This window comes from Bombyx mori, chromosome 21 (genome assembly GCF_030269925.1).
Source record: "Bombyx mori chromosome 21, ASM3026992v2".
Classification (NCBI taxonomy): Eukaryota; Metazoa; Arthropoda; class Insecta; order Lepidoptera; family Bombycidae; genus Bombyx; species Bombyx mori.
In genome coordinates, this window is record NC_085127.1 from 12,459,050 (window position 1) to 12,582,002 (window position 122,953).

General features: G+C 38.2%; 2 protein-coding genes and 1 non-coding gene across 5 annotated transcripts; 2 read left to right on the forward strand and 1 right to left on the reverse strand.

The window, feature by feature from the left end:
- Positions 1-39,284: 39,284 nt before the first annotated feature.
- Positions 39,285-57,484, forward strand: LOC101747218 (organic cation transporter protein). Of its 3 annotated transcripts, none has more exons than XM_004929672.5 (7): positions 39,385-39,507; positions 39,681-39,848; positions 52,755-52,968; positions 53,252-53,507; positions 54,281-54,922; positions 55,882-56,063; positions 56,623-57,484. In XM_004929672.5, the coding sequence occupies exons 2-7, from the start codon at positions 39,688-39,690 to the stop codon at positions 56,785-56,787; spliced, it is 1,620 nt and encodes a 539-aa protein (XP_004929729.1). In that variant the 5' UTR covers positions 39,385-39,507; positions 39,681-39,687; the 3' UTR covers positions 56,788-57,484. The 3 variants fall into 3 exon arrangements, with proteins under 3 accessions (XP_037874477.1, XP_004929729.1, XP_037874478.1); XM_038018550.2 differs by having other exon boundaries at positions 39,387-39,582; XM_038018549.2 differs by having other exon boundaries at positions 39,285-39,848.
- On the reverse strand, positions 53,708-53,824 carry Mir3353 (microRNA mir-3353). The gene has a single exon (NR_107629.1). It is a non-coding gene; the product is annotated as a microRNA mir-3353 (primary transcript).
- Positions 57,485-63,632: 6,148 nt separating the features above from the next.
- Positions 63,633-121,048, forward strand: LOC101735429 (organic cation transporter protein). The gene is made up of 7 exons (XM_004929673.5): positions 63,633-63,870; positions 98,056-98,265; positions 103,555-103,768; positions 106,653-106,908; positions 108,289-108,909; positions 114,471-114,649; positions 115,096-121,048. The coding sequence occupies exons 2-7, from the start codon at positions 98,102-98,104 to the stop codon at positions 115,264-115,266; spliced, it is 1,605 nt and encodes a 534-aa protein (XP_004929730.1). The 5' UTR covers positions 63,633-63,870; positions 98,056-98,101; the 3' UTR covers positions 115,267-121,048.
- The last annotated feature ends 1,905 nt before the right edge of the window (positions 121,049-122,953 follow it).

Sequence of the window (122,953 nt, forward strand, 5' to 3'; positions counted from 1 at the left end):
AAAATACTTTAAAGATTATAATTTTTCAAATTGTAAATATTTTAAAGATTCAAACAATAACCTTTAGCTTAACTTAACTTAAGCTTATGAACTGCAGTTTTGAACGTAGTTTTAGATGTTGTAAAGATATCAATATCTGAATAAAACTTATTGTAGGTCTTAGGTAATCTAATAGACATATCATTAGCCGCGTAGTTAGTGCGCTCTAACGGTATATGAAAAAGATGCGTGTGACGAGTTCTTTTACCAGGGTCATTCAAGTTGAGTATTCTATTTGACAGTTCAACACAATCTAGCTTTCCAGAACATATATAATGAAATACAGCCATGTCTTGCATCTCACGTCTCTCAGCCAGAGTTATGAGGCTGTGTTTTTGGCATGACTCAGTGTAGCCATCAATTTTTAATTTGCTTTTGAAATTCAAATATTTGACAAATTTAATTTGGAGACGCTCAAGGGAATGCTCGTGCGTCACGTATTGTGGATTCCAAACAGTACTGCAGTATTCGATATATTTTCCAATAAAATCCTCAAAAGCTTAAAACCATTTCGAAGGAGGAATGAGTAGAGTAATGCTAGCTTTTGAATGGATTTAAAAAAAGAAAAAGATGTCGTTCAAATGCCACCACGCCAACAACTAAAGATCTCGAAAAATGTTTTGTACAAAAGTTTTGTTTACATTTAGCAAGCACTATTTTAATTAAACTGCTGTAGCGGGCCGCGTTGATTTTACATTTCTTTATTGTCTGAACGAAAACAGAATACGAAATGAGATTTCTCTTCAACGATTTATGAGTGAATATATTTACAGAGGTGAAAATAAAAAAAGGATAGATTTGGGGAAAACAAACCTTTCTGTTTGCCCGACTGGTGAAGGAGGGTAATAATTTTTGAGGCAATTTCATAAATATATTATAATCTATACTAATATTATAAAGCTGAAGAGTTTGTTTGTTTGAACGCGCTTCTCAGGAACTACTGGTTCGATTTGAAAAATTATTTCAGTGTCAGATAGCTCATTTATTGAGAAAGGCTATATAACATCACGCTAAGACCAATAAAAGCGGAACACCAATAAACAATGTTGCAAAATCGGGGTTTTTTCCCCTTTTGAGAGCTTCCGCTGCGCGCGCTGCAGAAACGGTTAAAGTTTCGCTAAAATAATGTATGACAGAATTGTTCCCCTTTAAAAGATCTAAAAAAAAAGTCCGCGGCAGCATATGTCTATATGTTAAGGTTGGCTCACTATAACGTTTTTTTGCTAACCAAATTTGTTCTAAAATAAAGCATTATTTGTGAACTATTCCACGCATACGAAGTCGCGGGCAAAAGCTAGTTAGATATATAATAATTTGACGCGTTTTACGTAGTTTACGACGTGTTTGATCAGTCCAGCAGATGGTGCTCCGTCTAGGAGGTCTTTCACCGTTGACCCTACCCTGAACAACAAGTTTCTCAATAGACTCTGCGGGCCGTCGCGATACGTGTCCAAAAATATCGGAGAACCCTCGACTACACTATTGACCTTTGAGAGATGGTAAGTTCCTATTAACTAACAGAATTCCACAGGAACACAACTGCTCTGCCAAGAGTAACCGACTATGATGATGATGATGATGATGATGATGATAACGTATTTCAACATACAAGGTGTCATTGGATTTGTTTCAGCTATGAAAGCGACATAAGGCTTATTCAATATGTCCGCGAATATAATTATTAGAAGAAGACGAACACAATCTATTATTATTATAATAAAGAACACAGAACTATTTTATGCTATTTTTCTTATTGCTACAGTGAATTTACGAGTTCATGGCCCACTTGGTTTTAAATAGTAATGGAGCCCCTAGACATTATCCACGCTAATGCCTCCTTGGGACATAAGTTCTAAGCCTCCCCCACCCTTCAAAACGAAACGCATTACTGCTTCACGGCACAAATAGGAAGGTTGATGGTACTTACACGTTTGAGCTCTCATGACGTCCACCCCCAGTATATCTTGCTACCAATGTCGACTGAGACAATATTTATAATTATACTATTTGAAATTGGGTTTCTGCTGAGATAACTTCTCGTGTTCATTCTTCGAGAACAAGAACCCGGAGGTTGTCATTAATAATTCCATTAAGAATGTTACAAATAAAGAGCTGTGTAATTACTATAGGTGATATGACTTTGTTTACAGAAACACGATGATACTTCACTTAGCACATTCTAAATACAGCCAGCCTATATTCCTACTCGCATCGTTTGCTTACTGCTAAGGGTCGTGATCATCATTTTCAGACAGGATCTTATTTTTTGTTACATCTTTCCAACGCTTCCAATCATCGGCAGCGTGAAGGACTTCGTGAAATGAGGTTTCTAGTGTGGTACGGATCTGATGAAACCACCCTGTCAGGCGTCCGCGCTGTCTCTGTCCCTCGATCTTCCCTGTCACGAATAGTCTCTCTAAGCTATCAGGTGTTTTCCGAGCAATATGACCGAAGTACTCGAGTGCTTAGGGCAATCCTAAACATGAAGTTTTGTATGACTATTTTTTGAATGTGGGAACAATAATAATAAGTGTGGCAACACATTCAGTGTAAGTCAACTATACTGTAACTATACTGAGACCTTAGAACTTATATCTCAAGATGGGTGGCGCATTTACGTTGTAGATGTCTATGGGCTCCAGTAACCACTTAACACCAGGTGGGCTGCGAGCTCGTCCACCCATCTAAGCAATAAAAAAAAACAAAAAAAAATCTGGTCGTACGTGCACGTGTTGTACCTTAAAACAAAATAAAATTAATCTTCGCTCTGAATATAGCTTTATTGAAGCGACCAGTCCAAAATACAGTCCACGCTCTACACACTTGAGTGCGCCGCGGTGAAGGCAGAGTGTTGACAGTCTTGTCTTGATCTTCAGTTGGTCTAAGGTAGACCCATTGGTTCTCTTCGCTGTCCGAGGTATCCGGAGCCACCACACCTTCTCCAGCAACACATATCAAAAGCATCCACACGCTTGCGGTCAGCTGCTTTAAGGGCCCAGATCTCCGCTTCGTATAGAAAAATGAAAAATACTTTTATCGAAAATACGTTTTTTTGAGAGTTTTATCTTCGTTTTCTGGGTAAGGTTACGGTGCTTCCAGATTTTGCGGAGCTGCGTCATGGCTGCCATTGTCATTCGGATTCCGTCTACCTCACCAGCTACAATAAAGCCAATACCGCAATGGCTTGCTTTATTGAATTAACTTTGACGTTGATAACATCAAAAAATTACGAATAATTTATTTGTAAATCAAATATTGAACTACAATAACTTTTTTGTTTGGTATCCAGAAAAGAAAAATTGCGATTTGTCGTATTCTCAATGCATTGTTTCTTTTACGCTAGACATCTTAATTTTATGAAGTCAGCATGTGGCGTTTGTGGGGAGATAGCAACATAAGATTTTCATAAAAAATAAAAGAGAACTTTATTCTTTGCCAAAATATAGTAATATAAATCTCGAGGCTTGCAATATAATTTCCTTACTGCTTTACGTCCGTCATTAGATTTCAATAGCCTTAGATCAGTGCAGTGCACAGCAGTGATTCAACTATTCTAGTTCTTTCGAAATTTTCACATTGACTGACATTTATTTACTGGCTCAACAGACAATAAATAATAAACAATGCGCAATGTTCACATAAGATTTAATCACGCCGAAGATAAATTTATAGCGCTCTAACTAACAAATCGTTGTAGCAAACAAATCTAACCCCGGAAGGCACTTGCGTGAGGTTAACCATCGAATTAAGGAAACTCCACACGATTACACACCTTAGTCTCCCCTGGATAAGTATGAGAATTCACTGAAAGTTGTCGTGAAAACGATACCGGATTCGATCCGAAGTCAACTTGTTTACTAACGATTTCATGTTTAAATATATATGTAGTTGAAGGGAGGTTTGGTTCGATAACGCGCTGAACGGAATGAGATTATTAATCTAATCCAAAAAAACGTGTGGCACTCGGGAACTGCCGCGGTAAAGCTATTGCATAGCATTTTTTATCAACTTATGCAATTATAATTAGACAATGATAATTTAATATTAAAACAATAATAAAACAAGACCACGCTATATCAAATATTAATAAAAGCAAAACCTTAACTGTCCCCTTCACACTCATAAGCTAGACCGCGCGAGAGAGAGATGGGCAGACTTTTCATGATGCGCATGCAGTGTGACGTCACGCGCTTATTCACAAACACTACACAAGCGCAACGGGTAAATGTGTTGAACGCGAGCTACATGGTAGGCGGATTGAGGGGTGTAAGGTTTTTTTCGTTACGGAATTTCATGATTCGGTCGCCGCGCTCAAGGCCCGCGATAAAAGCTATGCAATAGCTTAAAAAAAACATTAACAACCCATATCTGTTTATTTATGTCCAGTCTAATGCCCCAAACGAACGATGTGCGATTTAGGCATTATTTGAAATGGTTTTAAGGGCTGAAATTCTTTCTCAAGTTTAAATAAATATACGATTTGTTTTCGCGTCTGTTAGCTAAATTCTCAGAGTTCACATTGAATTTGAATTCGGGACACAACAGAAATAAGTGACAAATGAACAAAACAAGACATATTTGATTTGTATCTAACGATTTGAAACATTATCATAAATGTAATAATTTATGTATACAAGCGTCCAAGCAAAGATGAATCATAATAATAATTAGGAAAAGCAAACAAAAGAAAAAAGGAAAATTAACGACCCGAGATTATTTAAACGTAACATTTTAAGTTAAATCATGAATAATTCTCCCCAACACGGACCCCTTTAGCGAAGTGCAATAAAAAATATCTCCTCCTTTCCTCATCAATTCCGGCGATGATTAATAAAAACAACGGTGTATTGTTGCTTGAATATTCCATTATGAGATTAATTAGGTTGTTATGAGTGTTAAATTATTTATTTATTATAATTAAGGCTGAATTAAGAGCTCTTGGGAAGACTCTCTATAGCTATATTTATATTATTTACTTGAATCTCAACTTACGTTTGATAAAATTTGTATAAACAAACATGAAACCTGCCGAATTGCTTGAATAATTATTTTTATAGTAGACTGAACCCGCACACATATAAACCACCATTCCATCTAACATAATTGCGGTTGACAAAGAGAATGAGTGTCACTAATCACTACATAGTATAAAACAAAGTCGCTTTCTCGCAAGTTCTCTGTCCCTATATCCCTATGTATGCTTAAATCTTTAAAACTACGCAACGGATTTCGATGCGGTTTTTTTAATAGATAGAGTGATTAAAGAGGATGGTTTATATGTATAATAACATCCATTAAATAGTGGAGAAATCAATGATAAATTACAGTTTCCGAAGCGAAGCGAGGGCAGGTCGCTAGTATGAAATAAAATAAAATAAAAAACTTTATTACATACTCTTTTAATTCATTATTTGTAAAAAAAACGATATACAGCGATCGCACTCTTGTCCTAAGCAACCAAAGGATTAATTCGAATATCACATTGGCCCAAATTCTTTTTTTTTTTTTCAAAACCCCGTAATTAAAAAGCAACAGGCGTCGAAAAATAAAAATTTAACTCGTCCAGGGTATTAAACTTGAGTGACGAGATGAAAAAATTCACCATTAGCCCGGGGCAAAAAAGGTTAATCACTAGGATTAGCGCAAATGGTGAGTCGCGTGCTTGTAATTGGCTTTTGCGCGGTCATTGATACAGTATGCGATTTAACAGTAACTACAGTTTCAATTATATACATGCATATAGCCATTGTGAAGTAAACACATATTTATATTTTTGTTTCTCGGCATATGTAGGTACGTTGGTTTGTCTTTTATTTAATTGAGTTCACATTGAATAATATTTCTGGTCTAAATATAATTTTTTGCACGCCCTCCATATAACTCCAGAAAGAACTACTATCTAAGTATCCTTAGGGTCAGACAGCGGCTTGATTATGCCAGTAACTTTGTTTACTATTGCAAAAAAAGGATACTATAAGCGTAAAACAGGTACAGGCGCTTTGAAACGCGCGATTTACTAATGCGCGTTTTGAGATCCTTGAAGTGCACACATGCAAACGCGTGCTTCTAATCAAGCGCTCTCAGAATACCGTTGGAACGCGCGTTGCGCGGGCGTCAGATAAAGAGCTATATTTTTATTCTTAAAAATTTATTATCCCAAGATTTCCGTGGTCATTAACGACTGCGATTATGTTTGTTGATTCTTGCCATACCCGTGAATGCGTTTTGCACTGCGTGTTGATCTATTGTAGTTTTTGCTTTAGTGCCAACCAAAAAATCATAGGTAGGTAATGATAGGCCTTATGACTAGAAGTTTGTTGTTGTAGTTCTAGGGTACCCCGCTGGTACATAGGGCCCTCACAAGCTGTCTCCACTTGACCCTGTCTTACGCTTGTTCCTTGACATCACTCCAGGTCACATCGGCAGTCCTCATCTCGCTCTCCACCTTGCCAAGTGTGTACAGGGCGACCGGGTCTTCTCCTGTCACATGATTGTCACTCAAACGCGATTGATGCTGCGTCGACTCCGCTACGCCGTAGAGTGCGTCCTATCCAACACCATTTCCGATATTATAAATTATTATTTTATAATTTCCATTACCAACTACAGGTATTCGTAAATAAGTGCGTGAGATCGATACTACGCATATTCTGGCCAGCCATTATATCAAACAAATACCTCTGGACTAAAGTCTAAGACTTGAAGTCGTCGTGGCCTAACGGATAAGACGTCCGGTGCATTCGTATTGAGCGATGCACCTGTGTTCGAATCCCGCAGGCGGGTACCAATTTTTCTAATGAAATACGTACTCAACAAATGTTCACGATTGATTTCCACGGTGAAGGAATAACATCGTGTAATAAAAATGAAACCCGCAAAATTATAATTTGCGTAATTACTGGTGGTAGGACCTCTTGTGAGTCCGCACGGGTAGGTACCACCACCCTGCCTATTTCTGCCGTGAAGCAGTAATGCGTTTCGGTTTGAAGGGTGGGGCAGCCGTTGTAACTATAATTGAGACCCTTAGAACTTATATCTCAAGATGGGTGGCGCATTTACGTTGTAGATGTCTATGGGCTCCAGTAACCACTTAACACCAGGTGGGCTGTGAGCTCGTCCACTCATCTAAGCAATAAAAAAAAAAAAAAAAAAAAAAAAAAAAAAATGTAACTGACTACAAGTAATTTCAAATATTAAATGTTGTTCATATTTTTTTATTGCATTTGTAGGCAGACGAGTATACGGCCCACCTGATGGTGAGTGGTTACCGTTGCCCACGGACTTCAGCAATGCCAGTGGCATAGCCAAGCCGCTGCCCACCGTATATTTCGCTATCATCACTGCAAAGCGTGACCTGGTTTCACTAGCTTTTAATTGTGTTCCTATAAAATTTATTATATCCACTCCCTTCATCACACTCAGGGTAAAACTGTTGTTATTATGCACACAACAAAAATCTTTTGATTTAGATTTCTGGTTTAAGGTGTGGAACAGCTGATACACAATTGAGATTGCGACCTCATGTCTCAAATAGGGTGGCGGAATTCACGTTGTGATGACCACGTGCATCGTTAAGTAATAAACATCAGGAAGGTATTGAATCACCGCGCTTCTAAAGCAATGAAAAAAAAATCTGCCCCCACTGAGAAAGCTTATACTGTGGCCATTTTAGGATATATTCCGGATTCAGAATACATTCAGTAGCTTCACAGTTTCGCAAAATCAAATAGGACGGTATTTTTGTTTTTCCATTATCTGCTCCCTAAAGACGAGAGGCTTAAATACAGCATCGTCAGTGACATTGACAATGTCAGTAAATTGTTATCAGGCTTTCAATTGATAGCACCGACCGTTTACGTTGGGTATTTTTTTTATTGCTTAGATGGGTGGACGAGCTCACAGACCACATGGTGTTAAGTGGTTACTGGAGCCCATAGACATCTAAAACATAAATGCGCCACCCACCTTGAGATATAAGTTCTAAGGTCTCAAGTATAGTTACAACGGCTGCCCCACCCTTCAGACCGAAACGCACTACTGCTTCACGGCAGATATAGGCAGGGTGGTGGTACCTACCCGTGCGGACTCACGAAATATCCTACCACCACTAAGAAATTTTTGGTATATTTGGCTGTATTGAATAGCTTCGACTTTAAGCTCCCAGTTCAATGACAGTATTCACGATGTGATATGGACTGCAGTAACTAATCAACATCGTGTGAGCAGAGATTCGAATTTCTCTACCTGGTAAAAAAAAAGGAACGTTTTTACATAAACAAAAAATATTATAATTTAAAATAGGAATTATTTTTTCTTTCGCCAAGAAAACCCAATGTCATGTTTGAACGACACCAAATCCGATTACTGCCACTCGCATACCACAACATAAGCCACAGGACATCAGCTAAGCCGTTCGGGCATAAAGACACAGCGACGAAATTGGCTGTCGGCCTGCGAAATAGATTGGTGCACTTCTCTAGCATCATTGAACCTAAATACAACTTTAACGCCATAAATTTTAAGTTTGTTTTTGAATGTATGATAGTCTCGAATAAGATTGCTGTAGTGCTTGTATAATAGCTCGGAATACGAGGATACGAATAGGTGTGTGACTAGGATTAGTGAAATGTGGATATGGCATGTAAGAATCTTTATAATAATATTCCATTTAATAAACATTCGACTGGCCTTTTTTCTCCTACCTATTTACTAGTAGCCCACGGGACTGTTTCAGCTTAGTGCGGATGGATAGAAGAGCCCACGGGCTCAACCTCGGACAATTTGCTAACACCAGCCCCTAGCAAGAGCAGTGCTTCGCAAAATCTACCATCGGATCGGAATTGCGACCCACCGAGAATTTCCGGCGAGAAACTCAGTGAACTTGGCCTACTCATTGAATCGCAATTACTGGTGGTAGGGTCTCTTGAGAGTCCGCATGGGTAAGTACCACCACCCTGCTTAATTCAGCCGTGAAGCAGTAATGCGTTTCAGTTTGAACGATGGGGCAGCCGTTGTAACTATACTGAGACTTTAGAACTCATATCTCAAGGCGGGTGGCGGCGTTTACTTTATAGATGTATGTGGGCTCCAGTAACCACTTAACACCAGGTGGGCTGTGAGCTCGTCCACCCTTCAACGCAATAAAAAAATTTAAAATACATAATTTTCGACGTTCGCCCGCCATGACCAGCGCAACTCCGTTCAGTGTTACCCGCTCTTAATTGAAATTACCATTTAAACGAATACAAAACGATTAATCACTAACTAGATAACAGAATAAATTGCATACATATTACCTAATTATAACGATCGAACTTAATTAAATTAAATTAAATTAAATAAGAAAAATAGTTTTCTTATAATATATAAAAAAAAATGTCCCGCTTCTATAATTACATATATAAAATACCAGTAAAATAGCTGAATGTATGTAAAAAGATCCTCGTATTTCTTGAAACTTCCGCGCGTCCCTTTTTATACTTTTATGATACTATGTGAGATTACCAAAGTGCCTACAACTGGTAGCACAGCCTTCAGAAGGACTACATTGGTACCGATTAAACAAAATTATCTAACAGATTGCTACGCCGGTAAGAGTAACGCCATTTATCGTCGAATAACAGAAACGAATATCGAAGGAACTAGTAACATCGAGAACGCTCGAGGAGTACAACGCCATCTATTATCAGATAACGGAAACACACATCGAAGCTACTCGACTTGCCCAGAATGTTCTCGATAACCCTAGGGATGTCGTATCGACTATAAAGGCGTTGCAGAGATGGCACGAAGTCCGTCAATAATTAGATCTACTCCAAATGAAACCAAGAATTGAATTGAGAAAGTGTTCGTTAAGTGATTTAATACAATTTTAAGTTGTATTTTGGTGGAACTTTTATTTATCCCGAACCTCAGCGCGTAACAATATAATCAAAAATGAATCTACAAAATACACGCATCATTATCATCATCAGCTTACAGCAGTGCAAGACAGACACGCATCATCATCATCCTACAGCAGTCCACTGCAGGACATAAACCTCTCCAATTGCACGCCACTGAGCAAGATCCTTGGCTTCTCTCATCCGGCTTTTCTAAAACACAAAATACAAAACAGCATAGCATTTGAAGCATGTAGCATTAGTAATAAAATATTGACGACAAGTTTAATACGCGACTGCCACATCTCTATTATTCACAAGCTCCTTGGGCCATGAAGTCAGCGTTGGAAGTCTCGTCTGTTGCTCGGGGAATGCTCGCTCTGATTGTAGTAATGCTATTTTAGAATATACACTGCGTGTTTTCTCACAACTGGCTTTCGGGGCTCCAAGCGTTGGGATACTAGTCCAAAATTAGTGTTTTAAATAGTTAATTGCATTCCAGTTTAGTTTAGAGGGGGTTGTTTGAAGGTATGAACCAAACCCACTTTTGTAGGCTTAGTATTTTAGTAGCTTAGACTTAGAACTGTTATGTAAAAGCAGGGCGGTTGCGTTGTTGATATCTATGGGCTCCGGTAACCATTTAACAGCAGATAGGCCGTGAGCATGTCCACTGATCTAAGTAGAAAAAAATATGTGTGGTGTCGTGGGACACCGGATAGGAACGAAGTTCCTTATTATAAAAATATTAATTTTAAGTTCTATTCGAGGTGTAAAGAAAATAAAACTGGAGGTTTCGCAACAACCCACGGTCATTCGGTAAAGGGCGAACTTCTTGTGGTACACTTCATTCACGCTTGCTTGCATAAGAGTTAGTGTATTGCGCAAACGAACGCTCTCAGATCGTGGTCAATGAATGATAAAAAAATATGTTCTTTTTTGTACGTTATTACAAAGTTAAGTCGTACACTGTGTGCATTACTAATTTTTACGTTATTACAAATTTAAGTCATACACTGTGTGCATTACTAATAAAAATCTTACGTTACGGACTTTTTCCCGGTTAGAGTACCCCTCCGCATCGTCCCATAAGGAACTTCGTTCCAAAAATCTTATTTTGATTTGCTATTTCCAATAATTACACTACTACAATAAGGATATATTTATAAGTAACTTTCATAAAACTTCGCATTAACATAAAATAAATATAACATTTTATATAGTCAGTTCCGTTTTAAAAGTGTACTTCGTTGTTTCTCTTCTTTGTAATATACAAAACGTAAAAAAAACGATCCCAATAATGGGTTTGCGATCGTAGCAAACGACAGGTTGAAACAAAAACGATTCGATTTCTAACCACAGAATAAACTTTACAGAACTTTAAAAGAATATTCTTCCGACGTATCAGCGTCAAGGGAAATTTATGCTGCGTAGCAATTGCACTCGCAAAATCGATTAATTCGAAAAGTCGGAATTCATTCTAGAATTGAGCCTTTGAGACTTATGAAATTTAAAAAAATCGTTAGGGCAAACAAACAAGCAAACCCCGGACGGAGATCGGATGTCGGGTGTAAGAGTGCAGGGGAGTCGTTTAGTGGGTGGGTCCTAAAATCCTTGGGCCCGCGGTCTCACAACACCATGCAGACCGTTAGACCGTTGAGTCTCACATACCCCGCGCGCCCCTTTTGCGCGGGAACCTCGTAGGAGGATCAGCAGCCTAACCGAAAAAAAAAAAAAAAAAAAAAAACATTAACATTAACTTCACGCTTAAACTTTGAAGTCCGGTTCATTCTGTTAATTTTTGAAGTGGTAGGATAGCTACCCGACTACTACATTGTCAAGGAGGCCACAAACACCAGCGTCCCGGACGTCATTAAGCAGGCCGAATGCAAGCAATATTGGAGGAAGCTAGTGTAAAAACTGGACCAAGGTGGTCACGACCCTCAGTAACGAGGAAACGACGAAGAAGAAGTACCCGAGCGCCTCCAAAGCAGACCTAACAACTCAAGAGCAGCTCTTTTGCGAATGAATCTACTACCGGATCGGAATCACGACCCGCTGAGAAGAGCCGGCTAGGAACTCAACAGGCTCCTGTTCAATCAACAACAAATATGCTATTTACAACAAAACTGAGAGCTCTGCCCTGTTTAATCTATATAATCGATATTGAAAACAAACTAGGTAGTATCGATATCAGAGCAACTCCGATCAATTATTCCCCGAGGTTCATCTCTCATTTCACTGGGACGGCAAAAAAAACCGACAGCCGCCGAGGACAGGACAAGTACGAGTAATTGGAATGTCAAACACGATGCCATCCCACTAGGTATACAGAATGTAATCTGTTCGTTCTGTTGTCTAAAGCATGGAAATTTGTAAATCAAAATATCTCTTTCGGTTTTCGACGAGTTACTGAACACTTTCATGGTTTAATCTTGCGTTTTCTTTTATTGTCACTTAATTCTTTAATATATTTCGGAAACTTTTATTAGTCGACGTTAATTGAATATTGCACTAATTCCCGTCTAATTTTATGTCTATATTTATCTATTTTTAAAATAACTTTATTAGTTCGTTAAATTTACCATTTTTATTGATTCAATACAGAATCTGTTTCAGTAATGTGTACTGCTTTTGATAGATTCAGAAGTAGTTAGTTTTTTTTTTATTTTTATTATTTCCGCTCCCTCTCTGGGTTTTTAAGCCGTTTGGGTTTCGCGAACCCGTTTGGCCCATTGTATCACAAAGGGATTACGATTTTTTAACTGCAGATACGTGGACTACTTCTTGACCCATCTGATATCAAGTGGCAATGAAAAACACTTACATCGATCACAATGGCTACCCAATATGCGGAATGTGCCGTTAGATTAAAGATTTTTTTTTGTATTGCTTAGATGAGTGGACGAGCTCACAGCCCACCTGGTGTTAAGTGGTTACTGAAGCACATAGACATCCACAACGTAAATGCACCACCCACCCCGAGACAAGTTCTAAGGTCTCAGTATAGTTACAACGGCTGCCTCGCCCTTCGAACCGAAACGCATTACTGCTTCACGGCAGAAATAGGCAGGGTGGTGGTACCTACCTGCGCAGACTCACAAGAGGTCCTACCACCAGTAAAAACCGTTATTGTGAACATATTACCATTTGCTGTGAACATAGCGTTATTCAAATACCACTAATCCCCGACCGTCGGTCGTGTCAGATAACAACTACCGCGCTGTGAACCCGTTCACCTGTTTAACATTCACAAAACATATCCGTATTTTTCCACGTGACGTAAAAATACCGATAGCAAAAAAACAACCACTATGAAACACTAACAAAAAAGTGGGAGGCGAATTCAACGAGTAAACTCTTACACCCAATATAGTCACATTGTTAGCTCGCGACAAAATATGAATATTTTAAGGACGTCTCTGTAAACGTTCGTGAATGCCGACCCACTTAAGAGACGCTTCTGAGTCGGTGTTTCCCCCTTTGCATTTATTTTACGCACTCCTGCGTGGGGGATGTCGATTTAAGCTTTAAATATTCGAACGCGTTAAGCCTTTGGGGGTTATGTTGTACTTTTCAATGGTGTTTCTGTGTAGGCTAATGGGGCGTCTGGTAATTTTGTGGGATGGTGGGATTGTTGATGGCCTAAGATTAATTACAGTTTATCCTTGGGCCCGCGGTCTGCTGGCAACTTCTGTGTACCGTTAAATCCCGCATACCCCGAGTGCCCCTTATATGAGGTTTGGCACCCTACCCGAAAAAGCAGCCACGTTTTCAGTTTAACCAAAACAGCTGGGCGAGCACGTGCTCAATTAGGACAGTTGGGATTTGCTAACAGCTGCTGCTGTAAGCAAATTTGATGCTGTTAACAGCTTCTGGAAGCACTTAGAGTGGGTTAGGTACACCCGGTTAGGACGTCTGGTGTTAAGTAGGCGAGCCTATAGACTCAACAACGTGAGTTCCACATCTCTTGCTAACGATGCATGCTAATATTCGCCCCATCTGATGATAAGTGGCTTATAGATACCACCACCCTGCCTATTTCTGCCGTTTGAAAGGCGGGGCAGCCGTTTTACTGTTAAAAGTGAAACTTTACAACTCATGTCTCACGGGGGTGGCGGCATTTACATTATAGATGTCTATGGGCTGCGGTTACCACTAAAGATCAGGTGGGCCGTCAGCTCGTCCACCCATCCAAACTATAACGAAAAAACATTGTAAAAATTAAGTTACGAACAAATAATACTGCTTACGCGATGTGCTACTGATTTTTGTATTCCTAGAGCAATACCTAGAGCAGTTATCAAAATTTATCGTTTAAAATTCCCAACATTCATAAGAAAAAACATTAATAAAAGTGACAGTTTCATATTATTTCAATTCCTAACAAGACACACAAGAGGCATAAATCAAACACAAAGTTGAATTATTACCGAGATCCCCGACCACATGTGAAACGACGTATTCGTACGATAACATTCAAATTCAGGTCTTATTTGAGTTCAAAATACAAATGTTTTCCAGATATTGAATAAATAAATAAATAAATAAATATTTACTAACAGTCACGCCACGTTAACTGGTCCCGTGATAAGTTCGTAAAGAACTTGTGTTACAGGTACCAGATAACGGAAATAAATATAAGATTTTTATTATACACAAACACATATTTAATATACATCCATAACCCTGGAAAAGACATTTATATTTATCATACAAATATCTTCCCTTGGCGGGATTCGAACCCGCGACCCCCTTGTGTAGTGACCATGTCACTTACCACTACACCAGACGGCCGTTGAATATTGAATGTTTTATAAAAATATATAATTTTGATTTTATTTAAACGTAGCATACGAACTAGAGACGACCGCATTCTCGAGTCATTAATACTGAATTACTCTAAACTTGTAGCAATAAGACCTTAACTATATTTTTTCTAAAAATTTGATTTTTGATAGCATTAGATTAGTAAACTATCTACATAACTCTTCTTTTTCTCATCCCACTAGGTGGGATGGGCACAGCGATTTTTTCTATTCCATTCTCTTCAATCAGCCGTCATCTCAACACTCACTCTTGTCTCTCTCATATCGTCATTCACACACTCCATCCATGTCAATCTACCACCGGATCGCAAACGTGACCCACTGCGAGGGTCCCAATGTTGTTATTTGGAACTTGTATATGTGCAAGCTTATCTTGAAAATGTCGTGAGCGAGATTCTGGTATCTGTCAAATATCTTGTGTTGCATGATAGCTATGGCCCTAGCTATCTACTACTATAGGTAGTTGTGGTCGAATATTATGAATATGAGGGCTCCTATTTAGACTCCTTTGAACTAACTTTCTCTACTCTAATTTCAGTCCTAAATCGATTGGATTTGTCCGTATCCAATGGTTCAAACTTCAACGTGCCAGAACAGTCGGCTTAGAGCTTATATTTCCATTTAGATGAAAATTAATTGAGCCTAAAACATCAGCTATTCTACCTTAATTAACCATATAACCTGTTACGTTAACAGCTCAACAAAAGCTCAAACTTTAACCAAGATTTAAATGATCCAACTACAAACCGAAGTCGATAAAGACGCCATTCAAGTGATGGATTATGAAAATTCCTTTAATATCCCTGAGCCATCGTGAAATATCCAAAGTTTTAGCTGAACGATCGGCTGCGAAAGGAAATGAATTTCACTTAAGTCTAATGAAAATTCTTTGATAGCGCCAGCGGATAAGCGCTAAAATTTTCGGCTTTTGAATATTTGAAAAGTCCGATGTAGTCAGAGCGGATCAATCGTGATCTTGTTTTATATTACGATCAATCGTGTCGGATTGTATTTTTGTTTAGCTAATAAGTCCTGGTCAGTGTTTTCGTATAGCGGTGTATCATGATCGATTACTTTTGAAGAAGTGTTTTTTGTAATCCTAAAGGCTAAATAAAAAACGTTTCTAATACAATTCTAAATATCTAAATTTTCATTTGGTAAAATGTTCCTAAGGGAGACAGATGAAAGAGGAATATTGTTTTTCGATTTTTTTATTTATTTTATTGCTTAGATGGGTGGACGAGCACAGCCCACCTGACGGTAAGTGGTTACTGGAGCCCATGGATATCTACAACGTAAATGCCCTACCCACCTGGAGATATAAGTTCTAAGGTCTCAGTATAGTTACGACGGCTAGCCCACCCTTCAAACCGAAACGTATTACCGCTTCACGGCAGAAAATAGGCGGAGTGGTGGTACCCACCCGTGCGGACTCAGAAGAGGTCCTACCACCAGTAAAAAATTCAAATTATTAGTTTAAAAATAATGTAATGATTACGCAATACGGAACAATTATATAATAAGAATCTAATATAAAATTGTCTTATTGTACAATACCTCTTACCACCAAGACGTATCAAAACGAGCTATTGTTTATTTAAAAAAAAACAAAATACTAATTAAAATGCTTACGCTGCTAATTCAATAGCTTCAGTAATCCCCGTATAAACGAACCGATAAATCGTGTCGCATTCTCCCGACATAACTCCAGCGACCTTCACTATTCAAATGACGCGGTAACTTCATAAAGTAATCACTTATTCATGACATCTTAAAAGCAAAGATGGTGTGCGGTGACCGCTCTTTGATTCTCGGTGAGATCGTTCGAGGTCCGACGTTAAATCCACGTGGGTTTTTGTAATAGGTCATTTCTGCTTTACCTAAAATTAATATTAATCCGGCTTACCTGCTATGAGCCGGTCAACTGCAAAATATACAGGCACACCGTTGAATATTTATTAAACGGAATGTTTGTTATTAAAATTTAAACTATTTTCGATAATATACGTCGTACATAGCTGGTTCGTTTACAAATTTTTATCTTCGTAGCTCAATTTGCTTTTATTACGTATTAGTTAGTAATTTACGTGATCCCTTGGTAGATTTTAATTTATAAATAGTGCTTTTTTTTCATGCATTCAAAACTTCTATTGAATGCAATACAATGTGTACGTATTTACAGTGTATGCGTATGTGTGTATATATATTTTACTAATTGAAATTGGATTAGGTGAGATTATAGGAGCAATCCAGTCTAGCGTCATGTTCGTTTGTGACCCACAGCAGACTGCGCACCAATTTGAGAAGTGAGACAACATATTTACAATAGAATTGAGTCTACCACTTCATGTTTTAAGGCAACGTGACGGTATACATAGGTATATGAAGTGGCTATCTTCAGCACTTAATACGCAAATAAGTAGACTCTGCAGCCTTCTAAATGATTAACCCTTTAGTTGCTATCTATATTTCGAAATTGGTGGTAGGACCCCTTGTGAGTCTGCACGGGTAGGTACCACCACCCTGCCAATTTCTGTTGTGAAGCAGTAATGCGTTTCGGTTTGAAGGGTGGGGCAACCGTTGTAACTATACTTGAGACCTTAGAACTTATATCTCAAGATGGGTGGCGCATTGATATCGTAGATGTCTATGGGTTCCAGTAACTACTTAACACCAGGTGAGCTCGTCCACCCATCTAAGCAATAAAAAATAAAAAATGCTGTGCCTACCCCACCTAGTGGGATAAGGTGGAGAAAGAAGAAGTGCGTTTTCTACCAACGTATACTTACAAACATATCGTAAGCGTACCGGTTCGCACGCATTCACAAGATCTGATTACTATACATGCACGTAACGCTTACTATAAAATACACCTTTTTGATAGACAACAAGATCCAATAGCTTTTCTGCAATAGTTATAGATCATAACTTTATTAGGAGAGGCGTTGCTATTCCCAGTGATTTCGGTAAATCCTCTGCATTCGACAAAGGCGAACCCGTGGTCTACCATGAATCATTCACGCAGCACAGTTGGATACGGATATCGTGCTCCCTCAATCGCCCGTATAAATGTATGTGCATAAATTATTATTGTTGAGCTTTGTGCATTTGTTGTACACAGTGCTGCCATCTAGGTTTCGAGTAGTGAACAACAGGTCAACAACCCTATTGTCTCTATAGTGAGGTTGATACATGATTAGTTGCAGACCCGGTTTGAGCCACGTGAGCTCACCTACACGTCAAGAAGCTGATATAGACTCTCAAGGCTATCAGCATAGGAAGGAAAAAAAAAGGTTATAAATGTCTGTTGATCTTCAGCCACTTGGGTGTGCCCCTGAGATTACTGAAATCTGCGTGTAATGGTAACCACTTACCATCAGGTAGACAGTGTGTGCGTGCGAAGGTAAAAAAAAAGTTGGTAAGCAGCGGCTTGGCTTTGCTCTTGCCCGTGGGCCGTATGCCCGTCTGCCTACAAGGGCAATAAAAAAATGGCTAAAAAGCCCTTTATACGATTCTCATTCATAACATCCACTCTCCTCTAAACGCTTTTGGGTGTATTTTTATATTAAACCTAATTTATTTGATAACAATCAAGGGTATTATCAAAAACCTTTGAAGACGAATACTCGAATCCTCCTTGAGTGGAATAATAGACTTGATCCTCCTTGGAAAAGCACTCGTGTTTTTAGTTCAATAATAATTTCCATTGTAAAATCTAGACCAGTAGATTTTCGGTAGGCAACGGCTTGGCTCTGCCCCTAGCATCGCTGAAGTCCATGGGCGACGGTAACCGCTCACCATCAGGTGGGCCGTATGCTCGTCTATCTACAAGGGCAATAAAAAAAACGAATATCTATGAGACACAAAATAAATACAGTTTTAAGGCAAATATCAACTCACCTTGATATAAAAACGCGAGATAGTAAACAAATCACACACGATCATAAAGCTCCAAACTAGGACTCCCTGTAGTATATAGGAAAAAGAAACTGATATACATACTTATACTCGTATATATTTAAACTAGCTGACCCGGAAAACATTGTTTTGCCATATATAAGATTTCTAGAGAATTTCTAGTGTAGAAAAAAAATTACTAACTTATTTGAAGTGTATAAGGATGTGGAATATGAGTGAAAAAGGCCTGGAGCGCTGTGAACGATGAGGAAATGTTGTTTAAAAATAACAAAACACCAAACATTAATTGTTTTAATTTATTAAAAGTAATAGTTATATATATAATTAATTCATTACATAATATTAATCTCTTAATGCTGCAGCGTGAACAATATTTTTTGTTAGCCCGTCTTTAATACAAACAAACTTGATGGTTTACCCACTCGAGAGCATGCAACGCATAATTGTCCGTGTGAAAAATATGGTGTGCTCTAATTTAAGTCACAAACAGACATTGTTTGGACTTGGGATTTATTAATAGTCATTGCAAATGCCAATCTAATCGGAAATTGAATACGCTTAAATTGAATTGGCACATCTGTGGGTATAATAGGTATTCGTGGTATCAATATATTTTCACCTCGAAACTTGCCATTTAAAATGGTGCCTTCGATAACTTTTTTCATTATTTTTTTAATGTCTAATCGCGTACCGTTACATAGCCGTGGCGGGTTCAAATTACGAAGCAAAATAATTGGAGATCCAACCTTTAATTGTAAGTTATGTGGTGGCATGCCTGGCAAATCCAGTGAGTTCAAAAACTCTGTTGGAAAATTTACAGCTTCAGTGTCATCGCAAACTGTATCAATACATTTATATGATACCAAGTCCCCTGGCAATAACTGTTGTATCTTCAGATTTAAAATGTCAACGTCCACATGTTTTGCAGCTAACATTGCTCTTTCTGCAAGCCACTCGAGATTTATGTAATTCGTGTGTACATCGGGAAATATTTGTTCAATGAGAGCATCTTGCGAATCAATGATAGTGCAGAAATCATTCGCTAATTTTATGTATTCAGTTTCAGCTATAGTGACTTTTCCATCGCCGATATCGTTGTTTTGAGAATGTTTCAGCGGATGGATCTTGAAGCATTTGAACGCGCATATTTACTTTCAGCTGTACTATTTCAACATTACGCCACAATGTCGATGATTTTAAGCAGGCGTTGATTTCATCAGCGTATGTTGAACGTGGAATGACTGGAAGTGTTTGTCTGAAGTCACCTGAAAGGACTAACAGAGTGCCACCAAATAGTTTGTCGTTGTTTTTAATATCTTTCAATGTCCTGTTCAACGCCTCAAGCGAATGTTTGTGTGTGTACATTCATATTTTCCACTCTAAGCACCGCCATCTCACTGCCTTTATCGACATAATTGCAAATGTATTTGATGCTCTTCACAGAACTGCAGAACTCAACATTAATATGAGCATTGTATGTTTTGCTCAGCAGGGGTGAATATGGCACGACCTAACGATTGTCAATATCAATGTCTGTGTTGCTGATGTTTTTAATAAATGATTGTCCGCCATTATCTGGATTCCTTCGACGATATATTGGGTATCCGTTGACATTTGTGATTGTATCGTTAGTGAAATCTTTAGGGAAATTTTTTTGTACATTTTTCATCTGACATGCAAGGCGATGAACTAAAAATGTTTAACTACTACGCTTGAAGCATAAACACTAATAATAGCCGAAAACTGTAGAGGTAATATCCCTACTCCGTGCTGTTTACAGGGTGAGAAGTGACACCGGTAGACACATGGAGGGGATAACTTACCAAGTGATAATAATTGATGTTATCGAGCGGGATAGGAAATGATTAAATTACTAAAATGGCTATTAAAAAATAAGGGTTGATCGTAGAAGGGTGAAAATTGAGGATTGTATGTATTTTTGTATGTTGTATCATAAAAAAAAAGAAATTAAAAATTTTGTCTAAAAAATAAAAAATAAAATTTAAGGGTGGACTACCCCTAACATTTAGGGGAATGAAAAATAGATGTTGGCCGATTCTCATAGATACCGGATAAGCACAAAAAATTTGATCAAAATCGGTCAAGCCGTTTCGGAGGAGTATGGCAATGAAAACTGTGACACGAGAATTTTATATATTAGATAAATACATAATGACATACAAAGTGGGAATGAGTTGCTCGCTCCGGGCATTTCAATATTGCAATAATTGTTACGTTATAATGCATCTTGTAAAAATTTATATTTAAAAAAAACTAATATTAAAAAAAAAAGACATACCCGCTGAATTTCTTGCCAGTTCTTCTCAGGACGGAGGCTAGTTTTTTTAAATTGGTGGTAGTTCTTTTTGACGTTCAACAAGTGTGTACTTTCATTTATATTAAATAAAAAAAAATTGATTTCATTGATTTGATTTGATTTCATGTAGATGTTAAACACGAAGACAAAGAGCAAACAAACTTGTTCATCACACGGATGTTAGCCCGAAATGAGAATCCACGACCCACGGCTCAGCAGTCTGGAGTGCTAACTGCTGTACCTCCGAGTCAATTAGCATAGTACTGTATGTCATACTTACTAAGTTTTGAAGTCGTAATGGCCTAAAGGATAAAACGCACTTCAATGATGAAAGAATAGCATCGCGTAATAAAAAAACAAACCCGCACAATATTTCCGTAATTACTGGTGGTAAAACGTTTGTGTGTCCACACGGGTAGGTACTATCATCCTGCCTATTTCTGCCGTGAAGCAGTAATGCGTTTCGGCTTGAAGGTTGAGGCAGAATTTGTATTATAAAACTGCGACTTAGAACTCATGTCTCCAAGCGGTGATGTCTATGGTCTCCTATAAACACTTAAAACCAGACGATTCGCAAGCTCGTCTACCAACCTAAGCAATAACAAAAAAGTGCCAACAAAATCAGGAAAAATACAATGTAAAATAAGAGAAAGAATAAACAAACATACCGCGTAAAAAAAATGGCGCAGTCAATGCACACTGCCGGCACCCCACTGAATATGTACACAGAGATAAATCGTTTGAGCATGATGTGGCAGAATTGAAGCGCCGAGCCGACAGCTGAAAAATTGTTTCATAATAAATTGTAATGACACACCTGTTCTTTGTTGTCGGTACTATAAATCGTGCACATCAATTAACTGTCTGTACTATAGTACTGCTACGCCGGTAAGAGTAACGCCATCTATCGCCAAAGAGCCGAAACTATTATCAAAGGATCTAGTAACATCTAGAACGCTTGAGAAGTACAACGCCATCTATTGTCAGATGGCGGAAACAGACATCGAAAATACTCGACTTGCGAGGAATGTTCTCGACAATTCTAAGGATTTCGTATCAACTATAAAAGCGTTGCAGAGATGGCACGCAATCAGTTAGTAATCGGAACTACTCGAAGCGAAACAGCGAACGGATCACCTGAAGCGAAGCGGAAGAAATGAATTAAGAATTTTAAGGTGTTCTGTGAGTGTTCTAAGTGATAAATACAATTTAAGTTGTACTTTGATGGAACTTTTTTATCCCGAATAATATTTATCCCGAACCCTATCGCGTAACAGTACCTATAGGCATTAATTCAGCTCACATAAATCCTATAGCAAGTGTTTTGAATAATCACGAAATTTTTTTCACGTCTACGGTATTCTTTAGGGTTTCAATATGAACGAAATCTACCAGTTGTTCGATAATTAACTAATCGTTTAATACTCACCTACACCTTAATCTTCGGTTACCAAAGCAACTGCAAACGTCTAACGGCCGTTTTCAATAAAAAGCAGTCGACGTCGCTCAAAACACGTAATTTCAGATCCTCCCGATCCACTTACCTGCTTTTAGGTACCTCAAGCACCGTTCATCGTTCTTGTCGATCCCGTCGCTTGCGACGAAGGGCTCTGCGAGTGAATTAACCCACAGACACAGCCCACTGAGTTTCTCGCCGGATACTCTCAGAGGGTCGAGTGTCCGGTGCTGTGGTAGATTCTGCGAAGCACTTGCTAGGCTTAGTGTTAGCGATGTCGTCAGGATTGAGCCCCGTGAGCTCACCTACTTGTTAGGTTACGCTGACATAGCCTCTCAAGGCTATCAGAAAGGTAGAGAAATAAAAAAAAACCTATCTGAGATTATGGATAGATTGGGATTATCAGTGTGAGCGTATCTATCCTTAGTTTGCGTTTCGTAATCACGGATAAGTGCTATATATCTTTAACCAACAGTAGATAGCTTCTTCCCTCTCATCTATCCGCGCCTCTTGATACGTTTCGATCTACTGCAAATACGAAACAACATCAGGTTTAAGACTTATGTTATTTTATTCTAAATTATAGCTATAATTTAACCATCATATCGTAGACCATTCATTTGTTTATCTATATATATAAAAATGAACTGCTGTTCGTTAGTCTCGCTAAAACTCGAGAACGGCTCGACGGATTTCGCTAATTTTGGTCTTGAATTAAATGTGGAAGTCCAGAGAAGGTTTAAGAGGTACATAAATATGAAAATGCTCGGAATTAAATAAAAATAGCAATTTTGTTTTTCCTTTGATGTGTCCCCCGTCAGATGGATTCCTTTTGTTTGTTTTAAATTTATTTTATACAAAATTTTAGGTCTTTTATTTATCGATTGAGGCACTTCGAAGTCTGCTGAGTCAGCTAGTATTTTAATAAAATAACTTATATTATTGTAATAAAAAGTCATAAAAACATATGTAGTTTTTTTTTAATTAGACGTATTGTTATTTTTCATCATCATCGTCATCAGCCTGCGGCAGTCCACTGCTGGGCATAGGCCTCCCCCAAAGCTCGCCACTAACTCGATCTTCGGATCTACGCATCCAATTACTGCCAGCTGCCTTGCGCAGGTCGTCGCTCCATCTAGAAGGAGGTTATTTTTATCCTAGTCTAAATTATGAAACGAAACGTTTTGACTGTCCGTTTGTCAATGAGCAGTGGTCGGTTTTGTATTGTTTAGTCGATGGTGAATTGCCTCCAAAACGCTTTAAAACTTTCGTTTATAATTCTGTTTGTTATAAAAAAGATAATGACATTAAAAAAACGCGTGAATAAACCGTAATAGTAATTCTAATTATGTCTATAACACGCGAAAAAAATAAAATGTTTTTTAAGAAATAGTATACAAAAATACAAGAATTATATATTCTATATTCGGTTAATGTCCAAGATCAATGTGTTTGGAAACATTCAATAAAGATATTAAAAAAAAAAAAAACTAAATGTGCTTTAGTTTTATTATTTATTTTATTTTGTTAATTCTCATTACACAATTTGAATGACTATCTTAATTTAAAAAAGCATATCAACTAAAAATAATACATTATCATTAGATCTATTAACATAGACAAGAACCTAGCAGCCATCGTTTTACAATGAAAAACTTCTCAAGACTTATTTTACAATATAACCATTGTATTATTCTACAATATAACCATGGATAATCTTACCTTAGTTAATATTAATTTCTAATTAACCTGTCTCGATCATTAAAATAAAGGAAATCTATATATTAATACGTGAAACAAAAACTTTGTACCCCTTTCTACGAAAATTGCGCGGACGGAGAAGAATGAAATTTCCCACTCTTACAGAGAATATAGAGAAGGAGTGCAGAATGTTAATATTTTATTAAATTATGCATAAAAATACATTAAATCAATTAAAAAAAAACATTACACACACTAACATATATTTGACACACACACGCATATAATAATATACTCTTTTTTATTGTCAAACTTTTCTTATTGCTTATTAATGGTTTGGCGTCAAATTGAGAATAGATTAAATATAGTTTGTCTTTATTAATATTTGTCTAAAGTGTAGTCTTGACGAAATCTGTGATTATAGAAATACAAATTGTCTTTGATAATAGAATCATAATAGTGTACAATCTTATAATTTCAATTAATTATAGTCGAATTTCGACTACTGAGAGACCACTAGTATCAATAAATGTATAATATCAGAAACACTTCAAGCGTGATCCATTTATCCAATATTTGTTTCATTTCTCTGGGCCATACACTGAAAGCTGTAAAATTTAATAACGGCCGGCGTACGTGGCTTACTACCAACTTGTTGGCTTACTGGAAGTTTAACTCGAAACTAAGGTATAATCCTGGCTTACCCATTAAATCCTGTTGTGTGTTATATTCAATCAGTTTAGTACGGTTTCGACGTTATACATCCATGAAGCATGAATCTAAGCACGATACCATTTAGTTGTGGTAATTTAACAATTTAATTCCCAGGGGAAAGGATTAGTTCTAGGTCTAAAAATATTCACTTTTTTGCTTTAAGTCCTTACGGGGACGATATCACCTTAAAACATGAGGTGGAAATCTGTTTGTTAATCCATATCGAACTGGAACGCCCGATAGTTTCTAAGCATAAGTAAAATGGTGGTCCTCCATATTTTCTGACAAAACAAACCATCGATTAGTAAGCTGAATTGGCAATGGGCTGGCCATATTAGCTGGACAACCGATAACCGTTGGGCTAAACGCGTTCTTGAGTGGAGACCGTGAATTGGCAAACGCAGTGCAGGACGCCCTCAGGATCGGTTGAGTGATGATATGTGCAGGGTGGCTGGCAGGAGCTGAACGAGAGAAGTCGAGGACCGTGCTCAGTGGCGAATAATTGGAGAGATGATAGCGAATCAAACTAAATGGTCCGCACAAAACTCCTTTATTGCAAAATTAATTGTGTACGCGACAGACGAATGTAATGACGCAACAGGAATAGACAAAGAACGGGGTGCTTTTGACAGATGTCAAGTTGTAGCGCGTTCCGATCGTAGACCTATATAGTATACTTCAGTGGTTCCGATATACGTTGTCCCAGGTCAAGTTGACATTGGCAGAATTGTGGTGTCACTCCCACAAAGTCGATTTACCAAAGATTGAATTGAATTAAATATTTCTTAGCAAGAGGGCTATGTCCAGCAGTGGACTGCTATAGGATGATGATGATGATGATATCCTTACTATTCTTAATACGCTTTTATTAGCTTCAGACGTATGTATGTACGTTTGTAACGGAATCTTTGAACATGATTTTGAGGATTAATTCGAAATTTGGTATACTTATTAAGGACCGAGGACATTTCAATATTAAAAAAAAATTAAAAAAATTATTGAAAAAATTGAAATTCAACTAAAAAATGAAAGATAAATAATAGTTTAAAAAACTAACAAAATACGCTTTTATAGAAAATTCAACTAATAAATAGAAAATAAATTTTAATAAATTTGAATTAAAAATAGTGTAAGAAAAAATGATTTTATTGTAAAAAAGCGTGGGGTGCCTGGTATCAGTACTTATAAATATTTTATGAACAGATATGAGTAGAAGGGTTATTTTGATAATATCCTGAAAAGTACCCCACGCTTTTTTACAATAAAATATTTTTTTCTTACACTATTTTTAATTAATATTTATTAAAAAAAAAAACTATTTTTAGTTGGATTTTCTATAAAAGCGTATTTTCATAGTTTTTTTAAACTATTATTTAAAAAAAATTATAAGTAGCCCAGAATTTAACGCAATTTCTTTATATTTACAAACGAAATAACAGCTTTGTTTAAAGGAACCAACAAGACCTCAATTTAACAAATCGCAAACAGAAAAGGTTTTCTGTAAACATAAAATATTTACAGAGCACCTAAAAAAATGTATACAGATCCGTATACTAGGAACTATAGCATCGTCAGTTATCATAGAACAGACATAAGTCGTCGTGGCCTAAAGGATAAGACGTCCGGTGCATTCGTATCGAGCGATGCACTGGTGTTCGAATCTCGCTGGCGGGTACCAATTTTTCTAATGAAATACGTACTCAATAAATGTTCACGATTGACTTCCACGGTGAAGGAATAACATCGTGCAATAAAAATCAAACCCGCAAAATTATAATTTGCGTAATTACTGGTGGTAGGACCTCTTGTGAGTCCGCACGGGTAGGTACCACCGCCCCGCCTATTTCTGCCGTGAAGCAGTAATGCGTTTCGGTTTGAAGGGTGGGGCAGCCGTTGTGACTATACTGAGACCTTAGAACTATATCTCAAGGTGTGTGGCGCATTTACGTTGTAGATGTCTATGGGCTCCAGTAACCACTTAACACCAGGTGGGCTGTGAGCTCGTCCACACATCTAAGCAATAAAAAAAAAAAAAAAAAAAAAAAAAAAAAAAAAAAAAAAAAAAAATATTTGACACATGCCCAAGTAGTTTGCACATTTACAATTTCCGAACAATTTTAGTTCTTCCTTTGGACAACACTTCCTAATACTATTTTAAAAGTTGTAGTGGAATATTTTGACCCAGCTGATGATGCATAGATAACGTCGCTCATGGATGTCAGCAATTCCAGGTACACAGCCAAAGTGCTGGCTACCGAGAAGTAATCTCTGCAAGCCAAGTCTGAAGAAAGACATGTTATATCACTCAAGAAACACCGTAGAGAGAAGCTCATTAAAAATCCGAATGGTGCGAGACAAAAAACATTTTTGATTTCTAATTAAGTTTTTTTTTTATTGCTTAGACGAGCTCACAGCCCACCTGGTGTTAAGTGGTTACTGAAGCCCATAGACATCCACAACGTAAATGCGCCACCCACCTTGAGATATAAGTTCTAAGGTATCAAGTATAGTTACAACGGCTGCCCCACCCTTCAAACCGAAACGCAATACTGCTTCACGGCAGAAATAGGCAGGGTGGTGGTACCCACCCGCGCGGACTCACAAGAGGTCCTAGCACCAGTAATTACGCAAATTATAATTGTCCTAATGTAATAATGTAGTTTTAGTAATTGTAATAATGTAGTTGGCTACGTTAATTTATTTTTTATTTTTTTTATTGCCCTTGGAGGCAGACTAGCATACGGCCCACCTGATGGTGAGTGGTTACCGTCGCTCATGGACATCAGCAATGCCGAATGAATTCAGCAATTACGCATGTACCATTCGCGGCTACCTTTGAATGCTAGTTCACATTCATTTGCGTACAGCCAATATATCCCCAACAGATTGGTTTGTTCAGACCCAAGCTGTGAACCCAATTAGTAGCGACACTTAAACGTTTATGATCATATCCGATATTGGCAGATAATATTTGCCCTACCTAATCGTTGGTAGCCTAAGAGACTATTCCAACTTCACACGGGCTGGTAGGTAAGCTCACGGGCTCAACCTGAGAGAACTGCTGACACAGTTTCTTCGATTTCGACGATTTGTCGTCGTGGCCTAAAGGATAAGACGTCCGGTGCATTCGTGTTGAGCGATGCACCGTTGTTCGAATCTCGCAGGCGGGTACCAATTTTTGTAATGAAATATGTACTTAACAAATATTCACGATTGACTTCCACGGTGAAGTAATAACATCGTGTAATAAAAATCAAACCCGAAAAATTATAATTTGCGTAATTACTGATGGTAGGACCTCTTGTGAGTCCGGGTAGGTACCACCTTTACAAAAAAAAAATAGATTACTTTTCGATTCTTTCAAGGACCGAAGAGTAAGAGACATGGCAGGCCCGAAACTTTTCTAAATTCAAACTTATATTATCGTTTCTCGGATCTTAATTCATTTTTTTTCCTACCTATGCTGATAGCCTTGAGAGGCTATTTCAGTTTCTCCTTGACGTGTAGGTGAGCTCACGGGGCTCAAACCGGGAGTATTGCTAACACTGACCGTAGCAAGAGCAGTGTTTCGCAGAATCTACTACCGGATCGGAATCGCAACCCAATTCGGTTGTGTCTACGGGCTACATTATTTGATATTTTTAACATGATCTTACTAGATATGAGAAACGGTTGGCTTCAAAATAAAAAATCTTTTTTGAAAATCCTTGCACATTTCGAAAGAATCCGCTCCTCGGAACATCTCTATATTTAAAAAAGGCGTTTAAATAATTTTCACAAAACAAAATTAAGCAATTTTATAAATATTTCCTCATATATTGAATCTGAGCACAAAGAGAATTTCACAAAGTACCATGAAACGGATTATGCGTACGTTTTTGCACAAAATAGAAGATGAAACAATGTAGAACGAATAAGAGCATTATTTCGTGCGCAAATATTTCTTGTTCGTTACAGACGATTCTTTACCAGGTCTATCAGGGATCTGTCAGTCGATTTCATGGACATAAAAATAATAATGTAACCAAATTGTCAATTGGTGACGTTATTTTACATTTAGAATGTTAATAATTAGCTTAGATTTAAATCCGTACGTAAAACCTCCTTGCTATATATAATTACAACATATCCTTTTTTAAACCTTCTAATTGAATAAGACCCATCAATTCTTTAGTAAACAATATGTAATAAGAAGAAAATCATATTTTTTCCAATAAAGATTGTTTAACTTTTGTCACTTCTAACTTATCAATCTTTGACGAATATTTCATTATTGTACCTACTGTATGAAACAATTCCCTTCAGAGAGACCGTTAATAATGAACCATATTAAAGCAATAAGTACCATTATGCGATTGATAAATAACGTGGATTTAAATTTTAACTATCCAGTGTAGTTACTTTATAATTGTTTTGTGGAGGAATCGCTTCATTGATTCCATTTGTTTTCAAATTTATTGTTGTAGAGCAACTGCAGAGCAGAGCAGCTGTCTCAATTATATTGTTATTACAAAAATTTGAACTTTTGCCCGATCCGAACACCGGCCTAGTCGTATCGTTTAATACGATTACACCATGCGTCTTATCTTTTAGGGCACGACATCTTCACTTTAATTACGTTTGATTTCTCGAGTTCCGCAAAGAGCTCGACGTGCAACCTAACCCAAAAATCAGCCCGTTGAGTTTATTTTTTATTTATTTTTATAGCTTTGGTATTTGTACAGGCTTACGGCCCACCTGCTGTTAAGCTGTTACCGGAGCTAATAGATATCTACAAAGTAAATGCAGCCACCCACCTTGAGACGAGAGTTCTAAGGTCTCAATTTTTACAGTACAACGGCTGCCCCACCCTTCAAACCGAAATGCATTACTGCTTCACGGTAGAAATAAGCAGGGCGGTGGTAAGAGGTCCTACCACTAGTAATTACGCAAATTATAATTTTGCAGATTTCCCTTTTATTACACGATGTTATTCCTTCACCGTGGAATTCATACGTGAACATTTGTTATATAATGCGGGATTCGAACACCGGTGCATCGCCACATACGAATGCGCCGGGCGTTTTATCCTTTAGGCCACGAAGACTTCTAATCTTCTCAGTGGTTCGCGCTTCCGATTCGGTAGTAGATGCAATCGCGAAGCAGCTGTCCTTGAACTGGTAGGTCTCCTTCGGAGTAGCTGTTCCCGTATCCCACCCCTCCTAGCTGGGCCTTTGCTCGCTCACCTGTCCTTGTGAAACTCGAAAGGCCTTCGGGCCACCAGTAATCCTTCCTTTATAAAAAAGGCTTTGATTTTATTGTTCAATTTGATTCGTGACAGTTCGTCTCAATTGGACTGATATATTATTAACCTACGTCTTACTTTTCCAGTGAAATTCAAAACCAAATCTACCACAATAATCTAAAAAGTACTGAGGTTTTCTTTTTTTTTTTTTTTGAAAGACGGTAAAAATCGAATTCAATGCCCACAATTTTTTTAAGATTATTAACTAGTAGAGTGTCGGTCAGCCGGGTTCAGTACAATGGGTACGAATCGACGTTTAGATTGTATACGTTAATATATGAAAGAACTGATACGGTACTCTAATTTCTTCTTCTTCTTTTTCTCCACCTCTATCCCACGAGGTGGGGTCAGTACAGCGAACTTTTCTATTCCATTCTCTTCTATCAGCCGTCATCTCAACACTCTCTCTCTCTCATGTCGTCATTCACACACTCCGTCCATGTCTTCTTCGGTCGACCTCTTACCCTTCCATCTTGCACTACCATTTCCATACATCTCCTAGTCACATGCATCTTCTCTCTACGCATCACATGTCCGTACCACGCTAACCGTCCGCTCTTTAATTTGTTAATTACCGGGGCTACTTTCACACAACCTCTGATATACTCATTCATACGGTAATCTAATTTAATTTAGAAAATAGTTTTATGAATACTTTGTGGTCTTAATAAGAAATCGTGTCGTTTAGGGCAAAAAAGCGCGCACTTGCAATTAATTTAATGTTTTGCTATTTATTAAGACTAGTGATCCCGCAGTAGTCGAAATTCGACTATAATTAATTGAAATTAAAAGTTTAAACATTATTATGGTTCTATTGTCAAACGGTTATTATACTTCTATAATATAATTACAGATATTAATATATTCTGTATAATACAGATTTCGCCAAGACTACACTACAGATAAATAATATTAAAAACAAACAATATTAATCTGTTCTCAATTTGACCACAGACTTTAAAAAATAAAAAAAGTTTCACAATTAACAATCCACAAAGAGTATATTTTATACGTATGTGTTGTGTCAAATACATGGTAGTGTGTTTAATGTTTTCTTTAATGATTTAATGTATCTTTTATGCATTATTTTTAAAAAATATTAGCATTGTGCACTTCTTCTCTATATTCTCTATAAGTGTGGAAAATTTCATACTCCTCCGTCCGCGCAATTTTCGTAAAATACAAAATTTCACGTATTAATATATAGATTTGCTTATTATTTAACTTGTATTTTAGTAGTTTAGTGACAATATTCTTTTTTATTTACATGCATACGTGTCTGCGATAAATCACTTTTAGCGATAACACTGTCGATGGTTGATTATTAAGCGTAAAATAATATAAATCGCTATCATTGCTACATTTTCATTTTGTAATTACAGTAACGTGTAAAACAAATAAAAGAAAAGAATAAAATAAAAGAAATAAAATAAAATAAAAGAATAAAAAAAAGAAAACAATAAAACAAGATAAAAATAAAAGAAAAATGTACTACTAATTTTCTTTTAAAAAAGAATGTCTACGTTTCATACCTTCATGGAGAACAGGTGTAACAAAGAGGTTCGTTAACGTGCTCGGTCAGTTTGCCGCCATTCGGGGTTCGATTTTCAAAATTGTACGTAGAACACGCTGACGTTCAAACGTCGGGCAAATAAATGAAGGAGATTGAAAAAACAAAACATCGATATCAATATCAAAGTATCGTAGTCGACGACTATAGTGTTAGGAAATATGTGAAAAAATATGACAGGTAACAGTTAATTCAAAGTTTAGCGGGACAAAGTAAGCATAGTAATTTTATTCACAATTGTATCTATTATATGGCTTTATAATGAAACTAGTTGTACCCGCCCGCTTCGCATGATTTAAGACGGAAAGGGGAATTAAAAATTTTTTTTTTAAAGGAATTATAATAATGACAATAAATAATAATGTTCATTTTGAATACCCAGTAAAGCGGGCGGGTACAGCTAGTCAATAATAAGTTGATAGAAACTGAAATTTTAAATTTAGCGTTTTTGATCATTAACGCCCCCGCAACTGGTGTAGGGAGTCCAACACTCATATAAATATTAGCCTATCCATTAATTACATGTATTTTCTACATGGATACCAAGTTTCAAGTCAATGGGATGCATGGTTTAGTAGTTATAACGGAATATCCGTAAATCCACTGTAGATTTATATATTAGATATTGCCAGTACCGTTGTCACTTTTTTTAGAACTAGAGGTCCCGCAGTAATCGAAATTCGACTATAATTAATTGGAATTGTAAGTTGTACACTATTATGATTGTATTTTATACTTCTAAAATCACAAATTTCGCCAAGACTACACTATAAAAAATATTAACAAAGACAAACAATATTTAATCTATTCTCAATTTGATAACAGACGTCAAGAACAAAAGTTTGACATTAAATAGTATGCATGCGTGTGTGCGTCAAATACATGGTATGTAGTGTGTGTAATGTTTTCTTTACTGATGATTTAATGTATCTTTTATGCATTATTTTAAAAAAATATTAGCATTGTGCACTTTTTCTCTATATTCTCTATAAGTGTGGAAAATTTCATACTCCTCCGTCCGCGCAATTTTCGTAAAAAGGGATACAAAGTTTTTGCTTCACGTATTAATGCATAGATATTTACATCAGATTTATAATATATTTACGCAATGTAATACAACTAACAATAAATTGAATCACGGGGTCGATGACCTTGAGAGATTGTATTGTTCAGCTGTCAGCTACCTTCTTGGTGCACTGCGCGTTTTTATTCGTCTAAATGTGTGGACAAACTTTCAGCCCATTTAGTCCTAAGTAAGATATGACATCGTAGCGTGTACACAGCTTCCCCTCCAAGCTAGAACGCAAGACTGCTTCGCTACAAAAAAAAAACTTCAGAGGTGTCAAGGGACACCCGGATGGAACGAAGTTCCTTTCGATTAATTAGTGAAGGAATTGTAATTTTTTTTTTTAAGTTATAATAATAAATTACGGCATTATGAAGAAGAAAAAAACAATACTATGAACTAAATTACTATTGTTGAAACGCTATCTCGAGAAACTGTACGCGGACCAATCGGATACGAGCAATGTCACGCGATAAGCGCCTACACGTTGATTGGTCAGAATGACGGATCTAAAAAGTGTCGTGACAACTTTTCGTAAGAATTTTTTCCGTCTAGCCCCCTTTCACAACGCGCGATAAGGAACTTCGTTGCAATAAACGGTACTTACCACATATACTATATAAAAATGTCGAAAAATTATACCTTAGTCGCACGTGACCACAAAAATGTTCAAAACATCGGATTTTATGTTATAGCAACAGAAAACGTGAGCTTAAACCATAATCTTAATTATGTCTACGACCTGAGAACGGCGAACTGTATATTTTGCTTTCGTAATATTAACCCGGTTCACAAATATAAATTTACTTAAACAACAAGTACGTAAGCTTTAATTACTAAGTGAAGAATGGTTTCAGCTTACTTCAGACTCCATTGCGCCTTGCACAGACCATTTAGCCGAATAAGAATCCTCAACAGTCCTCATACAGTATTGTATTAGACCAGCCTTTCCCAAAGTGGGTGATAACGCCCCCTTTTGGGCGCTGCAGGCCTAAAGGGGGGCGATAAGAGACCGAGAAAAAAATGGGGCGTTGTGTAGAGGCTTGGGAGGCGATTTGTAATTTCATCTAGGAGGACTCTTAGACACCGACTGAGCTTTCGCTATAATGGTTTATAATAGGCGAAAAAATGGGGGCGCTAAAAAAAGATTTATTCTCAAAGTGGGCAGTAGACAAAATAAGTTTGGGAACCCCTGTATTAGACGGAAACTTGTTTAATTTAACGGGCAATTGGCTTTATCACATCGTAAGGATACCTTTTCCCTTACATATTGCGTAGAACACTTTAGGCGAATTATTTCAGCTAAATTACGTCTTCGAGTTTTTGCTCTTACGATGGAATGTATTTCCGCAATAAAATGTTATCAAATCGTAAATAACAATCTGAAGTTAATCGTAGAGGGGTCATTGACTGATTTATTTTTAATTTTATTTTATTAATTTGGTCTGTTTTATGTGATAACGTTTTTGTATCAGCGTCTCTTTTTTTTATTGCTTAGGTGGATGCACGAGCTCACAGCTCACCTGGTGTTAAATGGTTACTGGAGCCCATAGACATCTACGACCTAAAAGCACCACCACCTTGAGATATAAGTTCTAAGGTCTCAAGTATAGTTACAACGGCTGCCCCACCCTTAAAGCCGAAACGTATTACAGCTTCACGGCAGAAAGAGGCAGGGTGCTGGTACCTACCCGTGCGGACTCACAAGAGGTCCTACCACCAGTGTTTTACGTTCATTTAAAATTAGCGTCAGTGTCAGTAATGTTCTTATCATCGTTCAATCCGCAGCATATTACTACTTTGCGGCAGAAGTAGGTAAGATTGTGCCAAGCGGTGCACCCTGAGGTTGTGAAAGTACAGCTCTCAATTATCGGGAATACGCCCTCCACACGCGGTATATTATATATCGCATATATCAATAACAATAACCGTTTGTCGCGGTTAACTGAGCCGTGTGTCGGCTCAAACGTATTGTAACCGTAAGGACGTAATTAATATCTCAATACCGAATTACGATGTAATAATTAATGTAACATTTGGTTCGTGTTTGGAGGTGTTTATTATATAGTAAACCAGATCATATCAGCGTCGCTACCATATAGGCGACACCTCGTGCTTTGCTTGAAGAAGAACACGCCATAGCACTCAAAATATGACATACGTCACTAATGACAGTTGTCAATATGTTGTCTGCAAATTTCTCTTAATGGGAACGCAAGATAGCCTCACTGTATAGAGAGGCCAGTGGTACGCACTCGCGCACACTAGTGGGACGCCGTCGCTTGCAATGAAGGGCTCAGGGAGTAAATTAACCCACAGACACAGCCCACTGAGTTTCTCGCCGGATCTTCTCAGTAGATCGCGTTTCTGGTCCGGTGGTAAATTCTGTGAAACACTGCTCTTGCTGGGGTTAATGCTAGCAACGTCGTCAGGTTTGAGCCCCGTAATCTCATCTACTTGTTAAGGTTACGCTGAAACGCTATCTCAAGACCATCAGCTTAGGCAGGAAAAAAAAGCGGCACACCTTCCATCCTTACTTAAAATTTTATTCTTCCCTACATTGCTTAATGAAGCATCTCTAAACGTTCTCTCAAACAATTACCTTCACATTTATACGAGATAACACAGCAACAATTGTTAATTTCAATGAACCCCTCTGGAATACGATAGAAATACGATCCATGAAAAATTCAAAACTCAAATAAAAGAAGCAAACTAATAAAAATATAATGAGGCGGAACTGAAGATCTTCTACTAGGTCTGTATATAAAAGAAAGGTCGAAATGTTTGTGGCAATACATTTTATTTTATTGTACTGGATGACTGGTGGTAGGACCTCTTGTGAGTCCGTACGGGTAGGTACCACCACCCTGCCTATATCTGCTGTGAAGCAGTAATGCATTTCGGTTTGAAGGGTGGGGCAGCTGTTGTAACTGTACTGAGACCTTAGAAATCATATCTCAAGGTGGGTGGCGACATTTGCGTTGTAGATGTCTATAGGCTCCGGTAACCACTTAACACTAGGTGGGCTGTTAGTTCGTCCACCCGTCTATGCAATAAAAAAATAAAAAGACTGGACGGTGGCACCACCCCCCCTCTTGAGACATGAGGAAAAAATTTCAATTGTATATATGCCTATAGTAACTATGGAGGGTTATTTCAAACTAGAAATGCTATGTGGCAGGAATATTATTGGTTTTGGTACCCACGCAAATCATACCACCAGTACTATTACCTACATCTACATTCATTACGAAGACTGAACACTTGCTTCCCCAGATTTGACCCTTGGTGTAGAATCTCTCGATACAATTACGTAAGACCAGCGTTATTATTTCGACCAAGATAGACATCACAAATGCCGCCACCCACCTTGAGACGCCAAGTCAAAATTTCACCTTCCAACCGCAACCAATGAGGGCTTTGCGAAAAAAATATAGTACCAGTGGGGAGTTACATTTTCCAGTGCACCGCTATAATACTCAGAGAACATTGATACCCTTTTCTGGTGAATATAGCTACAAAATGCCCTCATCTATATATTTAGACTGAGATAGAACAAAATAGAGAAACTACACAGACAAAGCCGCGGTCTCATCCCGGTTTTCCTTAACAAACGGAACGAAACGAAGACTTTCTGGAAACACAACTGATCATTACCAATAATAAATTGTAATAAGACGATACGTATTTTATTGAGCGGCAAATATCGGTTTTATGGGACCAACGGATAACTGGTCCGAATCAGACGCGAACGCTCTCTTTGTGAACGAATAGTCGTAGGAAATTGTTCTAGAAATCAAAGTGAGCTTATAACGAAATAGGATTTCAGGAGAATATCGCAATGTATAAAGGAATATGGAAACAAAAAGTGGCCTTTTCCAGAATTGCTGCGGCTAAGGTTTTTAGTGTGATTTGAATCTGGAATTTACAATTTCCTATGTCAAACCACCCACAGATTAAAGCGATTTATATGACATTTCCTGTATTGCTATTTTATGACAATCTTCTGGATTTAACATCTTTAGACTTTTTTGTTTGGGGCTTCGAATAATATAAAGTATATACTAATGGTCCACAATCAATTCAGGACCTCACAGAATTCGTGAAGTTATCGGGGACAAACAGCTGCAAATGTGCGATAGGTGATAGAATATGTCATGAGACGATTATGGTCTTGCAAGCGTACCCCTGGTGGTTGTTGGGCTGATATTGTTTTACATTAGTAAGAGCATATTTTTCTCTTTAAATATAAATAAATGTGGGATCCTCTATTCGGTTTTCTGACTCTTTCTTATTACATGTAAATAAAATGTACAAGTCTTTCGACTTCAGAGTTACCTACACTACCCTCATTCCTTCTCTGGCCTAAATTAAAACTATGTGTAGCATATCTAGCATTCATTCGCCGTCTCTCTTGTCTTTTAACACGACATTCTCCTATCTCTCTCGCTCAATTATGCTCCATATCTATCATTCATCCATCCATTCTATTTCTACATAACACCTGATGATTTCGTTTCTTACATATCAAAATTGGAACACCCTGTACTATTTTTTTACTATAGGCACCTAATAATTGTACCACCCAAACTCTTCACGTGTGTGTGATAAAAGGCTATCAAAGTATTCACCGGAGATTGGGCGGCAGTGAATAAAGTACCAGCATACTGCAATCGCCAACGTAAAATAGAACAATAGCGTAAGATTGTGGGCCATGCGCACGCCTGAATAAACTAAAACAGTGTAGGAGCCCGCTATACAATGCAGGAGACGGTTAACTCGCTCCCCAAGATTATCAGTCGCTGTTACTGGCGTTAGTGATAATGTTGAGCAGAGTTAAGACACACTAAAATCTATTTAATGGACAGTTTGAAAACATTGCTTAAATTGTTTGAAAGAAAAATATAGTAGCTAGATCAGAGAGACCAATATCCAAATTGTCTTCTTGTTAAAATATTTATGGTTTCTGTGACCTAATAGGTAAGAAGTTTGTTGTATCATAGGATACTTGATAATATTATTTATAGCAGCGCAATAGTTTTCAATTATAGTTTTGCGATTTGACAAATAAGACTGAGATATTTTTGGCCACCATTCTAGATATTAATACTCGTACTATAGTGACGGATCTATTAAAATACTATAATACTAAACTAAAATACAAAAGCTCACTACCGATCAAACACGCTAAGCATAAACGTGCCATGTCAAATGCATAGATACATAAATTACATATATATTTAGAATTGAATTCATGATACATCATAAACAATGCTTGTGTATTGGTTAATGAATTAAACAAATTAATCCAAATCAATTTAGAATCTCGTGCTCTGATGATTCAGTCGTCCTAAAATAGAAGCTTATTGTTAAAGTTGACGTTGTATTAGATTTTGTTTGATAGGAATTAGATTTTAATAGCTGTTGGCGATTTTTTAAAACAATTTTGTTACAACAAATTAAAATAATAAAGATGGTTTGTAAAGCATTTAAGCAATAAAAAAAGAAAAGAAAACAATTAACTAGTAGTAAAAAGTAGTATTAATTATTGTTTTATCCCGGGGACCCTGATATTAGATCAAAATAATAAAATTAATTGTTTTTGATTATTAAAATGTTTTTTTTTTGTTTGATAAATCAGAGAACACATGTCAACCTAATAAAATCGTTTAGTAACAAATACTTTGATTATAGGCGATGATATGAATATGAATATGAATATGAATATGAATATGATGATATGAATATGTTTAACGCATATATGTATGTATGTATGTAGACCACGGGTCGTCATGCACCGAACTGGACTCAGGGCGAACCCCTCTGCCTCTGAGCATAAATTTCCCTACTCGATGGGGCAGGATTGGATTTGCTAGCGGGTGTATACACGTGTATCGCGGCAGAAATATCGATATATAGACAAATATAATAATTAAGCTCGGTGGTAGCCCCACTCAGCTGCTCTATCTCCTCACTCCACGATCTTCTTTTCTTCTCCCATCTTCGGCCTCGCTTATCTTTCTACATTAGGAGGTTTTAACAACGAAGGGAATATCTTCCAACAAGCGGCTGATATTACTCGGCAGACCGACGGTCCGAATGTTGTTGTTCGGATTTAATGTATTATATTATATTATATGATGGCTACCGCCACATTAATAACTCTCTCTTGCTTGCTCAATTGCTCGTTTAAAGGTATAAGATACAGCACACATTGATTGTATAAAATGCAAATCTAATATGATATCACTTTATACATAATTAGATATTTTTTATGTATACCGCTAAATTTAGCGTGAAATTTACCTTACAAAAAATACTATTCATAGTTTAAAAAAACTTAAAAGAACGCACAAATTTTTCAAAATTATACTTCTGTGTTATCAAAACCTTGACATTCTATATTTAGAAGAATTACGATTGATGCCAACTAGTTATAATCTATATTCAACACACACTCGTGATTACAAACAAAATATGGACTTCGTAATAAATTATTAATTTATCCGCTTATCAAACATTTGTCGAGCAGCTGGCAAATACATTCGTCCCTTTTTAACGCACTGATTTTAATTATATATTGTTGGTGTCCTTTTCGCACAAGTCGACAAACAGGTCTCATTCTAGTGTGTAGCTGGCTGCAGCTTTGTTCGCGTTCCGCTTACAAAATCGTTCTATCAATTCCTACAAACGCGCGAACGTCGCGGCGCTTCGCGTTTTCGCGCGTAAAAAGTACGCAACTATTATAATCATAACCCTAAAAATGTTTTAGACTTTTAGTATAGATTGGGACGGCGCATGCGCGAGGTCTGTCAAAAATTCTCTCTCAGCGCACCACATAGATTTCGCAAGATTAAACTCAGTGTATTTCTGTGAAATTTATTGAGTGAAAGTGTTTGTTCAAGGATCAAAATGACGGACACTAACGCCGGCGGACTGGACACCGTTTTAAAGCAACTAGGTCCTTTTGGGAGATATAACGTTATCAATTACATGTTATTCTTATATCCCTGTTTTTTGGCCGGAATGTATGGATCGGTTTATGTATTCGAAGCTTCCGATATTAATTATAGGTAAGTGTTAATTTTAATTAATGTGATACGCGTAATTGGTGGGAGAGTCAGCCGCTGTGGGGGCGCCTGTTTAAAGGACACGCATGGAAAACAGTTTCCGTCCTGGCGGCCATCGGCAACCCCAGAGACTAATGACCCAGTTAATTTTAGCCTAATGTGATCTGCGTATGTGCCGCGCTTGAACTTTATTCTTATTCTTAATATTTAAAAGTAGATTTTTAGATTTAGATTAGAAACTATTTCTGCCGTGAAGCGTTTCGGTTTGAAGGGCGGGGCAGCCGTTGTAACTATACTCGAGACCGTAGAACTTCTCAAGGCGTGTGACGCATTTACGTCGTAGATGTCTATGGGCTCCAGTAACCACTTAACACCGGGTGGGCTGTGAGCTCGTCCACCCACCTAAGCAATACAAATAAAAAAACGGATTATTCTAGTTAACCGTGTTTGCTACCACGATTTCTGTGTCACGAGAAACGAAACACCTGTATCGAAACAGATTGTGGGTTAAATTGTTCAGATATCATTGGGCAATTTAGATTTTTTTTATATATTGTAACGTTATATTTTGCGTCAAGTTTATGTTAAGATTAGAAGACGGCGCATGCGCGAGTTTCCTTAACAAATGGGTTGAAAAGGATCAAAACAGTATTATCATAAATATCCTTGTTTAATATTTAAGTGAATGAATTAATTAACTTACCTAATAGGGTGTTCATATCAATACGAATGTCATAGTACGAGTTTTGTATTCTTGACCGTGCTTTTAGCATTATATAGGAATTGAAAGACCCTTCTTGAAAGCAAAAGAGAAAAAAAAATCTAATCTAAGCTGGAAATATTCTTAACTAACCGTACTCGCCCGCTTCGCTGGGCATTTAAAATTAAGATTATTATTTATTGTCATTATTATTAGGGAGTCAAACACCCATATAAATATTAGCCTATCCATTAAGTACATCTATTTGCTACATGGATACCAAGTTTCAAGTCAATCGGATGCATGGTTCAGTAGTTATAACGGAACATCCGTAAAAACCACTGTAGATTTATATATTAGTATAGATTTACTAAACCAAATAAGGATAACTATGAATTAACACTAAACATACTATAACGGGTCAAACGACCTATATTGAACTTTTGCACGTATCATCTTATTGCTTTGGCATATTTGACTTCATGATTTTTTCTTACCAATTAATCTACATTTATTATATATATTTTTCGTTTTGTTTTGTTTATTTTGAGTAATACTTGTTGCATACCCGTTATCTACCCGCTATGGTAGAAATAGGTACCAGTAAGTGTTAGTATGATTAGTGTTAAAAAAGTTTAAATTTTTTGAGCATGTAATGTAACACCCTAGGTTAGGGAGCTGCCCCATGTTTTGGAACGAACTTCCTTATGGGACGATGCGGAGGGGTACCCTAATCGGGAAAAAACGTCCGTAACGTAAGATTTTTATTAGTAATGCACACAGTGTACGACTTAACTTTGTAATAACGTACAAAAAATAACATATTTTTTTATCATTCATTGACCACGATCTCAGAGCGTTCCTTTGTGCAATACACTAACTCTTATGCAAACAACCGTGAATGAAGTGTACCACAATAAGTTCGCATGTTACCGAATGACCTTGGGATGTTGCGAAACGTCCAGTTTTATTTTGTTTATACCTCGAATAGAACTTAAAATTAATATTTTTATAATAAGGAACTTCGTTCCTATCCGGTGTCCCACAACACCACACATCTTTTTTTTTTGTAACTTGTATTACTGGGGGCTCGCGCTGACTTTTCCAGTATCACCAGGACGAGTAGGTGAGCACAGGCAGAGCCGCGCCGACGCCGGGTAGCGCCTTTGACCGAAACCCATGAAGCGCCTCCTATTTTTACGAATCTTCATGTTTCAATGTTTATAATACGCTTTTATTAGCTTCAAACGTATGTATGTTATGTATGTAACGGAATCTTTGAACATGATTTTGACCCCCTTCGAAACGTCCGATTAACTCGAAATTTGGTATACTTATAAAGGATCCAGAACAATACAAAATTTAAAAAAAAAATTGAAAAAAATATATTGAAAAATTGAAATTCAACAAAAAAATAGAAAATAAATTTTAATAAATTTGAATTAAAAATAGTGTAAGAAAAAATGATTTTATTGTAAAAAAGCGTAGGGTGCTTTTCAGGATATTATCAAAATAACCCTTCTACTCATATCTGTTCATAAAATATTTATAACTACTGATACCATGCACCCCACGCTTTTTTTATAATAAAATCATTTTAATTTTCATCAATTTTTTTTTTAGTTGGATTTTCTGTAAAATCGTATTTTGGAAGTTTTTTTAAACTATTATTTATTTCAATCTTCACTGAGTCTCAAGAATTATATTTTGTAATGTGACTAAGAGTGTCCACTGTTTAATTCAATAAGGAAACGTTTTGCGTTTGAGTGGAGACTATGCCGGTTCTAATGAAGCCCGGCGTTGTCTGCAATCCCAAATTGGACTGAAGCCGGATGCACCAGAAGAAAAGATCTTAATGTGTCCGAATCATTCATCTGAGAAAATAGTTCGTTTTTTAGACAAAACAGATTAGCCGATCACAGTCAACAAATAAAATTTCGATACATAAATGAACACTGGTACTTACTGGTAACTTTACTGGTGGTAGGACCTCTTGTGAGTCCGCGCGGGTGGGTACCACCTCCCTGCCTATTTCTGCCGTGAAGCAGTAATGCGTTTCGGTTTGAAGGGTGGGGCAGCCGTCGTTACTATACTTGAGACCTTAGAACTTGTATCTCAAGATGGGTGGTGCATTTACGTTGTGGATGTCTATGGGCTCCAGTAACCACTTAACACCAGGTGTGAGCTCGTCCACCCATCTAAGCAATAAAAAAAGAAAAAGAAAAAAAGAACAAATATTGCTAAAGAGGTCCTTATCAAATGTGTTCCAAACAAGCCACTTTATCGTTTACTAGCTATTCCTACTGTATATCGTTAGTTAACATAATCTTATCGGTTATTGTAGAGTGACACACATATCATTAATGTGTGCACATCAAACGACAATCGACTTAGAACTCATGGTTGGAGTTAACGCATGCTGTTCCCATGCAAACGGTTGATAGTTATCAAGAAAAATGTGCCTTATATTTGGCTATACCTATTGTCGCTTGTTTCAGAGCAAACGCCTATAACAATATAATATATTTGTTAAGTTATTGCAAATGTGTCTTTGAAACAACGTGTAGGAAGAGCGAAATTGCAATAGTCCAGACCTGATATTGGAATACGTTCATAAATAAAAATATCTCAATACGTTCTAACATTACCATTGGTCTCATGTTGTTTTTTTTTATCCACCTAAGCTGATGCTCTTGAGAGACTATTTCTGCGTAACTTTAACAAGTAGTTGAGCTCACGGGGCTCAAACCTGACGACGTTGCTAACACTAACCTAGCAAGAGCAGTGCTTCGCAGAATCTATCACTGGATCGGAAACGCGACTCACTGAGAAGATCTGGCGAGAAACTCAGTGGGCTGTGTCTGTGGACTTTACTCGCCGAGCCCTTCGTCTCAAGCGACGGGTTCGACGAGAACGATGAGCGGTGCTTGGGATACCTAAAACCACCGTTAGTGGATCGGAAGGATCCGAAATGACGTGTTTTGGGCACCATGTTCCTAAAATTAGGTTTAAGCATTACAAAATTGAATTTATTGGAGAACTGTTTTTTATGTTTATCTTTTTTTAAAGAGTTGTCTTCCAATTATCTTTCTCCGAAATTCGTTATTGTCAACTCTCTTCACAATCCCTTAAGCAAATTATCCTCCTTATTTTTCTATTATACTTTTCTCTATTCATCCCTTGACCTTTTAAATCTAAATTTAAAATGTTTAATAAGACTTCAAAAGCTTCTTAGTATATATAGTTTGTATCCAAATCTATCCTTTTGTATCTTCAATAATGACAGAAAAGTTCGAAGCGCATTTTTTATCGCACCTTTAATTTCGTGCTTTACATGGAAGCTTATTGAAGTTACAAATTCGAAATATTAATTTCGAAATCAAAGGATCGGTTCCAATTAATCAGTGCCCACGGTTTAATACAGCATCCACTTGTGTCATTCAAGTTAAAAGCTTTCAACGTTATTGGATATTATAAATGAATCAAGTTTAGTATTTATTACATGTTTATCTCTATCGACTGTTATGAAAATGTTAATGTAAAATTATACTGTACTCTTTATCTATTTTGTCGACTATGGCAATTGTTATCTTGGATGCAATAAAAATAGACAGGTTGATTAATTTTGCCAAAACACTAGCATATTTTTAAGGGCCTTACCCTTTTCGCCTCGACATGTAGGGTCGGGGGGAGTGAGATTAGCTAATAGTTGACAGAGTGCTTATGAAGAAGACCTAACAGTCCAAAATAAAGTGCTTTACAAATAAATCTACTACCGGATTCGCACCGGTCACCGCCCTCGTCGAACCCGTCGCTTGCGACGAAGGGCTCGACGAGCGAATTAACCCACAGACACAGCCCACTGAGTTTCTCGCCGGATCTTCTCTGTGGGTCGCGTTTCCGATCCGGTGGTAGATTCTGCGAAGCACTGCTCTTGATAGGGCCAGTGTTAGCGACACTCCGGTTTGAGCCCCGTGAGCTCACCTACATGTTAGGGCGAAACTGAAATAGCCTCTCAAGGCTATCAGCCTGGGTAGGAAAAAAAAATACATGATTGTTTCGGTCGATGAAAACTCACAACGCCCCCATCAATTATTACATATTATCATTTTGACGATTCATATCTTGACGCTCAGACAACGACGGTCAGAAGGGGCAATTAAAAAAAGGATTACAGATTTTTCGGCGAATTAACTGACTTTTACAAACAAAACGCTTTTGTGGTATAAGTTTCAGAAGCGTAGCGGTTTCCTAAATAAATAGGAATGATGAACAATAAGATTATTTTTATATTTTCACATTCAGAAGTCGTCGTGGCCTAAAGGATAAGACGTCCGGTGCATTCGTATCGAGCGATGCACCAGTGTTCGAATCTCGCTCTCGGGTACCAATTTTTCTAATGAAATACGTACTCAACAAATGTTCACGATTGACTTCCACTGTGAAGGAATAACATCATGCAGTAAAAATCAAACCCGTAAAATTATAATTTGCGTAATTACTGGTGGTAGGACCTCTTGTGAGTCCCGCACGGGTAGGTACCACCGCCCTGCCTATTTCTGCCGTGAAGCAATAATGCGTTTCGGTTTGAAGGGTGGGGCAGCCGTTGTGATTATACTGAGACCTTAGAACTATATCTCAAGGTGTGTGGCGCATTTACGTTGTAGATATCTATGGGCTCCAGTGACCACTTAACACCAGGTGGGCTGTGAGCTCGTCCAAACATCTAAGCAATAAAAAAAAAAAAAAAAAAACATAGCCAACGAGACTGCGCCCCACTCCAGTCTCTATAGCTTTTTTTGTTTTTTATTACTTAGGTAAATTGCGTAGTGGGTACCTACCCGTGCGGACTCACAAGAGGTTCTACCACCAGTAAACTATATACTAATTAGGTTCCCATTCAAAGTGAAAAAGAGCCATTATGACAATCAAGATCATATCTGTGCTTTTCTACAAAGCGACACTGATGTTGTGATCTTTAAGTTTTCCAATAACAGCTTAATAACAGAAAGATCGTGAACTTGTCTACCATTTACCACAATAAAAAGGACAGGGGAACTCTTAATCACCTCCAATTATTGAAACATTACACATATATCATATTCGTGCACACTGAGCGAGACTTCAAGAGTACATTGTGTAAACCACATTAAAATACTGCTTCATAATAAGCTTCGCTAAAATTGACTAATATTTCAACAAAAGCCGAATCTAAAATACTCAATCTAATATGCTCAGCTTGAATAATGAAACCAACACAGGCGGGTCTTTTGTTAGGCTTACCAAGGCTTGTTCTGCGATATGCACATACATGTTTTGGCCATTAGCTATCGTCTATAAAAATAATACTCTAAAATACATTGCAATACATTCTAGAGCGGCTATAAAGCTACAAGCATTATCTTTTTATATAAATTAATGTTTTGATTCAAATAATTCTGGAATTCGTGATTTCTAAGCCTGAGCTGTTGTGAACCTAGTCACCTCACCGAATACATAAAAACCTCGACTACTTTGTGAAGACAACTCGAGACAGAAGAAGAATCACGAAAATCTTAATAAGTTTGTTCTGGGGCACGATTTCAAACCTCTGGATCAAACAGAGTAACTTGGGCTATCTGTGTTTCCACCACATTCTCCGTCGAGACTGCTCTGAGGATATTTTTAAGATGAACCCATCATCTCTACATGATCATATCACTCATCACCGGAGCAAATTTCATCTTGCATCATCCACAGTTTTTTTTTTTTGCCACTTGTCATCCAGCTCTGCAAGTGAGCCTCAGTGTTGCCCCAAGATTGTCTTTCTTCAAACTATATTTTAAAAATAGTCCTAAGAGGTAGACAGCTGTTCTAATGATATTACTAGCATTTCCAATGTCTGCGTGGAAACATAACCCGTGACACGAGGCAAGCTCTTCTAAAATTATCTTAAACGTCGAAACAATTGATCGCTCTCCGATTGATAAGCAAAAGATAATAACAAAACTCATGTTGAAGTAGAAATAGAATTTAAATTGTAAATTTATACTATATTTAAGCGTCAAATTTTTTTTATCAGCTGCATTTGGTTCCACGCCGGCTGGCCACTGCGTTTGGCTCGATGTTACTAGTTCCTTTGATATTCGTTTTTGCTATGCAGCGATAGTTGGCGTTACTCTTACTGGCGTAACAATAATAATAAATATAAATAAATAAATATTTACTAACAATCACGCCACGTTAACTAGTCCCGTTATAAGTTCGTAAAGAACTTGTTTTACAGGTACCAGATAACGGAAATAAATATAAGATTTGTATTATACACATACATATATTTAATATACATCCATAACCCTGGAAAAGACATTTATATTTATCATACAAATATCTTCCCTTGGCGGGATTCGAACCCGCGACCCCCTTATGTAGTGACCATATCACTTACCACTACACCAGACGGTCGACAATAGTATATAGTTCAATGTCACTCTCACCGGCTGCCAATAAAAGAGGCTATAGAGACCGCCGCTGACAGGAAGGCGTGGAGAGGCATGATGCATCAGGCGACCAGCGCTTCAAGTGAGGCACAACCTTCAACAATGAAGAGACCGACTAAGGGAGAAGATTGAGTGTGAAAGGATACGTTCGCTCATTGTGAAGTATCGCGTTGCGTCCACTTGACACATTTGTGCTCTGTAGCCACTTATATCGGTCAGTACCACAGTGAGGTGCGTCGCTTAGAATCGTGACCAGTGTGCTTAGTGCGACTTTCTTAACGATCTCGATACCGTAAAAGTTAAGCCGATTTTGTATGCAGTTGGAACAACGCCCCTAGCGGCAAACGTACTGTTATACGGGGTCTACCGATTAGGTTTTTAAAAGAAGAATTTTAAAAAGAGATTTCACTTTTATTAGTCCAATTACACAAACAATTAAATTGGCAGAAAGAAGATATTGTTTTAGACCGCTCCCGGTGGATGACTAAAAACGACTGACTGACTCTCGGTTGGTAACTATTACCATGAGATTTCTTACTATGCTTACTCAGCATCAGTGGTGTTTAAAAAGGATGTAACTTTAACTAACATGGGGAGTATGTAACAGTACGCAAACTTTTACGTTATCGAGAACGTTAAAAAGCTCGCACTAAGCACACTGTACCATGACTGTACCCTTATTTGCCAGAGGCACTGAATTATTTACCCGCCAGGACGTATCCTACAAGAAATTAACGTTCCCTAATTAAAACACTACGGTCCAGCTCTGATATAGGGGCCAATAAAATTTTTATGAGTCCCACGTACAGGTAGTTTACGGAGGTTGAAACGGAACAAAGGGAACGAACGCCAAAGGCCTTTTCGTTAATTCAATACGGTTAATTTTATTTATACACGACCTTTGTGTGCTATTATTTGCGGGTTGCTTCATTTTCTTTTTCGGTAATTTATTTGGTGCTTTAAAATTTTAATGCGCTTGATCGGTCCCCGAAGGGAAAATCCGATGCGAGCTTGTACCTGATGAGATCTATAGATACCACAACGTAAATACCGCCATTCTTGAGGGATAAGATCGAAATCTCAATTTATTTATTTCAATCTTCTTACAGACTAACAGTAGAACAAAAACATTTTTAAGGTAGTAATAATATTAACTTAAGTAAAATCAGAAATCAGATTTATCAGAAATCTCCAAACGCTTGAAGGAAACTACACGTGATGCCTAAGGCTGGCTGGTACTTTGCACAGAGAGTGAGTCTGGCGGTCCAACGAGGTAACGCAACCAGTACCTTGGGAACTGTGTCTCCTGCAAGCGCATTGGAAGATTTGTTTTACTGTATCAATTGATTTGTGTTAAGTTATATTGATTTGTTAAGATTATTAACATAATTATTATTCCAAGTGCAAATTACTTAAGTAAATTCTAGAAATAGCTACAAATCGCTGCAAACCATCATGAAATATATCCATTTCCGGAGCATAGGCTAGCAAGCCCTTTAGTAGCCAGTAATCAATTGTGTCATTGTCAAGCAAGAATTGCTTGGAGAGGTTAAAGTTGTTGCAATTAAAACTTTAAGAAAACTCAGTACAGGTTAAAATACTGTTAATGAAATAAAATTGTGGCGGATACAACGAGTGAAAAATTACTAACAACATTGTGACAAGAACTTCCAAATTGCAATTTAGGACTTGTCGAAAAGTATTGTAACGCCACAATATTACAATATAGAGTAAGAGCCCAGGGCCCCCAGACGTCACGTATTTTCTGACGAACTAAATGTGGCCGATTGCGTAGTGTTAGTGTGTACTAAGAACGCATGCCTACCTGCTACCTTGCTTAGACGGCCAATTTTCAGGTATCAGGTACTCATCCATTATCCTGCCCTTCTCCCAGTCACCTGGGGTCGGCGCAACATGTTTTCTCCTTCCATACTCTTCTATCATATACCATTTCTTCGCTCACTCCCCTCTTACCCATCTCGTCTTTCACACAATCCATCCATTTCTTCTTAGGTCTACCTCTTCCTCTAAATCCTTCCACATTCATAGTTAACACTCTCTTAACAACCTCATTTTCATTTCGTCTCATCACATGTCCATACCATCTCAAACGCGCACTCCTCAGCTTCTCTATCACAGGTGCCACTTTCAGACTTCCTCAGGTTTCAGGTATCAGGTACTCAAGGTACATAAAATCATTACATACTTCACGTAAATTCTGAAAGCTGATTTATATATATGTCCACCAGACAACTATTTTAAAACTTCTTACAAAAAGACAGACCGATCTAAGAGGCCAATCATCCCCTAAATTCAATTTAATACCTCTGTGGGTAAGAGCGCGATGGCATTATCCACGCGCATGAGACTGAATGAGATATGTATTAGGATATATTTACTCATATCAATTAATTATTAATATTAAAAGAAAATCAGTTAAAAATTAAATAATCAGGTAAAACAGATGGGTATCGAAGCAATAAAAAAAATTACACGACTTTGCCGTTTAACGAACATCGTTTTATAAACAACAGGCCGTCTATTTCAATAGACAAACAAATAAAGCATCTTGATTAAATAGAAATGAATAATTAATTATCGTTTGCTTCAATATTAATGATATTAAATCGCTAAATCAACAAATCGCATGATGTCATTTTAGATCCCTTGTTCTACGGTTTGGCCCCAAATGACGTCACACGCAGAGCACCCGTTCATCAGAGAAAAACTTCATGAGGTGTTTTTTAAAAAAGCAATGTACTTCTATTGTTTGTTATATTTTGTATTCTATTGAATCTCAAACTCGGGAAAGTACATGAGTTTTTTTTTTTTTTTCGTTGAAATCGAAATGTAACATATTTTGATACCAACATCCTTTTAGATCTTGGACATTTTAGTTGTAATAAATGAGTTGAATTTCACACCACGTGTCGACTGCGTAAACACCCAATCAGAGAACTTTCCAAATTGACCTCTATTTAACAGGAATTTCGCAATGCTTCACGCCCCTCCTCGCGTACTCCTCTCCAATATATTCACAACATCGGACATTACGAGTATAATATTCATTAATTTGATATGAGATAATTGGATATAACTGGAACTTCACATTTTTAGTTCGGTTTGTTCGTTTACGAATTAGGCTCGATTCCACGGCGTTTTTCCAAAGCAGATATAAACAATCCATCGACTCGTCGTGATCCTCTAAGAATAATTGACACGATTGTAATACATACATGTTTAATACAACAATGCTAGAATACAAATAACCTGTTCATGCAGATCTCGAAATATTTATATTGCACGATTTAATCACGATCCTTCGAGCAAGCAGCAGCGTTTGCGGTAAAAAAAATACGAATGTATATTAATGAAGATACGGCACGCCTGGTTTATTTTAGTTATTTTCATAGTGTTATGTCCTATGGCATTTTGCTATGGGGCAATGCTGCCGATGTCGAAACGATTTTCATCCTGCAGAAGAGGGCTATTCGTGCTATTTATAATATGCACCCGAGGGAATCCTTGAGGGACAAGTTTAAGGAAATCAAAATTCTAACTTTAGCGTCCCAATACATTTTTGAAAATTTATTGTACGTGCGTAAAAACATTGAAGAATTCCCCAGAGTCTGCGATTTGCACAATGTGAACACTAGGAACAAACATAGGCTTGCGTTGCCGGCGGCTCGAATTAAGAAAATAAGCAACTCTTTTAGGGGGCTGGGTGTACAGCTTTTCAACAAGATCCCACTAAACGTTCAACTACTACCTGTTCATAGATTTAAGAAAACTGTTAAGGAACGTTTGTGCAACAAGGCATATTATAAAGTTAAGGATTATTTACTAGATGGCACTACGTGGGAATGAGGCGCTCGCTCCTGGCCTTTTCATTTTTCATTATTATTATTATTATTTTTAATTGTATTTTTTTGACTTGTTTTTTCTTTTATTGTGAATATTTCTATTTATTTAAAAAAAAGAAAATATTTGAGAAAAAACAAAAAAAAAAGCCCGCTGAGTTTGTTTCGCCGGTTCTTCTCAGGACTGTGGCTTTTTTTTGGAACCGGTGGTAGAGTTAACATTGTTATTTGTATTTTGACATTCAACAAGTGTGTCATACTGACATCTAAGTTGAAATAAATGATTTTGAATTTGAATTTGAATTTGAACAAAATAAAGTAATTAAAATTACTTAAAAGTAAGTACTTTAAGTAATTAAAACGATATTTCGAATATCTATTTTATAGTTTTCGCGATCATAGACGACTCTCGTCTCAGACTTGTAGAAGTAATCTTTGTCTACGACTCGGCAAAAACCAAAAATACAACGGAACAAAGTTTTTTTTAACTATTCTAATGACCTCTAGGGGTCATGCTAGATTCACCGGACGAGTAAGTGAGCTCACGGGGCTTTAACCTGGTAACGCTACTAACACTAGCCCTACTAACTCTACCACCGGATCGGAAATGCGACCCACTGAGAAGATCCGGCGAGAAACTCAGTGGACTAGAACAAAATCATAAAGTGTATGGTTTATAGATTACCAAAGCTCCTGAAAATACAAACTCTATTATGTTATGCCTTGTACCAACCGGCCAAGATGCTATCAAGAGCATCCGGCAAACTTCGTGCAATCAATCATTGTGCCCGAATTATATTAATTACGCAATCGTTAGGATGGTATCATTATCGGACACGATTTTATTTAAATCTAAAAAAATGTTGCGCGTGCAATTTGGTGCACGTAAAAGAAGTAAAACTTCTTTTGCGGTTTGTAATATTGCGGTTTTCTTCATTTTTCATCCTTAAATTAAATTTCTCTTGAATGCTAGAGAAACGACTGAGCTCGCTTTCTCCCTCTCTCCCAGGTAGAGTGGTTCGCGAGACGCTCTGTCTATTTTCTCACTCTCTCTCGTCCTAAATTGTGTCTTTTCTCTCTAGCCGTAACGAATCTGTCGCGAGTTAAATTTTATTCTCAATGCGCCTAAAGAAATTTCACTTTAAAAACCAGAAAGATTGGAGGTGCTTTATAGCTTTGATAGATGTATGAGCTCACGGCCTCTCTGGTGGTTACCGACCGGCCACTCCCAGACATGAAGTCGAAAACTCAATTTCTTTGTTTAATGGCTGTCCAATCCTTCCAGTACATGACTGTTTCGCTGCAGAAATAAGCACGTTAGTAGTATCTACCGTGCGGGCTCACAATACCACCAGCGATTAACCCAATTAATATATACTTAGTGGTAGTCACAATTTTTTTACTGGTGGTAGGACCTCTTGTAAGTCCGCATGGGTAGCTACCACCACCCTCCCTATTTCAGCCGTGAAGCAGTAATGCATTTCGGTTTGAAGGGTGGCGCAGTTTTTGTAACTATACTGAGACCTTAGAAATCATATCTCAAGGTGGGTGGCGGCATTTACGTTATCGAAGTCTATGGGCTCCGGTAACCACTTAACACCAGGTGGGCTGTGAGCTCGTCCACCCAACTATGCATTAAAAAAGAAACATACAAAGCTTGGTATCTGCCTTGAAGGCTTCATTCCTGTCATATTATAATAGTACTAATATCGGTACTAATATCGCTCGATATTAGTACACCGTACACCGTCTCATCCAGTACACTATAATAATATTGGAATAACTTAATACCTAACCTAGCTGACGAGTATTGGCATGTTTCATATGTATTGCAAAAGCCACTAAAACATCATTGTTCCTTTTGTTCCAGATGCGAAATAAAAGAATGCGAAACATCTAACAACAGCGTTTGGATCGAATTCGGGATACCACAGGACAAAGGTAGTTTGTCTAAATGCGAAAGGTACTCGTTCAAAAATAGCACATTGAATAATGGAACTTGTACTCAAGATATGTTCGACAATCATCTAAGAGAAAAATGTGATACTTATGTGTACAGCGACGAAGATTCGGCAGTTAAAGATGTGAGTATTGATATAGGCACGTCTATTTTTAAAGACACGCCTGACTGACTGATAAACATACTTATATTAGTTTCAATATATACATATATATATATATATATATAATAAACAGCTAGACAAAGAGCAAACAAATTTCACGAATGTTTGACTCGTGCGCGAATTGAACCCACGACCCTCGGCGCAATAATCCGAATTGCTGACCGCGTCTGTTAAAATTTTAATACCTTGTATTCAGCTATGCTATTAGCTACAGATCAAGACTTAAATTAAATCTACATTTTAGTTCAATCTGGGTTGCGAAAATTGGAAGAGGACACTGATCGGTACAATCCACAACTCTGGTCTATTTGTGTCTCTACCTCTCACCGGTATCATGTCTGATAGATTCGGTAGGAAAAAGGCTTTGGCTGTAGCTTCACTGATGAACTGCATTTTTGGAGTGATGAGATCGTTTTCAGTCAACTACCTTATGATGGTAGCTTGCGAGTTCTGCGAGGCGGCTTTTGGCGCTGGGGCATATTCGACAGCTTTTGTTTTAGGTATGTTTGAAATCATCTTTATAATACCATTTCCAAATTAATATACATGGTATAAAATAATAGAACCCGGTGTGCCTTTACATTGAATGGCTTTGTCCGTTTTTTGTTGGCGCACATCTCCGGAAGTACTGAACGAATTATCATCAGGTTTTTACAAGAAGACAGAGATTAATTTAAAATATAGTAAATTATATTGTTAATGTGAATCAAACTCTGTTTATCAGTTACATTTTTACACCTAAGCCAGCGAACCCAACTTGTCGAACTTTGGTTTAAAAATTATCTGAATCTTGGGAAAAAATAGAGCCTGACTTCCTAGTGTCTGAAATTTGTCCTGATGCTCTATGCACTGGTCTCCACCCATCTATACTTAATATTATAAAGAGGAAAGATATGTTTGTTTGTTTGTTTCGAATAGGCTCCGAAACTACTGGACCGATTTGAAAAATTCTTTTTACATTAGAAGCCAACATTGTCCCTGATGAACATAGGCTACTTTTTTTTATTTTTTTTTTAATTTTTTTTTTGTTTCATGTGTGTTTTAATGTTTCCGAAGCGAAGCGAGGGCGGGTCGCTATACTATATAAGACTTAAACAACCCGAATAAAGCCGCTGGCAGAGATGTAGGATGTTATAAATTTACCAAATTAGTTGTCATACCATATTTTGTAGTCACATTTATGTATATTTCAACTTTACCTTGATATTTGAAGGTACATAAATGACTGGCAAAAATATAATTAAATTTTACTTGATAAAAATGTTTGTTGCAGCAATGGAACTCGTAGGACCCAAAGGCAGAGTATTCGGGAATACTTTGATAAATGTATTCTACGTTTGTGGCTTAATGACATTGGCTGGTTTATCATGGGCACTACAAGACTGGAGAACCTTACTGCGAGTCATATACTCGCCAGCATGCCTTGTCTTCTCCTACATTTGGATTCTAAACGAGAGCATAAGATGGTTGCTCAGTAAGGGAAAACACGAAAAGGCCGTCGAAATACTCAGAAAGGCGGCAAAAATGAATAAAGTGGAACTATCTGAGCAAGATCTAACGCCAATTTATGAACTAGATAAAGTCAAAGCGACAAAAGATAAAGATTATCTCGTTGTAAGTGCCGAAGGTCCATCTATCTTCCAGCAAGTGATCAGATCGAGTATAATCATCAAGAGATTATTAACGTGCTCCTATCTTTGGATTACTTGCACTTTCGTGTACTACGGATTGTCAATAAACTCTGTCTCGTTGGCTGGTAATAAATACGTAAATTTTATGCTGGTTGCCTTCGTGGAGATTCCAGCGAACTTTGCGTGTCTGGCCGTTTTGGATCGATTCGGAAGGAAGAGGGTTTTGATAACGATGTACATTTTAAGCGCGATTCTGTGCATTGGATTGGCTTTTATCCCTAAAGGTAAGAAAAGGTCTCGGCTTCATAAGCAGATCGTTTTACAAAGATATGGTTGAAACTCCAATCTTATGTATTGGCCTTTTTTACTTATTGCCCTTGTAGGCAGACGAGCATACGGCCCACCTGAAGATGAGTGGTTACCGTCGCCCATCAACTTCAGCAATTCCAGGGGCAGAGCCAAGCCGCTGCCTACCGAAAACTGTTAGACAGTTTGGTCTTACGCCCAATTTAACCGCGGTAAATGGCACCAAGCTATCAATATGGATGTATACCAATTTTTCCTAGTATGAATTAAAAAAACATATTTAAAATTTTTCGTTATGCCTCGTTTCCAAAACTTTGAATAATTCCGTTCGACCGTCGAAAGTAAGTAGCTAATTAAATTAAAATTTATTTTCGGTAACAATACTCACTGGTTTTATCAAAATTTTTGTTCTTTGAAATATTTGGGTTTTTAAATTCTTTAATTTATCTAACAGGCATACGTTGAATAAAAAATGTGCCATAAAACAACAGAGATTTTTATGTTATAAACGAGTTTACCTGATGTTAACTGTAGTCTACCTCTTAAATCGAACATATGCTTAAAACGATATTACGGCACTCGCCTCAATGAGCTCTGTTTATTTCTATGGCAAAGCATTCACACCGTCTGCCTTGGAAGCCATTTTATACAAATTTACTAAATGTTGGATACTATGAGGGCTACTGTTACCATTGTCCTACTTCTTCTTCTTCTTCTTCTTCCTAGCATTTTCCCGGTCTAGTCCCAGGGTCCGCTTTCCTACTTAAACCTCCACTTTACCCAGTTTTCGGTATCCTTCTGGGTGAGGTTATTCTTCTCCATATACACCTTATTACCTTATCAATATATCCTATTACAATTGTCCTTATATGGTAAATACCCTAATGTATTTCTATTATGTTTTTCTCCTATTATATTAGGTTTTTTCAACCAACAGATAAAGCATGGTGGTCCTTGATCGTATATCTCTCTGGAAAGTTCTCGATAACGATCGCGTACAGTTCCGTCTACATCTACGTGTCAGAAGTCTTCCCTACGAATGTGAGGCAGTCACTTCTAGCCGTCTGCTCGTCTACTGGACGTATTGGGTCAACTTTGGCACCTTTAACACCTCTGCTCGTAAGTTGGACACTTTTTTCTAATCCATTGCTTGCAGGTTTGGTGAAGACCAAATCTGGTACAAAGGTACTGGAAGTGTTCTACAGGACGGAAATTAGATGAGAGAGATTTTCTTTCACAGTACCAAATGCGAATTGAAGTTACATGATCGTCGATGCTGTGGTGTTGAAAGTTTCGGAAGCCAGCACTACCGGGCATCTCGGAAATTGTATCTCGGAAGGGTAGCACAGCAGTTATAGAATGGACAATTTGACCTCATATCTCAAAGTGGGTTGCGAAGCTGACGTTATGACGTCTTTGACCTCTGGTAAACAATTTATACAAGTAATAGGAGTGTGAGATTTAGATTTACCCCAATTCCTCTTCCTCTAAATGGGCATCTTCATTTTTCAAGTTCGTGTCTATCTTTATGACCATTCCCTCATCAATTATTTCAGGGCTCCTATCCCAATGTCTATATCTTCGGCAGTCCTGAGTATTTCGATAAATAATACAAAAATTGTCAATTTTCATATTACGATGTGCGTGTGTGAGTAACCTCACAAATTCTCACCAACAGGCTCTATACTACGAGAAACTCCCGGTCATTTTCTTCGGTACTTTAGCAGTTTTGGCCGGCATGCTGGTCTTCACGCTGCCGGAAACTATAAACGTTCGGTTACCAGACACGATAGAGGAGGCCGAGAGATTGTCTAATCGTAAAAACGAAGAAAACCTTTCGTGATAAAAATAAATTATTAGTTTAGTTTGAATGGACTCGAATTTGTAGCGTTACTATGTGAACTTCTGGCGAGTCAAACTCGATTACAAACCGCGTTCATTATCATTGAAAATACCGCGTGAGTCAAATAACATGTTTTGTTTTTAATTGGTTAATGAATACTTTCCAAGATTTTCTCATATATAAGTGGCTTGTCCAACAATAGCTGTTACAACGTCTTGTTTATCTATTAAGAGAAACATCAGATAAATAAACTATACCTCTGTTTCTATCTTTACCCCTCGCCCTCTCTCTCCTTGCCTCTGTTAAAAACTAAATAAATTTGGCTTGCACGGTAAACGATGTTATCATATTACAATTTTTTAAACGAAAGCTCTGAGGTATAACCACAAATGTGTTTTTAACATTCCCAATTTTATTTAGTCGTAAGATTTACTACGTGTCAAATGTACAAATATTTTAATATTTTTTTAAATTAAGTGTGATAAAATCACAGTTGGAAATGAAAATTTTAGATTTCTTCAATAGATGTAAGATTCGTCTTTTTTAATGGGAATATCTGCGTATGTATGAAAATGGAGGTTTGAAAATAATGTTACATTGAAATCAAACAAATAATGCAAAGTACAAACGTAAAATATATTATAGTTTTAATAAAAAGTGTACAAAAAAATCTATAAATAAATATTCTTGTCGTGTTTTTTTATTTTTTATTAATTCGTATTTTACAATACGGCTATATGATCCGAAATACCCTCCACCTTCAGCCTCTTCTAATTCGCGTTAGCTAAGGATTCTCACGTTTACCTTAAGGAAATATTCCCTAAGGTTGTATATCTCTCAGTTAGATAGATCTTTGACATTCAACATACCACGACGAAGGAATATACAACCTCATCACCAATGGACTTGGATGATGCATTCCGTATGCCACTAGCAACCGCCTGACTTTTCTGTTCAGTGCGTCCAACTCTGATTGCGTCCAGCTTAATATGCCAAAGGAATATGTTAACATAGGCATGACCCAACCATTAATTGCTCGGCTTTTGTTCCCGCCTGATAAATAGCTTTTTAAGACATTTATGAGGCGACCAAAGAACCAATCTCTATCTGATTGTTTCATATCTGCGTCTACAATGTTCAGCACTTCGAACATACTAAGGTACTTGTAGGTTTCAGATTCACAATGAGATTTGAGAACCACAATATGGAAGTTGTAACCAATCTGAGTTTACAACTTTACCTCTCTGTACATCTATGAACGCACATTTATCTACACCAAATTCCATCCCAATGGCTTTACTAAAATTGTCGGTTATTGTATGTAAGCTCACCATGTCGGTTTTTTTGGAAGCAAAAAATTTGAGATTAACCATTTATTACTATTATTATAGTTGTCTTTTTCTTCGTCTTAGTTCTCTCATTCTAGTCTAGTCTTTGTTATTTTAAATGAAGAGGAAAACAATATTTCCTTACATTCCAACATTATCGTACGATGTTTTTAAAGTGTAGTGATTTCGTAACGTACGATTAATATTTTAATTTTAGGTTATCACGCACGGGTCATTGATAATTTGACATTGTGTTGACACGTTCCATTCACGTGACATCCAAATTATTTTTAAGATTGCTTAAAAGATAATTATTTCGACACACCGCACTCCCGAGTCTAGGCGCTGAGGCGTTGTTCAGTCGCCATTTAATGTGAGGTCTGGTCTGAGGAATCGTTCGAGATCAGAGAAGGCTTTAGCTTTAGTGCAAGTGTGTGGGCGCAGCGGTGTTAGGGGGCGCCGGTATTGGCACTATCAATGACCCTGTTACATTTGTACCTATTCCATTCTGACCGCGCTTACTAGAAGGCACTAAGGTAATGACTGCACACGGGAACTACATAGGCTAGAGACTTCATCTTCTTTTACTGCCACTGGAGTGGTTTAATCCCATTATATATGGAACCACTCCGTTAATCTGTACTACGTTTCCATAGACCTTTTTTCCGATTCCGATTGTAAAATGAACTTCCCTAAGCGGTGTTTCTCGAGTGCGAAAACTTGTAAAATGTGTAGCGGAAAACCTCTACTCTTCTACCGATAGTGCTGTTATCACGCCACCCTCGGCCCGCGGTTCTACTGACAGTAAGGGATCTATTAGATATATGATAGTAGGGACCTCTTTCGTTGTTTCTTTTCTGTATTCTGAGATTTCACTATACGCACGCGTGCAATGTTAATTGGTAGGTAGAATCTATCTTGTTGCATTAGATAGATAAACGCTCAATTTTATTCCTTCAACGTGGAAGTTGTTCCTGAACACGTATTCAGTATTTGTTTGCGGGATTTGACGACAGACAACGTTGACTAATTTATAAATACGAAAAAAAAACGACCCTATCTATTATCTGGTAGCCTAAGTCGCTATTCCAGTTACGCTTTGGCTGATAGGTGAGCTCACAGGACTCAAGGTAAGACAGTTTACTAACACTAGCCCTACCAAGAGCAGAGACTACTACCGAATCTGAATCGCAACCCACTGAGAAGATCCGGCGTGAAACTCAGTGGATCTCTAGGGGCTAGTTCCCTTTTTGAACTCTTCGACGAGTTCGACGAGGACGGTGACCGGTACTTTAAGAGCCTAAAATCATTGGAAGCGAAACCGGGGGATTCGACAAGACATGTTTCGGGCGAAGGCGGTTTTGTGTTGCCTTGTCGCTTGGGTCAGATATGTAATTGGCGGCAGCCATGATAACAGGGTTATCGTGTCGCGCTGTTTTTTGTCGAAATAGCGTTCTGACGTTTCCTTGAGATACATATCGGTTCTAAATTAAAATAGTCATGAAGATAAACATTCCTCGCGTACCACAGGATTGAAGAAACCGAATTCGATGACTTGGAGAGAGTTAATATACTCGTATGTGCGGACCGCGTTAGCGAACATCACACTTGCATAGGTCATGACGGAATACAATTATTTTGAAAGACTGATTTATTGTGTAGACGCATAGAACTAGGTTGAGACTTACCGTATGTTAAGCCGTTTCCGGAACCAATAAACAACAATCACAAATATTTCCATATAGAATTGAGTACAAGATATTGGTTGGTTTATTGTAGCTACTACTGGCGCTCTACCTGTCGTACTTTTTGAGTAATGTGTAATTTTTGACGTGACAACGTCTTATAATTCGATGGAGCCGGCTGCACGCACGATAAAACATGACTCATGCGGCGTTACCTCGTTCTGAGGCGTTCCATTTAAGACTTGAAGTACAAGCGAGAGCGCGCAACGAGCGACAAAGAGGCACAATCGGCCTCCGCGTACGGGCGGCCTTCGACATCAGCTGTCTCTCCCCTACTTGAGTGAGCGATGCATCCGCGTGGACAGCTGCTATACAATAATACATTTACATGTTTTCGTCAAGTATGAAGTTCAGTGAAAAGTGAATGTGGTGTCAATTGTCCATACAAAATATCTATCAGACAAATAAAAATAAATTTTTCTTTTGAAAAATGAAACCATTCCATCAGTATTTTCTTATAACGTTGTCACGTTCAACTATCGTCAGTAAACCGACTTTACAGACAACCGATTTTTTTTTAAATAAAGGATTACTGGTATTCCGAATGCCTTTCTAGTTTCACCAGGCTATGTGGGCGAACTAAGACAGGAGGACTGTGTACTAATGTACGAACCACAACTGAACTAAGTTTCAGCATAATCTGGTGAATAGACTTAAGAAAGCATACACCAATTTTTTTCCTACTTATGCAAGTAACCTTAAAGGGACTAGCTTCTCTGAACGCGCATATACGACAAATAAAGTATATGGTTTATTGTGCACACAGATTTCTATATCTATACTAATATATAAATCTACAGTGGTTTTTACGGATGTTCCGTTATAACTACTGAACCATGCATCCCATTGACTTGAAACTATCCATGTAGAAAATACATGTACTTAATGGATAGGCTAATATTAATATGAGTGTTGGACTATCCACACCAGTTGCGGAGGCGTTAATGATGAGAATCTTTGTGGGGGTGAGAAACAATAGTGTTAATTTTAAATGCCCAGCGAAGCGGACGAGTACAGCTAGTATAGAATAAAAACAAATTGCAAACGTTAAACATAAAAAGTACAATGAGCGGTCTTAAAGCTTATGATTTCTCCCAACAACCATAAGATCGACAAAAGACATTCAAGGAAAGATGTTCAGCGCGATGTACTTACCGATTAAATAATGAATAGAAATGAAAATGTTAATAATTAAAATCATTATATTGTTACGTCGATAAAAGTATCTCCATCTATCGCCGAATAGCAGAAACAAATATCAAACGAACTAGTAAAATCAAAAACGCACGAGAAGATGAAACGACTGGCCTTACCGAGAATGTTCTCGATAACTGTGGAGATGTCGTATCGACTCTAAAGGGTTGCAGAGTTGACACGAAGCCGCCGGTCATCGTTCTTGTCGGACCCGTCGCTTGCGACGAAGGGCTCGACGAGTAAATTAACCCTCAGACACAGCCCACTGAGTTTCTCGCTAGATCTTCTCAGTGAGTCGCGTTTCCGATCCGGTGTTAGATTCCGCAAAGCACTGCTCTTGCTAAGGTTAGCGTTAGCAACGTCGTCAGACTTGAGCCCCGTGACCTCACCTACTTATTAGATTACGCTTACATAGCCTCTCAAGGCTATTAAGATAGGTAGGAAAAAAAGCGTTATCGGGACTCACTAGCGCCTCATATAACCCGATAGCAAAAGTTTTAATCAACATGAATTTCACTATTCTGTTGTTAAGGGATAAGGCGCTTTAAGTGCAAACTCATGAATAAGTGAGATAAATGAATTTCTTAGGGCGAACGCTTTGAGTTTATCAGATACGTGATTGCTGTTTCCCATCTCATAAGCCACGTACCATCCGGCTTTGGAATGATCTTCACTCCACGGTGTTTCATGAGCGCAAATAAGGCTCGCGGAGAGTGGTCCACAGCAGGCAGCGCCTTGACTTTGCCTCTGCTATTGTCGACGTCCATGAGTAACGGTAACCAAATATATCTAAATATAAATACGTGAAGCAAAAACTTTGTATCCCTTTTTACGAAAATTGCGCGGACGGAGGAGTATGAAATTTTCCACACTTACCTATAGAGAATATAGAGAAGAAGTGCACAATGCTAATTTAATAATTTTTTTAAATAATGCATAAAAGATACATTAAATCAATAAAGAAAACATTACACACACTACATACCATGTATTTGACGCACGCACGCATGCATACTATTTATTGTCAATCTTTTGTTCTTGACGTCTGTTGTCTAATTGAGAATAGATTAAATATTGTTTGTCTTCGTTAATATTTTTTATAGTGTAGTCTTGGCGAAATTTGTGATTATAGAAGTGTAAAATACAATCATAATAGTGTACAAACTTACAATTTCAATTAATTATAGTCGAATTTCGACTACTGCGGGACCTCTAGTATTATTCTTTCTTTTAAACATTAAAGCTGTTAAATTGGGCTAATGCTTCAATACACTAATCAGTAAAGAAAAAAATACATACTGGTGCTAGGACCTCTTGTGAGTCGCACGGGTAGATATCACCAACCCGCCTATTTCTACCGTGAAGCAGTAATGGGTTTCGGTTTGAAGGGTGGGGCAACCGTTGTAGCTATAGACCTTAGAACCTTAGAGACCTTAGAACTTATATCTCAAGGTGGGTGGCGCATTAACATTGTAAATGTTTATGGGCTCCAGTAACCACTTAACACCAGGTGGGCTGTGAGCTCGTCCACCTATCTAGACAATAAAAAAAAAAACAAAAAAAGCGGTATATCTAAATCTTCTTCTTTTTACTTTTATTCCAGATTATTGTGGGCCGCCGCAACCTAATATTATCCTCTTGTCTTACTGCTTAGGGATTTAGCATGACTTTTATGACGGGCCACTTGCCTGACTTCAACCCTTCTTAGGTTATGCATCTCCGTATATCATATTGCAACGTGTCATGGAAAGGGACTTTTCTGTTTGTTCACTTATTGTTTCTTTTCATCTCATTACTTGTTTTCTGACATGTATTTTATTTTATTATTACACCAAATTATAAAATAAATTTCAATACACACAACGCTTAAAGAAAAAGTGTGCGTGTACTTATGTACGCGCGTAAGAAGTTTTTTTATACTTTGTTTTTATTAAATTAATTTCTTTTTTTTTTATTTAAATTTTAATCAATTTAAAAAAGAATCGATTAAACAACATCCTTAAACATGCATATTGGACATCCCTTTTCTTGACATCGTATAAATAATAACTCGCCAAGTCACGTCGGTCGTATTGTAATGAGCGATTTAGTGGGCAACTTCATTTCTGTTAATTTTGTGTCACGGTGCGCGCGCATCGTAAAATTTCACTCTCATCAATTTTTCATAACGCGCCTAAAGAAGTATAACTTCAATATACGTATGACTTGGAAATAGTTACTACCAATTGTTAGAAACATTAACATCTGGATACACGACTACGAATTTACAAACGAACATCTGAAATATTTCTTCAAATACACGAAAAAATTAGCAGAGCGCAATTTATAGTAACAGACTGATGCATCTACATCATTTCAGAAGTCAAAACGCATACAGAACCGCATTCAATCCAGACATTTCAGACGTGAGTAAATTAATAAGTCCGAATGTCATCAATATCCAATGCTTTTTTTATTTGCTTAACTAAAAACACGGTTTTAAGGTCAGCAGAAATGTAGTACGTACAAGCTAATAGGATTCTCGTGAGAAGCGTGTGCGCGTGGTAAATGACGTTTTACCGGAACGCATATCAACGCTTAATATTAGTTAGTTAGTCAGCCGACGGCGTGAGTGATGGTTCGATCGTTAGTTAATTCATAAATGAGACCGGCGGCGCGATAAAACTAAAAAAAAAGTTGCAATTTGTCTATCAATTTTGCTTTATTTCTGTGTAACATAATAGTTTTTGTAGTGAATACGTGATAACGGTCTTCGAGGTTAACCAACCGGCATGGTGTTTCTTTGAAATGGGTCATAGTGTATATTAAGCTAACAAGTAAGTGTATTTTTCACATATTTTTACACACCTGTCGATTGTTAACTAGAGCGTCTATAAATATATTGGCGCGTTTAAATTTGACTACGACATTTAGTCAGAAACTTTGGTTAGAAAGCATGCGATAGAATTGCTACATACATTATAACCAGTAAGCACTGTTTGTGTGACAACTTTAATACGATCAGACCATACATTCCTTTGTACCAGGTGAATCGTATCCAATTACTGACACGGCAATAAACTAACGTGTTTGTTTATGAGATTAACTGATTTCCCTTTCGTTTCACACGTTTTTGGTTGTGTATAGCAAAATGAGCAAAATGTGTAAATTCGCGTTTCTCTTACGTTTTTACACGGTTAATTGTTTTTAATTCCAAAATAATATCGGAATATTAATTTTATAATATATCTTTTCTTAATATCTAGGTTATTCGGTTTTAAGCCATGCGTATTGGAAATATTGTTGTTACATCTTTTTTTTTAAAACCGAATCACAGATCTTTCTAGAACTCAATATCGAACTATACGATCAAAGAAAAATATTTGAACTTTGATATCGACTTATGATCACTTGCTAAAAGCAACGAAACTTTAAATAGAAACGAAAGAAATAGAACTGAAATATCGAATAAAATAAAATCGAATTTAATTGTAACATATAGCTACACAACGTGCTAAGAAGTCATCGTGGCCATAAGGATAAGACACCCGGAATAGGTAGGTACTCGAGACCAGCAATACAACTGTGCCGGTGTTCAAAATTCAAATCCCGCCGACACGGACCTATAATTTTTAGAAGAACACGTATGTACCACGTGCTGACGATCTAATTCCACGATGAAGGAATAACACAGTAAATTTATACATTGGCCTAAGTACTATGACCCACACAACTAGGCTACTCGAACTACCAAAATTGGATGAACAGATTCAAATTAAATAGGCCCAAAAGTCTGATAGCCCAGGGCGACGCAAACCGCACTGCTTCGCGCTCAGTTTTGTTTTGGCTTATAGAGACTGAAATTGAAATTTAAAAAAAAAGTTCCTTCTTTTCCCCTACCTATGCTGATAGCCTTGAGAGGCTATATCAGCGTTACCATAGCGTGTAGGTGAGCTCTCGGGGCTCAAACCGGAGTTTTTGCTAACATTGGCCCCTAGCAAGAGCAATGCTTCGCAGAATCTACCACCGGATCGGCAACGCGACCTACTGAGAAAATCCGGCTAGAAACTCAGTGGGCTGTGTCTATGGGTTAATTTACTCGCCGAGCCCTTCGTCGAAAGCGACGGGTTCGGCGAGGACGGCGACCGGTACTTGAGGTACCTAAAATCACCGTTAATGGATCGGGAGGATCCGTAATGACGTGTGAAAGTACATAAAAACTCATCTAAATAACGAAACTCATTTGCCTGTAAGACTATGATAGACTTCAGTATTTTATCATTTATTACCATCACTCTCAGCCCACAAACAAAGCTCTGATTTATATTGTTTTGTAATATATAACGGCAAAACTTATAGACTCCGGGCGCTGAATCTATACTAATATTATAAAGCTAAAGAGTTTGTTTGTTTGAACGCGCTAATCTCAGGAACCAGTGGTCCGATTTGAAATTCTTTCAGTGTTAGATAGCCCATTTATTGAGAAAGGTTATAGGCTATATAACATCACGGTAAGACCAATAAAAGTGGAGTACCAATAAAGAATGTTTCAAAATAGGGGCTTAAATAGCTCCTTAACATTCTATAATATCTTCACTTTCTACGTAAATTAAGTGGGGGGTAAAACTTAGCATTATACCAAAGTAATTGATCCACGCGGACGGAGTCGCGGGCAAAAGCTTGTCTTAAAATACGCCACATGTGCAACGTAATAACTGATCTACGAATCAACTACCAGTTTATGGACCAGAGAGCGATACTAACAATTGCTTACTCCGGGGAAATGCAACGGGTTTCATTCGGTAGGAATATTAAAAGCGAGTCGAGCCGGGGAACGCGTCTAAGTATACAGAAACTTGAAAATATTACCCATGCTCAGAGGCAGTCGGCAACATCGACAAAGACCGTAGACCACGAATAACCCGATAACCTCATTTCATAAGATTCCATCAAACATTTCAACGTTATCTGCGTATCACGCGAATATTTTTTTTGTATCAGAATTAAAGTTACCAAACACCGAAATTCCATAGTGGCTAGATAAGGAGCATTATCGTTAGGCCGACATGATCGTGTCCATTGTTAGAGGCCATTGTGAAAATAGATATTAATTTATGCGGAAACAACACGACGTATTAATTATTTCAACATTACGTATTCCAAACGCATGTCGAAACAAATGTGTTTCAAAGCGGAGAATATTTAGGCTTAGTGATCATGTTTATAGAAAAGATATACATATTATATTTCAAGTGTGTATTTCAATTATTTACGGTAGGCAGCGGCTTGGCTCTGCGCCTGGCATTGCTGACGTCCATGGGCGACAGTAACCACTCACCATCAGGTGGGCCGTATGCTCGTCTGCCTACAAGGGCAATAAAAAAATAATCGTGAAACTCCTATTTTTTATGGCGTACACGAACTCCCCATTTAATTGGGATCGAAGCGCTTACTGGTATCCACTAAATAAAATGACACCCAGTTGATACACCAGACACTGTCAACGGCAGTGGAAGAAACTACTTCACTAGAAGGACTAGAAGTAATTAAGGTCGCATACAATCATCATCATTATCCTGCCCTTCTCCCAGTTACCTGGGGTCGGCGCAACATGTTTTCTCCTTCCATACTCTTCTGTCATATACCATTTCTTCGCTCACTCCCCTCTTACCCATATAGTCTTTCACGCAATCCATCCATTTCTTCTTATGTCTACCTCTTCCTCTATATCCTTCCACATTCATAGTTAAAATTTTCTTACCAACATCATTTTCATTTCGTCTCATCACATGTCCATACCATCCCAAACGCGCACTTCGCAGCTTCTAAGGTCGCATACAATATCCCCTAAGAAATATCCAAGCAGACATAACAAGATATCTCAAAGTAAGAGTCCTATTAGGTGTCGGCACATTATAGCAGATCTCACCAAATTATATTTTCCCCTATGATCCTGTAGCTGGTTCCTATCCCAATTCAAACTAAGACAAACTACACCGGAGATGATTGAGTGACCATGAACTACTTCATTAGTACACTTATTTTTGTCTTCGATAACTTTTGTATTGTAATCATATTTTCGGTCTCTCGATTTTGTCTGGCAAATGAATTTTCTCTGTTTATTTATAAGGTTTACTTGAATTTTAGCATTAGGACCGCACATTGGCCATTGTGATTGTCTGGCCCAGTAATTATTAACAATGCAAAAGCTTGCCGAACCAGCGTAAAAGCAAAAAGTTCATTAGTGTCCTTACTCGAAATTGGTTTGAACGGATTTATTAAAAACCGAAAGACAGTCTCCTAGTACCCTACCCTTCTTGAAACCACTTTGAGGGGGGATATTTAATGACGCTGAGGAAAACGAAGAAGGAGATGCTAGCATTTGGCAATACGGGAAATAACCTATAAAAATCTACTGCACGCTTTATAAGACTTTTCAGGTATGAGGAGGTTTTGTATAATTCCGTTTTGCTTGCCAAAAAGAAAATAATGTGCACATTATTTTCTTTTTGGCCAGCAAAAACGGAGAATACACATTTATGTATCACTAAAAATAAATACATGCTTTCTTAGTAAGCGTCGAGCCCTCAGTAAAAGCAAAGCCAATTAATTGACAGAAGTTGTTCCATTCACTCAAAATAATAACTCTCTCGCGTTAACTGATTTTTGTAGTATTATCGTATCAGGAATTATCAGTAGGTACTCAAGTGTAAATCCAATAGATTCAGTTTTCTTTTACAATCTTCTCCTCGGCTGTATTCTTCATTACTGCACGCTAGGACAGTATTCCAGAGGTCTTTTTTGCCACGTAACGTCCGGCTATGGAATGAGCCACGGTGTTTCCCAAGCGCAATGACATGTCCTTCTTCAAACGAGGCTTGTGGAGAGTATTAAGCGGTAGGCAGCGGCGGTAGGCAGTGGCCGAAGCCCATGGTCGACGGTAACCACTCACCATCAGGTGGGCCGTATGCTCGACTGCCTACAAGGTCAATAAAAAAAAACATAAATTTGCAATAAACAAGCTTAACATTGTGTGCGCAGGAAATAAAATACAAAGGCTACTGCAACAATGTTTATCAGTTCATATTGTATCATTGACCTTACACCCTTATTACAATGAAATAATGTGTTTTACCTTTATCAACAGTACTATTATTAAATATTTTGGTGTCTGAGCTAGTGTCAGAAGTATGCAGGACGCAGTTTGGTGTCGGAGACGCATTACTACCGTTATTGTTCCCGCGGTCTAGTATCTACCGTATTTAAATTAAAAGGTACTTCTTTTAATTCATTGGAGAAATCAGCACGGTTCTGTACATAGATTAAAACAAAATTATTAACCGAAGTAAAGTCACATACTATCTTCAGGCCTCAAATTTGAATACCCTGTGTTATGGGGACCAAAGACTGATATACATAGTTATATAAGTTTAAATATTATTCATATATGACGACGCAACGTCACTATTTGGTTAACTGAAAATAGTTGAAGATAACTGTTTTCTTAATGATATGCATGCCAACAACTGTTTAAGACGGTATTCAGGACGTTTCATGACTAACCCCCACTATCTTAATATATAATATTATTATATAAATTACGTGTCGCGTTGTTTGTCCGCGATGGACACCTAAACTACTGAACCGATTTTAACTTCCTTTTTAAAAATATCTGTTTTGTTCCAACTTAGACGATAGGATGGTTTTTATTTCGATTAATGGTCGCAATATTTATTAATTAACAATAAAATTATTTCTCATGTTGATTATTGTTATTAATTGTAAGTTTCATAAGTCTAAAACAGATGGCGCCTTAAATTAGTTCTTACAGACAATTGTAATACTGTCTGACATTAATATCTCATAGATGGCGCTGTATTAAAAATACCAACGTTTCACATACTAAGCTACAATTTAATGGCATACACACCAGGTGTTGCGGAGGCTAAAGTTTAAGTGAAATTTATTTCGTAGTAAACGCAATACAGTGAAATCCAATTATTCTTACTTTGTTAATTTTTGGTATTAGCATAGCCGCCCACGTGATATTAGAAACAAAAACCTTAGACACAGCAACGTGTGGCCGGGTCTGCTAGTTCTACTATAAATACGAGTAACTATTGTCGCACAAAACATTGAGCAACCGAACGAAGCGGAGCTCTCTGCTGTTATCGCTGTACACTTTAAATGTAATAAATGGAATTCATCGGAAAAGTAAGTCTTAATTACTGTCACTATAGAACGCAATGATGATTATAAATAGAATGGCGACAGCAACGTTGACGTCATCATTTTAAAACGCCATCGAACCAGCCTCCAACATATATTCCTCCTCCTTGCGTCGGTTTCCTCATTACTGAGGGTCGTGGTCATGGCCTTGAAACAGTTTAAATGTTTCTCTGTCCATGACTCTCTTGGGATGTAATTGTGGTGGGTTCCCACGTCCTTCCACATCAGTATTTCGAAGGGATTTAGTCCTTCACGGCAAACTGGTCCCGCTCCGGGTCTCTAGTTGTATTCGGGGGCTGGGTTATTTCCCGCCGCCCAATGCTCGGCGTTGACGTTTTACGGTAGGAATGTCCAGCTCTACTCAACCCTCCTCTTTTCTCATCCGGGCTTGGGACCGGCAATGGCAGACAATGGGATCAACATATATTAAACACCCAAATAAAAAGCAAAACAACCTGTTCATCACACGATTTGGTTACCCGATGTGGGACGAATCCCACGAGCATTCAGGATTGTCACAAAAAAAAACAATCAAACAAAGATATAGCGATTTTAAAACAACTTTAACCAAAGATATTGCGTTATCTGCTACCTATACTAAAAGCATCCACGGTAAGAGAATTTAAAAAATACGTGTCCAAAAATATCCTTTATTTGTTAATGAAACGTGGACATAAAATATTATTAATGTTAACTTACCTCCCTGACTCACAGTTGATGAATTCCATAGACACCTACCTCAGCATAGACCCCACCACTCACCTTGAAACCAGATCTGCCTCAATTGCCTTAGCGCAATACTCTGCATATGTACTACTCTAGTCCTTAAAGTAGGACGCAGAACCGCTTCGCTACATAACAAGCTACTGAACAGTACTGTAAATTTGAGCAATCTCACAACTGATGGGTACGAATAAACAACTTAACAGATTTCCATAAAAATTCTATAAGTTTTCTTGTTGAATGGTTTCTATAATTTAAATACAATAGGCCAAAAACATTTTATAACCGAAAAGTTTTGAACGAAACCGCGTTAAATAATGTACAAAAATCTTTAATGCTTTGCGCAATCCTTCGTCGATCACCAAAAAACCATTTAATTGATGACCAATTGATAACTTATATTGTTCAATGTGCAATTACTTAATGCTGACTCTTTAAGTCACTTAAATAAAAGTAAGTAAAAATGACTGCTCACTCGTAATGCTCATTCGGTAAAATAGGAAAATTCAACAACAAAAACTAGCGAATTTGTCTTATTGCCCATAAAAAATTACATCGTGAAATTCAGAAAGGTTTATTTTGATAATCCCAAAAAAATCCCGAACTACCGCATCACAAGAAGGTCTTTGAACCTTTCTTGTATCGTAATTACTTACACGCAGCGTCCTAATGTTACACAAAAACACGTCAACGTTTAACATGTGTCGCGGTAAAAATAAAATCAAGCCATGTCGCTACTCGGCTCAATATAGAACTATCCCATAGGATGCCACAAACAGCGTTGCTCTGTCTTTCGTCTTTCTAATTCATTTAAACAATTAAGACGATTTTTATTTCTCTCTCTCTCTCTTCGATCGGTCCCTCACTGCTGAGGATCGTGACTCCGTCCGATTTCGTCAACCAACTGTCTCCATCGATCCCGCCCTGCAGCCCGGTGGAGTGCGTCGCTGATAGGTATCCCCAGTTCCTCCGTTATTTGGTCCGACCATCGTTTGGGACCTCTACCTCGATTATTATTTATGCTTTTATAAATTTACAGGCAATACGATTAAAATCGCAAAAAAGTTCAATTTTCGCTGTTTGCCTAATGACTAATTCTCAAATTACTCGATCGTCAGAAAATTCCTGTTTCTCTTTCTTAAACTGTTTTTCAATTTCTTTTGGTTAGGCCTTAGTGTGAAATCCTAAATGTTATTATTTATCGTATAACTCTGCATTGGGAACTTGTTTGATTTTGGGTGTCCTTGAATTATGTGTTCCTTAATCGCCCGGGTAGACACTAAACTTCAATTTTACTCATCATGAAGTAGTTGAAACCTGTCTGCCCCAGCCGACCTAAGATATTCAATTATACGCTCTCTGTTTCCTGTCTCAATGCAATAAGGCCAATGTCCTAAACCTAACTAAACCCATAAAACCCCCTAAAACTAAACCTTTTGGTGTGAATGCTCTCTAATAACTTCTAAAGAAGACTTGATCGACGATTCACGCCAGCTATTAAAGACTACATGTAATCTATATATATAAAAATGAATTGCTGTTCGTCAGTCTCGCTAAAACTCGAGAACGCCTAGACCGATTTGGCTAATTTTGGTCTTGAATTATTTGTGGAAGTCCAGAGAAGGTTTAAAAGGTAGATAAATATGAAAATGCTCGGAGTTATATGAAAACAAACAATTTTGTTTTTCCTTTGATGTGTCCCCCGTCGGACGGATTCCTTTTGTTTGTTTTAAGTTTATTTTATATAAAAGTTTAGGTCTTTTATTTATCAATTGAGGCACTACGAAATCTGTTGGGTCAGCTAGTGGTGAATAAATTAATAAGCATCAATAATAATGCAAATAAAATATCATCCTGCTACAATCTTCCCACACATGTGCGTTCTAACATGTTGATTTATTTATAACTTAGTCTTTATACTCGCAAAGTTTATTATTAGAACAGCTGTGTTTAGTTCATGAACCCGTCAGAGGACACAATATGAATATATTATGTTATTTAAAATTTACCAATCATTACCATAAAAAGTTGGGTTATCTTGGGCCATATTCACGCTCCGTTTCGCTTACGCATTTAAAATTGGTCGTGAGGTGAAATTTGGCTCTAAAATACATTAAAATTCTAGCGACCCCTCGATATCTCGACCCTTGTACCAGCAGAACTCTAATACTGCTGAAAAAAAAATCGGTTGTCTGTAAAGTCGGCTTACTGACGATAGTTGAACGTGACAACGCCATAAGAAAATACTGACGGAATGGTTTCATTTTTCAAAAGAAAATTTTAATTTTATTTGTTTGATAGATATGTTTTATGGACAATTGACACCACATTCACTTTTCACTGAACTTCATACTTGACGAAAACATGTAAATGTATTATTGTATAGCTGTCCACACGGATGCATCGCTCACTCAAGTAGGAGAGAGACAGATGTTGAACGCTGCCGAACGCGGAGGCCGATTGTGCCTCTTTGTCGCTCGTTGCTCGCTCTCGCTAGCACTTCAAGCCTTAAATGGAACGCCTCAGAGCGAGATAACGCCGCATGAGTCATGTTTTTTCGTGCGTGCAGCCGGCTCCATCGAATTATATGACGTTGTCACGTCAATATAGATTGCAAATAGTGTACTTTCTTCAAGAATCAATATGTATAATATTATTATTATCGAAGTTCGAGTTCATGAGACACTATGAACTTGTTTAGAGTAAGCCCTGACGACATTTAATGAATATAAGCTACACAAAGAAGCACTGTCAAAATTTCATTGAAATCTTAGTGATTTATTAAAAGTTAATCATAATGACTCATCCAGTAAACAATGAACCTTTGTTTTCGTGTCATTGCTTTCAATATTATTTATTACACAAAGTACTTAGTGTCCTTTAGAACAAGGATAATTATTGATCTAATCGGAGGTCGAGTTGCATTTGATGCCATTTTTAACATCTACAACGAACTGATAATTGATGATGATGGTACAATATCTAATGCTATAGATAATAGTCAGCAGGCGGTGGTATTACCTCATACCATACCACATGAAACTGAAGTCTTCTAACTGCTAAAAAAAGCTAGAAGTTCAACTGCGATCGCATCATCATAGCGTTTCACACATCAAATTCAAATTCCTACCCTAAGCTTCATACGTAATAAGTTCGGGAAAAAGTCTTTTCACATTATATTATAGTACTAGCGGACCCGGCGAACTTTGTTCCACCTTAGAGGTAATAAATGAGCAGACTTTTGATTTTATCAAGGTCAATTGTTTATTTGGATAATTAATGTAAATTAAAAAAGCAAGTATTTTAGTGATTCTTTATTGGCCATGTATTTTAGTTGTTATTATTGTTCAGTCCTTTCACTCGCAATGTTTCGAATCCTATAATAGTTGCATTATGGCTTCGTCGGGAAAGATTTGATCGTGTTGGTCGCGGCATTGGCTTTCTTAATGATTACCTATCTCGGCACAATAAGCTAATAGAAACTCAAAACGAACACAGCAACCTGTCAACCTCAACATTCTACTATAATTAACCATAGACTACATTACGTTTAGCTGTCAGTTGCGTTTTGTTATTCCATATCAGTTTTGTCATACCAAGTTTTATGTCACGCCCCACGGGAACGTGATAAAAAGTATCCGATGTCCTTCTCCTGGTTCTAAGCTACCTACCCATCAATTTTCAGCCAAAGCAGTTTATACGTTCTTGAGTTATAAATAGTGTAACTAACACGACTTTCTTTTATAGATATAGATGTATGAACTTGTAATCAAATCTCTTTGGCTATACTATTTGTATCTGGCTGGTTTTGGTAGCATTAAAAGTTTAAATTTTAAAGAAGATAATTTCAAATTCAAATTAGGAAAATGTGTGATTATTATTTATTTTTCGCACTGTTAAGATGAGTGAATCTAATGAAGAAATACGATACATTTTAAAATTTTACTACAAAAAAGGTAAAAATGCAACGCAAGTCGCGAATAAAATTTGCAATGTTTATGGACGTAGTGTAGTGTCTGTGATAGTAGCACAAATTTGGTTTAAGCGTTTTCAATCCGAAATTTTGATGTCAAAGGAGGCACGGTCGCCCTGTTACGGATAAAATGGATGCCATTTTTGAAAAAGTGGAGCAAGATCGGCATATTATTAGTACTTAGTTACGACGTAGCTGAAGAACTGGGAATTGACCACAAAACACTTTTGGCGCATTTGACAAAAACTGGGTACACAAAAAAGTTCGATATTTGGGTACCTCACGAGCTCACTGAAAGAAACCTAATGAACCGTTTACTCATTTGTGGTTCTTTATTACGACCTAATGAAACCAAACCATTTTTGAAGAAGCTGATAACTGATGATGAAAAGTGGATCACATGAACGTGCGAAAAAGGTCGTGGTCAAAGGCCGGTCAGGCTTCACAGACTGGCGAAACCCGGGTTAATTCGCAACAAGATGATGCTATGTGTGTGGTGGGATTGGAAGGGCATGATTCATTATGAGCTGTTACTACCAGGCAGGACCATCGATTCTGAACTCTACTGCGAACAACTGATGAGATTAAAACAAGAAGTTCAGAGAAAGCGGCCGGAATTAATCAACAGAAGGAGTGTGGTTATTCATCATGATAACGCTAGATCTCACACATCTTTAGCCACTCAGCAAAAATTAAGAGAGCTTGGCTGGGGGGTGTTAATGCATCCGCCGTATAGTCCTGACCTTGCACCTTCAGATTTCCACCTGTTTCGCTCTCTTCAGAATTCTTTAGGCAGTATCAGGTTAACATCACGAGAGGACTGCCAAAACCAATTGTCGCGGTATTTTGATCATAAGTCCCAAATTTTCTATAGCAATGGGATCATGTCCCTACCTACAAGATGGCAAAAAGTTATCGAACAAACTGGTACCTACATATTTTAGTTAAATGTAAATAATGTTAAATTTAAAAATCATGCTTTAATACCTTTTATATTGTACACTATTCCTCTCTTATACATCGTATTTCTCTCTGCTAATCGTTTGCTGGAAGAAAACTCATGAATGAGTTAAGCCTTTGTACATAGTATTTAGACATTCTTTAAATCTGTTTTTATTGTATTTTCTTTCTGTGTACAATAAGTATAAATAAAAAAAATTAAACTATATTAAAAATTTCGGTGAAATTTCTTAACAAATGCGAAGTAACTCTTTCCCCAACCTATTATATAACTATATGTGTGCAGTTTATAATCAGTATGACCAGATTTATGTAACTATTTTACCCAGTTTACTTCTCTATGTAACCTGTGGGTGTAATATACAATTTTAATTAAGTATAACATTTGTTAAGATAAGGAAACGGGGATTTGAGGATAATTACAAACGTTAAAATAATTAACGAGTTACAATTATATGTACGTAATTATCAGAAATTAAGCTGATATTTTAACTTCCATTTGCTGAAAATCAAACTAAAGATTTTTAAACCAACTTGTTTAATAAGGTAAGATGATTTTTTAAATCTTTTCATGTATGTACATATGTATGAGTGTATGTTGTGTATGTCTATATCTATGTACATATGTGTATGTTTGAACATGATTTTCACCCACTTCAAAATGTCAAATTAGTAGTAGTAGTATGTAGTAGATTTATTTTTCCAATATATATGAAAAATTATATTATGAAATGAAATGAAATCTTATGAAATGAGATGAGATGATATGGAATGAAATATTATAATCTCAGTATAATTGTGATCATTTACTGAGACTTTTTCAGTGGACTTTTTGGAGGATCCCGAGAAGTTACGTTCAGCGGCTTTGTTTCACTTTCCCACATTTGTGCACTGTCACAGATAATAGACAGTTAATAAACCACCTTTATTACACATTTAAACCTGAAGAAACACTAAATAGACAAAATAAAACATATCACACATAAATTTCACTCATCGCGTTCCCGCCAAAAAGTCCCTTTCAAATTAGTTTGAAATGTAACACGCTTCTGAAGAACAGAAAAAAGTGTGTGTGTCCGCTCCGACGCACGACTGGAGTTTACTGGATATAAAAAATTAAACGAAACAATACGAGAAATAGTTCTATATTACGACAACACGATACACTACAGATTATTAACAAATTAACGAGACACAAAACAAACGACTAACAAATATATGAAAATACAATAATGAGAGAAACGCGCGATCAGTACGAGGCTTTGTGGCGGACTGCCGGCGCAGCAGCCCGGCGTCACCTGCGATAACGCATTTCGTGTGACATGCGCAATCAGGCGCATAACGCATTTCGTGTGACATGCTAGTACGATTTTGGTCCCCATAATTTTCATACCCCGGGCCTATATATGTAAATCGATTCTAAAGGAGTAAACTCCAATAATATAATAATTGAATAATATAATAATGAAATTAGGAATATTGTGTTCTTTTTTTTATAATAAAGTTGAACTATACAATCTTATTTATATATAATAATTTTATAATTGAATAAGTTAACAGATAATACAATAATACAATAATTATTTTGCGATTTTACAATAATTATTTTGCGATTTTTGTTAATCTGATTTAAAAAATATATAGAATTTACTATGTAATTGAAGTTGGTATCAAGACTACAACAGGATCAAAGAATAAAGATGGAGACAGAAAGGAAAGAAAAGAGGCAAATAGATAATACATAGGAAAAAAAATAATAGAAATTATATAAATTTCCAAGAAACAAGCCTCTCTAGCTAGCGTAAACTAAAAAGTAGCAAAAAAGGAACTTGGAAATTGGTGGAGGCAAGATCATAGACCACAAGATATCTGTCTGATAATAGCGACATTGTAACTATACTTGAGACCTTAGAACTTATATCTCAAGGTGGGTGGCGCATTTACGTCGCGGATGTCTATGGGCTCCAGTAACCACTTAAAACCAAGTGGGCTGTGAGCTCGTACACCTACATAAACAATAAATAAAAAATTGCGTCACTACAAAAGTAAAATCATCACACGTTATTTTCATCTCATCAATATTGGTAACACCATCTAGATACTCCACTGGAAAAGGCTGCCAACCTATAAATCCGTATTGGAGACAATACGCTATAATTAATAATGGATATAATCTGTGTCATTCTTATAATTATCGCCAAACAAACATTGTAAATGCATAAGCGGTTGTATAAAATAAACTGATTTATTTGCAAATAAGCAGCATTTGGCATGTTTGAAAACAAGCTAAATAATGAAGTCCACGTATACAAGGAAAATGTTGGACAAGTTAATGCATAGTCTCTTCTATGTATCATCTCACAATATTTATTAATTAACTAGCTGACCCGGCAGACTTCGTAGTGCCTCAATCGATAAATAAAAGACCTAAACTTTTGTATAAAATAAACTTAAAACAAACAAAAGGAATCCGCCCGACGGGGACACATCAAAGGAAAAACAAAATTGTTATTTTTGAAGTGAAACTTCTTTATCGGCGTTGGAAAAAAATTTACCGTCACATTTTTCGGTTACGCGTCACATTTTTCCGTTACGCGCCATCTTTTTCTTCACCATTCATTGTTGCCGTACACAAGTGAAGGTGCCTCTTTACTCGGTAACAATAATTATAAAATACCGATGATTTTAAGTGGAGATTTTAATGTAAATTTTGCATCGGAAAATTCTTTGAAGCTAGTTGAATTTCTGAAAGATAAATTGAATTTATCCATGAAAAACAGTCCTCAAACGTCAACAACAAGATCTGGCACTACAATTGATGGAGTTTTTACTCGGTCACTAAATTTCGTGGAATGTAAACCATATATTTCATATTTCAGTTACCATAAGCCATTAATTACAAAAATATATAATGACAATGACAATGATAGTAATAATTCTATTACAATTAATGAAATGCTGTAATAATCTTAGTAGCAAAAAGGTAAAGTGAAATAATTGTATTATTTGTATTCATGTCTATGATAATAAAATCCTTTTGTTTAAACTTTATCTAATTTAACTTTATTTAACCAATTTCTAGAAAGTTGCATGTAGATCATTTTTCGAAAAATAAGGCCATAAACAAGTTTCACTTCTTACGTGTGTACACTAGTACACGCACACATTTTTATTTAATTTCGAGCCTTTCCATATCTACCTTTTAAACCTTCTCTGGACTTCCACAAATAGTTAATTAAATAGTCGGTCCAGTCGTTCTCGAGTTTTAGCGAGACTAACGAACAGCAATTCATTTATAGATTATTAGCTCATATTGACCATCAAAACAGAAATACTGGGGGCCACATGCTTACGTCTCCATCAGATCCAAGAACCCTTGCACTCGACTCTAACACTCCGAGCAGGCTTCGGGACCGTGGTAACCGTACAGACTTGCACTCCAAGTCTTAAGGTGATGTCCATGCTGTCCAATAAACGTTTAATATGAGCAGTGATCAACGACGAAACACAATTTTCTATCAGAACCAATAATACTTTATACGCCTTCAGCTCTAACGCTAGGAGCAGGCTTACGGACTCCGGTAACCCTACGAGCAACCTAACCTCAACATCAGACCGCTGAGTTTCTCGCCGGATCTTCTCCGATCCGGTAGTAGATTCATTCGCGAAGCAGCTACTCTTAAGTTGTTTGGTCTCCTTCGGAGGCGCTCGGGCAGCTGTTAGCAAATCCCACCCCTCCTGGCTGAGCCTTTGCTCGCCCACCTGTCCTGGTGAAACTGGAAAGGCCTCCGGGACACCAGAAATCCATAAAAAAATAAAAAAACGGGCCGTGTATTCGCGTACCCAAATGTCGATTTGGTCGCCTAAAAAGTAATAACTCATCTAAAAAAACAGGCGAGTGATAATAAAAATGTTTAATTAGTGTAAAAAAACATACGATTATATGAAACGGAACTACGGTTCATAGAAAAATACAATCAAGGCCGCTTTGATAAAACTTTTGCTTAATGTGATAGGGCTGTCACTCATCTCTTAAATTTGTAAAAAAAATTATACAATCTATTCATGAATTTGATCGTTAGAGAACCGCCGCTACGATCTAATTTGATATAGGTACTGTAATGCCTTAATGATTTATATTTATTAAATATCTATATATAATGCCTTAATTTTCTCCTTAAAACATTTAATAGGTCACCCTAAAATTCTTCCGTCCTCTTCCCCTACCTGCTGCGAACGATGAATTTCTATTTGACAAAAACCTTTGACAAAAGTCAACCTTTAAAGTGGGTCAAAATCGCGTCTAAAGGAGTCAGTTACAAACATACATACAAGTGAAGCTAATATAAAGTGTGTAAAAAAACGAATGAGTTATGTTTTTTAACCGACTTCAAAAATGAGAAGGCTCTCAATTCGATTTTTTTATAAATGCACATTTATACCAAATCGTTACTGCTGCTTCTCGCTTGGTTCCGTTTTATCCAGATCTGACCGGTTGTTTTTATGTTATTCTCAATAATACTATTGAATAAAGTCTCATATTTTCTTAACTTCGACTATGTTTCTCGCCGGATCTTCTCAGTGGGTCGCGTTTCCGATCCGGTGGCAGATTCTGCGAAGCACTGCTCTTGCCAGTGCCAGTATTAGCACCACTCCGGTTTGTACAAACACAAAAACTGTATAGGATAGTTTGGAAGAGCATCGTAGTATTTCGTGGTGAAACCTTTAAATTTGGTGATGCCTAAATTAATGACGTCGTGGATATAGAAGAGAACTCTTCAAAAATTGACAGCATATCCGTCGTGACTGCCGCAATCAATCGCATGCATATGTATTATTTATAATATGTTTTTTTTTAATACGCTTTAACGCTAATAAGCTTCAGACGTATGTATGTTAGTATGTAGCGGAATCTTTGAACATGATTTTGACCCCTTTCAAAACGTCGGATTAACTAGAAATTTGTTATACTTTTTAAGGCCCGATGACAATTCAATATTTACAGAAAAAAATTGAAAAAAAATTTTGCAAAAATTGAAAACAACTAATAAATGAAAAATAAATAATAGTTTAAAAAAACTAACAAAATACGCTTTTATAGAAAATCCAATTAAAAAATAGAAAATAAATTTTAATAAATATGAATTAAAAACAGTGTAAGAAAAAAATATTTTATTGTAAAAAAAGCGTGGGGTACATGGTATAGGTAGTTATATTATTTTGTAGAAATATGTATTTTGTACTAGCGGCCCGCCCGTCTTTAACAAAATTTACAACGATATTTGACGTTGTATTATTTTTTTAAATAAAAGAACACTTATTGCGGCGTAACTACAATAGTTAGACATATGCTGTCGCGAGACTTTTTGTAAATAATAATGTGTTCTAAAAAGTCGTAGTATATTATTTTATTCTATCATCAATAGTTTTCGCAGGGCACGCGATGTAAAGAACATTGTAGGTATTTTTTTTACATCTTGGGTTACATTGTTAGAGTTTTAGTAAGGATCCCTAAATTAAAAACAAAAAAAAAATTATAATAGCCTATGTCACTCGGGAATGGTGTAGCTTCCAAACAGTGAAAGAATTTTTCAAATCGGTTCAGTAGTTTTGGAGCCTATTCAATACAAACAAACCAATCTTTCCTCTTTATTATATTAGTATAGATAGAATCTGCGCCCTTCAATGCGAGGAACACGCGAAGTAGGTATGTTTTAAATTCCACCCTATCATTCCAAAAAGTGGACAAACAGATTGTTTTGTAATCGGTCGTAATTATTACATGATAAACACAAAAAACTTAATTTTTATTATAGTTCAGTATTTCGATAACCCTAATTTAGGCATAGTAACGCTTATCATAGAAAAGATAACGAATTTAGCAAATCATTCGGTTCTAAGCATGTCGAAAATGATCTCGAACTAACAATATTAAAAAAAATAAAAGATGTGGTGTCGTGGGACACCAGGTAGGAACGAAGTTCCTTCGGCTAATGTAGAATCGACACAATTTGCAAAAAAAAGAAATGGTGCTCAATTTTATGTAGGTTTTCTTGGTTTTTCTCTTAAATTTTGCTGATTAGTTTTTATTTAAGTACGGGAAAGTATTTAGGAAATTCAGTATTTTAGGAAATAATAAATTACGTAAAATAAATAAAATTGTAATTCAAATTATCAATTAAAATAACAAAATATATCTCTTTATTTTTGGTTGACAACATAAAATTACATAGAAATAGAAATAATTACTAAATAGAGAGAGAAGGGATTAGAGAACGAAAAGAAAGAAGGAGAAAGAGAAAGGTATTATACACTACTCGCTTGTGTATGCGACTGTCGCGCCTGCGCACGTCTCATTTAACGGTTTTATTCCACGCACTTTTTTCCACGGATTTTTTCTTACGGTTTTACTATCACCTTTTTTTTTAGTTCGGTCGCGCAGCAAAATCCCTATCCCCTCCAAGCCTGCCGTAAGGAACTTCGTTCCAATATATGCGCAGATATTTGTATAGATTAGAGAAAATGTGAAAATCCACATTTATTCATATTTTATAGTTTCAGAGTTTTGAAGACCACTTGAAATTAACCTTTATTCTCCAGTATCACCACCCCGCCTATTTCTGCCGTGAAGCAGTAACGCGTTTCGGTTTGAAGGGTGGGGGCAGCCTTTGTAACTATACTGAGACCTTAGAACTTGTATCTCAAGGTGGGTGGTGGCATTTACGTTGTAGATGTCTATGGGCTCTGGTAACCACTTAACACCAGGGGGCTGTGAGCTCGTCCACGCATCTAAGCAATAAAAAAACGCTATAGTTTTGTCTGTCCATCCATCCTGTTTAGCAGTGGTCAATTTTATACGTAATACAATTTAGTAATTCAATGATATCTTCCAAACTAGTTAATAAAATTGATATGAAGGACTTACATTAATGTAATCTGGCACTGATAGTACCTAATTTAATTAGATAAGAATTTATTTATATATCACACTACAATATTTATTCAAAAAGTTTTATAATTACTTTATTATTAATTTAATTACTAATTAAAAAAAAAGATAATAAAAATACAATTTTGTTAAAACAGTAGGTACATTAAATTTTCCGCTAATGGCGGTGTCTACGACAAGCCACCAGTGATTTTTGCCTTTTCATGAGCTCTGTCTCATGCGAGGTTCGGACGTGGGTTGTTGAGCGACGGGAGGTTTTAGTCAGTTCGACTCCAACATGCCCTACCCTCCATCCCGAGGGAGGGCGGAAGTCCGTCGATTTCCTCCTGACCAAAAAAAAGGACTAGAGTGAGAAACCTCCTCACAATAGGCGCAGTATCGAGGATAACTGCCTTCTCTACCACTATATTAAAGTTATTACATTATCAGTATCTTATTATTATTAATATATAAATAATAAATATATAATATATATTGCTGTTCGTTAGTCTCGCTAAAACTCGAGAACGGCTGGACCGATTTGGCTTAAAAGGTAAATAAATATGAAAATGCTCGGAATTAAATAAAAAATAACAATTTTGTTTTTCCTTTGATGTGTCCCCCGTCGGACGGATTCCTTTTGTTTGTTTTAAGTTTATTTTATACAAAAGTTTAGGTCTTTTATTTATCGATTGAGGCACTACGAAGTTTGCCGGGTCAGCTAGTTATTATTAAAAATAGCCTGTACCATAATCTGTGCGTTCACGTAATAGCGTCTTCATTATTCCCTCCCCTAAAGCTCGCCATGGCTAGTATTGCGTGGCCCGCATCCATTGAATTCACTAGAACTTCAGCAAGTCTTCAGTTCAATTCGCGGAATGCCTACCCAAGCTGCGTTCTATGGTATCTTTGGGCTCCTATTACCAGCACCAGTGACGTGAACCGTTAGTTTGTTTATTCATCTTACGCAATAAATGAAAACTGCGAACGATATATTATTCAAACATATGTATGTATGTCAGATCCATTATAAACTCCGTTGATTTAAATTTTAAAACATACGTATTGTTATGTGAATTTTGAAATCTGTTAACGTTGTCTGAATCAAAACCGCAGTTACTTAAACTAAAAATGAACCTTGTCGATATGTTCTGAAGCATGTTTTTCATGTAATTCTGAGATTAAAGCTTGCGTTTTTAACGTGAAGAATTGAAACAATGGCTCAAACGAATTGATCACGACTATTGTGAATGATGTGATAAACACAGTCAAGGATTTGTTTCGCAAGGTTCTGGTTGGGAGATCATGAAACTACTTAAACGACTTAAAGTGGATTCGACCAAACTTAATTTTATGCGGGGTTGATTGCTTCCCGCTTCCGTAGGTTTAACCCGCGATTCCCTACAAGTAGCCCCTGGGTGGTGCAAAACGGGAGCCGAATACATAATCGGTGGTAGGACTTGTCCGACTGGCTGGCGACCACCCTCCAACTAGAGTCCGCCGCCAAATAGCCTAGCTGTGTTCCGGCGTGTGGGTTGGAGAGCCAGTGTTATTCCTACCCTTTCCTCTTCCTTGTTGGGGGTGAATCTTGGCGATACCTGGAACATGCGGAGCAGACGTGCGTGTGAGCTCGCGGGACGTGATTGTTTGACGGGGGTATAGGGAGACCCAGTGAAACGGTGGTCGCCGCCGCCCGCCGGTCAGTTGGGGACCTGAACCCGGGTGTCACTACTAAACTCCGCCCCGGGAAGCTGTCCCGCCAACCGGTGTAAAATCCTGTCGTGCGGTCGTCGTGCCGGAGTCGGAGACCGGAGTGGATCCCGGCGATCGCACGCAGGGTGGACTGGGGGCCCTTCCATGCCCTGCGTCAGTCGCTCACGCAACCCGTGGTCGAGCACGTACTGTGCTCCGCGCTTTATTCAGGTATTGTCACGATTTCGCCTCGAACATCCTACCCCGCCCAATCCCATTCTCCAAATAAAAAAAAATGAAAGTTCGAAAAAGGAAAAGGGTTTTGTCGGCGACTCCCCATTCCACATTTAATGTGGATTTCAGCAATGTAAGGGGTCTACATAGCAACCTCGACGCCGTACACCACCATCTTGAGACGGCGCAGCCTGCCCTTCTTTTTCTGACGGAGACGCAGATATCTGCTCCGGATGATACTTCGTACCTTGAATACCCCGGCTACGTATTGGAGCACAACTTCCTGCGTAAAGCCGGGGTGTGTGTATTCGTCCGGGCTGATGTCTGTTGTCGCCGTCTACGAAGTCTCGAACAACGGGACCTGTCCCTCTTGTGGGTGCGCGTAGATCACGGGGGCTGTACCCGAGTCTACGCGTGCCTGTACAGGTCCCACAGCAGTGATGCAGGTTCAGCTCTGATAGAGCATGTGCAAGAGGGGACTAACCGCGTGCTTGAGCAGTACCCATCTGCGGAGGTGGTGGTTCTTGGAGACTTTAACGCTCATCACCAAGAGTGGTTGGGGTCCAGAACCACTGACCTCCCGGGTCGGACTGCCTACGATTTCGCCTTGGCCTACGGCCTCTCCCAGCTGGTGACACAGCCCACCCGTGTCCCAGATATTGAGGGGCACGAGCCTTCTCTGTTGGACCTTCTGCTGACCACTGATCCAGCCGGATACAGTGTGGTGGTCGACGCTCCACTTGGATCGTCTGATCACTGCCTTATCCGTGCTGCCACACCACTCTCTCGTCCTAGTCGTCGAACGACGACCAGGTATCGAAGAGTTTGGCAGTATTTGTCAGCAGATTGGGATGGATTGCGTGAGTTTTACGCATCCTACCCATGGGGGCGGTTCTGCTTTTCCTCTGCTGATCCTGACGTCTGTGCGGACCGTCTTAAAGACGTGGTGCTCCAGGGGATGGAATTGTTTATTCCCTCCTCTGAAGTGCCCGTTGGGGGTCGCAGCAGACCCTGGTATAACAATGCCAGCAGGGATGCTGCACACCTCAAGCGGTCCGCATACGTTGCATGGGATGATGCTAGGAGACGTCGGGATCCTAACATCTCAGAGGAAAGGCGGAAATATAACGCCGCTTCCAGGTCCTACAAGAAGGTTATTGCCAGGGCGTAATCGGAGCACGTTGCTAGAATTGGCGAGCGACTGAAGAGCTATCCCTCTGGGAGCCGTGCTTTTTGGTCGCTCGCCAAAGCTGCAGAAGGTAACTTTTGCAGGTCTAGTCTCCCACCACTACGCAAGTCCGATGACAGTCTGGCCCATAGTGCGAAAGAGAAGGCTGACCTTCTGGTCAAACTCTTCGCCTCGAACTCGACTGTGGACGACGGGGGTGCCACACCACCGAACATCCTCCGGTGTGATAGTTCCCTGCCGGAGATCTGCTTTACACAGTGTGCAGTCAGGCGGGAACTCCGACTCCTGGACGTCCATAAGTCGAGCGGGCCAGACGGCATCCCTGCAGTGGTTCTGAAAACGTGCGCCCCTGAGCTGACGCCTGCGCTAACGCGTTTGTATCGCCTCTCTTATTGCGCTAACAGGGTTCCGTCTTCATGGAAGACTGCCCACGTCCACCCTATCCCCAAGAAGGGTGACCGGTCGGACCCATCGAGCTACAGGCCTATCGCGATAACTTCCTTGCTTTCCAAGGTGATGGAGCGAATAATTAATATACAACTCCTGAAGTATCTGGAGGATCGCCAGCTGATCAGTGACCGACAGTACGGTTTCCGTCACGGTCGCTCAGCTGGCGATCTTCTTGTATACCTTACTCACAGGTGGGCTGAAGCCTTGGAGAGCAAGGGCGAGGCTCTTGCTGTGAGCCTTGATATTGCGAAGGCCTTCGACAGGGTCTGGCATAGGGCACTTCTGTCGAAGCTACCATCTTACGGAATCCCCGAGGGTCTCTGCAAGTGGATCGCTAGCTTTTTGGATGGGCGGAGCATCACGGTCGTTGTAGACGGTGACTGTTCTGATACCATGACCATTAACGCTGGCGTTCCACAAGGTTCGGTGCTCTCCCCCACGCTTTTCATCCTGTATATCAATGACATGCTGTCTATTGATGGCATGCATTGCTATGCGGATGACAGCACTGGGGATGCGCGATATATCGGCCATCAGAGTCTCTCTCGGAGCGTGGTGCAAGAGAGACGATCAAAGCTTGTGTCTGAAGTGGAGAACTCTCTGGGGCGAGTCTCCAAATGGGGTGAATTGAACTTGGTTCAATTCAACCCGTTAAAGACACAAGTTTGCGCGTTCACTGCGAAGAAGGACCCCTTTGTCATGGCGCCGCAATTCCAAGGAGTATCCCTGCAACCTTCCGAGAGTATTGGGATACTTGGGGTCGACATTTCGAGCGATGTCCAGTTTCGGAGTCATTTGGAAGGCAAAGCCAAGTTGGCGTCCAAAATGCTGGGAGTCCTCAACAGAGCGAAGCGGTACTTCACGCCTGGACAAAGGCTTTTGCTTTATAAAGCACAAGTCCGGCCTCGCGTGGAGTACTGCTCCCATCTCTGGGCCGGGGCTCCCAAATACCAGCTTCTTCCATTTGACTCCATACAGAGGAGGGCCGTTCGGATTGTCGATAATCCCGGTCTCACGGATCGTTTGGAACCTCTGGGTCTGCGGAGGGACTTCGGTTCCCTCTGTATTTTGTACCGTATGTTCCATGGGGAGTGCTCTGAGGAATTGTTCGAGATGATACCGGCATCTCGTTTTTACCATCGCACCGCCCGCCACCGGAATAGAGTTCATCCATACTACCTGGAGTCACTGCGGTCATCCACAGTGCGTTTCCAGAGGTCATTTTTGCCACGTACCATCCGGCTATGGAATGAGCTCCCCTCCACGGTGTTTCCCGAGCGCTATGACATGTCCTTCTTCAAACGAGGCTTGTGGAGAGTATTAAGCGGTAGGCAGCGGCTTGGCTCTGCCCCTGGCATTGCTGAAGTCCATGGGCGACGGTAACCACTCACCATCAGGTGGGCCGTATGCTCGTATGCCTACAAGGGCAATAAAAAAAAAAAAAAAAAAAAAAAAAAAAAAAAAAAAAAAAAAAAAAAAAAAAAAAAAAAAAAAAAAAAAAAAAAAAATTATACACGAGTAACTATACGAGGAATTTTTTTCAAGGTGGGTGGCGCATTTACGTTGTGGATGTCTATGGGCTCCGGTAACCACTTAACACCAGGTGGGCTATGAGCTCGTCCACCCATCTAAGCAATAAAAAAAAAAGAAAAAAAAAAAGAATAATCTATTCCATGATTTTAATCTCGAGTAACTCCATAGGCGTTTTTCCACGTAATCGATAATATAATTGCGCTAGAAATGACAATACGCGAATAGCAGAATGAATGGTGAACGAAAATAAAACCCGGCAAATAAATGTTGTTATGGAACGGCATAGTGTAAGAGCATACATACACTCTGTCAACTCGATTTTGCCGTATTATAGTCGAATCTACCCTTAAATATGTTTGGGATGCACGGGTTACGCTTGTTTCAGAGGCCTTGCCCGTTAGTTTGATTGCTTTGGCGAACACAAGGTCTCAGTCAGGACTAGGAAAAGGGGAGGGATTTTTTTTGACAATTACCCGAGCACACTCAAGGCAAGTCTAATATCAAATACTAAGGGGATATCACGTGCTTAGCAAGCTTTGATTTAGAAATGTCTTAAGGTGGGTGGCGGCATTTACGTTGTGGACGTATATGGGCTGCGGTAATCATTTAACACCAGATGGACTGTGAGCTCGTCCACCCATCTAAGCAAAAAAAATAAAAAATATAAAAAAGCAGTAAAATTTCGATTATTCCCATATTGTGTGCTAATAGTGCATAATCTAATTTTCTAAATAATTTTTAACAAAAATCTCGTTATCGTGTTATAGAAGTACCGTGTTATAAGAAGATTATAACGATTTTTTCTTTTCGTGCTATAGTGGAACCGTGTTGTAAAATACCGCGTTATCTAAAGGAGGGTTACCTGTATTTCGATATTAAATTTCACTTACTTCACTTGATATATAAGCCGGTATACGGTTAGGTTACGCAGAAAGCGCACCTCATTGCACAAGTATCTTGTGCCCTTCAAGCTCCGTCTAATTAGCTTAATGTAACTAAATTAATATCTGTACATTTATAATCTTGGTATTCGTTTTTTTTTCCCTACCTATCTAGTAACCTCGAGGGGTTATTTTAGATTCGCCGAGCTATGTAGTAGGTAAGCTCATGGGGCTCAAACCTGACGACGTTGTTTGCACAAACCCTAGCAAATGCCGTGCTTCGCAAAATCTACCATCAGATCGGAAACGCGACCCACTGAGAAGATTCGGCGAGAAATTCAGTGGGCTGTGTCTGTGGGTTAATTTACTCGTCGAGCCCTTCGTCGCAAGCGGCGGGTTCGACGAGGACGATGACCGGAGGTATTCCTGTGTATACTCTTTAAACTTAGTACAGTTATCGGCAAATCAATAACATTAAATGTATAATACATTAATAGCAGGACAGACGCGTGGGCAGTATCAATTGTTTTTGTTATTGGCCTTGTAGGCAGTCGAGCATACGGCCCACCTGATCGTGAGTAGTTACCTTCGCCCGTGGATTTCAGCTATGCCAGGGGCAGAGCCAAGCCGCTGCCTACCTACTACTGCCATAATAATTTTAGTGATTTACTGGTGGTAGGGTAGGATAGTGAGCCCTCTTGGGTAGGTTTAATTTATATCTCAATTATAAACTGTGCTTAGTGCGAGTTTTTTTAACGTTCTCGATAACGTTAAAGTTAACTCAATTTTATATGCAGTTGGAACGTTTGTCTCCGTTTGAAGTTAGGGGCGCTGTTCTAGCTGCTTACAAATATGAGTTAACTTTTACGCTATCGAGAACGTTAAAAAACTCGCACTAAGCACACAGATATTTATTAGATTTGATATAAGATATACGATACAGTCTAAGTTTTAATCTATTTTCCATACATCATTTTGAATATTATTAAAAACTAGCGACCCGCCCTCGCTTCGCTTCGCTTCGGAAAAATTACATTTTATTATTGATAGATGAGTCCCGCGCTGTTATTGTCGTACCGCGGGTGACGCCGCGGGTGACGCCGAAGCTAGTCTTAAAAAAGGAACCTCAGTTACTCCTTATATCATCAGCTACCTATCAGTGAAAGTCTGGTCAAAATCGGTCCTGCCGTTCCAGAGATTAGCCGGAACAAACAGACAGACAGACAGACAAAAATTGTAAAAAATGTTATTTTGGTGTATGTACCGTATATATATTCATATGCATGTAGTAAAAAGCAGTTATTTCAATATTACAAACAGACACTCCAATTTTATTTATATGTATAGATAGTAAGTACACCGCGACATACCTGCTGTATCCTTCTCAGAAATTCTCTAGATAAAAACAGATGACTGGAAGTGACCGCTTTTAGCGATAAAACCGCCTATTGTACAGTTATACCTGTTGACTGTTCTTCGATGTGTTGGTGTGCGAATACATATTATACTATAGTATACATATACAATATTTTAAGTATACTATACCTCTCTCTCTTTATATATATGTTTTATATTGAGATTTTTTAACTATACTGAGATCTTAGAACTTATATTTCAAGGTGGGTGGCGCATTTACGTTGTAGATGTCTATGGGCTCCAGTAACCACTTAACACCAGGTGGGCTGTGAGCTCGTTCACCCATTTAAGCAATAAAAAAATGTCTATACATATTTCATCTCATATTCATACTTTTCTCTCTTCTCTGCATATCCCTTCATATTTCATCTCTATATATATTTCAGCTAAAATGACAAAATCGAAAGTACCTTTTAAAAAAAGCTTAATACGTAATTGTTTATTTAATTTCTTGTTTTTTTTTGGCTAGAAAATAATCTAAGGATTAATTATTAGACAAAATCTCACTCTAAATCGATTTTAACTTTGTTTAGGAGGTGGACGAGCTCACGGCCCATCTGGTGTTGTGGATACTGGAGCCCATAGACATCTACAACGTAAATGCCGCCACCCACCCTGAGATATCAGTTCTAAGATGTAAATATAGTTACAACGGCTACCCTGCCCTTCAAACCGAAACGCATTACTTCTTCACGGCAGAAATAGGACGAGTGGTGGTACCTACCTGTGCTTAGGAAACGCCTCTGGGATTTTGTTACCGCGAACAAAATTCTCATAGACGAACAGTTCGGATTCCGCTCAAAACACTCGTGCGTACAACAAGTGCACCGCCTCACGGAGCACATTCTGATAGGACTAAATAGGCGTAAACAAATCCCGACCGGCGCCCTCTTCTTCGACATCGCGAAGGCGTTCGACAAAGTCTGGCACAACGGTTTAATTTACAAACTGTACAACATGGGAGTGCCAGACAGACTCGTGCTCATCATACGAGACTTCTTGTCGAACCGTTCGTTTCGATATCGAGTAGAGGGAACTCGTTCTCGTCCCCGTCAGCTGACTGCCGGAGTCCCGCAAGGCTCCGCGCTCTCCCCGTTATTATTTAGTTTGTATATCAATGATATACCCCGGTCTCCGGAGACCCATCTAGCGCTCTTCGCCGATGACACGGCTATCTACTACTCGTGTAGGAAGATGTCGCTTCTTCATCGGCGACTCCAGATCGCAGTAGCCACCATGGGACAGTGGTTCCGGAAGTGGCGAATAGACATCAACCCCACGAAAAGCGCAGCGGTGCTCTTCAAAAGGGGTCGCCCTCCGAACATCACTTCGAGCATCCCACTCCGTAGTAGGCGCGCAAACACCTCCGCCGTTAGTCCCATCACTCTCTTTGGCCAACCCATATCGTGGGTCTCGAAGGTCAAATATCTAGGCGTCACCCTCGACAGAGGGATGACATTCCGTCCCCATATAAAAACGGTACGCGACCGCGCCGCGTTTATTCTAGGACGACTCTATCCAATGCTTTGTAGTCGAAGCAAACTGTCCCTCCGCAATAAGGTAACTCTCTACAAAACTTGTATACGCCCCGTCATGACGTATGCAAGCGTAGTGTTCGCTCACGCAGCCCGCACCAACTTGAAATCCCTTCAGGTTATTCAATCACGATTCTGCAGGATAGCCGTCGGAGCGCCATGGTTCCTTAGGAATGTGGATCTCCACGATGACCTGGAGCTCGACTCTCTTAGTAAGTATCTACAGTCGGCATCGCTGCGCCATTTTGAGAAGGCGGCACGACATGAACCCTCTCATCGTAGCCGCTGGAAATTACATACCCGACCCAGTAGACCGAATGGTAAACCGTCGACGTCGCCCAAAGCACGTCATTACGGATCCTCCTGATCCATTAACGGTGCTTTTAGGCACCACAAGCACCGGTCACCGTCCTCGTCGAACCCGTCGCTTGCGACGAAGGGCTCGACGAGCGAACTAACCCATAGACACAGCCCACTGAGTTTCTCGCCGGATCTTCTCAGTGGGTCGCGTTTCCGATCCGGTGGTAGATTCTGCGAAGCACTGCTCTTGCTAGGGTCAGTGTTATCAACTCTCCGGTTGAGCCCCGCGAGCTCACCTACTAACGTTAGGGCGAAGCTGAAATAGCCTCTCAAGGCTATCAGCATAGGTTGGGAAAAAAAAAAAAAAAACCTACCTGTGCGGACTCACAAGAGGCCCTACCACCCATAATTACGCAAATAATAATTTTGCGATTGTATAGATAAGAACATGCAAAAGACCTGACATATTTGAGTTACTACAACCTTATGGCATTAATGCCGAGATATATTTTGTGGGTTCTGTCGATGCGTGTAAAATCGATATACAGTAGTAGCCTTGACTTGCATGCGGTCTCCCCGTGAAGGAACCACGCGACGTGCGCTCATGTTGTAGCGAGAATGCGGAATTCATACTTTGTAAATAATTCTCGAAACTAATGTACCTACTTAATATGAAATCTACAACTAAAGTTCTTATGACCGGATTAGTAAATCCGATGTCATCCCGAAATCGGATTGAAATTAATTTACGAGCACTCAAAAATATTGTTTTTTTTGCCAAAAATCGTCGTATCTCATCCCGAAATCGGTTTAACATTAAATCATGAGCCATAAAAAAAAAATACATGTGTGCAATTCACACGTGGTAGAAGTGAAACCTTCCAAAATTAAAATACAATTATCCTAAACGTCTTAAGTATATGTAAAATTTTGTCATTAGTAAATAATTGTAAGGTTGTATTAAATAGTATGTATATTTCTGTCTCATTCTTTGCTGGCTTCATCCTACACATTTTTGTATTTGTGTCTCTTACCTGTCGTTTTTTCCGTTGCATCCGGTTTGAAATCACAACGATTCTAAAGAAGTTTTCACTTCAAAACTGCTGTTGCCAATAGTCGTCATTTTGATATTTACTTGGAACGATGGAAGTGTTTAGTTCTGTGAACGGGAAACATGATAACCGCTCGACCTTGTTGACCTTGAATTTTGTGATAATTAATTATGGTGATATGGAGTCTTCTACTTTTACCCTGAGGAGCTCGTCATATTAACGTTCCCTTGGAGCAGATTAAGTTGTAGCTTTACAGAATCTCTGCTGAAGAAATTGAAGATCTATAGTATTTTTACTGGTGGCAGGGCTTGTGAGCCCCACGGGTAGGTACTCTACCTAGTTCTGCCTTGAAGCAGTAATGCATTTCGGTTTGTAGGGTGAGGCAGCCTTTGTAATGAAAACGGAGACTTAGAACTCATGTCTCAAGTTGGATGGCGATATTTGCATTGTCGATGTCTATGGGCTCCGGTGACCGGCTTACACCAGGTGGGCTATGAACTGGTCCATCCATCTTAGTAATTAAAGTATTTCGGTCATATTGCATATCACAATCTGATGTTGACTCACAAAGAGTACGAAGTCCTGTGCGATGGACAGATATGGTATCGGAACTCTCAAGAGACACCTCAACGCACCGCGTTCAACGGAACGATCGAGGAAGATGAATGACGCTATACGTTAAGATAAAAAACGTAGCACGCATACCCAACGCAGCGGTATCACGAATACTTCGCGTGCACGAGGTCGCGGGTTTGAGGACTCGAGATATTTGAAACTTTGTTTATATTTTTGGAATTTGAAGAGACTTTGGCGCTCAGTGTTTTTTTTTTATAGCTTACATGGGTGGACGAGCTCACAGCCTGGTGTTAAGTGGTTACTGAAGCCCATGGACATCTACAACGTAAATGCGCCACCCACCTTGAGATATGAGTTCTAAGGTCTCAGTATAGTTACAACGGTTGCCTGACCCTTCAAACCGAAACGCATTACCGCTTCACGGCAGAAATAGGCAGGGCGGTGGTACCTACCCGTGCGGACTCACAACAGGTCCTACCACCAGTAATTACGCAAATTATAATTTTGCGGGTTTGATTTTTATTACACGACTAGCGACCCGCCCTCGCTTCGCTTCGGAAACATTAAAACACATATGAAACCAAAAAATAAAAATAAATAAAAAAATAAAAAAAGTAGCCTATGTTCATCAGGGACAATGTCGGCTTCTAATGGAAAAAGAATTTTTCAAATCGGTCCAGTAGTTTCGGAGCCTATTCGAAACAAACAAACAAACAAATCTTTCCTCTTTATAATATTAGTATAGATGTTATTCCTGCACCGTGGAAGTCGATCGTGAACATTTGTTGAGTATGTATTTCATTAGAAAAATTGGTACCCGCCTGCAGGGATTCGAACACCGTTGCATCGTTAAATACGAATGCACCGGACGTCTTATCCTTTAGGCCACGACGACTTCATATTCTTTCGTTCGCTTTCTATCGTACATTCCATAAGATGTTCTTTGAAGCATTTTCAGAGGCTACTCTGACCATGCACCATCTAGATTGGAAGTGAGCCTGCGATTTAGCTGAGAGCTATTACACATCCTTGGAACGGGTTTGAGTTAGCCTTATCCGTATACAACGGTAATCACTCAACATGAAATGCGTCCTTCGACGAGATATTTTCGTGTGTGACATCAGCTTACGATCAAAATCAAGCCATAAAGTGCTCAGTGAAATAAGAATGCGAAAATGCGCAATTTATTCAACTTAATGGGGTGTTTATTACTCGTAATTATTGTCTGTCTGGCGTGTACAAGAGGGTTGGAGACGGTGACTCATAACGAGGGGTGACTGACACTTGCCAAGCTTTCCACCCCGATTCAGGGGAAATAAACTGAATTGAACAGAAAAAAATAAATAATAGTTAAAAAAAACTAACAAAATACGCTTTTATTGAAAATCCAACTAAAAAATAGAAAAAAAAAAATTAATAAATTTGATTTAAAAGTAGTCTAAGAACAAATGATTTTATTGTAAAAAAAGCGTGGGATGCTTTTTAGGATATTATCAAAATAACCCTTCTACTCATATCTGTTCATAAAATATTTATAACTACTGATACCATGCACCCCACGCTTTTTTTTTACAATAAAATCATTTTTTCTTACACTATTTTTAATTCAAATTTATTAAAATTTATTTTCTATTTTTTAGTTGGATTTTCTATAAAAGCGTATTTTTTAGTTTTTTTAAACTATTCTTTATTTTTCATTTTTTAATTGAATTTCAATTAATTTTTTTAATATTGAATTGTCATCGGTCCTTAATAAGTATACCAAATTTCGAATTAATCCAACTATTTTAAGGGGCTCAAAATCATGTTCAAAGATTCCGTTACAAACATACATACGTCTGAACTAAAGCTAATAAAAACGTATTAAAATGGACAGTTTTAACATTTATATTCCGATGTATCCATCCGTTTTCAATAGCGTTATTGGCGAATAAAAATCTAGTTGTTGTCGTTTCTGCCACTCAAACACAGATTACACGTGAACTCAATTCGTCTGAGCTTAAAATGAATAAACTCTTCTTCCTATTCGTACACTCTTGACAACCCTGTCACCCGGTCGTGGTCATTCATCAGTCGGATCCTGCGATACCGATGCTCTCGCGATGCGACGCCATGTGGCACGGTGTTACGCAGAGTGATAGCAATCGTTTATGTTGGAGTGAATCACAGATTTTATGAGGTCGGTCCATCGTGGAGATCGTCCGCGAGATCTTTTGCCCTCGACTTTCCCTTGCACCACAAGCCGCTCAATAGAGTCCTCATTACGATGATGATGATGATTAATGAATAAACAAATATTGGCAATTCAATGGCCACGAACAAGCAATTTCATTTATGGTATTGATGCCGAAGACATAAGACCCAGATTCTAAATAGGAACATCTCTGATACAGTGACTACAATCGAGAATTGTTCCCGGATCGTATGGCACAGTGGTCAGGCTTAACCGGTATTGATACTTTCGCAAAGGCATTATATTCTTTAGGTATCTATTTGTATATGTTTGTCTATATTTTTACTGGCGGTAGGGCCTCTTGTGAGTCCGCACGGGTAGGTACTACCATCCTGCCTATTTCTGCCGTGAAGCAGTAATGCGTTTCGGTATGAAGGATAGGACAGCCGTTGTAACTATACTGAGAACTCATATCTTATAGTGGGTGGCGGTATTTACGTTGTAGATATCTATGGGCTCCAGTAACCATTTAACACCAGGTGGGCTGTGAGCTCATCCAAGCATATAAAAAAAAAACTACAGCGTCTGTCTCTGTGCACTGACGACTGATGTATTGTTGTTGTTGTATAGGTACTGTTGTACACCAGTACCTATACAACAACAACAATGTACAACTGTTTTTTATCTCAATGCTAAAATCGAAGGCTGTGAGTTGTGTAGCGCGAAATATTTAATACTTTTACAGTCAAATTTAATAGCTCTAATAAAAAACCTTATTAAAGTATTTGCATTTACAATGAAATCGGATAATAAAAACTGTTAGGAACATTACTATGCTCAAAGTACCATTTTAACTACTATTTATGTCGATCGTGCATAATTTTTATTATAGTTGTTTGTATATGAGGGGCTCGTTGTTTATTTAGCCCCAAATGACGTCACGTCTCTTTAACCCTTTGACCGCCGTGTAGGTCACCGGTGCCCTACGTGGCGCGCTAAAGTAATTATGTTGATTTCTCTCATCGATATTCTTACTAGGACGCCGGAATATCTAGTAGACTCTGGGAAAGACGAATCCTAAGGTACCAAGAATGAATGTATTTCTGAGGTTACCTATTATAAAAGACTAAAACATAAGGCCGCCAAGACAGGCGGACGAGCAAAGGCTCAGCCAGGAGGGGTGGTTATTGTTGCCCGAGCGCCTCCAAAGGAGACCTAACAACTCAAGAGCAACTGCTTCGCGAATGAATACTCGATGAATACGCGATGAATTTTTACTGGTGGTAGGACCTCTTGTGAGTCCACGCGGGTGGGTACCACCGCCCTACCTATTTCTGCCGTGAAGCAGTAATGCGTTTCGGTTTGAAGGGTGGGGCAGCCGTTGTAACTATACTTGAGACCTTAGAACTTATATCTCAAGGTGGGTGGCGCATTTACGTTGTGGATGTCTATGGGCTCCAGTTACCACTTCACACCAGGTGGGCTGTGAGCTCGTCCACCCAGCTAAGCAATAAAAAAATAATAATAGATAAAACAACGCGATGAGCACTCGATGAATAAGCGAATGAATATATACGTATGATTGAGTGTCAGATAGGTACTAAAGTAGCAGTAGTTCAATTTTTGCAACTGGAAAGGCTATGGTATCATAATATCATACAGCCTAATCTTTTATCTTAATTAATATAAGGCCGAGCAGAATTAAATCCATAAAGTAATCATTTCATAATAGGTACTCAGATGATAGTACTTCAGATACTAAAGTGTTAGTATACTTTTTTTTCTATCTAATCTGGTGGTATTACCTGACTTAGAGGGTTATGCCCGCGTAACCGAACAAGAATATATGTACATATGTCATCTTTAGTACAGTTAGAAATAAAAAAGCCCTTTGTCACATTACCGAAAAGATAAATGAGACAACAAGACGAGATTAAAAGGTCAATTAATGAATTAACAAGTGAGTAATCGCCGGTAACAGATAATTAAGTGGTCGGTTTATTCAATTATCCAAGATTAGGAATAGGTACGTTCGAATCCTTCGTAATTAGGTTAGGGCGGATATTTGTGGAGGATAATACTTGTAATGGCCTCGGAGCTTTTGTGAAATTACAGATACTGAATACGCCACGGTTAGATGTACTGACTTAGAACTCTTGTCTGAGTCTGTCTGTCTGTCTGTCTTTACGCCGTTGGTGTCTATGGGCTCCGGTGACCACTTAAGACGAAGTGAACCTTGATCTCATTCACACACGACTAAGCATTAAATAAAATATATATATATATATTTTAAACCATCGTTGTGATAATTCCGTTCAAATCCGCACATCAATTTTAGATATTTAATGTTAAATTAGATATGAGTATACATTTAAAAATACAATGCCATTGAGACTTCCACGTCTGAAGGTGAGCGGTGTTATATGACCAAATATTCGATAACGTCACCAGAATTTGGATCAAAAGTGCGTCTTCCAACACTAAATTGCTGGATATTCAATATAAATTGTGTTTTTCTACCTATTCGCACTAGTCCTAACAAGAGCAGTGCTTCGCAGAATCTACCACCGAATCGGAATCGCGACTCACTCAATGGGCTTAATGTGTGTGAAATGAAATAACACAACTCAGGAATCATCAAAGTTACAGTTTAAATAGATATAGGACGTATGAATTACTGGAATTGAGCAGTAGGAAGGAGAAGGTATTGTTGTTTGTACAAATTTCGATTGAAACACCATAGCACGTTTTAATATAAAAAAAAGATGTGTGGCGTCGTGGGACACCGGACAGGAACGAAGCTCCTTATTATAAAAATATTAATTTTAAGTTCTATTCGAGGTATAAAGAAAATAATTATTCGGGTATACATTTTTTATTATGATTTTTTTTATAATAAAAAAATGATATTTTTAGTATGTTATCACAAAGTTAAGTCGTACAATGTGTGCGTTACTAATAAAAATCTTACGTTACGGACGTTTTTTCCCGGTCAGGGTACCCCTCCGCATCGTCTCATAAGGAGCTTCGTTCCAATAAAAAAAAAAAAACATAATACATCAAATGGACTCGTTCGGAATTCATTGAGTGTTAAACGTTCACATAAATCTGCATTCCCGCACGAAAATACGGGACGCGAGCAACTTCGTAAACACTAACCTATCGAATTTTATTTCAGTTTTATAACGGAGCGCGGCCATCGAAATACGAATTTCCCGTACAAAATGGAGGAAGGCAAGAAAGAAATCAATTTAGATTCGATACTGGAGAGCTTGGGTCCGTACGGGCGCTACAATTTACTGAATTTCGTGCTCCTACTGTACCCGGTCCTGCTGAGCAGCTTCTTCGAGTGCGGCTTTATATTCGAGGCTCAGGAACAGAATTACAGGTCGGTTTGGTTATAGCGTTTTAAAAAAAAAACTAGTATCTCAAAAATTTTTTTTCCTACCTTTGCTAATAGCCTTGAGAGGCTATTTCAGTTTCACCCTAACGTTTGTAGGTGAGCTCACGGGGCTCAAACCGGAGTGTTGCTAACACTGACCCTAGCAAGAGCAGTGTTTCGCAGAATCTACCACCGGATCGGAAACGCGACCCACTGAGAAGATCCGGCAAGAAACTCAGTGGGCTGTGTCTATGGGCTCATTCGCATGAGGACGGTGACCGGTGCTTGTGGTGCCTAAAAGCACCGTTAATGGATCGGGATAATTTATCTCAATTGCAATTGAAGATTTGACAACATATGTTAAGAATACGTACCACCACGTTGCCACGTACCATCCGGCTTTGAAATGAACTCCCCTCCACGGTGTTTTCCGAGCGCTATGACATGTCCTTCTTCAAACGAGGCTTGCGGAGAGTACTTTATGGTAGGCAGCTTCTTGGCTCAGCCCCTGGCATTGCTGACGTCCATGAGCGACGGTGACCACTTACTATCAGGTGGGCCGTATGCTCGTCTGCCAAAACAGGCAATAAAAAAAAAGAATTAAAAATTGTAAATGCGCTTTAAGAACTCCTCCATCCATCTTGAGACATTAATTTCAAAATCTGCGTTGGTTAGTTTGGAATAATGACTGTCCTCTTACCCTTTAAGTCACAAACCATGATTGCTTTCTGGGTGTTTCTGAAACAATATACCACTTACCATTCGATGTCAAAGATCAAAATTGACAGACAGGTGATGTATTCGCTGATTTTACTACGCAAAAAATACCATGTAGTGACATATACTCGTAAAAGCGCTCGTAAAGTTGTAGTCAGTTAAAAATGCCGCTTTTTTCACATTTCATATTAGTTTAAGTTAGATTTTCACTATTTTTGTGATCGGTTATTGGAACGCGCTATTTCCATGTAAACGAGGGTAGGTGACTTTTTTGCTAGCCATTGTAGGCAATGGTTACCATCGCCCATGGATGTCAGCAATACAAAGGGGCAGAGCCGCTGGAGAAAAATAACTAAAGTTTCAAAAACAGATCATTTTTAATTTCTGCTTATTGAATACTGGGTTCTGGTAGCCGGTAATAATAAAACGCATTTTTTAGAAATAAAAGCAAAAATTGAAAAGGACAGGCAAAGTTTTTCTTCAATTACTTTTTAAATTGCTCCTTGTTGGTAGGGAAATGACAAATGAAAATGTCGACTGTTCAAAATGGATATTTTCAAACCAAACTACAGTTTTCCCTTTTGGGCTTTAAAAGGGGCGACTTTAATAGAATAGTCCGAAATCAATTCGTGACATTTTTCGACTCCCACAGGTACCGGCGTGGCAAGAGTGGTGTAGCGTTTACTGGTGGTAGGACCTCTTGTGAGTCCGCACGGGTAGGTACCACCACCCTGCCTATTTCTGCCGTGAAGTAGTAGTGCGTTTCGGTTTGAAAGGTGGGGCAGTCGTTGTAACTATGAGACCTTAAAACTTATATCTCAAGGTGGTGACGCATTTACGTTGTAGATGTGTATAGGCTCCAGTAACGACTTAACACCAGGTGGGCTGTGAGCTCGTCTACCCATCTAAGCGATAAATAAAAAATACAGCCAGACAGCCTCCAAACAAACAAGATCGAACTGGTTAATTAAATAAAACAATGACATTGCTATCAACTTTATTATCGCTTGGTGATTTGAACGATTAATAAAAATATAACCGTTATCGGCCTATAGGCGTCCATTCTCAGACGTAAGTCTTTGAACAATAGTTCAAGTCCTTGTCCCACCTATAAGAAACTTATCAAAATTCTTTTTGCACTATTAGTATATTAAGCCAGGGTTTTCACACATAAGTTCTTTTATAATGAAAAAACAATACAATTCTATAAAACTTTAACATTACTTGTTTACAACAAAAAGCCACGCCTGAGTTATTCAGTGGTTCTTACACAATTAGCCATTTTGTGATTGATGGTTTATAGCAACTACAACTTCTTTTATACAAACAAATGTAATTACTGCGAAACAATTCACAAAATATAGCTTAATATTCACAATACATATTTTAGTGATTTTTACATGACTGACATTTAATTTATTTTACATGAATTACTTTCAAGCAATATTAACTAACAATGTTATTATCCAGCCTAATAATAGATGGCGCCAACAACATCATTGTATAACAATTACAATACTTAATTATTACTGTTAATTATAATATAAATTATTTTCAATATTTATGCTTTATTCATATTTAATTATTTATACAGTCATTTGTGTTTTTAAACAATAATATAAACATTAAACATATTCTGAACATTTTCACATCAGAACAGTGTCTGCTAATTATTAAATATGGTAGAATAACAGTTTTGTTGCTAATAATAAATAAATATTAACATAGAATAAACTAAACTATATATTATTATGTTAATTATTGCCAATAGTGGTGTTTGCGCCCATATATACGTCGTTAGACAAATACAGAGTAAAAAATCTAATAGAAATGTCGCTAACGTAAAGACATTTCTCGTCGCTTTTCAGTGTAGTTCGTTTAAAAAAAAACTGTAAAATGATCCACGAATTGGGTTCTTTTTATTGCTTAGATGGGTGGACGATCTCACAGCGTACCTAGTGTTAAATGGAGCCCACAGACATTTACGACGTAAATGCGCCACCCACCTTGAGATATAAGTTCTAAGGTCTCAGTATAGTTACAACGGCTGCCCCACCCTTCAAACCGAAACGCATTACTGCTTCACGGCAGAAATAGGCAGGGCGGTGGCACCTACCCGTGCGGACTCACAAGAGGTCCTTCCTACCACCAGTAATTACGCAAATTAAAATTTGCGGGTTTGATTTTTATTACACAATGTTATTCCTTCACCGTGGCAGTCAGTCGTGAACATTTGTTGAGTACGTATTTCATTATAAAAATTGGTACCCGCCTGAGATTCGAACGCCAGTGCATCGCTCAACACGAATGCACCGAACATCTTATTCTTTAGGCCACGACGACGACAAACTTGAATTGGCCACCCGGAAAATTTGCAAAAATGTCACTTAAACCAAATAACCTTTCATCTCTGTAATTGTATACAAAGAAAACATCTAGTGGCCTTACATTTACGAAGACACGTCACAAGCATATACCGATCTTTTATTCTGACATCAAATCATCTCGTTGGCCATTCACGGTTTCTATACACAACAATTAAATTATTACTAGTGGTCCCGCAGTAATCGAAATTCGACTATAATTTGAATTGAAATTGTATGTTTAAACATTATTATGGTTCTATTGTCAAATACTATTATATTTCTATAATATAATCACAGAATTCGCCAAAACTTACACTATAGATAAATAAAGACAAACAATATTAATCTATTCGGCATTTGACCACAGACTTTAAACATTAACAAAAGTTTGAAAATTGACAATAAACAAAGAGTATAATTATATGTATGTGTGTGTGTCAAATACATGGTAGTGTGTGTAATGTTTTTTTATTGATTTAAGGTATGTTTTATGCATAATTTAAAAAAAAAATTGCATTGTGCACAGGAGGAGGACCTCTGTATTCTCTATAAGTGTGGGAAATTTCATACTTCTTCGTCCGCGCAATTTTCGTAAAAAGGGGCACAAAGTTTTTGCTTCACGTATATAGATAGACCTAAATTGGAACCATTAAACTTCACTTCCCAATATACCTGACCAACGTCAATCTTCTACATTTAAAACAGTCACCGGTACCAATTATATAGCTCACCCCGCATACTAATTCCGATTTGAATACCTCAAATATGATTCTCAAACTCCCCATACAGAAACATTAACATTAACGGCCGTCTGGTGTAGTGGTAAGTGACATGGTCACTACACAAGGGGGTCGCGGGTTCGAATCCCGCCAAGGGAGGATATTTGTATAATAAATATAAAGTGTCTTTTCCAGGATTATGGATGTATATTAAATATATGTATGTGTATAATAAAAATCTTACATTTATTTCCGTTATACCTGTAACACAAGTTCTTTACGAACTTAGCACGGGACCAGTTTTTTTTTTTTATTGCCCTTGTACGCAGACGAGTATACGGCCCACCTGATGGTGAGTGGTTACCGTCGCCCATGGACTTCAGCAATGCCAGGGGCAGAACCAAGCCGCTGCCTACCGCTTAATACTCTCCACAAGCCTCTTTTAAAGAAGGGCATGTCATAGCGCTCAGGAAACTCCGTGGAGGGGAGCTCATTCCATAGCCGGATGGTACGTGGCAAAGAAGTTAACGTGGCGTGATTGTTAGTAAATATTTATTATTATTATTATTATTTTGTGCTTTATAATCCAGATTTCGATCTACAAACGACTTTATTACAGGAAGACTCATGAATCACTATTTGCGAACGTGTCGAACGCATCATAAATCATTAGACATGTTTTGCTCTGAACAATGTATCGATAAGCTTATCAGCTCTCGAACTGAGATAATTAAATCGATAACAATCGATGGAAACGATAAACGTAGTACGAAATACTATGCATTAAGAACACGTCTGCGTTTTGAAAAAAACCTAGTATCTCAATTGCAATTGTGGCCTAAAAGATAAGACGTCCGGTGCATTCGTGTTGAGCAGTGCAACGGTGTTCGAATCTCGCAGGCGGGTACCAATTTTTCTAACGAAATACGTACTTAACAAATGTTCACGATCTACTAAAGAAATCCAAAATCAAACCCGCAATATTAAATTTTGCGTAATTACTGGTGGTAGGACCACTTGTGAGTCCGCACGGGTAGGTACCACCACCCCGCCTATTTCTACCGTGAAGCAGTAATGCGTTTCGGTTTGAAGGGTGGGGCAGCCGTTGTAACTATACTGAGACTTTAGAACTTACATCTCAAGGTGGGTGGCGCATTTACGTCGTAAATGTCTATGGGCTCCAGTAACCACTTAACACTAGGTGGGCTGTGGCCTCGTCCACCCATATAACCAATAAAAAAAAACTTGAGACATCAATTTCGAAATCTTCATTAGTTATTTTGGAATAATGACTAACCTAGGGTAGGTTAAGTCAGAAAAGCTTGCTTGCCGTGTGTTACCGTAATTACCGCTTGCCATTCGATGTCAAAAATAAAAATTGACAGACAGATGATGTATTTGTTAATTTTATTACGCATAAAAAAACAATATGTAGTGATTTAAAAATGCGCTCGTAAAGACGCAGTTAAAAATACCGCTTTTTTTTTAAACAGATGCGAAGTAGACGGTTGCGAGTTAAGGTTTAATGATACATCCTGGCTGCAGTACGCTATCCCGCTGGACGTGGAGAAACAGCGTCCTCAATCCTGCTTCATGTACCAGCAAGCAAACGTTACGAGTCAGCAGTGTTTGCCTGAAGACTTCATCAATAAAACTGTGCCTTGCGAGAGATTTGTTTACGAAAACGATTATTCTTTTGTCAAAGAGGTAAATTTTGGTTTCATATTGCTTCACTTGGCACGTTGATCGCCATACGGCCCACTGGTCATTAGGAAATGATTAGGAAATGTCATTTAGAATGGATGAGGCAAAAAGTCATAGAAAATGTGTTATAGATAGTGACAAACAAATCTTATTATCCTTTAAACGAGCAATTCTTGTACATTAATATAACTAGTCAGGTCATAAGTATTGTCACACAGTAAAAACTTTTCTTTTAGAATGCTGGCCACAAAAAAGTTTATTGAATTCGAATTTCGAATTGTTCATGAAAATAAAAATGTATACTTTTAGAATTTTACTCATTTTTAAATATGGAGTGGACGCTTAAAGAAGACCGTGTTGCAGTTATTGTGTTGCATCGTTGCGGTTACGCGCCAATTCAAATTTTTAACATACTGAAAAATTTGAATATAACCAAAAGATTCGTTTATCGTACCATCAAACGATACAATGAAGACTCTAGTGTAGATGACAGGTCAAGAAGTGGTCGCCCTCGGTCTGTTAGGACTCCAGCAGTGATAAAAGCTGTGAAGGCGCGAATTCAAAGAAATCCCAAACGTAAGCAGAAACTGTTGGCCCTTCAGATGGGGTTAAGCAGAACCACGGTGAAAAGGGTGCTAAATGAAGACTTAGGGCTTCGGGCATATCGAAGAAAAACAGGACATCGTTTGAATGCTCGTCTAATGGACCTGAGACTGAAGAGATGCCGCGCTTTGTTGAAGCGGTACGCGGGAAAAAAATATCGGGAAATTCTTTTTTCGGATGAAAAAATTTTTACCGTACAAGAGAGCTACAACAAACAAAATGATAAGGTGTACGCACACAGTAGTGAAGAAGCGAGCAACCGTATTCCGCGTGTCCAACGAGGTCATTTTCCATCCTCGCTCATTGTATGGTTGGGAGTTTCTTATTGGGGCTTAACAGAGGTACATTTTGGTGAGAAAGGTGTAAAAACGAATGCATTTGTGTATCAAAATACAGTCCTGACGAACCTTGTGGAACCTGTTTCTCATACCATGTTCAATAACAAGCACTGGGTATTCCAACAAGATTCGGCGCCAGCTCATAGAGCGAAGAGCACACAAGACTGGCTGGCGGCGCGTGAAATCGACTTCATCCGGCACGAAGACTGGCCCTCCTCCAGTCCAGATTTGAATCCGTTAGATTACAAGATATGGCAACACTTGGAGGAAAAGGCGTGCTCAAAGCTTCATCCCAATTTGGAGTCACTCAAGACATCCTTGATTAAGGCAGCCGCCGATATTGACATGGACCTCGTTCGTGCTGCGATAGACGGCTGGCCGCGCAGATTGAAGGCCTGTATTCAAATCACGGAGGTCATTTTGAATAAACTTTAGTGTCATAAGAATCTATGTTTTGTTAAGTTCATTTTGGTATATGAATGGTTACATAATGAATAAACTTGTTTCAATTATTTTACATTAAACATGTGACAGAATTTATGACCTGACTAGGTATATTATGTATATAATCTGAATCTCGGAAACGGCTCTAACGATTTTCATAAAATTTAGTATACAGGGGATTCCGGGGGCCATAAATCAATCTAGCTACGATTTATTTTCAAAAAATGTTGTTTTATTCGTGTTTTCAATAATCAGCTCTTCCCGACATCTATTGGTGAATAATAATACTGTTTTTCTTAATTGAGGGCAACTAACCGCTTTAAAGACACCACAAGATGGCGTTATCAAAAAAAAAAAATCATCTAGTCTAAAATCATCATCTAGTTCAATATTAAGTTTACACGGTATTCACTCATGTACATATATGAATGTGGACAATTACAATGATTTATTCACAAATATTACGTACCCAGGACCCGATGCACACAGATACAGCTGTATAACTAAACATTGCACATTACCTTCTAGGTCCAATATGCAGTGTTCAACCCACGATATTCTTGGCCATGACACATGCCTTGAATCAATATTCTCGATTGCTACTTCAACTTTATAATGTACTAGTAAAACAGTGTTGCGCTTCGCTGAATTTATTAAACTTTGAAATACACAGCTTTTGCTAATAAATCTGTGCTAATTTGCTAGTAAATTAGAAATATGTTTGAATATGGTTTGAAGGGTGAGGCAGCCGTTTTACTGTAAAAACTGAGACCTTAGAACTCATGCCGAGGTGGGTGATGGTATTTACCTTGGAGATGTCTATGGGCTCCGGTAACTACTTAACACCAGGTGGGCCGTGAGCTCATTCACCCATCCGAGCAATAAAAAAATATATATATTTCAGTCAGTGCGGTGTTTAGAGTTGAAGAGCATAGAGAAATAACACATAATAGTCGAAGCGTAAGGCATGGTATCGCTTATTAAATAATAACTCATAGACATGGCAAAATAAATACCGCCTCCCGCCTCAATACATGAAGACAGTCTCGGTTGTAATTCAAAATATCCTTGCCCGTCCATATCCGATCCTGTAGACCGAATGGTAAACAGTCGACGTCACCCAAAACACGTCATTACGGATCCTCCCGATCCACCGGTCACCGTTCTCGTCGAACCCGTCGCTTGCGACGAAGGGCTCGACGAACGAATTAACCCATAGACACAGCCCACTGAGTTTCTCGCCGGATCTTCTCAATGGGTCGCGTTTCCGATCCGGTGGTAGGTTCTGCGAAGCACTGCTCTTGCTAGGGCCAGTGTTAGCATCACTCCGATTTGAGCCCCGTGAGCTCACCTACTAGTTAAGGTTACGCTGAAATAGTCTCACAAGGCTATCAGATTAGGTAGGGAAAAAAAAATAACTTGCCCGTCTCCTGAAGTTGAATTGGAATAGTCTTAATCTCGCTACCAATTGAGGGTAGTTACAACGCAAGTATTTTTTTTAGTTCAACCTTGTCTGCCAAGAATGGAAACGAGCGCTAGTCGGAACCATCCATAATTCTGGAATGTTTGTGGCCATGCTGTTCACTGGAGCCATATCGGATAGGTTCGGGAGGAAAGTTGCTGTAGGGTTTTCTTCCTGCGCAAGTTTCATATTCGGATTCGCTCGATCTTTCTCGCCGAGCTATCTGTTTTTCGTTGCCATGCATTTCCTGGAGGCTGGTTTCGGCGGAGGACTCTACCCTTCAGCTTATGTTTTCAGTAAGTAACCATACAAAAATATTGTTATATATTAGTTTAACACGATAAGCGTCCCGACGGACACCATGTGTCCACAACGTACTTTCGTCTAGGGCAGTGTTTCCCAACCTTTTTTGTGCCATGCCCCACTGTAACATTTCTAAAATTTTTGTTGCCCTCAAACATAATTTTTAACATAAAAAAATTGATTTTTTCACTTAAGAAACATAAATGATTGGTTTTAGGAAGAAATCACTATGAAATTGTTATGAAAACACAGTACGTATTATAATATTTCAAAACATATAATAAAAAAAACGAAATTCAAATTCAAAATAATTTTATTATAGATTTTCGATATGAATATAGTGCGATTGCCCCCCTTAATTATCAAATTGCCCCCTTGTGGGGCGTGGAACCCACGTTGAGAAACACCGCTCTAGGGTCACACCAATATATCAAGAATGATCCAAAAACCGTTGAGGTGTCATTTCGCAAATATTATTAAGAAATAACTCAAAAATAATTGGGCGACTTACGGATGCAGTGACTACTCATTACACCTCTCCCCCGGACCCAACCTATTGGCGGTCACAGAGTGTCCATCCCAGCCTACTGAACTAAATAAACATGGTTTCAAGTCTGGCGTTCATTGTCTTAATAATGACAGTCGCACTAAACGCAACTGTCGATGATGTTATTGGAATGTACCAAGATATTTTAAGCTTATTATCTACACGAACGAATACCGAAGCCCATATAAACAATGCTATCATATAATTTGAAGAAAGTCTATACGGTCGTCTTCGATTTCAAGATATCACTGCATTAATACTGCTGTGGGCACAGGTCAATACTCCCTAACCAGATGTTCGCGCATTTTAACTAGCCAAGACGAACTAATCTGTTCTATATAATAAGTTCTAGGGGATTCGTTAATTTGGACGCCCCGTCCCCATGACATCACGACCACTCTGTCAAGAGATAAACGATTGAGAAGAACAGACGAACACATTCCAACTAAGGCCAAGTGATAACCGAAGCCCATACCGTGAATTTCGTTGTGTGAAATTGGTACAACAATTTGTTTTACGGCAACAATTGACAGATTAATTAAACAGTATAAATTACAAAAGCGTGAAGAGAGCCGTAGGGCCTTGCGATATATTGAAACCGGTATCTGTGGTGGGAAAAGTGAAATCTGTGTAATGAATTATAGTTTAATGGCTGCGCTAAAAACAGCCGGTCTCGTTAGCGGACTCTCGAATTTCAATAACGAATAAATTATTTGAAGGTGTAGGTACAAAGTTCGTTTTCGTCACGTCAGTGAAGCAAAGTTCATTAAACCCCGACCATATGTTACGCGCGAACGTTATTTAACCTTCATCGTTCTATTTATAGTTGTGGAACTGGTTGGCCTCAAGCAACGGGTCATCGTGTCGGCCATGTGCAACATGACCTTCGTTATCGGCGTCGTTCTCATAGCCCTTCTGGCCTGGGCTGTAAACAACTGGAGGACATACATCCTTATCCTCTACTGCCCCGCCACAATCGTCTTCGTATACGTTTGGTTTATGAACGAAAGCGCGCGCTGGCTTCTCAGCAAAGGACGAAGGGACGAAGCAATTGACGTACTGAAACGCGCCGCCAAGATCAACAATCTAGACCCGAGGAGTCTGGATCTAGATGCGCTCGGAGATCCCCTGCTGAAACCGCAGAACCAAACCGGAGACAAAAAGTCTCAGATGTACAAGGCCATCAGATCTGGTATAATATGGAAACGGGTCGCGATTTGCTCGTTTCTATGGATGACGTGTTCCCTAGTGTACTATGGTTTTTCCATTAATTCGGTTTCATTAAGTAGCAACAGATACGTTAGCTTCATGCTCGTGACGTTAGTGGAGATACCTGCCTATATTGTGGTAGTCATCGTGCTGGATAAATACGGGAGGAAGAAAACTTTATTGACGACTTATCTAACTTGTACGGTCATGAGTTTGCTGTTCGCTTTCTTGCCAAGATGTAAGTATTTTGTTTTTTTGTTTTTCTTTTGTTTGTATTATTTCAAGGAAGCGACCGTTAAGAACACAAAACTGCGACTTTAGGTTACACGGTGGTAGGGTTAGTATTGATAAGTCCTATTATACATTAACAACAATATGACTGTTAATACTGACGGCTGATAGAAGAGAATGGAAGAGAAAAATTAGCTGTGCCGACCTCACCTAGTGAGATAAGATGGAGAAAAAGAAGAAGACTGTTAATACTTAACACATAATGACAACTGGTGGTAGGACGTCTTGTGAGTCCGCACGGGTAGGTACCACCACTCTGCCTATTTCTGCCGTGACGCAGTAATACGTTTCGGTTTGAGGACGGGGCAGCCGTTGTGCTTTACACTAAGACCTTATTACTCATGTCAAGGTGTCTCAAGGTGGGTGACGGCATTTACGTTGTTGATGTCTATGGGCTCTGGTTACCACCTAACACCAGGTGGGCCGTGAGGTCGTCCATCCGCGAATAACATCGTGTCACAATAATAAAACCGGCAAAGATTTTAATTCGCGTAATTACTGGTGGTAAGAAGTCTTTTGAGTCCCCACGGGTAATAATCCATCAGTACGTTCCAGTTTTAAGGGTGGGACAGCCCTAAATCTACACAATTACGACCTAGACCTTATATCTCTAGATGAGTGATGGCATTCACGTTGTACTGTCTGCAGTCTTAAAAAGCATATGTTTAAAATTCAATCTAATTAATTTCAAGGTTTTTTTGCGTCAGCATTACTTAAATAACTTTATGCTGACGCTTAAATCACGTCTGTGCAACGAAAGTATGCGTAAATGTCTTTTTTTTTATAATTCATCAATTAATTTGGCTTACTGATCTATTTGTTCGAACCACAACCGCATTAATATTGTCTACGGATGACCTTCATAATTTGAATACGTACGTATAATAATGGCACGTACATAAATCTTTCAATATGTATGTGCCGATACAAAGTTAGTGCCGTGAGTCGTGACTGCGGTGGACTGGTTCGTCGTGAACATCGACCTACATGATGACCTGGACCTAAAGTCCATCAGTACGTATCTACAGTCGGCATCAATGCGCCACTTCGACAAAGCGCCACGACACGAAAAGTGTGCACACGAATGCTTTTAGGTACCTCAAGCACCGGTCATCGTTCTCGTCGAACCCGTCGCTTGCGACGAAGGGCTCCACGAGTAAATTAACCCACAGACACAGCCCACTGAGTTTCTCGCCAGATCTTCTCAGTGGGTCACGTTTACGATACGGTGGTAGATTCTGCGAAGCACGACTCTTGCTAGGGTTCGTGTTAGCAACGTCGTTAGGTTTGAGCCCCGTGAGCTCACCTACTAGTTAAGGTTACGCTGAAATAACCTCTCAAGGCTATCAGGTTAGGTAGGAAAAAAAAATCGGTGAACAAACGGGTTTACCACCCTACTGTCATTGACAATGGCCACGACGGCGGTAACCATTAGGTGGGCTAATCAGAGAGCTATAGTAAAAAGATGCACAAAAATAGACGGATAGGTAGGTACCACCACGCTGCCTATTTCTGCCGTGAAGCAGTAAAGCGTTTCGGTTTGAAGGGTAGGGCAGCTGTTGTACTATACAGAGACCTTAGAACTCATATCGGTGGCGGCATTTACGTTGTAGATGTCTATGGGCTGCGGTAACCACTTAACATCAGGTGAGCCGTGAGCTCGTCCGCCCAACTAAGCAATAAAAAATAAAAGATGGACGGATCGTACGTCAGTACTGGCAATGCTGGAAAACGATTGTGGTTCCAAGTTACAAGTTACTTACAATAAAATTCGTATCATTACGTTTTTTTATTGCCTCTGTAGGCAGATGTGCATACGGCCCACCTGACGGTAAGTGGTTACCGTCGCTCGTGGACGTCAGCAATGCCAGGGGCAGAGCCAAGCCGCTGCCTACCGTTAAGTACTCTCCGCAAGCCTCGTTTGAAGAAGGACATGTCATAGCGCTCGGGAAACACCGTGGAGGGGAGCTCATTCCAAAGCCGGATGATACGTGGCAGAAAAGATCTTTGGGAATGCACTGTCGATGAACGCAGCGGTTCCAGATAATATGGATGGACTCTGCTCCGGTGGCGGGAGATGTGAAGATAAATTACGTACGCGTACCTATTATTACGTATGATTACGTACGAGTGCGTATAATTACGTATGATTTCGTACGCTTACGTGTTATTACGTATGGTTACGTACGTATACGTATTATTACGTATGAGTACGTACGAGTGCGTATTATTTATTACGTATGATTACATACGCATACGTATCAAGTAATAATAAAAAGTATTAATGCATCGAAGTCTTACCTTCCAAGCTTGGGGTAGTCATGATACAGTACAATTACAGACTTCCACTTCAAGTCTTACGGTGATGTCCGTGCTGTCCAATTTACGTTTGATATAAGCAGTGGTCAACGACGAAACACAATTTTCCATCAGATCCAATAACCCTTGCTTTATATGCCTTCAGCTCTAACGCTAAGAGCAAGCTTAGGTAACCCTACTCGTCGAACCCGGAAAAGAGTTCGACGAGTAGCTTGGTAGATAGACAACCTAACCTAAACATCAGCCCGCTGAGTTTCTCGCTGGATCTTCTCAGCGAGTCGCGATTCCGACCCGGTAGTAGATTCATCCGCGAAACAACAATTCTTGAGTTGTTAGGTCTCCTTTGGAAGCGCTCGGGTAGCTATTAGCAAATCCCACCCCTCCTGACGGAGCCTTTGCTCCTGTCATTGGTGAAACTGGAAAGCCCTTTGGGCCACCAGTAATCCCTCAGATTTCATTATTCATTGGAAGGTTAAAACCGTGAACATATTCTGAATCCCTACGGAATATTCTTACATAACACTCATTGCCATCAAACAAACAATGTTACATCATGTTTACTGAGGTCAAATAAAAATTGCAATTTTAAAACCACAATCTTTATTTGAAAATCGCATTTAACACACAAATGACAAATGATAAATAACCACTCACAATGACATAATGTTTAATGGTGGGAAGATATATAAATAAGTTGACGTGCATTATGTTACGGAAATATTTTATGTTGTAAATTAATTGAAATGTCTAATTTAGCCTGGGTGTGTATTGCACGTGCTGGTTCAAGAAGTTTATTTGACTCTGTCTCTCTGTAAGGCGAGCGTGTGACATTAATTAGCCCGTAAGTTTTCGGCAGTTTGCAGAATCTACTACAACATTAGATACATTCACAGAGTTCTTTATATGGCCGGTAATGGCCTTTTATGTAAGAGATCATAGTTTCGCGACTTAGAGTTTTTTATTGACGCAGATTCATGGATAAAATTACGCCCCAACCAACCAATTAATAGATTCAACAAAATCTCGCATTTAAACGTGAGTTCAAAGTTTTTTGCATTAGGGTTTATTATACTAAGATTGATTTTCAATTAAAAAACATTACAAAACAGTAGAGGTGGGTGGTTTTCAAGGTTGGTGGCGCATTTACGTTGTAGATGTCTATGGGCTCCAGTAACCACTTAACATCAGGTGAGCTGTGAGCTCGTCTACCCATCTAAGCAATAAAAAAAAAGTCGAAAACGTATACTTCAGAAAATTATTAATAAAATAAAATGATAATTCTTCAATAAACCCAGATTCTGTCTCTTATTTGCTCTGATTAATAAAGATACTCTAATGTGAATTTTAAATGCGGAGACATTAAAATGGTGCTTAGGTCTAAGGTTAGATTTTATTAAGTTTAAGGTCACTGTTTGTCTTCCAAATTAAATAAAAAATCTTAGTAACAAACGCCTATACTATGACGCCGTCAAACATCTGGGCAGTTTGCAAAACTTAAATTCTCCGACTGCGCTACGACACAACGTAAATAAGTTCCTATACAAAGCATCACAAATCATAGAAATGAAAAACACGTTGAGCTTCGAACTAGCATCGTACTTATAGATACAATGTTATATAAAATTATATGACGGTTTGTATGGTATATTATATACTATGATTTAGTCAGTAACACGGTTAAAAAAAAACGGTTTAAATACTTTGCAACGGTTTCCTTACAACGTAAAAGCCGCTACACACTTTCAGACATGAGTTCTAAGGTCTCAGTTTTAAGAGTACAACGGCTGCCTCACCCTTCAAACCGAAACGCATTACTGCTTCACGGCAGAAATAGGCAGGGCGGTGGTACCTACCCATGCGGATTTACAAGACGTCCTACCACCAGTATTATATGTATTTACGTTTTTTATCTTGATACAATCGATTGTATTAACAGCCGTGATCGACCCAATTGCCACCCCTGGTCGTCTAGAGCTGATAGCCAAGCGCTAGATGCTACCGGCTCCCGTACACACCACAACCTAAACAACGCCACCTTAAAACAAGAGGTTGAACTTTACGGCCACTAGATCACTGGAGTCAACCTTACAACTAAGTTCCGTAATGGTATTTTTAATACCCTTTTATTAGCTTCAGATGTATGTATGTTATGTTAGTATGTAACGGAATCTTTGAACATGATTTTGACCCCCTTCAAAACGTCGGATTAACTCGAAATTTGGTATATTTATTAAGGACCAATAACAATTCGATATTTAAAAAAAAAAATTAAAAATTTAAATTCAACTTAAAATTGAAAAATAAATAAGAGTTTAAAAAATCTAACCAAATATGCTTCTGTAGAAAATCCAACTACAAAATTTTATTGTAAAAAAGCGTGAGGTGCATGGTATCAGTAGTTACAAATATTTTATGAACAGATATGAGTAGAAGGGTTATTTTGATAATATCCTGAAAAGCACCCCACGCTTTTTTTATAATAAAATCATTTTTTCTTACACTATTTTTAATTCAAATTTGTTTTTTATTTTTTACTTGGATTTTATATAAAAGTATATTTTGTTAGTTTTTTTAAACTATTATTTATTATATCCATACCAGACTTAGTTTAGTATAGCTTTACTTTTTCCCTACCTAATAGCTGGTAGCCTCTAAGACTGGGTTTACACGGTATTGTCCTGCACGTTTATTTGCAGTATACGTCTTAACGAATGAATAGTGGCACATACATTGAACATAGAACCGTTCACTTGACGTTTGTACTGCAAAAAAACGTTTACCGCTTATACGTTTAAACGAATACTCAACGGACACTTGTCATACAAATCGAATGAACTTTAACGTTGCAGTGGCGTATAGTATAAGTAGCTCTGTCTCGTTCACACGTTCGTTTTTACGCGAATGAAAATCTACCGTATTCCTACCTACACCCGGGTGATTGTACGTTAAAATAACGAATACAAAGAAAACCTGCAGGATATGGCCGTATGAACCAAACCTAAGTGGCTATTTTAGCAAAGCCCAGACGGCTAGGTGAACACATGGGCTTAACCTGAGAGAATTTGTTAACACTAGCCCTAGGAAGGGCAGTGTTTCACAGAATCTACCACTAGATCGGAATCTCTGAGAAGATTCGGCAAGAAACTCAATGGGCTATAACTTTACATATATGTTGACTAATTGTTGCAGCTGATTACTGGTCGATACCCCTGTATCTAGTTGGGAAGTGGAGCGTCACATTAGCCTACAGTTCCGTCTATATCTACGTGTCGGAAGTCTTCCCTACTAACATGAGGCAGACTCTGATAAGCGTCTGCTCTACAGCTGGAAGGATCGGCTCTCTAATAGCTCCTTTAACGCCACTACTGGTAAGCACTACTATTTTTTTTATTAAATATCAGTGGCTGTTGGGTACTCGACCTTTAAGCCAATCTTAGTTGTTTTAATGTACATATGTATGTATATAGCTTTCAATAGGCCACTTAGCGTAATACATTTACTTGCTATTCATTACCATCACGTCATTACCATTGCTACTATTTATATTTAATGTATTCCATTGTTTAGCGCCTAAAAAGCATGGCTTAAAGAAAAAATAGCGGCGTAAAACAACACTATTATTGTTTTCTGTTCTGGTTTAAATGCCTATCTAAATATATGCAAACTTATTGTTAAAAAAAGTATTTACTTCGTAACACAAATATTTATCGCTTTTCTCATCAAGGTATTTATTACCTACACCTCGTAGTAACAAAAAAATCTATTTAATTATCAACACGAAAATACATTCAAAATACGTTATCTCTTCAAACAGTCATATTACCACAAATCGATGCCAACTGTGATCTTCGGAGCGATGTGCTTCATATCGAGCACTCTGGTCATGATGCTGCCGGAGACCAGGAACATGAGGCTTCCGGACACGATCGAGGAGGCCGAACACCTCTCCAGAATGAAAAGCAAGAACGGTGATACAACGGACTGACGATAAACATCAGTTTTAAACGGTCCTCCACTAATAAGCGCGTTTTTTTAACGTGCTAATAAAAAATAGCATAGCGATAATTAATTGAATATGCAATTTCGAAAAGGGCACATCTCTGAAAATGTAAAATTTTCTGGAAATAAAAAAAAACTGATTATTTTCTAAAGCAGTGTAAAATTTAAAATATTAACTTTTGAGATATATTTCAGTGTTAATTAGCAATTGAAAATTACTGGAATTATTATACAATGGGTGTAGGTGAGCCTCAAAACTACATGTATATGAAAAAACATATTTGACAAAATATGCGACATGTGCCCTTTTCAAAATTGCTTATTCAATTATAACGTCCGAAAACTTCCTTTAACTGGTGGTAGGACCTCTTGTGGGTCCGCACGGGTAGGTACCACCGCCCTGCCTGTTTCTGCCGTGAAGCAGTAATGCGTTTCGGTTAGAAGAGTGGGGCAGCCGTTGTAACTATACTATGACCTCAGAACTCATATCTCAAGGTGGGTGGCGACATTTACGTGGTAGATGTCTATGGGCTCCAGTAACCACTTAACACCAGGTGGGCCGTGAGCTCGTCCACCCACCTAAACAATCATCCCTCGATAAGTGACAGTAAAATTAATCGTTACACTAAAAACACGATTTAAATTAACTGTCACATTGGATGGTGGTATACGCGATGTGACGATCATTGGTTTTTTCAACACCCATAGCAACCGACCAATGTGAATAGATACGTGGTTTCAAACGTATTACATATATGTATTTGAAGATCTACAAAAAAAAAAAAATGCAGTCGTTTTAAATTTACCTAATAATCATGTGAAGCTTTTAGCTAGTGCCGTTGAGGTCGCATTAAATCGAATCTTAATTAAGCTCCCTCAAAATATCCGAGCAAAACTTTCGTTAAACGATAGTTCGTATGACGATTTCTTTCCCATCCCAATTATCACATCTCGATTGGCACTGACTAAAAACTAAAACAATTTTAGGATGCCATTTTCAATTCTACATTCACCCTTCGAGACTGGTTCAAAGAAAAACATACAGTTGTTTGCATTAGGTCCAAAATAAACGAACTGCTTAGAGTATATACAAAATACTTCACTGGTGATAGGACCTCTTGTGAGTCCGCGCGGGTGGGTACCACCACTCTGCCTATTTCTGCCGTGAAGCAGTAATGCGTTTCGGTTTGAAGGGTGGGGCAGCCGTTGTAACTATACTTGAGATCTTAGAACTTATATCTCAAGGTGGGTGGCGCATTTACGTTGTGAATGTCTATGGGCTCCAGTAACCGCTTAACACCAGGTGGGCTGTGAGCTCGTCCACCCATCTAAGCATTAAAAAAAATAGCAGACTAATTCTAAAACTAGCATAAGTATTCATTACTGTTTCTAGCTTTTATATCTACTAATTGAAAAAATGCCAAAAACAAAACCTATATCTAGCGCGTTTTTATTAACCTGAATCGTAATTTTCAATAACTTCGACAAACATTCGATTAACTTGAAAATTTATGCGCGACAGTAATTTCACTAGTACGCTAGAATATCCTGACCAATACAATCAGGATAAAGGATCAATTGAATTGGTCATGTCCCTAAAGATCAAATAAGCAAAATTATAGTCTACCTAATCACAGACAGGCGTATTGTGAGCCTTCACGGGTCGGTAGCACTATCCTGCCTATTTCGGCTACGAAACAGTCTTGCATTAGACTTGAAGGATGAGTCAATCGACAGCAATTTTGAGTCTTCGGGCTCTTGTCTTAAGGTGACATTCGCTTTGGATGGCGCCTGCTAACCACGGCACTGCAACAAATATCAATAACTAGCTGACCCGGCAGACTTCGTAGTGCCTCAATCGATAAATAAAAGACCTAAACTTTTGTATAAAATAAACTTAAAACAAACAAAAGGAATCCGCCCGACGGGGGACACATCAAAGAAAAAAACAAAATTGTTATTCTTATTTAATTCCGAGAATTTTCATATTTATCTACCTTTTAAACCTTCTCTGGATTTCCACAAATAATGCAAGACCAAAATTAGTCAAATCGGTTCAGCCGTTCTCGAGTTTTAGCGAGACTAACGGAACAGCAATTCATTTTTATATATAGAGATAATCATTCAAATCAAAAGGACTATTTATACAGCTGTTTATACATTTGTAAGCTAAACCTTCTATAACGCGGTAGATACGTTCCTACAGAGTCCCGTGTTGTGCGAAACCGTGTTATATGAGACTAGAAGCCAATACAAAAAGGAATGTATTTTTTCTAAATGAAACATCTCAACTATGCCTGTATGTATGTAAAGAAAAACCTTCATATTCTAAAACTGTTTAGTTTTCTAAAAAGGATTTTTCTTATCATTCAGTGAAGTTTGGCATTCAGTAAAAAGAAGGTTCAGTTTGTTTAAATATATTAATTTTATTAGATTACCTAAGGGCCTTTAAATGTTGTTTTATAATTATATTGGGGACTTTAATATAAATAAACAATAAAATACTCAATTGCGTTTTCTGTTATATGTATATAATGAGAAAACAACATTTAAAGAAAATTTATTTTTAGAAAACTAAAGAGTTTTAGACTATGAAGGTTTTTCTTTACATGTATTTACATACATAAAAATAAACGGTAAAATTTCGGCTATCTTAATTTAATTATCGCGTATTCGTGGTGCACAATTCAATTTTGTAAATGATTTTAAATAAGTTTTTTCCTACCTAACCTGATAGCCTTGAGAGTCTATATCAGCGTAACCTTAACTATTAGGTGAGCCCACGGGGCTCGAACCTGACGACGTTGCTAATACGAACCCTAGCAAGAGCCGTGCCTCGCAGAATTTACCACCGGATCGGAAACGCGACCCACTGAGAAGATCCGGCGAGAAACTCAGTGAGCTGTGTCTGAGGACTGAGGGTTAATTCACTCGTCGAGCCCTTCGTCGCAAGCGACGGGTTCGACGAGAACGACGACCGATGCTTGTGGTACCTAAAAGCCCCGTTAGTGGATCGGGAGGATTTTAAACAAAAATCTCGTAACGCGTTGTAGAAGTACCGCGTTATAAGAGGGTTTTAGGGAACTTTTCGTGTTGGAGTGAAACCGTGTGTAAAATATCGTGTTATAACAGAGTTACCTGTAGGTGACTTTTAGTTTTTCTATAATTAACTTACCATCGATGCGCTATTCAGTTTAACAACTGAAAAGAATATGTGAGAACCAATAGGCTTATCGAAATAAATGTAGATTCAAGGGAAACTGTTTGCTGTTTACAAAATACTATAATATTGGTTGGGCAGGTATCTGACTGTGTTATCACACACAATTACAGCAAAACACTGCTCTTGCTAGGGCTAATGTTAACTAAATCACTCAGGTTGAGCCCGTTAGCTCATCAACTCGTCCGTGCGTAGCTGGAATAGCCTATAAGGCATAAAAACTCACACACAATTCTAAAGTACGAGATACTATTGTAATGTCGTGAATAGTGAAAACACATAGTTTGCGTTTTTATATTGCCTGTTTTGTGGTATTCCGACGTTCCTGACTATACGAATTAATAGAGTCGATCTACCGACGGTTCGCGCTCATAGGGCTAAATAAAAGACATTATGGAAGCGAATGTTTAATATTTTTTTTGTTTTTTTTTTCCTAATATCATTTTTATATCAATAGATTAAAAGACGAGCTTACTTGTGTAGTTTAAAAAAATACTTGTAACATTTTTAAGTGTGTTTATATTTCGAATTTCGTATTTATACGCATTAATAGAGTCGATCTACCGACGGTTCGCGCCCATAGGGCTAAATAAAAGACATTATGAAAGCGAATTTTTAATTTATTATGTCGTTTGGTAATAACATTTTTATATTAATAGATCGAAAGACGAGCTTACTTGTGTATCGCTGTGATGAATCATTGCGACGATATGATTCGCTAAATCATTAACTAGCAAGTTGAAGCTCGCGTGTTGATAACCGTACTAAGTTTCAACTCAATCTAACTAACGATTGTCGGAGCTTATAAATCTCAAATCTACATATTATAAACTTCTTTAAATAGATTAATTAATTTATAGCTCTTTCTCTCTCTAGGAGTAGGGAGATGAAAGCAACTGAATGCATGGGTGCAACTTTGACAGCGTTTTTATCTTCAATTTACTCTTAAGTTACATGTTCATCACGTGGGCTGTTTATAAATAATCGATTTAGAAAAAAAACTATAGTTCCGATTTTATAAGTCTAAGGTGTGATCTATAGTTTTTTTTGTCCTATCAAAACTGGTACGATCAATCAATCGGTCATCGTATGAAATATTCATTGTCTAAAATTAACGAATCGATATACGACTCCATGGTTTTAATGTCGTGAGTTTTAAATAAATTACGCATATGACGCTCGGTACGCTAAGATTAGCATTGAGTAAACATTGTGCGGGAAACTATTATATTTTCTATTTAGTAGCAGACGTAGGTGCGGATTGAGAGGCGTTAAATTTGATAAATAATGAAACGAATCTGATATACGTGTGCTTGTGTTTCTTTCTGTGTACTTAGTTCGAGTTTTTAACTTCTCGATCGCGTAAAAGTTAACTCAAACATGTATGGTGTTGGAATAGCTTCCCATCGTTTGCCGCTAGGGGCGCTGTTCCAACTCCATACAAATTTGAGTTAACTCTTACGCGATCGAGAAGTTACAACACTCGCACTAAGCACACTGGTCTGTTAAACTATCAGATCGATTGGTAGATCCGAAGATACGGATATAACAGATTCACCACGCATTGCCCGGGTCATGTTATATGCCATAGTCAAGTTTCCTATTTATTAATCCAGGTGAACTAATAACTTCAGCGCGAAAATTCACCTTAACATATTCAGCCATTTTTGGATGATTGTCTAACAGTCTCGTTTTTTGTATTAATATATGTATGATGTTACATACAAGCTTTCACAATTATAATAATGTTGTTATACTGTACATAGTACAGATTCTTGGGTAGCTTGGAAGCTATGAAGGGGGAACAAAGAAATCGAATCGTAGTAGTTAGGCTTTTTCGTGTCAAAATTATGAACTAGAAAATAAATTACTGTAGATCACAGAGGGCATTGCATTATACCATTGATATATTATACAGGGTGTGTCATTTAGGGTAAGGCGAAGCTTTTGTTTTTCTTGAGAATGTCAGGAGATACGAGCTCTTTGACATATCACATACCTTTATAAAATCTTTAATATCTTTGTAAGGAGACGGAAAGCTTACTTTATTATTTTCTAACTAAAATTTCAGTCATTTTTGAATTTAAATTTTTTATTTTATAAACTGATAGAATTCATGTTCATAGTTCGTTTGAAGTATTGAAACTCTTTATCTTAAAATTTTTGTTAGGCCACTTCAACGCTAAAGGTGCGATATCTTTGTTTAGCATGATAATTTCGGTACACCATAATAACGATTAAAACAAATTAATTAACTCTCGCATTGAAAGCCAAAAGATCAAAAGAAAACAACCAAAAAATAAATCGCTTCACCATTACAATAAAAAAAAAACTCTTAATTGTGAGATGCTTAAGACGAAAAGAATATTTGAGCTTTTGTATATAAGGTCGGAATTAATCCTCAGAAAAATTGTATTAATAAAGAGGTACTTTTTACACTTTTGTACTGTTCGTCCACTTAATGTTTATAAGCAATTAATTTCTGTTTAGTTTTAAATATTTTGTACATTATTTATGGTATTACGATTAATAAACAATGTAAAAATAATATTTCTGTGTTTAATTTTTTTTTTTTATTATACTTTATATTATTTCACTGCATAAGTATCCTTGACAAGCCAAGGGTATAATATAATTAATATCACGACCTCATCCCTTCATGCATCATGAGGTCTAAATCTCAATTATAGCTAATAAAGACTGATCTAAATGGAAAACTTCAATATCTCCATTCTTCAAGAACTAAGCACTAAGCAGTGTCTTTCGGCACTCGTGCATAGGCGCATACTATCATTTCTTGGACATATCTCCTGGCGAGGATATGACTCCATAGAGCGCCTTGTCGTTCAGGACAAAGTAGAAGGCACCAGACCGCGTGGAAGGTTGCCCATGCAATGGATAGACCAAGTGAAGTCGGCAGTTGGCGGTTGTTTGCATGAGTGTACCAGACTCACCATAAACCTAGAGGTTTATATATTATATTAGTAGCTGTACCCGTCCGCTTCGCTGGACATTTCAAATGAACATTATTATTTCTCACCCCCACAAAGATTCTCATTATTAACGCCCCCGCCACTGGTGTAGGGAGTCCAACACTCATATAGATATTAGCCTATCCATTAAGTACATGTATTTTCTACATGGATACCAAGTTTCAAGTGAATCGGATGCACGGTTCAGTAGTTATAACGGAACATCCGTAAAAACAACTGTACATTTATATATTAGTATAGATGTGCTTGAGATTTTTTTAACGTGACTTCCACGGTTCTTACGTAGACAGATTACTTTATGTCACAGGCGATCAGGGTTGGACTAAGCTTAAGTTCCACTCTGGGGCACCGTCAAAAATGTCGCTCCACTACGTATGTCTTACACAGCTTGGATAAAAGTGCGAAGCACTCCTACTAACTCGTACCTACTACACTACTATCAGCATTGTGAGTCAACTCTCATAAATGTAATAAAGTAGAAGGCACCAGACCGCGTGGAAGGTTGGCCATGCGGTTGACCAGCCAAGTCAAGTGAGCAGTTGGCCGGCTGTGTGCTGACATGAGTGTACCAGACTCACCACAAACCGGGAGAAGTGGCGATTGCTCACGAGGCGCATACCATCTGCCCACAGCAATTATACTGAATGACGACCACGACCGCTCTGACAAGAGTGATACGACAAAGGAAAAACGTAAAATCGTAAGGCGTAAAATTCTTACCCGGCAGATATACCTATACAAAATATTGTTAGTTAAATTAAACAGTAAGTTAAGTTTCAGGTCTGCAATCAGCAATGAAGGGAACACAGATCAGGTACTGTCATCTCATCTATATTAAAATAAATAAATAAATTATAAACTAGGAACAATATATCTAGGCCGCAATGTATTATTTTCAAATGCACACGATGCGTGCCGTTAAACTTTCCCAGATATCTTACCTAATAATGATTCAATTTGTAGAGTATACTATTAATAAAATCCTAGATACCACACACTACTATTTCTTAATAATGTTCCAATATGTTATATTGTAAAATATGCTATTGTTACGCCGGTAAGAGTAACGCCATCTATCGCCGAATAGTCGAACGACTATCGAAGTAACACCTGGAACGATCGATAAGTACAACACCATCTATTGTCAGATAGCGGAAACACAATACTAGAAATGTTTGGAATATTCTCGATAATTCTAGGGATTTCGTCTCGGCTATAAAAGCGTTTCAGAGCTGGCACGCAGTCAGTTAGTAATCGGAACTACTCGAAGCGAAACAGCGAACAGATCACCTGAAGCGAAGCGGAAGAAGCGAATTGAGAATTTTAAAGTGTTTGTTGAGTGTTTTAAGTATTGTAAGCTTCGATCATCAATAGTAACCGAAGATTCTAAGTGATAAATACAGTGTTAACTCGTAATTCAGTAGATTTTTTTATTCATCCCGAACCCCAGCGCGTAACAC

What these genes read in the sequence shown, in the direction of transcription:
- LOC101747218 (XM_038018549.2), top strand. Translation starts at nt 39,688, where the DNA reads ATGACGGACACTAACGCCGGCGGACTGGACACCGTTTTAAAGCAACTA. An exon ending in AAGATTCGGCAGTTAAAGAT is followed by an intron (nt 52,969 to 53,251) that starts GTGAGTATTGAT and finishes TCTACATTTTAG; the next exon opens with TTCAATCTGGGTTGCGAAAA. An exon ending in TTCGACAGCTTTTGTTTTAG is followed by an intron (nt 53,508 to 54,280) that starts GTATGTTTGAAA and finishes TGTTTGTTGCAG; the next exon opens with CAATGGAACTCGTAGGACCC.
- LOC101735429 (XM_004929673.5), top strand. Translation starts at nt 98,102, where the DNA reads ATGGAGGAAGGCAAGAAAGAAATCAATTTAGATTCGATACTGGAGAGC. An exon ending in GCTCAGGAACAGAATTACAG is followed by an intron (nt 98,266 to 103,554) that starts GTCGGTTTGGTT and finishes TTTTTTAAACAG; the next exon opens with ATGCGAAGTAGACGGTTGCG. An exon ending in CTCCTTTAACGCCACTACTG is followed by an intron (nt 114,650 to 115,095) that starts GTAAGCACTACT and finishes CTCTTCAAACAG; the next exon opens with TCATATTACCACAAATCGAT.